General features: G+C 36.2%; 1 protein-coding gene across 6 annotated transcripts; it reads right to left on the bottom strand.

Moving 5' to 3' along the window:
• Nucleotides 1–933: 933 nt before the first annotated feature.
• On the bottom strand, nucleotides 934–90,596 carry TNPO1 (transportin 1). Of its 6 annotated transcripts, XM_033429990.2 has the most exons (26): nucleotides 90,441–90,561; nucleotides 89,110–89,213; nucleotides 57,572–57,685; nucleotides 54,724–54,799; nucleotides 50,628–50,777; nucleotides 47,417–47,523; nucleotides 45,329–45,462; nucleotides 43,782–43,863; nucleotides 40,710–40,832; nucleotides 38,447–38,565; nucleotides 31,013–31,073; nucleotides 30,077–30,245; nucleotides 24,799–24,951; nucleotides 23,821–24,046; nucleotides 21,649–21,820; nucleotides 20,482–20,568; nucleotides 19,222–19,329; nucleotides 18,932–19,090; nucleotides 18,764–18,851; nucleotides 16,128–16,226; nucleotides 15,864–15,959; nucleotides 12,925–13,000; nucleotides 11,943–12,042; nucleotides 9,561–9,635; nucleotides 8,560–8,702; nucleotides 934–6,618 (listed from the first exon to the last, which is right to left on the bottom strand). In XM_033429990.2, exons 3-25 carry the CDS (start codon nucleotides 57,674–57,676, stop codon nucleotides 8,595–8,597), a joined length of 2,673 nt encoding a protein of 890 aa, XP_033285881.1. In that variant the 5' UTR covers nucleotides 57,677–57,685; nucleotides 89,110–89,213; nucleotides 90,441–90,561; the 3' UTR covers nucleotides 934–6,618; nucleotides 8,560–8,594. The 6 variants fall into 6 exon arrangements, with proteins under 6 accessions (XP_033285881.1, XP_004270845.1, XP_004270846.1 ...); XM_004270797.4 differs by lacking the exon at nucleotides 89,110–89,213 and having other exon boundaries at nucleotides 90,441–90,596; XM_004270798.3 differs by lacking the exons at nucleotides 89,110–89,213; nucleotides 90,441–90,561 and adding an exon at nucleotides 57,818–57,959.
• Between the last annotated feature and the right edge of the window lie 53,583 nt (nucleotides 90,597–144,179).

Genomic DNA, 144,179 nt, shown 5'->3' on the forward strand with positions numbered 1-144,179 from the left:
AGACTTACAAAAGATTTTTAGCTACAGGCACATTCTAAGATTGCTGCAGCAAATCAGAATCATGAATAACTAATGATTAGGCTGGTTTTGATTATCTTCTTCCACAACCTAGGTCCTAAACCCTGGAATCTTAAACTATTTCTTGATGATGTGCTTCAGAACATGATACTCAGGTGTCATTTTCCCCCTCCTCTCCAACCCAAGTGATGTATCCCAAATGTTCTCATGTGCAGGTAACGAAAGGGAAAAAAACCCCAAGTCTCATTTCCCTTGAAAGTTTTCTGGGTTGCACTAATCCAATCTCAGGCACTTTCCTTGTTGTAAATCCCCCACCCCCCCAAAAAAGAGTACTTGACAGTTCTGCAAACACTTCCTCTGAAATATATTAATACATTAAATTTTAATTAGTATCATGCAACTATAATAATGGATTACAACCTGAAGAGGAAACTACTACTTTTGTAAATATTTATTTCCAAAATTACAAGTCTTATTTTTTTGAAGGATGACCAGAAAGCCTTAATAGGCCACAGGTTCATACACATTCATGCAATCTACCCTTTCAATGTTTTATTCATGACTTCACTTAGTTTTAACTCCTTTTTTTGCAGAGCAGTATCTTTTTCCTCTCACCAGAAGCTGAACCTAGAATCAACTGTTTAGAAATACATCAATAACAGGATTAAAATGTGGGGAAAACAGGTTTTTTTTTTTTTAACTACACTATACAACTAAGAAAATACTCAATTTAAAAAAATAGATGATGTCAAACAAGAGTGCACTAAAGTGTAAGCTAAAAAACCCTCTCAAAACAAACAATAAAACAAAACAAAGAACAAGACAACAAGACGACCTATCTGGACCCAAAATGGGATGGGGGAATAGGGGGGAAGAAATCTCATTTCCTTCCATTAAAAATCAGAGTGAAACATCTATAGTTAAACAACTTTATTAACATAGTCAAGCAGTGATTAACATTCACATCTATTATGTCACATCATACAAATGTAAATACAAAATTACTACAGTACAATATATATTCTCTGCATGATCCAAAATATTTGGTGGCCCCAAAAAACTCTCTTTAAAATTCAGCAGCTTATCAAAAATTAAAACCGTTTTCTATTTAAAATGAAGATCTGTTAGCACAGAGTTTGACTTCAAGAAATATCAATTTAGTACAGTTTGAGAAGTTGCAGGAGGATATGTTTGAAGGACACATTCTAACATAGTGTGGCAGGTACAGGAAACATCAGATTTAAAGCTTTTAAGCATAACTCATACAACCTAAGTTGTCAGCAGAAAGATCCAGTTATTTATAACTAAAGCTAAAACTACTAAATTATTGCACCCAATATTAACATGAATATTAAGTGTAAAACTGTTTTATAATATGAAGTGAAGTCATCAACCACGTTTAAACATCTCTTCTCACAGATGATAATCTATTAAGCAAAATTACTTACACAGTATTGCCTTATTATTATCTCCATAAAATTCATCCAATCTTAATTTGGTTATATATCCACAGACGAAAAACAACAATGAAGCAGTATGGGGAAAGTACAGCAGAACCCCTTTATGAGGCTGGTATTAGGAGGGAACCAACACTGCCTTACAGGCTAACCATGTTACAGTAAGCTTTTAGGAAGATAACTGAACTTGCAAAATAGCTAACTGTGAATAATACCAAGCCATAGTTAAGGGGATTCTATAGTAGATGAACAAAAACTGTAATAAACGGGAAAATCCTATTTTCCTAATTAGTGATATAATGCTTGGCAAATAGATTTGGTTTGACTTTAAAATGTACAAGAGGTGAAAAAAATAATCACCATTTTAACTTCCCTCAAAATCATGCATACATTAAAAAAAAATAAAAACAATACATTCTGGGATACAAATCACAATAAACAGTTGCTATAATTTAAATGTATACCTTAAAATTAATAAGCATAATAATTAGGCATAAAGATAAAGAATCCTCTACATATAATACCAATGGGGGAAGATCTATATAAGACTGAAAAAATTAGTCACAAGTCACCTGGAAAGTGTACAAGTGAATGAAACTTTCACGTAAAATTGAATTTTTAAGAGGCATTAGAAATATCTCCATATTTAATACAGTATGACTAGGTACTAAGTAGGTATACAATGCTCTTGCATGGTATTATTACTAGATAATATTGTTACACAGCTCTTTATTGATCTGATTTTTAATCTAGATTTTAGGCCCTTAATCTGAAGACCACAGTTTTCATCAAGATTTCAATGCCTACATTTCAGTAACAGTACTAGTAGCGACAGTTAAATGTTTTCCCCCCTGTATTACTCGCAAAAATAATTCAATAAGCAAAGCTGTGTGTAAAGTACTACTAAAGGAAGGACTTAAATTGCAGTTATGCACGATACACTCTTCTCTTGGGAAGAATGTTTTTGCACCGTTATCTGTTAATACATTCAATATGAATAATATAGGTTAACTATATGAAGCAAAAAATCCCACTTTTTTCTTTATGGCAAAGGATTTAAATTAAATTTAGACTAAAAGGTTTAAGACATAGTTTAATTCTGGCATTTCAGCTATGCAGGGTAATTTAATATATGACAGAAAAAATTTCCACTTTCCTATCTTAGAGTTTGGAGAAAAGGAGAACCAAATTGAATTCTCGCCAGGAAGGACTTATACCACCACAGTCTGCAAGAATTAAGGATTGGAAAATCAGACTAAATGGAAAGATTCTTCATGAAATACACTAAAAAAAACAAAGACTGTAAGTATGATGACTCTTTATAAGCATATGTCACCAAAGCAAGAAGGATACAAGAGTATTCACCTGAGATAAAACTTGTATCTGAATATTTAATAACTGAGTAGACAAAGCATTTCAATAGAGGAAAGTCAGTTGAAATTATTTTAAAATATACATCTGATCCTATTTTACAATATATGCAATTTAAGCAATTCAGGTCAATGAAAAAGTCTTAACAAAAAAAATCACAGTGTTTATCAATATGTTAATTACAAAATGTATGCTACTTATTTTGTTTTTAAGATGTAATGGCTTGGTTAAGTGTTTTAAAATCTATTCTTCTGAAATCCAACCTACATAACAAAATCAAGTAGCAGTATAATGTAAAGCATCAGAACTGGCTCTTAAAGATTATTTACATGTTGATTATTTGGAAAATAACCAACCAAAAAATATAAAAAAGTGATTTCTTTTTTACACAGTATGAAGTTATTAAAGAGATTAGACAATACAAAAAGCAAAATTCTTTCCTGAATAAATGAATATCTGTGGCACTAAGTTCACTTACTAATGGACTGTAACACGGAACTGCTAAACATGCATTTAAATTATATTAAATACACTTTCTGTTTCCAACTTAGGTTGATCAGCAGCTTTTGTTCTGTTAGAATCCTTCAAAGAGAGAAGCTCAAACAGGAAAAAGAAGGCATATATAAAACAGTAAACACTGACCTCCTGAGGTTCCTACAACATAAAAATATTCAAGTAGAAAATCTACATCACTTAGCAGCGGCTATTTCTGTAGTTGAGCACACTAACAGCACTTTAGTGTGTAAGGAGCAGATGAAGTAAGCCGTGCTTTTAAGCATGCCAAGAGGCAGAAACACTGGAATGTAACAAAGACAAACTCACAATTTCATAGACATTCAGTCAACATTCAAAACTACTAAGACTACACCACAAGAATTAAGTTGCTTTATATATATATCCCATGATGTATTAAGTTTTATCAGAATGCTAAATCAGAGCTTACCTCAAAAGATAACTTAAATGGCTTCTGCAAATTCCTATGTTATACTATGTATCTGAAATATAATTAGGAACAAACTATAACCTCAAGGGGGAAAAAACCCCCCAAAAACCCAACCCCATCTCAGGCTGTCAGTCATATTTATTTATATTTTGCATTTTAAAATTATATTTCCTTTTAATTTAAAAACACGTTAAGTGACTACAAAAGGGCACATTCTTATGTTACATATCTGCTTAATTAGAAATTAATTTTTCAATCCAATAGGTAACAACAATGCTTTTCAGTCAATAGAGAATTGGCAATCACAGGTCCAGATAATTTTACTGAAGGTTGTTTTTGTACGTTCATTTTAAAGTGTCCAGGAGAATTCTGAATTTAAATTTCTTTCAATTTAAAATGTTTACTACTTATTCCAGAATATTAAAATATCTCCCATATTAAATTCTAAACTGTTTTGGAAAACTACAGTATATCACTAGAATTTAAGGATAAAACAGCCACCGTAATCAGGTTTTAAAGACTAACTAGGAAGCAAATTTTGAGCTCCCAGTGAGGCAATGGTACTAGAAAGCAAAATGCTACATACCCTTTGGATCCAACTTACAATTTTAAAAAAACTGTACAGTAAAAATATGATTTAATTTCAGGCTCTACAGACTGAAATTTGCAAAGCCAAAGTAGAGGAAAGAAGGTGAAAGAACATGTTAAAAAAAAAACACACACACACACAACAAAAACCTTTCTGCATGCTACCATGCATCTGAAATTTTTTGAAATGGTATTTATAAATTCACACACATACAGCTCAAACTTCAGTGCAATGGCTGTATCATTCAACACCTTTAGAGGAACAGAACCATGCAAAGAGGAGCAACTGCTTACAAAAACGGTTATTCAGTATTTATTCTGCAATGCGAAGGTGACGAACTAAAATATAAAAAGGTTGTTATGGCTTAACATTTCTGTTGCAGATTAAATATGCAGCATTGAAAAATGGAAAGGTGTGGCTTCATCTCTGACCAGCAGAGTTAAAAAGAAAAATCTCTCCATTTTCCTTCATCATCATGGGATACACTGTTCAGGCAATCCAAATTAATAAAGACTTGCACTTTCATATGGACACAAGATCAAGTGTACCAGTTAGGTTTTCACATTCACAGTATATAAGAAAATACACATGGAAGGAAAAGTAAAGGGTTAACTTAACAAGGATTTATTCACAGGAATACATGTAAGTAGAGAAAAATAACAGAAAAGCTAAACAAATGAAATGAAGAGGATCCAAACCAACTTTCACTCTGTAGCTTTTTACTTGCACCCTGTGTGCATATATCTAGGGCACAGAGGGCCACCAACATGCGCCAATACAGTGTAGGAACCCTGCATTACATCCATTAACTTAAACATATCTTTAAGATCATGCTTTGAACAAAAAAAGAAAGCTTAGAAGGCAATATGTTGAGTGGGAATAAACATTGAAATATAGCAATCATGTCTTCAACTTCTACAATTGTCTTTATGTGCCAACTAACATTTATGCAGCCTCTTACAGATCCTTTACCATGTAATTTAAGTTTTAGAAGTTTTGATAAAATCACTAGTAGTATATAACCATGCAGAAAGCACATCACACTGACAGCACAGAGGCAAAGATTTTGCACAGGTATATCAGCTTTCCACATTGTGCAGGTTACACACAATACAATATCAATCTTATTCCTAACAGATCCTAAAAAAGATATTTCAAGGCCTAGCTGTAAACTACAGTACTTTATATCTATATTCTTAATAAAAATAAAATCCACAAATCTTAAAAAGGAATTTTAAATGCAGGGCTATATTGAACTGGTAAACTGCAACACAAACTGGCGCAACAGAGGTAACTGAATACCAATCTCACTCTATGTGATGCAAGCATGCTACTCTCCCACTAATTTAAAGTACTTTCAATCACTATGAGCCAGAATGCATGCCTGAACCTTAAACTGCACTTTAAAAATAACATCTTGGCCTAGAAATTAAATCTAATGAAGTACAACCATCAAATTATATCCACTACATTAATGTCTTAATGCAAAATCAAGATGTCAATCTTTAGTTTGATATGTCCAACCCCATTTATTCCTCCCTCCCTGCCCACCCCACAAAGGTAAAAGGAGTGACTCATTTGGCATTTCACAGGGTGCTTCATTGTTTATATTTGTTTTGTTTTATTTCCAACTTTTTGGGGTACCTTAAATTGTAACTTCCAAGAACCTGCTTCTACTATTATGGGTAGGCAAGCTGATTTTAACTCTTATTAGCTTTCATTTGTGTAGTTCTTCATCAGCATGCAAAAACAAGTCCCCATCAATGTGGGAAATTTTATAAAAACCTTTAAATAAAAAAAAAAAAAAAAAAAAACCTCAAAACTTACTGTCTTCTAATCCTCATTCTTAGGTTTCCTTTATTGTGCGCTATAGAATTTTTCCTCTTTCTCATCCCTATGCATCATTTATATGGTTCTTGTTTTGGTACAATTCCCCATAATATTCCAGAATGTACTGTTTTGTGAGTAGATTGAATAGCTTTTTCTTTTTTTTTTTTTTTTTGCTTCTTCACATCCAGTGCAGAGTTGTAATTGGAGACAGATTTCCACCCACAAAGGCTCCAGATGTTAAAACGTTTCCCAACAGCGACTTAATACAGTGACGGCAACACCTCCCTCCCGCCCCTCCCAGTAGGGTTGGGATTGTACTGTATTCCCTACTGGTTTACCCTTCCCCCCTGTAAAGGGTAACATTTTCCCTGGGTGCAGAGGCTCCCTCATAGTCTCCAAGACTGAAGGACCTGTAAGAAAACAAAAACAATTTTATACGTAAAACTGTTTTTCTTTTAAAGCCAGTGGAACACAAAATTAATCAAGTAGCAATGCCATCTCTACCTAAAGAAAATGAGAAACTGTACAAATTGCCTATGATCACACTTGTCAATGAGAACCATGTTGCTCCCTTCTCCTGCAGCTCTCAACTGTCACCTGCATCAGATACAAAAAGTGACGCCAAGCTGGGGACATGCACAGAGAGGTGTGCAGCGCTTTATACAGATGAAATATAGATGAAATATGCCTTGTAGATTGCCATCAGTCTAATTACCTATCCTCATTCACACAATGGGTCCCGATGGGAGCTGATTATTTCTTATGTAACAAGTGGCCTTGCTTTCTTCAAAATTAAGTTAGCACTTTCTTTAGGACAATCATTTTCCTTAGTGAGAATTAAAACATTATCATTTTGGCCAGTATTCCCAATGTTAAGCAAAAAGAAAGAGCGTGACTTATTTTACTCAGTCATGTCCTATACTCTCAGGCCTCTTGATTTTCCTGATAAAGACTTTTTCAATGCTAGCACAGTTTTAATTACGAGAAGATTAAGAAATAAAGGTAGATTACTGGGAGACTGTAACTAGCACCTGATAGTTGTCCTTTCACAACAAAACTTTTAACTACTCCTGCGAAACTTTGGACATTTATGAAGGTCACCACAGTTAATTCATAACTGGTGAAATGACACAGACCACATAGGGTTTATTAATCAGATTTATTAACCCGAAAGTGCTCAAGACTCAGCTCACTGTTGAATAATTTAGCCCTTGATGCTAAAAGTTATTTCTCATCTATTGCATTCTCATGATTTAACGTAAAGTGAATCAAGCACTTCTCTAAAATGCTAAAGCCACAAGACAGCCATAAGGACTCAAGACCACTGTGGGACAACACACACAAAGGGCTCTGAGACATTCCAGAGGCTGCAAGCCCATTTCTACTGCCCTTTTAGGCTAGTCAACTTAGATGTTGAAATCTTTCCAGGTTTAAAATCTAGCTCAGAGTAAAGAAGCAAGCATGCAAACAGAAACTCCAACATACAAGGTAATTCAAGTAACTTTATGCCTTCTCAACAAACACTGAGTACACTCTCTGACCCTCCAGTTGAACAGGTCTCAGTTCATGTTCAAAAACTAATGAAGTGCGTCCTGGCTCACTGTACTAACCCATATTACTGATATTTATTGAGCCAACTTAGTGTGTTAGGCAATATACGAAGTCCTGGCACCACATATAGAATCGTATTTAATCCTCAAAATAACCTAATGAGGAAACTAAGGCTAAAAGACCAGAACTGTTAGTTTGACTTAAGTCAGAAAAACTCAAAGACAAGAGTGCAGGTGGACTTACCCCTCTACCACCCCAAACCAAAAAAGAATCTTCCAGTGATCTTTTAAAAACACCGTGCTGGGAACGAGGAAGGTGCTCAATAAAATATGAAGAATAAATATTAAATATTCCTATTTACTGAGACCAAATCCAGTTCCAATTCTACTTGGGTTTTCCCTAAAGCTCACAACATAGGAAGTCCTTGATATATAAGAAACTATAAATTCATGCTTTAAAAATGAATCTCTACCCTGTCACAGTGAATGTCAGTGACTTCTTAAAGGGCAAAAATTAAAAAAAGGATTGGCTGAAGAAATGGTAATCCAACTAGTACACCACCTTGGATTTCCTTCTACCTAGGATTCAAAGTGGAACCATGTATTTTATCTTGCTTGCTGGCTCATCAATCAATCAGTCTCTAGCCTTCATGTAAGTAATTTTAAGTCAAATATAACATGATACTGTTTTACTCAACCTCTGTGGAAAACAAATAGCTTTTATTCTATTCAGTAGTTTTAGATTGAAGTCCTAACTTAAGTTTCTTCATCCTGGAAAATTCCAAATTTCTTACAACTTACCCCTAATTATGGGACTGCAGCTTACGTGTACGACGTTAAACACCATAAAAAGCTGCAAGACGCTCTTTTAAGGGAAGCGGAAACTGGTCAGAGAAACGCCTCCAATTTTCATCCCCAACTTGATTTTTAAATCCATGAAGGATCTGCCAAAAAGTAAAAAATCATTATCAATAACAAAAGAGAAACTCTCATATCTGCGTAGCTTCTGAAATCAAACACTGATTTTATTATTCTAAAATTTTACCCCTATTAAAGTAGTTATTCTCAAACTTCGTTGAATTCTACACCTTTCCATGTCTTGCCTAAAATCACCTCATAGAATATGCTGCACTTTGCTTTGAGAAGGTTAGAATTCAGCAAGTGTCCTAGTAACAGAAGTACTCTAAGCAATCTGACATAGTAGTAATGAAAAGCAAGCAAAAAGGTATAGCATTCACCCAAGGGATTAAAAATTTTATGCCTTATTAAGTTTATTCAAATTGAAAATATACAAAGCTTTGGGGGTTCATAGTTGCAACTATATAGTTCACTAATTTTAATATTAGGTAATTCAAATGTGTAGCAGCATTTTATTTCTTATTTTGTTATGGCTGAGGGCTGACTGGAGTTAACCACAAGGGGCATTACTAAAACAAACACACAGGTTTAATCCTTGCTGTGACCAGTTAGATTTACTTTGTTCAATAGATTATATTATACTCCAATCTTAGTCAGCCATCTTTGAAAATACATGCTATTTTGCATAGGTGGGATAACAGGACTTCATGAATCAGTGGTAGTGCTTGAGAAAATATTTTTAAAATACATGCTCTATTGATACAAAGTCACTACTGTATATTAAGAAAAGATCAAGTCAACTTCTTTATTACCAAGAACAAAAGTTATATAGTCTACCAGTACTGATTTGAAGAGTCTAAGTTTCATATGAAATAAAAACATAATTTAAATTTCCCAACTAAGTAACAGTCACATGATGTGCATCATAAAGACTTTTTAGTTACCTTACAGAACATGTCTCGCAGATCATCTTTTGGATTAATCCATGATGCAACAGCATCACAAAAAAATATAAAATCCTATAACAAGCAAGAAATACATCTTCAATTGATACTGTATTTGTCAAACACAACAAAAGATACATGTAAACTTCAGAATATATATCAACAGAATCCTAGGTAAAAAAAAAAAAAAAACTTTTTAAAACAGCTATAATAAGGAATTAAAGTAATTTCTTAACGGTTGTCCCTGTTACTCTACCATCAAGGAACCTCTAACTTATTCAGTTTATACCGGAATTTAGTGCTACAGGAAAACCCAAATGAACTTTTTGGCCAACCCAATATTTAATTTTACATTACAAAACCCCAGTCTTTAATAAATGTGTAGCATCAGCAAGGACTGAAAGCATCAAATAAGCACCAGTTTAAAAAATCTTCATTTATGGAATTATATAAATTCAATAATTTCACAGTTCTGATTGGCCTAGAAATAATTCAAAGCTAGTTAAGTATATACCAAACAAGTTTGACTTAAAGCATAGGAATTTATAGATCTAAATTTCAAGATCCACCTCCAGATAGAAATGTAAATGAAACGATAAGTTAGAAGAAAAATTATGTAGTTACAAACAGCACCCAGCCCAACCCAACTCAAATAAACAAAAAAAAACCCCAATGCTCAGACTATTATTTAAAAGATAATCACGTTATTCTGACTAAAAGAACAAGGTGATGACAGGTATATGCTTGAAATACTTCATTTAAGTATTTTTCAAGTTCGACTATCTTACTGAAACAACAGTTCAACATACAACATACAAGATACTGCTGATGTACAACTACTTTAAATTTTACTATTAAATTCAGAAAACCTCATTAATTTCAAAAAAAAATCACTAATACTAAAATATGTGCATAAAACACATATTTAAGCAAATAAAATACCACGTGCCCAAAGTTTATGGTTTATTCAAATTATGATTCCTGTGTCTTCTGAATATCAAAGTCTGATGTTAAAAATTTAAATTATATATACATGTAGAATTTGTGATTAAAAATTTAAACATAAATAAAACTTCATACATTTTCTTTTAACCACACCCAAATAAAGTATGTGAAAAGTAGAAATTTATACCAACTTTTTAGTAGCGATTTCATGACCACATGTGTTACTGTCACTGTCTTAAATGTTAATGCAAAAGGAAAAACGACAATAACAAAAAAAAAAACCGCTGTATGAAAATGCTCCTTCTTAATATGGTATATACCACATCAGATACCTCTAAAACGTATTAAAGGGGACACAAAGTTCTTAAGTATTGGAAAAAACCCGGAAACTCAATGCCAGGAGGTTATTTTGCAACTAGGGACCATCTTTTAAGACAGTAATGGCTTGTTTTAATAGTAAGTTACTAATGTTATACAAATCTAAAATGAGCCAAAAGATTTTTTTCCAGTTCTACTTCATATGTTTTCAATGCCTATCACCTACATCAATTTTGAATTTTATAAGCTGGTATTTCACAATGTTTCTAAACCTGAATTAACAAACAACACAGTAATCAACGTAAGATAGGAAGTATCAAAAGGTCTCAGTTAAAAAATGTTCAAAGCACCTATCCCTTGAAAGTGAAAGTTTATTTTCTGGAAAACCCCTCCCATACTTTCTTTTCCTTACAATTTATCTGTTGAGGAACCTGGGACATTTAACCTATAGCCCCACAGCCTGTATTTTGTTGATTTCATACATATGGTGTAAATCAACACATCCTTTTATGCTTTGTGTGTCAGCTGGATCCAGAGGTTTGATCAGATTCACGTTTAGTACTGCTGCCAAATAATTTTTTAAAGGCTAAAGACGTCTAAATATAGTATGAAATAGCGTAAGAAATGAAATTAAGGATGAATAAATCACTAAATCATAAACTCTCAAAAGTTAAAGCAGTTTCAATGGTTGATTCAGTATTCTATTTTATTCACTACCGAGTTTCTGATCTAAGTAACAGAAAGAGTATCCTACTATTTGATCACCCTCTGAAGTGTAGAGAGCCTCAAACTCAGCAAATTGATATTCACAGTTTTAGGAAGCATTTACAAAGTAAATAAATGACGTTTGAATGTGAATGAAAGAAGCTTTGGCTTAATTCAAGTCAAGAATATAACTTTTATTCTCCCAATCTGCTGTTATTATATGTCAGGACCAAAAAAACATTTAGGAAATAAAAATAGGCATCATCATTTCAAGATGTTAGGAAATACACATTTAAAACATAATTTGTTTCAGTATCTTCAGTAAAAATAGGTAATATTTTTAATAATTATAGTTTAAACTTTAAAGTTTCATAATTCAGAACATTAAAAGTTAAATCCTTTTGAACATCTTACTTGGATTACTCCACTGGGATTCACACTGATCATGGTACAAATCCCACGAAATGCTGAATCCTTTTCCTCATTGTCCCTTATGTTTCTCAGAGAGGTGCACCTATTAAATTATAGAATTGAGTTTAGCATTTAAGTAAAAAGCAGGTTCAACTACAATACTAATGGACAGTATTTAATGGAATAAGCACCAGAGTAGAGATAATGTTTATATTCAAAGAATTTTCATAAAGCTTAAGTTTCTCACACTTACTATATTATGTTGGGCCCATCTAATCTCAATATAGTGAAAACCTTGAAATTCACAATTCTTACTAATAAATTGCATCTAAGTAATAACAACTGATTTTAATTTCCCATTTAAACTATTAATGAGCTTGATCCAAGAGTAAATTACCCATTTTTAAAACTGTATTATGACTTGTATTCCATTAAACACTACTAAAAATGTCTTGAATTGAAAGACTGTCAATCGAAAGAAGCAGAACATAGGATATACTGCCACAGTAGAAACTATTATTATACAACTTATGATGTAGATGTTTAATTTTTACATTAACAAGCAAATAAGATTTTTATACATAACAAATTTAAACATGTATTTCTTAATGCAATCCAAGTTTTCAAATTAATTCTAAAAAAGAAACAATGCAAAAACCTAAATTTATAGAATTTGCATGCATCTTTATTTTACTGGTGGATATTTAAATGCTTTTTATGTATAATCAAGCTTTTTAACACAGCAAGCATGTGACAATCTTATCCCATGCATCAATTAGTCGTTAGCCACAACATAAAATAAATATACATGACGATGCTACTGAAAAACCTCACAAACCTGATAGGACAAGATTAGTCACATGGTTGGCAATGATAAAGGATTGTGATTTTTGTAACCAACTGAAAATATATCTAAAAGTGAGATAGAAAGAGAAAGAAAGAGTGAAGAAAAATGAATTAAAAAAAAAGATTGAATAATACACACCAGGGTCTTATAAACTGCTGTAGCATGGGGGCCACCTCTTGAGGACAAACGTAACCAAGACGACCAATTGTTATTGCTAAGGTAACGCAATCACGGTTATACACCACCAAACGCCAACCAAGACATGAGCAAATGAGGGGGAAGGAGAAAAAATAAAGAAAAAACAACAAATAACTCAGAAACAGAAACCAACAGAATTTGTGTATGATAATAAACATAAGATTTCACCAGTGCTGTTTATTACCACCCCCTATAATAAGGGGCAGCAACATATATGGCATACTCTTGGAAAAAGGAAAACAAAAGGAATTAAAAAAACTTTAAAGATTGAGAGAACACCAAAAACCGTGATGAACTGCTTTTCTCGCTCAATCGTCAAGATATTCTGTTAATAAAACGATGAGCGATTAAACAGATGGATTTAGATTCTACCTTCAAAGCCAGTTGAAATTTCAGTTTAACAATGAAATCTAGGTTTTCTCCCCCAAGAAATACTCGTAAATGTAAATTATTACATTTCTGAATTGTCTATTCAAACACATTTCTCAGAAGTTAACAGTTAAAAGCTTTCTCACTTCTTTACGTAGCTTTCTATGTGATTTCCATTCTTTGAAAATTATCTAGGAATCTGATCAAAATTTTGGTATAATTTTGGTTTGTTTGCCAGCATTTCCAAAACAAGCCAGTGGACCATTTGTTGCCTGATATCAAAATCAACTATTAAATTTTAGGTGTTGTGGTACATACTGAATAAATGGATTGGAAAATTGCTGTGCTATGTCAAATCCCGTTCCAAAAAAAAACCTCTGATGGTGATGATAACAACTCAAACAGTCCACTAATTTCAAACCCTGTTTGACAAAAAGGAAATTTAGACAGTCCACTGTAATGACATGTGACATGTGGACCAAAGGAACAAATATTCTGTCCTTGCTATATAATGCACAGCACATGATAATAGATAATAAAACATACTGATTACATGCTAATATTTTATTTTTAAAAATTTGAAGTGGGAATTAATCAAACATATATTCACCATCAAAATTCAGTTAAGTCCTTAAATTTACAAAGAGTTAAAAACAGGTGCAACTCAGAACTGCATTCTGCAATTCAAAGGTACATTACATATAAATACATTTATACACAACGGGAAAAAAAAAAAACAAACAGAAAACAAACCATGAGGTGCTTTAATGGTGTTCTCTCAAAAACTTACAGGTTAACCTTTCATAAAAAAAGGGTGGGGGGGTAAAGAAAAATGTTTAAGGATTACTTGAAGCAAACTACACAGATAATACTAAAATCCAGCAGATTCATATGAAGCAAGAGAAAGAAAACCTATGTTCAAAAGACACAAACTATGCAACATTCTCATTAAACAGGCAAGTATGAACAACCCAATGAAACATGCGATAAAGCAGATGATGGTCCATTGAAAAAGTTCAGTGTAGGATATACTAATTAGAAAAAAAGCAAGTAACTGCATATACTAAGGAATTGGCTTTATGAAATATTAAGATAATGGTAATTAAGTTGCTAAAATACACAGATATTACCCACTAACAATGATTTTATTTTAATAATTATCCACCCCCCTCCTTTGGGGATGGAATAAAAGAAACATTTTCTGCAGTCACTTGTGATAAGAATAATACAGTGAATCCCAAGTGTGTTTCTTAATCATATCAATTCAATCCATCAACTTGAAGGGCATTATCAACTACCTTTTGATTTACTTAGGGTAGATTCATACTTAGAATATATTCTTATATATAAAGCCAATTTGTTCAAGGAACTATAACAAATTCACCACCTGATATCCCACAAGAAACTTTAATATACATTACACTCAACATTTATTTGCAGTTATGCATTCACATTTAAAAATAAATAGGAAGTTTCTTAAGGTTCAACAGTAATTTGATAATGGCCAAGTGTTCCAAATCTGAATGTCATGTATAGGTACTGCATTCTAAAGAGACAAAAACCTGACAAGATTTCATAACCATCCTATACATAGCTTTTTATACTTCTCAGCAAGAAAATCTAATTCACTTCATGATATAAACAGTACCCATACAGCCAAACAGCCATATAACTGTTTCATAATTAAAAGATTTCCTTCCATACCAATAATCACATTAATTATCACATTAGGATATAATAAACTTTCTATAATTAAAAAATGTAAAATTAAAATACCTTTGAAGATAAATTTTTATTTAGAAAAACTTATTTGTTTCTTTGTCCAGTATATTGGTAAGGCATTCACTGACTATGAATATACTACTGGAATTGTCTTAATATATAAAGAAAAAGATGTGCCTGATTGAAAACAAAATTTACATTTTAAAAAATCAGGGAGGGTGGAAAGAAATCACCCTGAAATGTGTTTTATAGTATGGAAGGTACTCTTTAATATAAACATGCTCTCTATAAATGCAAAAGAGAAACAAGCCTCCTGAATAAAAATCCCACAAGATACTGCTCTAAGTTCCCAATCTGAAGAAGAATATACAACAAAATACAAAATACATATGCCATTATTAACGAACTAGCCACTACAATGCAATCTATTTTTGGCTACATTTTTACAAATTAAAAAAAAAAAATTACTCCCCAGCTGCCAGGTATTCTCTGAATTAATGTAAAAGTAAAATTCATATCATTCAATAGTTATTTTAGTTGGGGCCCATTTTAGGGAGTATTAAAACACTATAACAGGGGAGAAAGTGGTTTTTTTTTTGAAAGTTTCTGAAAACTGGCTGTGGAATGAAGCTAAAACAGTACATTTCATTACTGAGAATACAAATTAGCTGTTAATTAATAAGCTGGGTTTCTAAAGCTAGCTTTGCTTTAGTTTCTCTACACATCTTAATGTAAAATGAAAAGGCAAATAATTTTCTCTTCACCGTAACAGTTCAGTCATATGGTACCTGTATTCTCTAACAACGTCTTTGGTGTGTTGGGTCTGTTAATGATTTCTACAAGCTGGTGCAACACCATAGGAATATAAGGCTGCATCTCTATACCTAGATCATTCCCAAAAGAGAAAACAAAAAAGAAAAATTTCACTGTTAAAATATCAATGTAAAATATTTTTGCCCCCTTTACTGTGATATAATATTCATATATATAATGCTCATTATAAAATATTAAATTATCAAAATTTATGTTTTTAAAGGGGAAAAAAATCTTACCCATTTGAATGGAGATTTCTCCAATTGCCCATGTAGCATTATTGCAGACTGAAATGAACTCTGGATTTAGGTTGGTTCCCAATATTGGCATGAAATCAGCTAGAAAAAAAGTTTTTAAAAACTCTGTAGTAAACTTCTCAATAGCAGTGTTTTGTGCTTTAAAGGAAATCTACCAGATGGAAACTGAAATCTAGGCAAGAAACAACCTTTAAAAAAAAAAAAAGCTGTTGGTAATAATTATCTTAAGAAACTGAAGGAAGCAATATCTGGCCACTGAACGTTCATGTGAAATGTATCAGGAAGCCCAAGTTTTGGTTTTAAGTATCATTAAAAAGAGCTGGTCAGAGTAATCTCTCTTGTCATCAGACTGAGAAAATTTAAAATAAAGTGAGGAAAACATGATACAATAGAACTTTCTTCAAAGCTGGTTTTTCACACTCAGAAAAAAAATTTAAATCAATGATTTTGGCTTTTACAGTAACTTTTATCCTAGTGCTCAGATTGTGGTCTCTAAATATCACCTTCCATTTAAAAGGAAAAAGGGCTATCAGAGAAATGTCCCATCGCAGGCTAAGGGCAGGAAATGTACAAAACAAGCCTGGACTATTTTTTCATACCAGAAAAGACTCTGGACCCAAGTTGGTAAAGCTCCTGTTGCCAGCGGTAGGACAATTTGAGCATCATGAGCTCATACTGACACTCTAACAAACACAAACTAAACTCTGAAACATAATATAGATACCTATGGAAGATGCTGGAAATCAATTATTATTTTGAAAACTGGTAAATAAAGAGAAAGAATCAAGTAATTATCCTGCCTCTTCTCCTATATGATTTGTACCTCAGGGCAATAATTTATTGATATGGGCAATGTCTCTATATATGCATTCTCACTACTAAACGAAGAATTAGAATATCATTTTTTAACCCCTAATAAACCAGTCGATCTCAGTTTCTCAATCTCAGCAATACTGATAATCTGGGTCAGATTATTTTATTGTGGCGGGGGGCTGTCTCATGTGTTGTAGGATGTTTTGCAACATCCTTCGCCTCTACCCACTAGACACCAGTAACACACCCCCAGTGTTAAAATGTCTCCAGACATTGCCAAATCGCTCCAGTTGAGAAACACTAACCTGGAATATAATCATCATGGTTGGTAACATTAAAAACAGGGAGACAACTAGAAACACTGTACCTCCTGAAGAAGGTACATGATCTATAAAGTCATAAAATAAAAAAAGAAATGTAATCTTTCATACAAGTTTAAACTCATAAAAACTAAATCAGGTGGAAAATATTTGTAGAACAAGCTTTCCATAAAACAAGAATTCATTACACTTTCATTTAGAGGAGTTAGGCTTAACTTGATGGTTTACTTTAATACGTCATAAATAATGTTATTATTCAAAGTTCAGAAAGACAGTTATTATTGAAAAGTATAACTGGGAATTGGCTGAAGGTCAAAAGGTACAATCTTCCAGTTCTAAAATAAGTTAGGTTCTGGGGGATGTAGTATATCACATTATAACTATAGTTAACAATACTGTTGTATATTTGAAAGTTGCTAAAAGAGCAGATCTTAAAAGTTCTCACCCCCCACACACACAAAATATTTGTAACTATGTGAGGTGATAGATGTTATAATTAAACACTGTGGTAATCATTTCCCAAAATATACATATATCAAATCATTACATTGCACACCTTAAACTTATACAATGATATGCCAATTACATCTTAGTAAAAACTGGAGGGCCCCCCCCCCAAAGCACACCTTATCAAATGAAAACAACAACAACAAAACCATTTTAGATCACTGCTTTAAACTAAGATTAAATGATGGGATATAGAAATGAAGGGAAAATAACCAAAACCCCATTTAATCCATGGGTCTGACAGCAAATCAGGTTACATTATTCAAGGAATCCCTTCTTATCTTCACAAAAGGCTAAGACAAATGCTATGCCACTTCAACAGAAACAAATCATTATTTACTTTTAAGAAAATTGTTTGAAGTTTCCTATAGTACCTGAAAAATTATGCTGGTTTACCATGAGAAAACCTGATTATTATTATTACTGGGTACCTCTACCAAAAAAGAGAGGCTATTCAAGAAGTATCCATGAACTAGCATATAGGACCAAGGATTCACAGGTGGGCATGTAATACTTTTCCAACTTCTCTCCAGTCACATGAATGCCTAACGAGCTGCTGAAGTGATGGTGAATTCAAAAAAACAAGGAACAGGGGTTCCCATCCTGCCTGCTTGAATCAGAGCAGCTCTAACCAGTAAAATGTGCACTTATAAATGTTGGGATTTCATGGAATTTCAGTTTAATAATGAAAACCATAGCTGATGAAAAATAATGTTAAAAATCACGTCACAGGGGCTTCCCTGGTGGCGCAGTGGTTGAGAGTCCGCCTGCCGATGCAGGGGACATGGGTTCGTGCCCCGGTCCAGGAGGATGCCACATGCCGCAGAGCGGCTGGGCCCGTGAGCCACGGCCGCTGGGCCTGCACGTCCGGAGCCTGTGCTCCGCAACGGGAGATGCCACAACAGTGAGAGGCCCGCGTACCGCCAAAAAAAAAAATAAAAATAAAAAGCACATCACAGCAATAGAAAATATTCTTACCTATACAAGGCTTAACATGCTGAAAGCAAGCTTTTGTCAGATCACCTAACAGGGCGAAGGAACTCTGTCGAACCTCTGGCATTTTATCCTGCAAGAAAGAAGAAGACATTAACCCCAATGTGACACAGAAAACCAGGTTTCAATTCATTTCAATTTCATAAGTCTCACCTGCATGCACTGATACATTAGTGTTAGAATGTTACTTCGGGCTACTAGCTGCTCAATGTTGCCTCCAAGTCCTTCAGCCAGGCCACTGAGTAAGTCAAGAGCCACGATCATAAAATCTTTATCTGGAGCCTCATACTGATCTGGTTGAGCATTGTTCAGCTGAAATTAAGACAAAATTTTTTGAAAACTTACTTTGAATCAATTATTGAAAAAGTTTGTATACATTATGCCTATCCTTAGAAAAATGTTTGATGCCAAGAAGGGAGAGAGAGAAAAATTTTAAAAAATACCATTGCTTGTGCAAGAGTCTTCTGTACTAGGTTTACACAACGCTGATACACAGGTTCACAGTATGGAAGGAAGCCAGACTGCAGGGCTGTGGCAACTGAAGATAGGCACTAGAAAAGGATAACGCAGATGTGTAAAACTTCTAGGTATAATTGAGATTATGATAAACGCTTCAAAGTGTACTCAATAAGATTCCGGTCACTTATGAGCCTGTTCTACTAGTCTATAGCATAGCAGGTTTACCTTTTCAAACCTCTCCTTTGGATGCCATTCATTGCTGTTAAGTTTACTAGCTGGTCAGGGGAGGTTTCCTCAAAAAAATGTAAAGGTTTCTTTAATGAACATTATCTTTCAGGAAAAGATTTAAGTATTCTGTATTCCTATTTTTTCCTCAAATGTAAGAGAGACATTTATTTATCCTCCCATCCTGGTCAATACTGTGGGTGGACTTTACTGGGCACATTCTGAGCCCCTGCCTGGAAGTAAATATATCTAGTCATAATAATAATTCTTGTTTTGTTGGGCCCAGGATTAGCCATTGCTCTGTCACAGAAGTTTTTACTTTGCTGGTTAGGGACAATCCATGGCAGAAGTGGTGACCCCTGAAATGACAGGGGGACAAGAATGACTGAACTGGCTCTACCAATATCAATTCATCTAGGTTTAAGTTACCACATGTGAGAATGTATTCAGTTATTTGAAGAGCATATAAATTTTGGGGGGTTAAAAAAAGCATTTAAATACACAAGAAAACAAAACTTCAAACTAGACAGAAAAGGTATAAAGTGAAGTCCCTCCCATCAGAGTCCCAATGCTACTTCACATGAGTATATGTATGTATTAACAATAGATAATATATAAAAGAATTTATGTCGATTATGACATGGCTATATATCCATATAAAGAAATAGTTAAATAGAGATGGACATATATATGCTGATATGGAAAGATCTCCAAGCTAATTCACTATCAAATAAGTAGAGCAGGCTAGAAAACATACACAATTCAATCCATTGTCTACTTAAAAAAAAAAAAAAGCATAACACATCCATTACATTTTTTCTGTTTCACAGTATTTCTGTGAAAACAGAAAATTTTAGATGTACCATAATTAAAGTTACGGCATGTTACATATTTATTCAGCATTTTAACAGAAATGGTTCAGAATGTAAATTAACACTTACCACATATACCCATTTTAGATTTGAACACGTGTTTTTTGATGAAACACAGATTAACTAAATGTTACCAGCTTAGCATACCTCAAGTAAAGGGAAGAGATCTTTATCTTCATCCTTTAACATGTTCCATTTCTGGATCAGTGGAGGCATTAGCATCTGAATATATTCCTAATTACAATGATGAAAAACACATAAAGCTCCACTACCATATGTAAACTAGTCCATTTTGAGTGTATGAAAATTAAAATCCATTTACAGTAATTGTGTAAAATTATTACTGAAAGAATTTTAAGACTCATTCTTTGAATTTTTTTTTAGTCCTGGGGCCTGTGACATGTAATGACTCCTGCTGAGTAGGTTATAAATGACAAGTAAACTTATTAAAGACATTTGCAGAAAAAAATTCATAATCATTTAAATGTGCTTACTAAAACGGAAGAATTCACGCAACCAAGTCAATAAACATACTAATCATGTAAACAGGAGCACAGATTCTACATGGTCTAATCTATTAGGAATCCCCCCACCAAACAAAACCAAAACCACCAACATCAAAGCAAACCCACAAACAAGTGTCCTGCACCAAGTTTTAAGTATGAACACAGACATTTTCTTATGATGTTTCAGAGAGTAATCATAAACATGAAATCTGTTCTTCAGCAGGGAATTTCGAGCTATATTAAAATTCTAATATTACTTAAATCGTATTTAAACAAATCAAATTCCACCCATCTCTTCTATTCTTAACACTACTAGAGACAGAGTCTGGCTTCCTAGCCACACTTCTGTACCACTATTTAGCATTTTAACCTATTACCCTAATTTTTAACAATTTTACCTTAGTGTATTCCTCATACTTGTAAGTTCCAGTGAGAAAACACAGATGTCTAGATGTGGTACTCTAAAGCTAGTGTTTATTAAATGAGACACAAAACTACTTGGAATTAAGTAAAAGTTGAAATCCAGAGTATAAAACCTTTATCCTCTTTCCTTTAGTCACTCTAAAAAGTGTTGGTGCATTCATGTCATATGCTCCTGTAATCTTCACACCCTGCACATATTTATTTTTTAAAATACTACTTAAAAGGTGAATACACTTGCTGTCTTTTTCAGCTCTACATTCTTAAAGCAGCAAACACTAAGTGTTCACATCACCCCAAACATGTTAATTTTCAAATATGTTAACCTTTTGATTGTAACTATACTTTATATTTAATTTTTTCGTAACAGTTCATCATAGGTACTTACAGGTTTGTTTAAGTGATGTCCTACTGAATCTGCTAATGTTCCTATGGCATCATAAAGAATGAGCAGGTTTTTATGCTGGTATTTACTAAATGCAAAGACCAAGGTATCAAGTATATAAGCAAGGTAAGGAACAAGTTCTGTACAAGCCTCCTCTTCCAGGGTAGCAAAGGCACTATAATTTAAAAAAAGAGAGAGATCACTGTTGTACAAAAGAAACAGTTTACAATAGAGATAGGAATCTAAGTCTACAGTTTATAGAATACCTATTACACTTTACATGCATGTTTGCCTACCGTACCACACCAGATGCTTATTTTTAACCATTTCTTTCCCATTCCTTATGCTGTCACTTACGGGCATTTGCTTAACTACAATGGTAAAATCTAAAACTACTGTTGGTTCATTCAACAATTTATTTGCTGTTTACTATTTATTTAGTGACTGAGTGCTGGGAACATAGCAATGAACAAAACAATGGCCCCATTCTCGGGGGGTTTACATTCTAGTGATGTTCCAGATTAATGAAATCAGAATTGAAACTGTTAAATGATAGGAACATTTTTTAACACTTAGGGTGTTTGAGATGTATGAGAACATAGCAGTGTGACGATCTCTCAAATGTTTCTCTCAGTGGGAGGGGGAAATGGGGTGCTGGAGGTCAAAGGGCACAAATTTTCAGTTATAAGAATAAATTCTAAGTGGCGGGGTTGGTGGGGGTAGTGGGATGAATTCGGAGATTGGGATTGACATATACACCCTAATATGTATAAAATAGATAACTAATAAGAACCTGCTGTATAAAAAAATTCAAAAAAAAAGAAAAAAGGAATAAATTCTAAGGATCTAATGTACAGCATGGTGACTATAGTTAACACAGCACTGTATACTTGAAAGTTGCTGAGTACATCTTAAGCATTCTCACAGAAAAAAGAGTTACCCATGTTCTATAGGATCTTGATTTTGGTAACTGTTCTACCATGCTTACGTATATCAAAATCAACATGTGGTACACTTCAAGTATATGCAATTATTTTTGTCAATTATTCCTCAGTAAAGTTTAAAATTTTCTCTAGGCTCCACACTATACATTAGAATGCACAGTGCATTTGTTATTATACATTTGTTTATTTGAAGCTTATTTTTTAGGACAAATATACAAGAAATGAACTCCAGGGCCTCAGGGCAATTACTTCAATTTATACCTAAATGTGTCTCGACTTTAAGGTGTATCTGGCCCTTCGTTTGTAAAATTAAGGTTATTTTCTTCTGTTTTAGCCAGGTAAGAATTTCCTAAAATGACAGGCTTAAGCCATTTGTTAACTGAAGTCTTATTCATTAACACTGAGCTATATCTATTTCCTTCATGGCACCTTCCACAAATTATAATTATATAGTTGTTCAGTATACCCTACTAGCCTGTAAATTTTAAGACACAGAGAATGTAAGCTCGGCATTTAATATATGCCTAACAATTAGTAGAGAACTAAAAAAAAAACTTGCTGAATGAATAATCTACAGGAAACCAAGCATAATTGGTATCCTCCCCCCGCTTGAAAAAAAACTGAGTGCTATTAATTACCAAAGCTCCCTTGTTTAACTTTCTTTCACATTATTACGAATTAGGACTCTTCCAGACATTTTTGCTTCACATCTGGTAAAGTCCAGCTACACTGAAATTTACTTTCCTCTCTTTCAACAGCTATTTCTTCTTATTAACAAAGTCAACAGTAAAAGCAATTTTATTTGAAAAGTTAAGAACTATAAACATTAGGTGGCAAGGCTTTTTAGAACATGAAGGTTTGTTCCAGAAAACGGAAATGCTGGTAGTAATTAAACTAACTGCTGATCTGATGTAAAAACAGAGACAGCCCCAAATGCAACTGATAGAGTGGCTACTGGAGTTGAATCACCATGTGGCAACTTGTTATCACAGTTGACCTGTTGACTAATAATGTCACTCTGCTCAAACTTTTTTATTCCTTCAAAAGTAGGACCCTTGCCACTTCCACTCCAGATATCTGTGTGGGAATTAGGGTGAAAGATGATGCCACTGTTAAAGCCACTAAGGAAAAAAAAATGTGAAGAAACAGTAAATATGGATGTCTAGGTAGAGTCTCATTTGGATTTATAAAACCATCAGGTCAAAGATACAGGTAACAAAGAATGTCTCACCTGCAGGCAGCTTCTTGTACTCTTTTGTTGCTATCCAGGATACGCTTTAGCAGTTCTGTCATTAATGGCTTCAGGTACGTGTCTGGGGGCTGGCTGACTACCCAGTGTGCATAGCGGCTAAGAGTCCAGCACGTTATGGAACGCACAAGAGCCTTTTTATCAGAGAGGCACTGAATAAGGTGAGGAATGAGCTCAGGTAGGTACGGAATCATGCCCTGCATGCAACCTAGGAATAAAAACCACAGAACTATTTCAGGAAGTGCTGAAATTTGGTTAAAACAAAATTATTTCAGTTGAATACTAAACTGATACGTGCATCCATGAAACATATTCAGATCATCTCCATTCCAATAAATATATTGCAATAATCTGTTCCAAAATTATTTTAAAGAAATAACTGAAATGAGCGCTAACTGCTCTTTAAGTATCTTTCAGTAGGGTTAGGAAAGCTCATTTTACTTCTGCTACAGAAATTATGGCTTTCAAAAATGCCTGTAAAATGCTTCAATTTCTTGTAGATAGATGTTTACAGCTAGGACAGAATAATGATCCTTTATAGAGGATGATGACACGACTTACGTTTCTTACACTTACCTATAGAAGTTATTTTTCTAGCAACAGGGATGCTTCTGACATCAGAATCCTCTCATTTTGTTCTCTCTTTTTTTTTTCTGTTCTCTTTATTATAACAAAAGCATTTGCAAAATATCTGGCTGGGGTTATAAGTAAGTCTATCGTTGTTTAATAATAATTAACTAGCTCAAAGTAAAAACTTATCCTAAGATGGCTTTTAGACTCAAATATCGTTTTTAAGGTTAATGTGGATCATAGTCTCACCTACTTCAATAGTCTTATTAGCAACACAAGACAGCAAAGTACGTAAACAGTTTCTGCTTATAGAGTAACAAGTCCTTAAAGTAGCCTAGTCACATTAGCACCTATTGAGGACTTTACAGTTCAAGTTTGATTTAGACTTACCTTCAGCAATTGCTCCTAAAACCAATATGCCTGATTCTTTAACAACCCATTCATGATGAAAAAGTAATTCTTTCAAAAGGGGCAAAATATGTGGCAAAAGCTCATCACGATACACATTTGCAAGAACATCTAGGGCAGCCGCAGAACATTTTCCTAAGGAAATATTTAATTCAAAGACATTACATTAACTTCCATTATCATTTATAGTTATATATCTATAAATCTATCTGTATCTATATACAGATAAAATTTGTTGTATGTACAACACTTTATCTTTACCTCTACAAAGTTTGAAGATATTTAATCCTGTATACGACTGCCCCTTTTTTTTTTTTAAATAAAGCGGTTACGTTGGCCAGAAATAACACCTTACTCATCAAAAGGGTCTTAGTTATACTTACTGTATGGTAGACCCATTCATATGAATATTATACTGCCAGGAAACAGAATGAAATATTTATGTACTGACACAGAATGAGTTGCATGATATATGGAAAAGAATCAGCAGAGTACATATGATCTGATTTCACTTCTAGAACATCAGCCTTCCCTCCTAAAAAGAAGACATAGGCCTACCTCAGATATTGCAGGTTCAGTTCTAGACCACCAAAACAAAGCGAGTCAATTGAACTTTTTGGTTTCCTAGTGCATATAAAAGTTATGTTCACACTATGCTGTAGTCTAGTGAAGTGTGTAATAGCTTTATGTCTATAAACCATGTACATACCTTAACTAAAATATACTTTATAGCTAAAAAATGCTAACCATTATCTGAGCCTTTGAAAAACTGTAATCATTCTGTGGAGGGTCTGGCCTTGATGTTGGTGGTTGCTGACTGATCAGGGTGGTGGCTGCTGAAGGCTGGGGTGGCTATGAGCAGTTTCTTAAATAAGACGACAGTGAAGTTCGCTGCATGGACTGACTCTTCCTCTCGTGAACGATTTCTCTGTAGCACGCAGTGCTGTTTGACAGCATTTTACCCAGGAGAACTTCTTTCAAAATTGGAATCAATCCTCTCAAACACTCCTGCTGCTTCATCAACCAACACTATGTAATAGTCTAAATCCTCAGTTGTCATTTCAACAATCTTCACAGCATCTTCACCAGGAGTAGATTCCATCTCAAGAAAAAGCAGTTTCTTTGCTCACCCATAAGAAGCAACTCCTCATCCATTAAAGTTTTCTCATGAGACGCAGCAATGCAGTCACAGCTTCAGGCTCCACTTCTAATTCTAGTTCTTTTGCTATTTCCACAACATCTGCAGTTACCTTCTCCACTGAAATCTTGAACCCCCTAAGAAGAATCAACTTCTTCCAAACTCCTGTTAATGTAATGCTGATATTCTGATCTCTTTCCATGAATCACAAATGTTTTTAATGGCATCTAGAATGGTGAATCCCTTCCAGAAGGTTTTCAATGTACTTTGCCCAGATACTTCAGAGGAATCACTACCTATGGCAACTATAGCCTTACAAAGTGTATTTCTGAAATTACTCCTTGATCCATGGACTGTAGAATCAATGCTGTGTTAGCAGATGTGAAAAAAACATGAACCTCATTGTACATCTCCACCTGAGCTCTTGGGTAGCCAGGTACTTTGTCGATGAGTAGTAATATTTTTAAAGAAATCATCTTTTCTGAGCAGTAGGTGTCAAGAGTAGGCTTAAAATATGCAGTAAACCTTGTCATAAACAAATGTGCTATCATCTAGGCTTTCTTGTTCCATTTACAGAGCACAGAGTAGATTTAGTGTAATTCTCAAGGACTCTAGGATTTTCGGGATGGTAGATGAGCACTGGCTTCAACTTAAAGTCACCAGCTCCATCAGTCCCTAACAAGAATCAGCCTGCCCTTTGAAGCCAGGCACTGACTTCTACTCTCTAGCTATGAAAGTCTTCGATGGCATCTTCTTCCAACAGAAGGCTCTTTTGTCTACATTGAAAATCTGTTGTTTTGTGCAGCCACCTTCATTAATTATCTGAGATCTTCTGGATAACCTGCTGCAGCTTCTACATCAGCATTTGCTGCTTTACCCTGCATTATGTTATGGAGATATAAAGACTTTTTTCCTTAAACCTCAAGAACCAACCTCTTCTTCTGCAGCTTCCTCTCCTCTCTCAGCTTTCAGAGAATTGAAGAGAGTTCGGGCTTTGCTCTGGACTAGGTTTGGCTTAAGGGAATGTTGTGGCTGGTTAACCACAAAAACTTTCTCCTTATCAGCATTCAAGCTGTTTTGCTTGTTTTGTTTTTGTGTGTTCACTGGAGTAGCACTTTTAACTTCCTTCAAGAACTTTTCTTTTGCTCACAACTTGGCTAACTGGCGCAAGAGGGCTGGCTTCTGGCCTACCGCAGTTTCTACATGCCTTCCTCACTAAGCTTAATCATTTCTTTTAATTAATTAGTTGACTGATTTTTTGGCTGCGATGGGTCTTTGTTGCTGCGTGCAGGCTTTCTCTAGTTGTGGTGAGCAGGGGCTACTTCACTGTGGTGTGCAGGCTTCTCATCGTGGTGGCTTCTCTTGTTGCGGAGCATGGGCTCTAGGTGCACAGGCTTCAGTAGCTGGAGTTCGCGGGCTTCAAGTCCCAGCTTAATCATTTCTAACTCTTGATTTAAAGTGAGAGACGTGGGGCGTCCCTGATGGTGCAATGGTTAAGAATCCGCCTGCTAATGCAGGGGACGCGGCTTCAAGCCCTGGTCTGGGAAGATCCCACATGCCGCAGAGCAACTAAGCCCGTGTGCCACAACTACAGAGCCTGCACTCTAGAGCCCACGAGCCACAACTACTGAGCCTGCATGCTGCAATTACTGAAGCCCACATGCCTAGAGCCCGTGCTCCGCAACAAGAGAAGCCACCACAATGAGAAGCCCGCGCACTGCAACGAAGAGTAGCCCCCGCTCACCACAACCAGAGAAAAGCCTGCGCCCAGCAACAAAGACCCAACGCAGCCAAAAACAAAATAAAGTGAGAGACATGCAACTAACTCTTCCTTTCACTTGAACACTTAGAGGCCACTGAAGGGTTATTAATTGGTCTAATTTCAATATTGTTGTATCTCAGAGAACAGGGACACTGAAGGAGAGGGAGAGAGATGCGGAACGGCTGTGAGTGGAGCAGTCAGAACACACACATTTACTAATTAGTAAGTTTGCCATCTTATATGAGCATGGTTCACACAGCCCCAAAACGATTACAACAGTAACATCAAAGATCACTCATCACAGATTGCCCTAACAAATATAATAACAAAAAAGCTTGCAATATTCCAAGAATTACCAAAATGTGACAGTGTCACAAAGTGAGTAAATGCTGTTGGAAAAATAGCGCCAACAGACTTGATCAGTGCAGGGATGCTACGAACCTTCAGTTTATAAAAAATGCAGTTATCTATGAAGTGCAAGAAAGCGAAGCGAAACAAAAGCTGGTTAAGCCCGTATACCCGTTTTTCTGTATCTGCATAGAAAAACTTCTGGAAGAACATAATGATGGGTGGGATGTGAAAAGGAAGTATTCCCCCCCACCCCAATTCAACACACATTATTACTTTTGCAGTTATCTACATTAAATCTTAATGCATGCTCCCCACCAACCTTAAAGTAGCAATACACTGGGAAGTAATTCTGTGGTAGTAATGAAGACCTTGGGTTCTCTTGTTGTGTGAGATTTGGGTTCCAAAACTACATGTGCCACCAGTACTAGCTAAGCTAACCATAGGGAGTTTCTCTTTTTGCAGTATCTTTACCTACCCAAGGCTGTTGGAAAGATTAAATGTGAAAGGCATACAAAGTCCTTGGCCTAGCGCTGGGCACGTTAGTCACTCTAAGGAACCGTTAGTTATAGGAAACTAAATGGGCAGTAATCAGCATAATTCCAAATAATTTACAGAGTTCAGGCTGATGATTCATGTCCTTAATTGCTCTATCGGTTAGTTACTAGAAACCTCAACCCTCTGAATCACAGCGTGGTTCTTAACTGGGGGTGATTTTGTGTCCCAAGGAACACTGGGCAATGTCTCAAGACACTGCTGGTTGTCACAATTTTGTGTGTGTTCTCCCCCCACCTCCTGCGCTACTGCCATTTACTGGGCAGAGATCAGGGCTGCTGCTCAAAATCCTATAATGGACAGGATGATCCCACAACAAAGAATTACATGGCCCAAAACATGAAATGTGCTGTGAACTAGAGCAGCAAGATTTAAAAACCAGCACGCAAGCAAAAGCAAAACACAGGTGTCTAGATTCTCCCCAAAGTTATCTAATTAGTATGTGGCCCAGAATGCAGGCTTAATATATGATGTGGATTTGCAAGTAAGGTTGAAAACCAAGATTTTAAAAAGCATATTTGTAAGTCTGAATATGACAAAAGCAATTTATATAATTTTGGAAAATTGCATGATAATCAATATTCATGCAAATTATCACACAAAAAAATAAGTTCATGTTAGGAAAACAGGAAAAGTTGTTTTCTATGGTCAATGTTTCTATTTCACAGTATCAAACAAAATATATACCCCTTTGAGAAATGACAGTGTGAGATAAAGTCTTTTTACGGAATAAAATGACAAGTAAATGAAGAGCAGACCCATCAGGAAAATACAAAAACAAACCCACAATAAGATTATCACTTCACATCCAGAATGGCTATAACAGAAAGAGACAACCAAAAAGTATTGACAAGCATGTGGAGAACCTGGAGCCCTAAGACACTGCTGGGGGGAATGTAAATGGTGGAGCCACTTTAAAAAACAGCCTGGTAGTACCTCAAAAGGTTAAACATAAAGTTACCATATGACTCAGTAATCCTACTCCTGGATATATACCCAAGAGAATTGAAAACTTCCGTTTACACATCAAACTTTACATAACTTCACAGCATCATTACTCACAATAGCCAAAGGGGGGAAACAAAATGTCCATCAAATGATGAACAGATAAGTCAGTCACAAAGGACCACTTTTTGTATAATTCCATTTGTAGGAAATGTCCAGAACAGTTCCTAGAGACAGAATATAGATTGGTCGGTGCTTAAGGCTAGCGAACTGGAAGAAAATGGGAGTGACTACTAATGGGTACAGGGTTTCTTTTCGGGGTGATAAAAATGTTCCAAAATTTACTGTGGTGATGGTTGCACAACTCTGTGAATACACTAAAAGCCACTCAACTGTAACCTTTTGTATGGTATGTGAACTGTATGCAATGAGGGCACTGTATGGTATGTGAATTATTTCTCAACAAAACTGTTAGCAAAGCAAGCGACTGTGCTTCTCCCTCTCTGACTTACTTAGATTCCAGTCAGAAATTGTATCATCATCATCAATTTCATCGTCATCATCATCTTCCTCTTCAATTCCATCTTCATCATGCTGCTGAGCCACTGTCCTTGATCGATGAAAACGTGGCCTTATGTCCTGTTCACTATCAGGAATTGTTTCATCTTCTTCAACATCACCCTGTATATTTTTTTTAAAGGAAAATTTTGGTTATATTCATTATAAGCTAATATGTATATCAGTGGAAGAATGAGAATATTCAGATGGGGTTATGCATATTATTTTGAAATACAGTTGACTCTTGAACTATATGGGTTGGAACTGTGCGGGTTCACTAACATGCAGATTTTTTTCCAATAAATGAAGTCTTAACACTACTACATAATCCATGGTTGGCTGAATCTGCAGATATGGAACCATGGACACGGAGGGCCAACTGTAAAGTTATGCAGGGATTTTTGACTGAGCTGAAGGTCAATGCTGCTAACATCCCATTTTCAAGGGTCAACTGTATACCTCTTCATTAAGAACCACTCCCCTGGGCAGAAAATATTTCTTTGTGAAGGGGAGAACAGGCTATCACATAACCCATGTTAGATATCAGGCACTTTCAAACCACATTATATGGTTTCCCACCAGCTGGTATAATCTAGAGTATCTGAATCAAGATCAGAACGTATTTAACATATTTTAAAATAAACTCCGAACAATTTGTATTAACAGGAAATGGATCCGAACTCTATTAGTGTCACCGTCTAGTTAGTTCCAATTAAGCTAGAATCTATTACCACCCAAATTCATTATCTTTGAACTCCATAGCATACTATATAACAGAAAGCCTATTTACATAGGGCCTACTCTAAATAAATGTTCTGTTAGTCAAATCCAAAGATCTACTAAGTCCATAAAAACAATCTTCCCTATTCATCAGGAAATAGTTTCCTTACCTTAAGTAGGATGATATCTATATCTGAGTACTTCATGCCATTCACTAACACAGGAATCAACCTATAAAGAAATGAATTCGTGAAACAAAGATCTAAAGATCTCAAAGTCTTAACAACCTCATGAATACTAATAATACCAATACAACAACCACCACTGCTAATATTGCCTTATAGCATGTTCTTTGTCTGCCCTTCTCAGACGATGAATACTCCCAATATATATCTCAGGCCTTTTAAATACTCATGCATGGGATCTACTGGATGGAATCTTAGTGGGGATAAGATAGCTTACTTATCAAGAGTGCTTAGAAATAAAAACAATAATTTTTTTTTCAATTTTTCCCCTAAGAATTTATCTCAAATATATGAACAAATATTCCCAATTTTTAAAGACCAATGTTCCCTGATGCAAGAACAAGAACAATGGAAACAATCTAAATTTCCATCATTAAGGGCTTGGTTAAAAATAAATTACAGTTGGGAATTCCCTGGCAGTCCAGCAGTTACAACTCTGCACTTTCACTGCTAGGGCCCTGCAGTGTTCAATCCCTGGTCGGGGAACTAAGATCCTGCAAGGATCTCATTTTTGGATGCAGCACGGCCAAAAACAAACAAACAAATTAAGTAAAGTTGAAAAAACAAAAAGCCCTCTACATGTAAAACACATAAAGCATATTTCCATTTAAGATAAAAATAATGAGAGATTCCTAGCCACAGCAATCAGAGAAGAAAAAAAAAATAAAGGAATCCAAAATGGAAAAGAAGTAAAGCTGTCACTGTTTGCAGACGACATGACACTCTACATAGAAAATCCTAAAGATGCTACTAGAAAACTACTAGAGCTCATCAATGAATCTGGGTAAAGTTGCAGTATACAAAATTAATACACAGAGCTCTCTTGCATTCCTATACACTAACAGTGAAAGATCAGAAAGAAATTAAACAAACAATCCCATTTACCATCGCATCAAAAAGAATAAAATACCTAGCAATAAACCTACCTAAGGAGGCAGAAGACCTGTACTCAGAAAACTATAAGATACGGACGAAAGAAATCAAAGATGACACAAACAGATGGAGAGATATATATACCATGTTCTTGGACTGGAAGAATCACTAGTGTCAAAATGACTATACTATCCAAAGCAATCTACAGATTCAATGCAGTCCCTATCAAATTACCAATAACATTTTTCACAGAACTAGAATGAACACTTTTACAATTCGTATGGAAACACAAAAGACCCCAAACAGCCAAAGCAATCTTGAGAAAAGAAAAATGGAACTGGAGGAATCACGCTCTCTGACTTCAGACTATGCTACAATGCTACAGTAATAAAAACAGTATGGTACTGGCACAAATACAGAAAAATAAATCAAAGGAACAGGATAGAAAGTCCAGAGATAAAACCACACACCTATGGTCACCTAATTCATGACAAAGGAGGCAAGAATATACAATGGAGAAAAGATACTCTCTTCAATAAGTGGTGCCGGGAGAACTGGACAGCTACATGTAAAAGAGTGAAATTAGAACACTCCCTAACACCATACACAAAAGTAAACACAAAATGGATTAAAGACCTAAATGTAAAGCCAGACACTATAAAACTCTTAAGAGGAAAATACAGGCAGAACGCTCTATGACATAAATTGCAGCAAGACTCTTTTGATCCACCTCCTAGAGTAATGAAAATAAAAACAAAAACAAAAGGGATCTAATTAAACTTAAAAAAGCCTTTGTACAGCAAAGGAAAGCATAAACAAAAAAAGACAACCCCCAGAATGGGAGAAAGTATTTGCAAACGAAGCAACCAACAAGGGATTAATCTCCAAAATTTACAAACGGCTCATGCAGCTCAATATCAAAAAACCAAACAACCCAATCCAAAAATGGGCAGAATATCTAAACAGACATTTCTCCAAAGAAGACATACAGCTGGCCAAAAAGCACATAAAAAGATACTCAACATCACTAATTATTAGAGAAATGCAAATCAGAACTACAATAAGGTATCACCTCACACCAGTCAGAATGGCCATCATCAAAAAATCTACAAACAATAAATGCTGGAGAGGGTGTGGGGAAAAGGGAACCCTCCTACACTGTTGGTGGGAATGTAAACTGGTACAACCACTATGGAGAAGAGTATGGAGGTTCCTTAAAAAACAAAAATAGAGCTACCATATGATACAGCAATTCCACTCCTGGGCATATATCTGGAGAAAACCATAATTCGAAAAGATACACGCACCCCAATGTTCACTGCACTATTTACAATAGCCAGGATGTGGAAGGAGCCTAAATGTCCATCAACAGAGGAATGGATAAGGAAGATGTGGTACATATATACAATGGAATATTACTCAGCCACAAAAAGAATGAAATAATGCCATTTGCAGCAACACAGATGGACCTAGAGACTGTTATATTGAGTGAAGTCAGTCAAAGACAAATATCATATGATATCACTTATATATGGAGACTAAAAAAATGGTACATAGGAACTTATTTACAAAACAGAAAGAGTCAGGGATGTAGAAAACAAACTTATGGTTCCCAGGGAGGAAGGGGGACAGGGATAAATTGGAAGATTGGGATAGACATATACACACTATTATATATAAAATAGATAACTAATAAGGACCTACTGTATAGCACAGGGAACGCTACTTAGTAAATACTCTGTAATGGCCTACATTGGAAAAGAATCTAAAAAAGAGTGGATATTTGTTTGTGTGTGTAAATATATATGTGTGCGTATATATATATATATATATACACACACACACATAACTGATTCACTTGCTGTACATCTGATACTTAACACAACATTGTAAATCAACTATACTCCAATAAAAATTATTTAAAAAATTAGATTACCTATACAATAACTTATATACAGAGACTATCTAGGAAGGCTATACAATAAACTGTTGTCTTCAGAGAGGTGAGTGGGCTAAAAAGGGACGGTATCCATCTTCTACTTTATTTCTAAATGGTGTGACATTTTTACAATAAGCCTACATTCAGTATTTGTATTCCTTTTAATAAAAGAGATGACAGTGTTTAAAATATAAAAACAGTAAACTTAAAGGAATTAATCCAAAAGAAATAAATCAAAAAGGAAAAAAAAGAGCTCTACCGACAAGGTTATCATAGTCTGATAAAAAGTTTGGAAATTTAAATTCTAACTTCTTAAGACATTAAGAACTTAAACTTCCAATAAGAAAATAGTTAAATAAATCAGAATATTATATCTAATCTGAAATATTATGTTGTCATCAAAAGGGAACCATAATGTCTGTAAACATGGAATTCCAGGTATACTGAAATATTTATGATGACTAGTTAAAAAAAATATATCAAAACATGTTAAGTAAAGGTCAAAATACTAATTTCAGTTCCTTCTGTAGATATGATGGTTTTATCTTGGACAGCTTTCTTAAACTTTGGTTTGTTTCCTCACTGTCCAATCATACACACTGAAATGAGTCTACTGAGGACAAAAGGTATGAGAGAATACTTTGGAAACACGTTACAATGTCCACAGTCCACTGCTTCCAAATTCTACCTTTCATTGTTCTGGGGGGCATGGAAAAAGTGTGAATAGGCAAAAGAAACTCATACTCATGAGTACCAGCTGTGGGGTTATTAATAAAGCACCTTCTTAATAACCTAGTGAGAAAAGTATCATGATCCCTATTTTACAAACGAGTAACTAAAGCTCAGAGAGGTAATATTATTTCCACAAGGCCATAAATGTTAAGTAAATTTCCTTTCTTTACCCCAGATGTAAAAATCTCTGTCCACATTAATGTCCTCAGTGTTTGCTGTGGCTTTACTTCAAATAGTCACATGCTTTAAGACACACTAAATAAATATGTATGAAACCAATGTTAAGCACACCTCTACTTTCAATGAGGTAATTTTGCAAGCCCTCATTAACCAAAGGAATACTAACAGTAAAAAGGAAGCAGTGGGATTTCAAATTTGTAAAAAGGAAAATATGAGCGACCCAAACTTTCATGTTCAAAGTCCTTCTAAATTCTAAAATAGATTAACGGTAGTAATTCAACATTATAGCTAGTATACCATAACTAAATAAAATTATAATACACAGAACCATACTGTGTAAGCTACAGGGATCTTGCAAGAGAACCAACTCCATCTGGATCACCAACAGTTAAATCATTTATGATATCTGTCAATAATTTCACGAAAATGATGAGGATGGATGGCAGGCCATAAAATATTGAAGAGTTCACCTGAGGTGAGGTAAAGAAGTAAGGACAGTGAGCCCCATCTATTCTTTGAATCTTTTTAAGATGAAAGAAACTGCAGCAAGCTAAAAAGTTAAGGCAGCAGAGAGGGAAAAGTTTAAAGAGAGAATTTATCTATTTGATAGAGTGAGGTCCCTAAGGATAAGAAAAAAATTATGCTATCCAAGACCATAAATAGAAAGCCTGGTTAGGAAGAAGATAATTCACATGAAAATGTATCTATAAGTTTTGGGGAAAACGTGAAGGGTCACCTGTTTTCCCTACAAAGCAGAAGTGCTCAAATTGAATGAAGAGAACTTCAGAAGAGTGATAAAGGTATCAAATAGTTGCTCTGGTGAATGGAAGATAAAAGCTGATCTGGAACAGGAAAAATTGGCAGATGGTATGAAGGGTCCACTTGATGTTGAAGACCATGGATTTCTATAGCCACCAATCCTCCTAGCAGTGTAACTTTTCCCAACAGTATTTAAGAAGTAGCAAAGACAGTTCGATTAATCCAGAGCAGGGGGCAGCTGGAGGTTTATGGTCAGTACTGTTGATTTGTGGATCATGATATCTGTGCCAGATAGAGAAAGAATAAGAAGATGTGTAGGAAATAGGGGACTGATAAGGCGGGGAAAGTCAAAAAGTGAGGTAGGAAAGAGATATTGGAGTTAACTGTGACCACGTGGCAATATGGCATGTGTCTGACAAATTCCAGTCATACAAAGCAGATCATTATTTTTTAACAAATCTAACTCTTAAGAAGCTTTCTCCTGAAGCCTCATGTAGAAAACAAGAAGAGAATTTTAACGCAACATCATGGAAAGGCAATGATGTTAATACCAACAATGAATGTTTACTGAGTACTTAAGTATATGCCAAGCACTGGGTTAGTTGTTTTACATGGATTAATTCATAAATAAGCCCCAGGAGATATTAATGTACAAGAATAAAGGTGGAAAAAAATAATTCAGGGGAAAAAAAGAAGACCCGTTCTACCAGATAACAAAATATATTAGCAAATGTTCAATAATCAATAGAGCATAGTACTGGCTAAAAAAACAAAACAAAACAAAACAAAAAAAAACAGAAAAAGGAAAAGAAAAAACAAGAATACACGACACAGCCCAGAAAGATAAAAGAGTTTAACCTTACTCTTTATTACCTTAATGCTTTCTATGTGAATTCATTTTAATAAGAAAGATCTCATCACATTAACAATTTTGATTCCTCAGCAAACATTTTTTGCTCATACTAAACAAGAATCTGGTTAACAGATCTAGGAAAAACAGTTCTTTTACTGTGTTTTTAATCTCCGGATCAGACTGATGTTGGTATTTTCCCATCCTCACAATACACTATTTGAACCAAAAATAAAAGCAGTCTTGTTTAATCTAAAAATGGTTCCCAAACCAGTGGTTTGGAAGACATATAAATCAAATCCATTTATCACTGGAATGGGTTGTTTAATGTTCGCACATAGCACACAACTAAATGGAAACTGCTGATCTTTTAGCCTGCTACCAAGTTCTTCATTGCTTACCAATGTTTAGATTTTATTAGGGTAATAAAAGAGACCACCAACCTATAACTGCTCTTATCATCTCCTAATGTTACAGCTTAGGTTTTCATTAATAAAATCTCTTCAGTTTTATAAGAATGTCTGTTTATATAACTTTTAGGATTATATGATCCTATGGTAAGAAACAAGCATATCATAAAACTGCAATCTCAAATCAGGGAGAAGAGAATAATTAATATATGAATTTCCTAAGGGGGGAAAAATCCATTTAGCACATCACCTTGCACTTTACTCCCAAATAAATTCTAGATTGACTGGAATAAGACATAAGTGGCTTTGTTTTCTCAGTAGGAAAGAATTTATTGGAAAAGAAAAGGAACTTAACTGACTACATGAAAATAAGAATATCCAAGTACCCTAACTTCTGAAAAAAATGTGACTCCACTAATACAACAACATATTAAAACAAACGGTTTTGTTTTTTGCTCATCCAGAGGGCTAAGACTGGAAAAATTATGATTAATGGATTGCAAAAGTTGTGACAAGATGGGAACCTGCTGGTGGGGTGTAAACTGGTATAACTTCCCTAGAGAACTATGTGGAATATTTATGAAGACGCTTTAAAATGCTCAGGCCCTTTGACCTTGGTAAAAATCACTTCTAAGAACTCTACTTGAAAGAAATCACTACTTATGGACAAAGAAAGATGCTCAGTCCAGGATTATTTATGAGTTAAAAAAAAAAAAAAGGGCAAACAACTAAACATTCAACAAAAGAAGAAGAGTCGATTATATATACATGGTACACACACCATGATGGAACAGTACTGAAAGTTTAAAGACTAATGACATGGAGGAAAGTGCACAACTTACAATAACTGAAAAGAGCCAACCACAAAATAGTAAAATCAAATATTTAAGCATCAACTATAGCCAGATGCCACGTACATACTACCAAATTTATTTCTTCCCAAAACACTCTGAATATATCACATTTGGTATATGGTACTAACAGAGAAAAACATTAAAAGACAACACACCAAAAATACTAACAATGATGACTCAAGGGGGTGGAAATCCAAGACATTTTAAGTTTTCTACATGTTAATTTTCTTTTATGAGCCTGTATTTTCTTTATTTTCAAAAGAACATGAGCATTACTTTTTAAAGTAACTGACTTTAATATATGAAATCATTATGTTGTACACGTAAAACCAATATGCTGTTTTATATCAAATTCAACTTATCTCAATAAGACTGGAAAAAATATATTAAAAAAAATAACTGATTTAACAGCATTCACTGGGTTAAAAATAGGCCTAACAATAGATTGACCAAAAATTGCATAGCATCACAACTAGTAGGAAATCCATGAGACCCCATAGTCAAATTATAAGATTATAAAAAATTGTGCCATGGATTATCCAAAATTAGTTATAATTCAGCATAAACCACCCTCATGTAATTTAGAAAACAAAAGTAACTGCTTCTTTAAAAATGTCTTTACTTATAGCATCGGTAAAATTAAGTCTTACTTCTTTAGAACTTCATTACCTGATGGCATAAGAATGTAACCTAAAAATATGAAAATGAGGAACCACTGCTAAATTTAACAACAAGGGAGTGTTTGTAAGAAGGAACACTTACTTGGGAAGATGCCTCATGAGTACATCTTTGCATATTGGCTGCTCAGCCAAAGTGAGCCAAAATTCGCAGGCTTCTAAAGCCACATTTTCATCTTGATCTTGGGTCCTCTGCAGCATGTACTGTAAACAAAGGAGGCTTAGTATTAATCAGTTTAAATCATACAATTAAAATAAACCTAATCTAATTTCAGCAAGTTAACGGTCCTTTGCTATGCGTCTTGCACTTTTACAGTGGTTCTCGACTTAGGCTTTGGATTTTTTAAAAAAAAGCTTCCTAATCAATTCTGAAAAGCAGCCAAACTTAAGAACTACTGCTTTAGAATGTTGCCTAATGTAAAGTGTCCAATTCATATTTATCTGCTTCTATATAGGCGTATATTGTTTCATGAAACCACTGAGATTTTTAAAAAGTATTAATATTCAAACACTGTCTTCATAGATGCATCAAAATAAAAAACACCATTAAACCGTTCATAAAATGGACAATCATTTTTATAACATAACCACCCAAGCTGTCTCTTATAATTACAATTACCCCTTGAACAGTGAGGCTGGCATGCCAACCCTCCAAGCAGTCAAAAATCCACCTATAACTTATAGCCAACCTTCTATATATACGGTTCCTCTGTATCCAGTTCCTCATCTGCAGATTCAACCAATCTTGGGTTGTGTAGTACTGCAGTACATATTTAGTAAAAAGAAATCTGGGTATGAGTAGACCCATGAAGTTCAAACCTGTGTTGTTCAAGGGTCAACTGTATATACTTCCACATATTTAAAAAGATATATAGATATTACACAATTACAAAAATGAATTTTTTTTTAATTTGGAAAAAAGTAGTGGCATTTCTTTGTCAACTATATAATTTCTAGTTGCCAATAAAATAGGTTTATCATGTCCTTCATGTCCTTTGAACATACCAAGCCAAATTCACTCTTAAGTTGGAGGTACATTTCTGATCTCCAAATCTATCCAAATCTACCCTTCTTTTAAAAATCTAACATACTGGGAATTCCCTGCAGCCCAGTGGTTAGGACTTGGTGCTGTCACTGCCAGGGCCCTGGGCTCGATCCCTGGTCAGGAACCTAAGATTCCGCAAGGTGCACAGCGTGCCCCCCCCCCCCAAAAAAACCCTTACATGCAAAAACAAAATAAACATAATCAAAGGCATGAATTCCCAATGTACCTGGGACTGAATCTGGGGTCAAGTGATGAATTCTTGAATGAAACATCTCACACGTCAAAATACAGCAACACAACTGCTGTGACAGGCTAGCCCCTACCATGTTCTACTACTATGCTGGGTATTGCTGAAGAAAGAACTGTAGCCTTGTAAATTAGGTTCCCCAGCTGTGACGTGGCAAATGATTATATGTCTTTCTTAACTTTCTGGTTAACCCCAAACTCTCACTAAACTCTCAACCAACCTCACCTGATTCTTCTAAACACTTTAAAGAGAGAATATCTTTATCAGAGAGAAAGTAATTTATCCCCATCTTTTGCTTCTACATATCCTTATCACTACAACTATCTTTCCTAAGGTTTTAGAAAGGGTGTTACTGAACATCATGAATGCTAGCCTTCTTCTAACTGGTCTTAGATGCCATCCTTTAAGTACAACTATATTCAGCAATATGAAAACTAGGTATGACTGTAGCAATAATGAGTATTGCCCAACAAATTATTTTGTCCTAATAATAATTATATGTTATTATGTATTCCTTCCTTTAATTACAACTACCTGTGCTCAACATACTTACAATATCCTAGTAAAATTATTTTAATCACATAAGGACTGAAAGAGAGCCTTTTAAAATCTAAATGGTCTGCTAGAACTCACTATAATGGTTACGTATTTTCTATTCAGAAATTGTTACCACTGTTACCATAAATCAGAAGTTGATCAGATCAACTTACCAGTTAATGGGTCAAAAACAAACTCTTTTAAGTATTATAGTTTTATTGGCCTAACCGATATCTAATAAATACAAATAACCTAAATATTTCTTAGTTACACTGGTTAAAAGCTATCTACTCCTTTAAACAACGTTCCCCTCTATAACATCTTATATCTCATGAAAGAAAGATCGCCATAAAGATAATTTTTAACTTTAAGATGATAACTAATTTTTATAGTTCCCCCCCCCCCCGCAACAAATGTGACAAATAAATTGGAAGACAGTGGCTTCACACTATACGTTTTGTGCCCAAGATTTTTCTTGAGGGGAAGATGAGGAGAAAGCCTTTAAATTGCTTGTATTACCTCAACTATATTATGCATGTGAGGAAGTAGGCGATCCATTCGAACTTCAAGCAACATCACAAGTGCCCGGCACACATTTTTCCGTACCTCTGGTTCTTCATCACCAGCCAATGCAAAGAGATTCTATTGCACAAGAAATATTTTCTTCTAGTTAAGTATTCCAACATACTAGAAAGGTTTATACATAATAACCAATAATCTGCAAGGTGGCAACATTTAAAGAAACCCTAAGAAGATACTGTACAAATAAAGGCTTATGAATTAACTGGCCCTACTAATACTTTATAGCATTAGATTATAAAGTAAGACAGACGCAGGATGATAACTGCCAAAAACTATGATTTTGGTAAATGATCTAAAGCCACTTTTTGGAGTATGAGTGGTTGCATCTTAGTAATCTTTAGTTTATGAGAATAAAACCATGTCACTAGGACATAGGAGCATTCACCCAGATCACCCAGAATTAGAGATAATCATTAAAATACAGTTTGATTTAATCTTCAAAATTACTGTCTGTTAAGAGATTATTCCTACCAATACTGATTCTTAATAGGCATACATTCTATAAAAGCACCAACAATTGGGAAATATACACTGAGTTTCCAACAATGTGACCCTAAACTGCTGTCATTCACTGAGTCACCTATTGAAAAAATGGTAATAGTAGCAATCGATCTTATGCTGTTAAGTTTCTCTACAAGGTTTAAAAAAAAAGTGTGAATGAACAATACTGTTTCAATTAACCTTCTCAACTCTAAGATGCTGCTACTCAATTTTACAAGTTTAGACGTTATATAATTTGCTAGCAAGTGGGGGAATCTGAATTTGGTTTTCACGAAATCATGGGTGAGTCCACACTCATTTCATTATACCAACAAACCTCCACTAGAAAAAGCTGTCTGTTGCAGAGGTTCAAGTGGAGATGTCAGAAGAAAAAACAATTAAGCCTTCCCTATCTCACTCCTGAGGTTTTACTTTATTTACACACAACATACACACACATACTGAAAGCAGTAAAAAGATGATTAAAATAATTAAGTAAAATCCAATGTGTCTCATTGTCTCTTCCCAGGACCACAGAAACATCTCCAGAGAGATGAACCTGAAATCATATTACAAGAAATGGGTAAGACAATGGAAAAATTTAAATATCAAATGTGACAATATGTGAAGTACTGTTACAGTAGCATTTTTAAAACTTTCATTTCTCCAAGTCCTATCTCTACTTCTGAGGCTTTCAAAACTCTGTAGTTGCTCTTTTAATTTTACATGGTCAGAAAGAATACAGTTTTTCCAGCAGGTGCTGCTCATATAAATCCTTCGTGAAATATGATGTTGTCTTAAGTATGAATACCCAGCTTTGCCAAGGTATGTTATAGCCAAGTATTAGTAACCAATACACTTTTCATCAGTACCAGCACATGTAGCAGGCATGATTTCAGCCCCCGATAAAAACGCTGGTGACTGAAGAAAACTAACCAGTTATTGATTTAGCAAATAGTTACTGAGAGCCTACCATGTGTCAGGCGCCTCCTCTGGAGGTTTACTACTCTTACAGGATGAAGAACTGGGTGAATCTTACTGGATTACCAAGTAGCACAGAAGTGTTAATATGGTATTTAACACTAATGGAAAATATCATTAAATGTCAGGAAACGTTCTTGTTCCACTTGCTGAGTATGGCCCTGTGGAATTTTTATTTTCAGAAAGATTTTATTCTAAATTATATTTCTGTATAAGATGCTGGTATGTCTATTACTGTTCTCTTTAATAAGTCACGAGAGAAGAACACTAATGTTGTTATAATTACAACAAAAACTACTACTGCTTCTAAAAATAATAGCAGTAGCTAGCATGTGGAGTGCTTACTTTGTAGCAGGCACTGTTCCAATTTATTTTTAGCCAATACCTTTTTTAACAATCCAACAAGGTAAGTCTATTATTAGCTTTATTTTATAAAAACTGAAAATACCAGTTAAATAAGGTGCCCAAGGTTAACAAGCTACTAAGCTGTGGAGCTGGGATTTGAACACAGGCAGTCTTACTCCAGACTTCTAATACTGTCCACTACCCTCTATACCAAACTAGACTGAAAACACCTTGAAGCATAAAATTTCTTTATGTATCCTTAGCACCAAACACAGTGCCTGAGTCACAGTATGTATTCAGTAAAATGTATTTAAGATGCATGTTTTCATTTCAATTTTCAAATGGCTTGAGGATTCTAATGGCTACTACTTGTAGTCTATTGGTAAAAGATGTTTAGAAGAAGCTTGTCAATTTAAGTGATGAGAAAAAAAAGACATAATTTCCCCCACTTCTTTCTTGTAATTTCCCAACAGGAATACCAGAAATATGGTCTCTGAAGGACTTTTTTTTTTTAAAGAAGAGCTGAAAAGGAATAGACTATTTAAATTTCATTTGATGAAAATAAAAGTGAAGTGCTAAAGGAACTTTAATAATCCTTTCACAATCGCTGTTATCAAGCAGAAGTTCTGAAAAGAAATTCTACTGCTTAGGGTTCAATGGCCAAAAAACTATGCTCCTGTTGTCTTTCTGCTTTTATCAAAAAGTTAAAAAGTACCATTAGAAATGCTCGCTGAGCTTTAACAGCCAATTTCCCCCCCCGAAACTTCTCATTTTACACTGAAAACCAATGGAAAAAGAGAAGTACTATCCTTTTAATTTATACCTTCAGATTCTTTATCAAATTAAGTTTATTCAACCTCTTCATGTTTCTAATATCACAAATGAGCTGGGAGATTTAATGTCCATATGCAATTTGAACAGTATATTGAGGTAGAAATTTTTATAATCAAGATATTAAACACAGACATACCATAATCAATGTTTGCACAAGTAGAAAACTCAGTGAGAGGAAAAGTACTTTTATTTTCAGTTAACGAGAATCACAAAGTTTATACTGTACCCAATTTTAATACTATCAGAAATAATTTAAATATTGACAGCTCATAATTATAAATTATCGTATTTATAAAATAAAACTACATGCAATGAACAGTTTCTAACCTCCTCAAAAATAAGGTGGGGTGGGGGGAGGACAAATCTTACCTCAATAAAGGAATCAATATGCAACATCAGAGCTTGAGTTCTACTGATGATAAACTGATTGACACAGGCAACAGCATGAGACCTAGAAACAAAATTCAAAATACACTAATTGAAGAAGCTCTGCTCCATTTACAGAAGACTGGCAAGAATTTAAACGTTCCTCCATAAAAATATTACAGTGTATGTACAGCCATATGTGCGCGCGCATACACACACACACACACACACACACACACACACACACACACACACACACACACACACACACACACACACCCTAAAAAGAATGAGTCAAAATTCCCTATGTATTAAACATATCCTTCACATTCTTTCCATGTTAAGTGAAAAATGCAGGTTGTGGAGCAATATGTTAATGCTACTAAGAAAGTGGAAAAGCGTCTGGAAGGACATGTTCGCTCTCAAGAGTGGGAGGTTGGATGGGGACATAATGGGAATTATTTTAGATTTTAAAATAATGGGTATGCATTCCTTCTGAAACTGAAAATGCGGACTGTTCTACAGCCTATGTGTTCTGACATACCTAGTCTAATCCCATAGCAATTCTTAATGGCACTACTGTTAAAAATATAACCATAATCTAATCACTTACTACCTCCACTTCTCCTCTAGTCCAAACCATAATCTCCCATCGGGACTATGCCAAGAAGCTCTAACTGGTTTCCCAATTTCCATTATGCAAAACCCCACTACCTGTTTGACACACATATAAGATCACATAATATCCTTGTTCAGATTGCTCCAGTAGGAATCTACTTTTCCTGCCAAACGTCAAAAGGTAAATATTTTAAGCTTTGTGGGCCACCTAAGACCTCTGTGGCAGCTTTACTACCCACCCGCCCACTTCAACCTTTTAAACTATGAAATCATTTGTAGCTCATAAGTCACGCCTGAATTTGGCCACACGGGTCACAGCGTGCCGATTACTGGCGTAAACACGCCCCTGTAATGTGCTACTCCCTACCCCTCTAGCTTCATTTCCTACTGTGCTACAAAATCGTTTTCTTCTGTCACCCTAAAAGGTTTCTTCCTAACTCCAGGGACTTTGTACTGTTGTTCCCTCTTAAGTGATCTTGGCTTTGATCGTTCAGAAAGCCTTGCTACTTTACTTTGTTCAGGGTTTCTGCACAATTGCTGCCTGTGACAAAGAATGTGCTGCATAACACACCTGTGAATCACTACCTAACCCCTTATGCTCGCTATTTTTCCACAGTATGTGTCAACCCCGACAAGCTCTACAACACACTGAATTTCAGCCTCACACAAAGGACTTTAAAAGCCTGACTGTTAACCATTATAAATGTAATTAACCATGCAGATGGTGGAGAAGTGTCATAGTTAATGAAAATTTCAGCAGAGTGACATTTCACAGGCTGTCATTAGAGGAGTAGATTTCAATTATCAAGTCCACCTCTATAGAACAGCCAGTTATCTTCTGCCGATCGCAAAAATACTAGGTAGTGCAAAATAAGGGAGTGGTCAGGTTCGTATCAGTTTGTAAATTAATTTAATATTGGCTATATAGATACCTTATTTTTGGACTACTGTGCTTGAAGAACTGTAAAAATTTAGGAATCATGATGTTGAGAGGACGATCTAAAACATCACTATCTAAAATCTCAGCAGAATCTTCACAAATCTTCTGAAGGGCACCAAATGCTCCCTGTAAAAGACATTTCAATGATTAGAACTAAAAATGAAGCCATTTTAAAAGCAAATTGAGGAATATTCACTAATTTGTATGGATTAATGTTCCCAGTTTGCATAAAACCTGCATCATAAAATCCATACATTTAATCATCAGCTATAAGAGAAATTTATTATACCACTGAGTTATTTAAAACCTCAGTTTAAATATAATGGTACATTTTAATTTTAGCATTAAATGTCTCAGAATTAGAATTTTGATCGTCAGGGACTGTAAATAATATCATCTAATTTAAAAACTTAACTTCTGCAGTATTCTTGCCAATTTTACGTCAACAGTAATTTTTCTCTTATTACATACCAGTTTGTTAAAACAATGTAAAACTCTATGTTTACGTATAAGTGCATTTAACCATTGTACCACTTCTCTGTTTGAAGTACAAATGGAGGTCTTAATTATCATCAAAAAATTATTTATATGTAAACCATTCATTGACAAAAGTTGTTAAAAGGGCAGGCAATTCAATTTGGTAATTTCCCCTACAACCACTTTACAACCAAGTGGCTTACCTAGAGAGCTCCTGTATATAATATCTAACCTACCAGTTACCTCAACCACCTACTTTACTCTGCTTATAATTCTATCAGCAGCATCTTGGGACTTATTCTCTACACTACAGGTTAATTTAAGAATCCTGTATGACTTAGTAGCTCCACAATTTCATGATTATCAGTTTAAACTTTTTATTCTTGGAAAGTGCTTGCTTAAAATTTTGGCTTCCTTTTATGTTATCATTATACCAAAGCACTATTTAAATTTTAATCAACTGTTACCTGATGGCTAAATATTATTATTTTAGTTTTTCTGTAACCTTCCAAGGCATTACTAGAAAATGTATATATGAGAATGCAAGGTTGTTTTCTTTTTCTTTGAGGGAGGGAGAAGAGTGACTTTTTAAGACTCCTTTTTGCTAGCTTTCCCTCTCCCTGGTCCTCTCTTCCCCAAGTCAGATCTGGCAACAAATGTTAAGTCAAAAAGACCACCTGATTCCTTTTTATTAGGTTATTTTTGTACCTGCCCTGCCTCCAAGCCTTGCTCTTTTTTGAGAGGGAGATAAGTCACTGCCTTAAGAGAGGCAAAACACCTAAAATGATTTCTATTTAAAACAGATTTCTATCCAAACTGGAAGCCTGCTAATGAAAGAAATGGTTAAGGTACTCATTAAGTAAGAAATTATAGGAAAAAAATCCATACAGATTCCCTTTCATTTCCCCAAATGGAAAGGTTGCTACTGATTTGATCAGTGGCAAACAAGAGATTATAATTAATATATAATTAAAACGATACTACAGGGCTTCCCTGGTGGCGCAGTGGTTGAGAGTCCGCCTGCCGATGCAGGGGACATGGGTTTGTGCTCCGGTCCAGGAAGATCCCACATGCCGCGGAGCGGCTGGGCCCGTGAGCCATGGCCGCTGAGCCTGTGCTCCACAACGGGAGAGGCCACCAGTGAGAGGCCCACGTACCACAAACAAACAAAAAACTATACTACATATACCTCAGACATACCATACAACAAGAGGCACAAAAACAACTTAGAGACACTGAAAATGTACCCACAGTCTGGAAATTTAGTAAATTTAATTAAGTCCATCTTCAAAAACTACTACTTCACCTGATTAAGCTTGACAATTGCTCTGCTGATTACATATATACACACACACACAAGAATAGTTTTAAAATACAAAAAACAGAAGATATTTCCTTGTAGGAAATATAGTAAAGAGGTTTTATAACTTAACGGTCTTTAAACAGTAAGATACATGATCACTAACAGAAAACAAAAAGGTAACTTTAGGCTTCTAAGTTTTGAAGTTATATGTTTCAGAGGAATTATTTTTTCTCAATGTTACTAATAAACATGAAAAGAAAAATAGAAAAGAAAAATTATATATGAAGCAAAAATCCTTACTTCACAAGTGTTGTAATCTTCAGAATCCAACAGGCTACAGAGTTTTGGTAAGAGGTCAGGCCAATTCTGCAATTCTCCCTTGGAGGCTATAGTTGTAATCAAAATACCTTGAAAGAAGACACACCCCTTTAGGAAATCTGACTGCATTATGTTAGATACTGCCTTGTGAACCACCACAAGCCAATGTGAGTGCTCACGTTTGCACGTGCGCACACACACACACACACACATACAGTTTAAATGTTGCAAACCATGTCAACAGTAACATTCACCAAGGATCACTGTATCACCACAGTATATCTGTGGAAACTCCAACATAAATCAGATCCATTTCTAATCCTGCTTGCCAACACTTCACCCTCTTTGTATTTTTAACAAGTACCTGTACAAAAGACTACAACCTGCTCTTCTCCAACAATAGGTCTACTAATTAAAATTACCCCTATTTTATAAAAATTATATACAAAAGAGTAGAAAGAAATACACCAAAATGTTATTAGCAGCACTTATCACTGGGTGATGAGTATGAGTCTGTTAGATTCAAATAAAAACACATAAAAGAGGTATGAACAGCTCTCTGACTTAACCTAGGATCAAAGCCATGACTCAAGGCAGGGAGAGAAAAAGTAGATCAGCCATTAGCCCAGAACATTCCAAGGATGAATCACTGGCAAAGTGATCTTGGATCATGGAGGCTACTGGCACAGGCTGACCGATCATGTCACTCTGACTGGATTATTTCAACTGTGCTATGTGGCTTAGCTGTAATAGCTAAGGATCATGCAAATACAGAAATATGTATGTAACACAAAAATTTTGTGTATTTTTCTCTGCCTTAGTAAATTTAGTATTAGTAACATGATGTAATATGCCTGGTGATTACAGATCTTTTAGCACCTTAATTAAGAGTATAAACAGTAGGCAAATAATATGTAATTCAAAATACTCTGTATTTTTTACTCTGTAAAAAAAATTTAAAAGAAGAGAAAAAGTTCTCTCTTCATAGTTATTTTGAGAATTCAGTGAGATAGGCACACAAAATGCCAGGCATATAGTAAATAATAATTATTATTGAACAGCAAATTCTACTGTCTGTGTATATAAATTCTCTTTGAGTTTTCCACTGTTAGTTTTGAGAAGGTTGCTCCCAATGGTAAAGAGTTAAAAAATGTAAAGAGTAAAGTTGTTAACCAAGATTTACTCTCCACTAAAAAAATTAAATTACATGGTAAGGGTCTTAAAATGATAGCATTTTTAAGATATAACCCGTACAATTAAGTGGCCTTCTGGTAAGATCAAAAAGCAGCGAGACTAATAGATCTGTTCCTTCTTGCCATGTATTCTTTCCTGAAGTTAAGACATGAAAGAATTGAGGGAAAGAGAAATATCTGGATCTGCCTCAAGGAAACCAAACATGTCTTAAAACAAGCAATAATAAAAATTAAACACAAACTAAAACTTGGTACTAGGAGTCTGCTGACATTCATGACTTCTGCTGAGAGAATATTAAAGAATGTTGACAGACTGACAAATTCAAATTAATTTGGCCCCATATAATCTCATCCACCCTCAAAAAATATTCTAATGCCAACGCAGTTGCAAAAAGTGAAAAACTGTAATTCTCAGTGTTTCAACAAAGATGGGAGTGAAAACTGATGTGCTTGGCAATACCTATTAAAATTTTAAATGTTTAAAAAACACACTCTGACCCAGTAATACCACTTCTACGAATGAATTCTATAGAAACTTTCTCACCTGTGTATGAAATACATAAAAGGATGTTCACTGAAATAATAAAATTACAAACCATACATTCTTTAACAAGGAGAAACAATTTTACACCTCTCTAATGGATTACCACACAGTCACTGAAATGTGGTCCTTCCCAATACACTTCCTTGGCAAGATTTACCATATGTACTGTTAAGATTAAAACAATTTTAAGAAGACTGGTATACACTGGTACACCATCCATTTTACCACTGTCAAGAGTCTGACAGAAAATCAGGAGTATATGAGGGTCCATGAGAATAACCTAGGGAGACCCTTTCCTCAAATTATAAATGCCCTCTACATATCCTATTTAAAAATCAGCGTTGGGCTTCCCTGGTGGCGCAGTGGTTGAGAGTCCGCCTGCTGATGTAGGGGACACGGGTTCGTGCCCCGGTCCGGGAGATCCCACATGCTGCGGAGCGCCTGGGCCCGTGAGCCATGGCCGCTGGGCCTGCGCTTCCGGAGCCTGTGCTCCGTGACGGGAGAGGCCACAACAGTGAGAGGCCCGCGTACCGCAAAAAAAAGAAAAACAAAAAAAACCCAAAAAAAATCAGCGTTAATAATGGCAATGTTTAATATTTGGAGGGAAGTTACAGAGCCTCTGCTTTGTGAGTAAGAGATGAACTGGGTACTTTTCAAACCTACCATGAGACAAAATATACAAAGGCAGAGAACTTTTAATGAAAATGACTGGAGGTTCTTAACTGAATTCCATTTAACCAACCTGCCAGAGGAACAGAAGCTTTCCAGGTCCTTGTAAAACATAGCTGCTGAAACCCCATGGCATATGGAATCTACCCATTGGTGGGCTATTGTGCAGTACATGTCTATTTCCGCTTCTACCAGATGATGTGTGTGCTTACCCACAGTCAGTTGTATTGGCTCCCAAACCTACTTATTCCAGTTACTATAAACTAAGCATTTTAACAGTCTTTCATAAAATGGTAGAAAGTTGTTCTTTCACTAAAAACAAGTTGAACACTGAAAAGACTCAAAAATTACTGTAATTAGGTACAGACAAGGCAAATATGAATTAAAAACAAGGGGGGATATAGTGAAAATCTAAGGTCCTGCACGGAAGATGTTTTACAAAGAAGTTTTTCTTCACATGTAAAAGAAAGTGAAACTGGAAATTATACCCCATGTATGACACAAGGAAGACATAATTAAGGAACCCACAGAAAAAACAGTAGTCCTAGATGAATATCACTTGTTAATGCCCCACTGTAACCAACTTTGATTAAGCAACTACTAGTGAACCTGGTCTCATTGGATTACGAGAGCTTTTAGTAACATTATTTCAAAAGCAGCAATGAAAAATTTTCCCTATCACAATTCAACATGAAATGGATGATAAAATTCCTACGGAAATGGTCTGTCGTATCAGAAACCAACCCAGTTAAAAACAAGATAAGCAAAATTGTGACAGATTACTTACCTACAGTAGCTCTAATCAAAGGAGAGGAGTCACCGATATTGTTTAAACATTCACTCTTAATAAAGTCTGTTACACCATTTGGGAAGTTCTGAAAGTGTGCTTTCACGTTATTCTTCAAAATTAGACCACTCAAAGATCTTGTGGGTTCATCTGTAACAAAGTAACAACAGCACTGAGTTTTAAAGTAGTTTTCATTTCAAAATATACCAAGAACGGTAACTTTAAAAATGTATTCAGAAACTGATTGTAACATTTCATTAATTTGCTATAACCAGGAAAAAAAATGCCATAAATGATTATCCAAGGATTAGCTCCATGATTTATAGTTCAGGGTTTCTCAACCTTGGCACTATTGACATTTTGGGCCAGGTAATTCTTTGTTGAGGAGTGCTGTCCTGTGCACTGTAAGATGTTTAGCAGTATCACTGGCCATAGGTGCCAGTATTACCTCTCCAAGTTGTGACAACCAAAAATGTTTCCAGATAATGTCAAATGTCTCATTGGGCAGCGGACACACACACACACACACACACACACACACACAAAACTGCACCTGGTTGAGAACCACTGATTTAATTTAAGTTAATTTAGTTTATATATGGCCAATGTACTCAAGCTTTATTGGTACCTGATATAAACATCAAATTACAGATCTGAAAGTATTAGTCACTAAAGATATCCTATTAAAAAATTAAGTGGACAAAGAACATATGGGATCACCTTCACATACAAATAACTGCCGTTCATTTATATCATGTCTTTCACTTGCCTCTGAGCTAAAAAAAAAAGGGGGGGTGGGGAGTAAAACAGTATTTAAATTTCCAGAAGTTTTTAAAAAATACAATCTACGTAAAAGAAGTTTAATCCGTAGATAGTACTAACAAATTTTCCAAGAACCAATTTAATATTAGAATATAACCAATGCTTTAACAATTGGCCTCATCACCAACAATATTAGCAACAGTTAACATTTTCTGAATGTTTATTAGGTACTAAACACTGCTAAGTGCTTTCCAAGTAGTTTGCATTTAATCCTCACAACCTCATGAGACAGCAATTGTTATCTCCACTGCACAATCAAGGAAACTGAGGCCTTTGCCAAAGTCACACAAGGCTACGAAGTGGGGAAGCCAAAACATCAACCTTAGGAGTCGGCTCCAGAGCCTACACTCGATGCACGGTACAGGATCACCCTCCTCAAAAGGGCTGGAAGACATGAACAGCTGGTGTATTGAACACAATATGCTGTTTCAGCACTACTGTTTTACATGCTTTATTAAAAAATAAAACCACCCAAGCTTGTTCTAGTTAGTAGTATGCTCTCAAAGTCTGATTGGCATTGAAATGTTCAGGGGTACCGGACAGGAAGAGGCAAAAAGATAGTGTTTCCTTGCATATAAACCCCCTTCAAGCCATCACAGCAATAGAGCCTACGAGCTCTTTATGCCACCCTCTAAAAATTTCTTCCTGGTTTCAATTACCATCATTCAATCAGTAACTTATAATGAAACAAAAACACTTCTAAATTCTCTTGAAAGTTTAAAACTTCCATAAAATAAATGAATAGATTTATTTAACTTTATAAATTTAACTTCCTCGAGCAATAAGCTTTTCTTAAGCCAGCCATTAATAATTCAGTCATGTAATTTTAAATGGCATGTGTATTTGTTTATAAGAAATACACTATATCATTTTTACAATTAAGATTACGAGATGAAGTTTTAAAAAAATCACGAGGTGTGGGCTTCCCTGGTGGCGCAGTGGCTGAGAGCCCTCCTGCCGATGCAGGGGACACAGGTTCGTGCCCCAGTCTGGGAGGATCCCACATGCCGCAGAGCGGCTGGGCCCGTGAGCCATGGCCGCTGAGCCTGCGCGTCTGGAGCCTGTGCTCCGCAACGGGAGAGGCCACAACAGTGAGAGGCCCGCGTACCGCAGGGGAAAAAAAAAAAAAAAAAAAAATCACGAAGTGAAATGATTTAAAATTAAAAACATAACATTTTATATCAAAATACTTACTTTAATTAAAAATATCCCCAGTCCCAAATTCATTTAGAAGAGCCCAAAATTAACCACGTCCTCTTTTTAAAAAGACTACTTTACTAGGTCTCAATTCTCATCTGTAAAGTGAGGGAAGTAGATGAGCTAATCTCTGAGGTCTCTCCACATCTAAAATTTTACTCCATGATTTAGTGTAAACAAATTCACATGAGGAATGGCAAAAAGGTCCCTAAATAAATAAGCATTTTCATTTCAAGAATTTACTTATGTTCCTTCTCTAATATGGATGGCCACAATGCTAATTTTTTTAAATAGAAAACTAGATATAGCAAACTTGTGTCCCAAATAAATGAATAAACACAGGAAGAAATACTAAGTATTACATAAAATCCTTTCCAACATTTTGTGGTTTTGTAATTAATAGGTCTTTTGGGAGGCAGTTACACACCCAACCTCTCCTGCTATTTGAATTGTAAGTTTGTCTGCTTTTAAAAATACTTGATGTACCCTCATAGCCCAAGAAAGTTTTAAGAAAGAGTATAATATTATACCAATCTTAATATTTGGAATTCAGGATGAAGACATGACAGAATAGATGACTTGGTGAAAACAAACTTAAAATTTTCAAGTTAAACAACATAGTTTAGAAAAATTCATTTACTAAATCTTTAAGTCCTTATAGAATTATCTGATTACAACTACGATGTGGGAAAAATCAAATTTCTATATTAAGAAATAACACATCACATTAACGTATATTTATCAAACTAGGAATATTAATTGCTGAATGTAAAGATATGTTGAAGGACTTTCTAGTTTCTTAAAATTTAAAAATTTAAAGTTTCTCTTACATGCCTCAATCACAAATTAAAATCCCTAAAATTAACTAGAAAATTTGAAAATAATTCAAAATAAATTATACTGTGCATGAATTATTAAAATCTGAATAAACACAAGATTAGTGAGATTTTAAGGCCGTTAACCCACTCGCTAGTGCTTGGAGTTGAAACCTTATGGACGGTCTGATAGGCTAACACAGGCATTTTGTAGCTGAAAAAAGCAAGAGAGGTGAAGTGAGTGTCAGAGTCTAAGACTTATTTCTCAGCTCCAAGTGTAGTAGTTTTTACTAATTGCACTATGGCTTCTGAAAGGGCATAGTGCTTTCATTTAGAGGCCAGTCAGTTGCTCAAAAAATACTTGAGTGCTTCTGGGTGTCTGACAATGTTCCAGGAAGGGAATACTCAAATAACTCTACGAAGAACACCTGTCACTACAATGTAAGCGCCACGAGGGCAGATTCTCATTTATTTTGTTCACTTTTATTGCCCCTGAGCGAGCAAACTGCCTGGCAGAGAAGAGGTGCTCAATAAATACTCGTAAAATGAATAAAGTCGAGATGGACACACTACTTGTATTAGAAACAATCAAATGATCGTATCATTTAAAAATCAGATGATCATGTCATTTAAAAATCAGGCTGTTATAGAGGTAGTTTAAAACTGTTGTAGAATAGTTAATGAAAAAGTTTCATGTATACTGTTACAAGGTTTAAAAAAGTTACAGGAGTCTATAAATAGAACGATCCTTTTTCTGGTTAAAATTTAAAACAGTACATAGCCATATAAAGGAGTATAGAATTAAGAGATTAACAATTGTCTCTGAGTGATGGGATTACACATGACTTTTCATTTTGGTTATATGAACTTTTAATCATACAAATATGATCACACATACAGTCAGTTATTTAGCAAATCCTGCATTCAATCTGTGTATTAAAAGAAATCAATCTCTATGACATTCATGTAAAAGGACTGAAGCAAAACACCAAAACACCAAAGTAGACTTTACAACATTCTTTTCATTTGCAAAGAATGAGTGAATTTATTACAAAAACACTCAATTAACAACTGAATGCTCATTAAGCATCCAAATGCTTAGAGTGATAGTAACTCTTTCATTCCACATGTTTAAAGCAAGTGGGTTACTACAAAGTGAAATCCTTTGAAATATGTAACCCTTTGTATATTTTAACACATCTCAAAGACAAAATCTGAAGTGTAAGAAACTTTTAAGTAGTTACCACACAAACCCTACTTACCTTCAGATTTTAATTTTGTAAGAACAAAAATCAGGTAGTTGTTAAAGTCTGGATATTGATTGAGTTGTTCCAGTTTCTAGAACAAACAGTAGTTAAGGAAACTTCTCAGTGTAATCTAAGGAAGGAATTAGGCAGTTTTAACCGAAAATCAAGAATCTCTTTTGTGATTTTTAGCCTTGCATTTTTTCCAGTAAGAATAAAAGTTATCTTATTAAAACCATCAATATGCTATTCAAGAACACACCAATGGTCATGTTAAACCTCTTGTGCGCTTTATGGCTGAAATATTAATATTTTACATCAATTATATTCAAGACAACATAAGCCAAGCTCCACCTTCAGCAAGGCGCATATCATATGAAAAACATTTTCAAAACAATTTCTTTGATTTATTTGAACTTAAAGAAAAACCCTAATCAGAAAGGTATTTATAAAATAATGACAAAAATGAAAAGCATCTCAAAGAAAGAAAAACAAGTCTCTTAAAGATTACTTAGGGAAATTAACTTTATAAAATCGCCTTTTAACTTAAAGTGCTTTTATTAGACTCATTTGTTCTTTAGAATTCAAAAAGTTAAGATAAAATGCTATTTATGTGCAAGTCTACACATCAAACCTTATAATATAACAGTCAGTGTTATAAAATTACCACACTGCAACAGTTCTACAGTTCTGCCCCCCCCACCCCCCAACAAGACCTAACGTTTCCAGTGACACCAATGTGCAGGTATTTCATTCTGTTGGCAGGCAACAATGACATAATGCTCTACTATGTCTTTCTTCATGCCCTCTAATCCCTAACATGCTTTTTAATAACACCTCTAATTGTGTTTTATTAGACAGAATTTTCTCAATAGACCTAAATCTTTAAATTAAATCCACACTCTAGGAACACCATATTAGCTGCTTATTATACACTAGAATACTCTCAGTGTTCAGTGCTCAGAACATAAACTAACAAAATACATTTCTCTAGAAAAATTCCAAGGTGTACTTTCTTTGACCAAAAAACCCTAGTGATTTATTTCTTTTGTGAACAGCCAAGATTAACAGCATGCTGATAAGCTAATAATCTTTTATAAATATTTCCTGATAAGGTTCACTTTCTTAGGACTTGAGCTATCTATCCATAATAGTATAACGGTCTTTCTGAAAGTGCTCAAGCCTATACAAAAACAATAATTACATTCCTTCCAAAGGAGACATAAAAGAACAAGGTCGTTATTAGGCACTCTGAAAATATAAAGCAGTGAGTATTTTTAAAATACTATTAACCTTTATCTACTGAAATTTAATTTGTTCCTTATGCAGAGGGCATACTATGCTCCAGGCACACAGAATAAACCGTAAATTTGATTCCTAGCGCACGCATAGTACTGAGCATATAAAAGGTACTTAATAAATATGTACTAAAACAAAAAATTATGACATACAGTGCTGTACAAGAAATTACAATGCAGTTTTGGGATTGGCTAACTTAAGAAATTAACTGTCACATAGCACCTACAATTCATCAAATATCAACTTTTATCATTTCTACAGCTATGACAACACAAATTAAGACTGAGCCACAACAATGTTTCAAATACAAGCTCCAATACACCCCAAAACGACTATTCTTCCCTCAGTACTAGCAGTATACAAGCGAAATGGCTTAAAAAAAAAACAAAACAAACCAAGTAGACCTAAATCATTAATACCTCCATTTTAAAATAAGCAGTATTAATTAACCAAAAGGCTAGATACTTACCTACTGAAAAGTTTTAAGTTACAGCAATGCAGTACTTCTTTGAGAAACTTATTTACCAGAACTTCTCAAGTAACTGTATTTAACTTAACGTTTATAGTGTTTTAAATTTAAATACGTCCAAACTACGCCAAAAGAGCTTACTTACCAAATTCCATACTAAGCAATCTTCCGTTTATTAACAATAAAAATTAAGAGTTGTTTTTTTTTTTTTGCAAACAGCAGACTTAAGTTTCCTAAACAATTAACTTCGTCTTAAAATAAGAGATAAAACGGTTATTTCTGATCGGGTGAATTTGTTTCCCTTATTGGATGCAGCAAGAGCTCTCCATTTGACCACAGTTTAGGGCACTACAGAAAGCACACAGTAGAGGTTTTGCTTCTTCTCTTAAGCCTTTCTGCCTCTAAATCCGTAGTAAAAGGACCAGCAAACTCGGTAAAGACTTGGTAATTGAGCAGACCGTCTTGAGCCAAAGATTTAAAAAGAAAATCTCACTTGGGAGGCAGGGAGCTCGCAACAGGTGTTGGCACGAACAGACCCGGGGTGAGGCCCGAGACCCCTCACTTCTTGGTTTCCAGCCCTTCCGGGCAAGGGCCTGGCAGAAACCCCAGGCCCAACACCCAGGCGGTTCAAACCCCGCGCCAGCTCCACCCCACTCAGGCTGCCGATCTCCGCCGCGCATACAGCGCTCTGCCCGCCGCCCCCTCCGCGCATTGTGTGGGCCGGGGCGTCGGTCGGGGTTCAGCGCCGGCACCCGGCTGCTCCGCTCTCTACCCCCGTCAGCCGGTCAGCAGCGGGCGGGACGGGCGGCCAACTCACATGTCACGATCGCGGGCGGCGGCCAGCAGCCCCCAGCCTCCCGCAGGCCGGAAGCCGGCGGGCGCTGCGGCGCTCCGAACCGGAGGCACGAGGGCCGCGTGCGCGAGGCGGCGGGCAGGGGCGGCGGCGGGCGGGCCTCTCCTCACGGGCTGGCGGACGGAGGGCGGAGGGATCCGGGGAGCGGGAGGAGGGGGAGGGGCGGCGGGAGCCACCCGGCCGCCGAGAGCGGGCCCCGCGCAGGGCAAGCTGCGCGGGCGGCGGCGAGGCCTCGGAAAGGATACTTGTTGCACGGTTCTCTGGATGGTGGTGTCGGGGGACTGGGACTCCTTCAGCAGCTGCAGGATTTGCTGAAGCCCTTGCTCGTCAGGTTTCCACTCATACTCCATCTTGGTTTGCTGCAAATAAAGCCAGACACAGGAAGAGACGGAGCAAATGTTACTCCCCGTGCATAGGCCCGAGGGTTTCCCGCGCCAAGCACCCCCCTCCTCCCCGCAGAACGACCCCTGCGCTCCCCGGACGCCTCGGACCTGCCTGGGGCGCCCCGAAAGAAGTCTCGGACGGTGAAACCCGGGGAAACTGATCCTAGCAGCTCGGCCGCCAATGTCTGCTGCTGCTGCCGCCGCGGCCGCCGAGCGCAAGGAGCCGACCAGACTGAGTCACCGCGAATTTGCAATCTGGCCCCTAGATCCGCTCACGGGAGCCCCCTGGGTCCTAGTGCCACGCAGTTTTCTCCAACCCAACTCTAGTTCCATCCAGATTATTACTGATTTAAGGGCTAATCAAAAATCAAGTCCTTATCAAAATCCCTGCGAAGCACCTGAAGAGATCTGATTTTGGGTTTCAGTCATTTTAAGTTAACATGGTTAGTAATTAAGAATGACTGTAATAAGGAAAAAAGCCTGATAATTCCCCCGACAGCTGAACAATACTTGAGAAGAAATAAAAATGTTTACATTTCAGTTTGATATATAAAGCACTAAATACTAATATTTAGTCTAAAACATTAAAGATGCATTGCAATCACAACCCACACTTCGATAAACACTACATGTTGCATTTACATTTGCATAATTTGACCGAAAAAATGCATCCTTTCATAAACTTCAACTTTTGAACTCTTTATTAAGAGTTCTTTATTATAAACTCTTTATTAGTTTATTTCAGGTGAAATAAACTCCACCTGAAATAACTGCATTTCACAACTAATGACTTTGGGCTGAAGAAATACAAGAAAAATAACGCAATTTTACAACTGGATAGTGTTGAATTCTATTAACGTGTTTTCACATACATTTTCTCATTTTATTATCACTCCGACCGGAGGAAGCATTATTTGCCCCCATGTGGCAACTATAGAGCAAAAAGATCAGAGGAAATTACAAGTTAATTAGTTAAGATTGGGAGGACAATATAGGGTTCTTAAACTACCATGAGTTGCATCTGCTACAATCAATGGAAACTATCATATCAATGAGTTTCTTTAAAACTAAATGCTTAAACAGAAACAAAACTTAAGTATCAGGCATGAATTACTGTAAAAATCAAACTGAATTTTCTGAAGGAGAGGATGTTTTCATATGGATCTACTACTACTTGATGGTTTGACAGCTGAATTTAGCCCCTTCCTAGCAGGGGTTAAAAAAAATTACCTGACCTTACAGTACCTCTCTAGTTAGCAGTGTTTTTCTGTTTTTAAAAAACCTTTTCCTCTCTCCTTCTTCACCTTTATTTTCTGCTTAATATCCTGTAATCTGGCTTTGCTCACTGAATTCTACCAACTTCCTAAATGATCCAACACCCAAACAAAACCCCCCAAAACAAAAATGATATCTGGACATAATATCTATTAATAATATTATAGTGTTTTTATTCCAGTCTCCATTCTGTGTGTTTATATGTTTTATAATAATGGGATTGTCTTGTTTCTTGGCCAATTCCATATATTAAATATTAAAAGTATTTTTAAAAGAATTATTCCATTGTATTGACATGCCATAATTTTAATAAACTTTCAATTGATATAATATATACAATAATCTGTAGAAATCATAAGCATACAAGTAGATGGATTTTTATAAAGTGAATACCTGTGTAACCAACATCCACATCAAGATAAAGATCATTACCAGTACCAAGGTTTCTCTTGTACCCATTCTCGGTCATCAACCCATGCCATAATCCCTATTATAATTTCTATCACTATAGACCTCTCCCCTTTCCCTCTTGACTTTTTTACTTCAGAAACTTCAAAAAAACTTTACAAAAACAATATTACAACAAATCAAACAACATGGTTGTACAAAATAGTTAATTCAATTTCATCACTAAGCTTACCTCCCTGACAGAATCAGTTTTAACAGTTTGATATGAATCCTTCTACACCTTTCTCTATTCTCAAACATACACATAGCTCTGGTTTGTTTTTTAGGATCATGCCACATACTACACTCTATTAACTAAAAACTTTAAAACACATAATATCGCATGGCCATCATTCCAGGCCACTACATATAGATTTAACTTTTCACTTTTTAATAGTTGCACATTGGTCTTTAGAATGGATAGAACATAACTTGTTCAACTATTTCCTGATTGGCTTCCAGGTTTCTTCTACTTTTTTGTGACTACAAACAACAAGGCAAAAAACATTCTTGTACTAATGTCCCCCTACCCAGTAATGGCAACCCAGTGCGATTATTAGGCCAAAAGTATGTGTATTTAAAAATTTCTAATAGTTATTACCAGGTTACTTTCCAAAAACAGTTGCAATCCACACTCACCAATAATATGTTTCCCATATATCCACCAGCACGTTCTTTTAATTTTGGTTAATCTAATGGGTGAACATTTTAAATTTCTCCTGTTCCTGGACGGGGGAGGGAGTGGGTGAAGAGGGGGTGAGGAACCTTAAAGTCTGAGCCTTAGTTATGAGTTGAGCTGCTACCATGCATATCCCACCTGCTGAGGTGACAACTGGATACCTACTTAACTCCTTAGCTGCCTTTCTGAAAAAGAAACTAATGCCAGGGGCCAAGAGCAGCCAAGTCCAAAAGATACCTTCATCATACCTATCCTGAGGATGGCTGCCCCATATCATTACCATGCTTCCTTCTTTATCCCTGCATCAAATAAACAGAAGTCTTTTTCTTTTTGAATAGCTTAGTATTAAGAACATTTAATGTGATCAGCCTGTGATGATGAGATAGGAAGAACTGAGATAAACTGTTCCCTCACACCTTACTCAAGTTATCTGGAACAAAAGGCTCTCAAAAATATTTGATTGTTAATTGCTTGATAAGAGATCTCAGGCCACTTTGAACTTCTATACCACATTTTTTAATTGTGGTAAAATATACATAATATAAAGTTTAGCATTTTAACCATTTAAAGTGTACAGTTCAGTGGCATTAAGTACATTTTCATTGTTGTACAACCATTGCCACCTCTATCTCCAGAACTTACCGCATTGTAATAGCCATTAAAATTAGGAAGAATCTTATCCTAGGGTAGCCAGAGATATCGCAGGGTTATTTACATAATGTCTGAAGTACTTCAAGCTAACCAAGCACACCAGAATTATGAGGTAGAAATAGTTTACTTAAACAGTAAACTACATCTATATTAATTAGAATATCAAGATTAATATTAAATTTTCTTAAAATAGTTACTATTCTTTTCGTACATTGAAGACTCAGAAATGTTTCAGAAAAGGGAAACAGCACTTCAAATTTTTCTCTTTTAGAGTACACAAATCATGCTGATTGGCCCATGACATTCAGTGGTAAGTCCCCGCTCCCCCACAAAAGGCATTTCAATAAGCCAAGACAGTTATTTGAACTATCTGTACAGAAGCTGGCACCAGAATAAAAAGCTTGCAAGAGGTAAGTTACTGTAAGATAACATCTTGGCCTTCAGAAGACTAAAACTTACTCTAGTCCTAAACTGTTAAGAACTTGAATTTACATTAAAAATTTGAATTTACTAGAGTTTATGAGAGATAAAGAACCCAGACTGGTTGAAGTAAAAATAAGGCAGACAGAACAAATATTTACTGAGCAGTCAAATGTTTCCACCTATATGGTTAATCACCATGAATGTGATAAATGTTGCCATCAGTGACATGATTTCCCAAAATGGTGAACAATTCTTGGTAGAGTTCCAAGCAAAACAAGGTACAATCTTCCTTCAATAATACAGTAGTTTTATTCCTGGAAAACTCAACATTTAATTAAAATCCTGCAAAAAATTCCATGTGCATATGTGAAACTAAGTTAGACTCTAGGCTCTGACAGCTATGAACAGATTTTTTTCACCTATGTAACTCCCTAATGGGACATTCAAAAGTCATTCAGGGCTCCAGACAATTCTTAATGATGAACATCTAGTACCCCTCAGCTCCACCTACTAAGTGGCAAGAGCACCTCCCAATTACTAGGACATTCCCCTCCCCCCTCAGAGAGTGGCGCTGCCTCAGTGGAGAATGACTGTGGTAGGGGATAGTACCAGGGGCTGTGGGGACATTATGCTAACCCAGTTAAGAAGTCAGGAAAGGACTTTCTTGAGGAAGTGACTTTTTACCTGAGATCTAATAGGACTTACTAAAAAGTGAAAGTGAGAGGAAGGCAGGGCTAGGAAGACCTCACAGACTATGTTAGGAAGTTTGACTCAAACCCATGACTCAAACCCAACTAACCTGGTTCCAGGGTCCAGTCTCTAAGCCCCTGATAAACTGCCTTTTAAACAGAAACATCAATTTCTGTAAACTGGGAAACTAATCATAAAGAAAACCATTTGTATACTAAAGAAATAAGATGTATTTGATACCTTTGTAGTGAGGTAGAAAAGTAAAAATCGTATTTCACTATTATAAAAATTATAATAGATCTAAAAAAGCAGTATGTATACAGTGTGAAAATATAATAAAAATGAGATATTTCAAGTATTGAGTTCAAAACATTCTAAATCTGATCTTCACAACATCCCCTTCTTGTAAGTAGGTGGCAAGTTATTATCTTAATTTGACAAGCAGATAAATCAAAATACAGCTTAAGTCATCTGCTGAATCATTTGCTGAATGTGAATCAGATCTTCCAAAATAAAATGTCTCTTACACTGGTTTTTTACAAAAAGATGTTATGATGAACAATAATGAAAAAAAAAATCAGAGATGTCTAGAGGGCTAAAAAGAGCATGCTATTTTTTTAAAAGTTATTTAATAAAACTTTTATAAGAAATTGAACCAAAATTCAGGTATGAAGGGAAAGAAGGGAAAGTCTAAAGGCAGATGATTATTAGTAACTTTTTAAAAATGAGGTTTTTTTTTAATGTCAAAGAATGAAAATGTCGACAGGCTTGCTAAATAATAGATATCAGTAGAACTAGAAGGTTCTTCAAGAGATTCTATAAAGTAATCAGAGATTAAGGATCAAACAAAAAAAGGGAGGAAAAAGCAAAAGCAACCATTGAGCCCAAGCTACTTGAGGAAATGAGCTCAACTAGATTAAAGGGCAGGGACCACAGCATATGGATCCTCTGATGTTACATGGTGCTAGACACATAGTAGGTTTTAAATTGTTCTTGACTGATTGATTAGGGTGATGGATCTCATTCACCACTTGGAAGAATTATGCTAAGAGGTTAAAATTATAATCCTCTGGCATCACAATTTATTGTCGTCTAAGAGCTGAAAGATTTACAGAAAAAAAAAAGAAAATGAAAAATAAGTACTATGGAAAATTTAAATAAATGTATTCTTAGAGTGCCCTTTCAGGAAGACCTCTGAAGACGACTAGTCATGAGACTCAAGTGCTAAAGTTTACAAACAAACATTTTTTTAAAAAGACTAGTATCAAACTGAGCAGGTTACAAGAAGGAAAACTAGATCTCAAAACTCACTCCAATCTACAATCAGGTACTTCCTATATAATTCAGTTCATTAAATATTCACAGCAGCACTATGAGGTAGATATTAAACTCTACTTTATATTAACTGAGGTTGAAAGAGGTTAAGTAGCTTGCCCAGCCAGTACGTGGCAGATTGAGCATTGAAAACAACATCTGTGTAATTCCAAAGTCTGGACTGTGTCTAGTAAAAAAAGCAACCCTGCTAGCATTTATGGAGCACTTCTATGTGCCAGTTATTATACTAAGTGATTTAAATGCATGATCTCATTTAATTCCATGAGTAGGGACTACTATTACCTCCATTTCATAGAAGAGTAACAGGCTTAAGAAAAGTTGAGTAATGTGTCCAAGGTCACAGAAATGGTAAAGAACAAAGGCAGGACTCAAGCTCAGATGCACCCAACTCCAGAGCCTGTGCACTGATTCATGCTGCCATATTATTCTCATTCTGCCACTTCCATGAACATGTGACTAATCCTTAACAGAACTCTTGGGTAGAGTTCATGGGTAGGCTTACCTTTTTCTTTCTATTCCATGCATCACCAAGAACTCAAAAGCTCTCTTATTTAAGGGTATCCATTCTTTAGTTCAGGTGTGATAACGGCACTTCGCTTTTCAGAATTCAAACTTCTTATTGTACATCAGAATAAAAAGCTGATAGGAGTAATACTTCCCATATATTTAACTTTTGGTCACATAATTTTCATCATCAAAACACCAATTGTCTGTTTATTTCTAAGACAGATTTAACTGTTTTAACTCTTTAATATCACAATTGGTCTCACTCTCCATGTACCTTAAGCTATGTAAACCAGTGGTTCTCAGCCCTGACTGGGCATTATACTCATTAGGGGCTTTAAAAAAATATGATGCCTGTTCCCTATGACCCCCACTGATTCAATGTAGGAGTGGAGCCTAGGCACCCGGGCATGGGTATGTTTAAACAACTCCCAGGTGGTTCTAATATACAGCCAGTTGAGACTCTTTGTATTAACTCAATAAATCTGCTCCTGGCAACTTTCATGAGTTTCTTACTCTAATGAGCAGCAGTGTCCTAGCTGTACCAGAAATGACAGAAAATAGAAGAAAGTGGAAGCGAATGCAGACTGTACTGATTAACATGGAAATATTCTAACCACTAGAAAAATGTCTTTGATGAAAACCAAAACATAAGAACATGTTGTTTAAAGTCACATCATAATTTGTACTACTTGGTAATGACTGCATGTGTTGGAAGCTATTAAGTACAATGGTCATTTACTTCATTATTTATCAGTGACAGAGGCTGGGTAAGGAGTTGTACTTAGGTTCTTAGAAATGGAAACTTGGGAAAAGTCAAGATACGGGGGAACAACAAAAGTTGTTATATAAATTAAATACGTTAAGTAAATTATAAGTAAAACATACTAGACAATTATGGTCCTTGACCAGCCAAATACAATTTAAATTCATATATCAAATCAACTTATCTTGCAAGTAATAACCACATCTTTCTTCAGATGGCAATATTAAGACATTCATAAAATTGAAAGAAAACCTTTCTAAATAATAAGCCCACACATTAAATACAAATATACAAAATAAGTAAATTAGGTCCCTGATTCTTTTAGCATTGTAGCTTCATTAAAGAGCTTTACTAGAGATCTTCCCAATGCTACATTCAACTGACTATTCTCATTGAATGTGTCAACCATACTCTAACACAGTTGTCATTTCTGTGACATTGATTTAAGAAAAAATCCTCTTTTATTAACATGATTGTAAATTCCATTTCAGAATGTAAATTCCATTTCAGAATGTTCACTGATCATTGCCTAGTGGTTTCAGGTAAACACAGTTCTTAATAATTTTCAAAGTACTGTTACACTTTATTTATAATTTTCAAAACTAAACTGTGAGTTGAGGAAACAGTTTCAGTTATGTTAAGCAACTTGCTGAAAGTCAGTTGGTTAGTAAATGTTAAGACTTGGGTTAGATTGCTGAAAACTTCTCAAATTTGGGGAGAGAAATGAACATCCAGATCTCAAATAGGTTAAACCCTAAAAAGGGCTACATCAAGAATTTATTATTGTCTTAAGTCAAAAATAGAGAATTTTGAAAGCAGCAAGAGAACAGCAACTCTTCACATAAAAGGGAGCCCCCATAAGACTATGAGCAGATTTCTCAACAGAAACTTTGCAGGCCAGGAAAGAGTGGAATGACATATTCAAAATAATGAGAAAAAAAACCCACCAAAACTTGTCAGCCAAGAATACTATACCCAGCAAAGTTGTCCTTCAGTAATGAAGGAGAGGGACTTCCCTGGTGGCACAGTGGTTAAGACTCCGTACTCCCAATACAGGGGGCCAGGGTTCAATCCCTGGTCTGGGAACTAGATCCCACATGCATGCCGCAACTAAGAGTTCTCATGCTGCAACTAAGAGTTCTCGTGCCACAACTAAGGATCCGGTGAGCCGCAACTAAGGAGCCCATGTGCCTCAACTAACCGGCAACCACAACTAAGGAGCCCTTAAGCCGCAACTAAGAAGCTCGCCTGATGCAACTAAGGAGCCCGCGAGCCACAAGTAAGGAGCCTGCCTGACACAACTAAGACCTGACGCAACCAAATAAATAAATAAATATTAAAAAAAAGAAAGAAAAAAGAAATTAAGAAGCGATAACGATGTTCCCAAACAAACAAAAGCTGAGGGATTTCATCACCAGTAGATCTGCCTTACAAGAAATGATAAAAGAACATTCTTCAAGTTGTAAAGTAAAAGAATGCTAATTAACATCCTAAAACCATATAAATGTATAAAACTCACTGGTAATGGTAAATATATTATGAAACACAGATTCTTTGACATTGTAACGGTTGTATTTAATTCACTTACAACTCTAGTTTAAAAGTTTAAAAAAAAAGTATTAAAAATAACCATAGCTACAATACTTTGATAATGGATAAGCAGTATAAAAATATGGATACTGTAACATCAATAACCTAAAATGTGATAGGGAGAGAAGTAGAAGTATAAAGTTTCTGTATGTTCTTGAAGTTGTTATCAGCTTAAAATAGGATGTTATATTTTATGTAAGCCTCATAGTTACCACAAAGGAAAAATCTGTAGTAAATGCACAAAAGATTATGATAAAGGATTCAAAGTATAACACTACAGAAAGTCATCAAATCACAAAGACAGCATGAAAGGGTCAAAGGATCTGCAAAACAGAAAACAATGATCAAAATGGCAACAGTGAGTCATCACCTATCAATAATTACCTTAAATGTAAATAGATTAAATTATCCAATCAAAAGACAAAGAATGTTGGAAGAAATAATAAAAAAAAGATATAATATGCTGCCTAAAAGAGACTCACTTTATCTTTATGGACACACATAGATTGAGAGTGAAGGGATGGAAAAGATATTTCAAGCAAATTGTAACCAAAAGAAAGCAGGTGTAGCTATACTTATAGCAGACAAGATAGACTTTAAACTAAAAATGGTCTAAAGAGACAAAGAAGTTCATCATATTATGATAAAGGAATCGATCCATCAAAAACATATAACAATTGTAAACATTTATGTATCCAGCATTAGAGCACCTAAATATATAAAGCATATAATACTAGAACTAAAGGAAAAATAAACAGCAATACAATAATAGTTGGGGACTTTACTACTCCACTCTTACAGAGAATCGATAAGGAGACACTGGACTTGAATAACACTAGAGAGTAAATGGACATAAACACATACAGAACATTCCACCCAACAGCAACAGAACACACATTCTTCTCAAGTGCACACGGAACACGTTCTAGGTTAGATCATATGTTAGGCAACTAAGTAAGTCTCAACAAATTCAAGACAGAAGTTATATCAAGTATCTTTTCTGATCACAATGGTATGAAAGTAGAAATCAATAACGGGGAAAGCTGGAAAATTCACAAATACACGGAAGTGAACACATTCCCGAACAACCAATGGATCAAAAAAGAAACTAGAAAAGGAATAAAAATATATCTTGAGACAAACTGAAATGGAAACACAACATACCAAAACTGATGAGATGCAGCAAAAGCAGCTCTAAGAGGAAAGTTTACAGCCATAACCACATACATCAAGAAAAATAAAGATATCAAATAAACAACTTTAGCTTATACCTCAAGGAAATAGGAAAAAGAAGAACTAACTAATCCCAAGTTTAGCAGAAGGGAGGAAATAACAAAAATTAAAGCAGAAATAAAGGAAATAGCGAAAAAGAAAATAATAGAGAAGATCAACAAAATCAAGGGTTGGTTCTTTGAAAAGATAAACAAAATTGACAAAAACCTTTAGCTAGCCTAACCAAGAGAGAACTCAAAATTATAAATGAAAGAGGAGACATTACAACTGATACCACAGAAATACAAAGGATCACAACAGATCACTATTATACACCAATAAATTGGACAAACAAGAATAGATAAATTACTAGAAACATATGACGTACCAAACTGAATCATGAAGAAGTAGAAAATCTGAACAGACCAATAATGAGTAAGAAGATTGATAAGATTGAATCCCAACAAAGAATAGTTCAGGACCAGATGGTTTCACTGGTGAATTCTACCAAACATTTAAAGAAGAATTAATATCAATTCTATAACTCTTACAACAAAATGAAGAGGAGGGAACACTTCCAAATGCATTTTATGAGGTAACAGCATTTCCTTGACAGCAAAGCCAAGTTAGGACACTAGAAGAAAACTATAAGCCAGTATCTCTCATGGATAAAGATGAAAAAATCTCAACAAATTACTAGCAAACCAAATTCAACAGCACATTCAAAAGATCATACACCATAATCAAGTGAGATTAATCCTTGGGATGAAAGGATGATTCAACACACACAAATCAATCTATGTGATACATCACATTAACAAAATGAAAGATATGAATCATATGATCATGTCAACAGAGGCAGAAAAAACATACAAAATTCAGTAACTGTTCCTGATAAAACCTCTCAACAAACTTGGTATAGAAGTGGTATAGAAGAAACATACCTCAACATAAAAAAGGCCATATATGGCGAACCCACAGGAAGCATCATACTCAATGGTAAAAGGTTGAAAACTTTTCCTGTAAGATCAGGAATAAGATAAGGGTGCCCATTCTTACTACTACGATTAACCACAATACCAAATAACCATGCAAGATAAAAGTAGTAAAAGGCATCCAAATTAGAAAAGAAGTAAAATTGTCTCTGTTTGCTGATGGCATGATGTTACACATAGAAAATCCTAAGGATTCTACCAAAAAACTAAATGAATTCAGTAAAGTTACAGGATACAAAATCAACATACAAAAACCAGGTGCATTTCTATACACTAACAACAAATTATCTGGAATAAAAAACAAAACAGTTCCATTTACAATACCATCAAAGAGAATAATAAAATACTTAGCAATAAATTTAACCAAGGAGGTAAAAGGTCTGTACACTGAAAACTATAAAACTATGATGAAAGAAACTGAAGAAGAAACAAACAAATGGAAAGATATCCCATGTTCATGAAGTGGAAGAATTAATACTATTAAAATGTCCATAATACCCAAAGCCATCCAGAGATAATGCAATCTCTATCAAGATTCCAATGGCATTTTTTTTTTTACAGAAATAGAAAAAACAATCCTAAAATTCATATGGAACCACAGAAGACCCTGAATAGCCAAAGCAATCCTGACAAAGAAGAACAAAGCTAGAGGCATCACACTTCTTGATTTCAAACTATATTACAGAGCTAAAGCAATCAAAACAGTACTAGCATAAAAATCGACATACAGACCAATGGAAAAGAACTGAGAGCCCAGAAATAAACCCATGCGCATGCAGTCAACCAATATTTGACAAGGGAGCCAAGAATACTCAGTGGGGAAAAGACAGTCTGTTCAATAAATGGTGCTGGGAAAACTGGATATTCACATGCAAAAGAATGAAACTGGACCACCTTCTCACTCCATTTACACGAATAAAATCAAAATGGATTAAAGACTTGAATGTAAGACCTGAAAACATACTTCTGAAAAACACAGGCAGTACCCTCTTTGACATCAGTCTTAGCAATATTTTCTTGGATCAGGCAAAGAAAATAAAAGCAAAAATAAACAAATGAGATTCATCAAACTAAATTCCTTTGGCATGAAAAGGCAGCCTACTGAATGGAAAATGGTATTTGCAAATGATGTATCTGATAAAGGGTTAATATCCAAAATATATAAAGAACTCATACAGCTCAACATCAAAAAAACCCAAACAACCCAATTAAAAAGTGGGCAGAAGACCTGAACAGACATTTTCCCAAAGACATACAGATGGCCAACAACACTGAAAAGATGCTCAACATCATTAATCATCAGGGAAATGCAAATCAAAACCACCATGAGATAACACCTCAAACCTGTTAGAATGGCTATTACCAAAAAGAACAGAGATAGCAAGTGCTGGTGAGGATGTGGAGAAAAGGGAACCTTTGTGCACTGCTAGTAGGAATTGAAATTGGTACAGCCACTATGGAAAATAGGATAGAGGTTCCTCAAAAAATTAAAAACAGAATTACTATATGAGACAGCAATTCCACTTCTGGGTATATATTCAAAGGAGAGAAAAGCACTATGTCAAAGAGATATCTGTATCCTCACGTTCACTGCAGCATTATTTACAATAGCCAAGACATGGTACCAAGGTATGTGTCCACTGATAGAAGAATGAATAAAGAAAATATGATACACACACACACACACAGGAATATTATTTGGCTATAAAAAAGAAGAAAATCCTGTCATTTGTGACAACATGGATGAACCCTGAGAGCATGATGCCAAGTCAGATAGAGAAAGACAAGTGCTGTATGACTTACTTATATGAGGAATCAAAAAAACCCTCAAACTCATAGAGAGCAGACGGGCAGTAGCCAGGGGCCAGGGGAGGGAGGAATGGGTGAAGGTGATCAAAGAGTACAAACTTCTAGTTTTAAGATGAATAAATTCTGGGGATGTAATGTACAGTGTGGTGACTATAGTTAACAATACTGTATTATATATTTGAAAGTTGCTAAGACAATAAGTCTTAAAAGTTCTCACCCCACGTCCCCCAATTTTTTTTAACTTGTAACTTACACGAGATGATGGATATGTTAACTAACCTTATTGCAGTAATCATTTCTCAATATATACATATATCATTACGTTGTATATCTTAAACTTACACAATGTTATATGTCAATTATATCTCCATAAAGCTGGTAATATATAAAAAATAAATAAGACAGTTTTACTACTACTTCTACAAGAAAACAAAACACGTTGGGTTGGAATGTATGTCTTTCTGGTCCAATGTTTCTTTTACTTCAAACTGCTTCTTTAATTCATAGTTCATAAAATATTGAAGTATAATTAATTAAAAGAACAGCTTGTCTTAAAGTAACATCACTCTACACTGACTATTTACTTGATGGTTCATGTGTGGACATACATGCAAGATGGAGACAAATCTGTAGGTACCTTAGCAAGACTATAATAGCTCTTGCTAAAACGCTGGTAATGAATGATTAAAAACGTATCAGCACCAGGCAAGCTATTGATTATAGCTGCACTTACTGTATTTAAGACGATGGTAAAAAGGGCTATAATGCAAAGAGCCAAGTTTCCCATATAACACATCTGAAATTATAAAAAAAAAAAAAAAAAAAAGGTATGATTCTCTATTTTAGTATCTACTTTAAAGTGAGACATGCCTGTATAGTTGATAGGGAGCTAAGCTGATAGTTCTTTGAAAAATTAGATAGCACATGGGGACAACCATTACAGATCATTTTGGTAACCACAAGTATACTGTTTCATTACAGTTAGAGTCCTCCTAAAGTTCTGAAGTGAGAGGGCCCTATGAGTTTCTCATTCATGTCCAAAACTATCTTTGATTGTTAAAGTGTAATGGGCTGATTCAATATTTCACATTCATTATTTCACATTCAATATTTCAACAGAAAAAGGAACATAGCACAATGCTCACTGGCCAGGGCTGAATTGGTAAAAGGGTCAGAGCAGTTTAGACAGTAAAACAGAAAGGTGATAAGTGGTAAGTAGTCAGTAGGCTGATTACCATTAGTTTTTATCTAATCTTTCCTTTGTTCATTGAAATCTCACTCACACATACAGGGGCATATATCATTCAGATTTCAGCTGTGGGAAGACAGACACAGCAGAAAAAACTCATGAAAGGAAATCAATTTTTATTCAACACAATGTTAGTGCCTGAGCTGAATACTGTTCTACACTATTTTTGTTGCTAAGCAGGAAGATAGAGGAAAAGCATGGGCTCCAGAGTCATACATACAATCTCAGTTCTGCCAATTGTCTTTTTTAGGAAAGTAGCTTAACTTTGAGAGCCATAGTTTAGTCATCTGCGAAATGGTATTGATGAGAAGATTAACTGAGAATGTAAAATGATGCAATAGTAGGTACTTAATGTTCAATCCCTTCACACTTCACCCCCCCCACTAAAATTATCATTAAGACACAGTTTTACTGATGATAGTTTGTATCGTCAGATAGAATTAAGATGAAGATTACTTAAATTATTTTTGTATGATCAAAGAATATGCAACAAAATGGGCTGTTTGACCTGTCATTTTTTTTTAATGACCTGTCATTTAAATGAGTTGATATTCTAAAGAAATAGAAAAATCAAAAGAGAAATATTGGAGGAATAGAGGAACAAAGAAAAGAACCAGAAATCAAGTGGTGAATATTAAATCAGATATAAGTGTAATCAGGCTGTAAAAATTTTATAAGGGTGAAAACTAAGTAGGTGATTAAGGGCAGTCTTCTATTGTTTTATTACCATGACAAACAATGAGGCTCAACCAAGACTGACACATAAAAAAATTAATGAATATAAAACCTAGAAAAAAATGTGAGATGGTAAGGAAATCTGAGATTACACTAGACATAAAAGATAACACTAATCTCTTATACATACTAAGGAAGTGTTCAGTTTATAAGAATATACCCTTAAAAACTGAACCTTGGGTTGAAAAGCTTATTGTTATCTTATAAACAGAGACACTGAGTTATCTATCAGCCAACTAAATATCATGTTGTTATCACCATCCAGCCCCCTCATCCCATGAAATTGGAATTTATCAATTCAAACTTTAACTGTAATTAGAAAATAGCGATCCCAACATCTTATCTCCAAAATGAAAACAGCATTAGACAACATCCCTATCTTGTTTTTTTAAAAATGGAGAAATCAAGACCCAGAAACCAACATTACAAATTAATTAAGAAAAATAATTTGATTTCCATTTTTAAAAACATAGTAACAACACCCAGTTCTATATTGTAAGGTTCTTTTCCCTCTTTGTTTTTGCATAGTGCACTGATTTTCTGATAATTGTCAGTAAAACCAAAGGCTCTTTCTAAAGGAAACTGAGTAGCCTACAGCCCATGTCTAACCAACGGTTCTAATGGCAAGGTTGATACTTTGTGATTGCATTTCCTAAATGCAATTAATTAAACCAGGATTGGGCACCCAACTCTCCACATGATGAATCCCAGCACAAACAGATAAGCTAAGTCAATTGAATTTCCTTTCTCAGAAATATAAACAGGAAGTACTAAGATCATTTAAGCATTTACCAGTTCTCAAAGCAGAAGCTAAAAGGTCACAATGTGGTAGGCAAGTGGCCATCATTCGATTCCACACACATGACAAAATTATAAAGAGGCGGGAATTGTAAGCAAAAGCAGAAGAGAATGGACCAGCACAGAGAGGAAGCAAGGAAGCATTGAGCAAGATTACATGGTCCACCAGAGTGACAGTATCTGCTTCTTGGAGCTGCCTTGCTTCCAGATGGCTTTCTATTTCCACAAATGACTTTAAAAAAATAATAAATCTCTCCCTTTCTCTTAAGACAATCTGAATTAAGTTTTCTTCCTTGGAACCAGAAGCACTTAATCAGAATAGAAATAGTAAATAACTATTTGAATATATAATCACATAATTTTATATATATATAAAAATAAACTATTCCCAAAATGTATTTGCTTTAAGTAGAAGGAACTGAACTTTTTAGGGGCGTTCTCTCAGAACTGTAGGGCTCAGAACTAATGAAGGCTGATGACTATCATGTAAGTCAATTTCCTCAGACTGAACACCAGAGTAAATCTGAAAGCTGGCATGGAAGTCTCTGAGAGCTAGTGAGCATAATGAATACACCCAGATGGGCAAAGAGCAAACTGAATAGGAAGAATAGAGAAAGCCAAGAACAAAGCCAGCTGCCAGTTCAGGTGTGCACCCTCTTTACAGACAACAGAATTCCTTACACATCTACTTCTATTCCTCCTCTCCCTTCTCTTGCCTTTTTCAAATTATATTACTTTGGTTCTGAGCACTGGCCATCACTGCCTCTGCTGCCATCAAGGGAAAAATAAATGCCTCAAATTCATTTTATTAACATTTATACTAATGGGATATGTAGGGACAGTAGTAACATACCCTCACTGTGATGCCAGCTTTCAGGTAATACTTGCTTCCCAAGACTCAGTTCACATCTCAAAGGACCTAAAACATCTCTTATCATGATTTCTAGGAGGCACCACTGTTTACAGATATGGTGGATAAACACACGCTTTATTTGAACAATTATAGAAGGGAGCTCCTAGCATATTTCAGCAATACAAACTTAGGCGATCCAACAAAACAGTAATACGGTTGGCCCTTTCTATCCGCAGGTTCCACATGCCAGATGTGGAAGGCTGTCTGTTCTACACCATTTTATATAAGAGATTTGAGCGTTGTGCATTTTGGTACGGGTGGGGGTCCTGGAACCAATCCCCTGCAGATATCAAGGGACAACTGTACATTAATAACTTTACTTATGTGGAACACTAATTTAGAACCAATAGATAACACATGAAAGAAAAATTCACAAGAGGAAATACAACAGTAAACAAACATGGGAAAATGCTGAATCTTACTAGTAATCAATAAATGTAATAATGAAGTAATGTTTTTAGACTAATTAGCAAAGATAATTTTATAACAATATCCTATGCTGCTGAAGACATGATAAATCAACTCTAACAAATTACTGGTGGTAGTGTAAACTAATACAACCTACTGGAAATCAATTCAGCAATCTATATCAAGAGCTATTATCCATTTTTATACCCTTTGTCCTCATGATTATATTTCTGAGACTGCATCCTAAGAATCTTAATTACAGAAGAGAAAGCATTATTCTCGAAGATTTTAACCCAGGAGTATTTCTAATACAACAATAAATATATGGGTAACTAAAACAACATTCAACTGAAAAAAGATAGTTAATTTCTGTAATGACATGGAAAATGTTTATGATCAGAAAGTGAAAAAATGATAAAAAGTTGTATGTAGAGAACAATTATAGGGAATTCCTTGGCGGTCCAGTGGTTAGAACTCCATGCTTTCACTGCTGAGGGCCCAGGTGTGGCCAAAAAAAAAAAAAAAAGAGAGAACAATAACAAATATGTAAAAAACATGTATAAAAAAGACAATTATTAAATGGAAAAAACTGGAGGGAAACAATGAAAAGCTCGCAATGTATTAGGATGTTAAGATTATGAGTCCTTTTTTCTTTTCTCTTAAAAAAAATTTTCAATATTGTGGTTACATTACCTTCATAATGAAAATAAATAATAAAAATCTCCAACAGTATAATTACTTTAAGTCATAAATAGGGCAGGAGAAAAGACCCCGGAGAACGTAACTATATTATGGTATGACGCTTGCTACTCATAATAATGACAGAATTGTTAAAAAGTTTAAATTATACCTCTCCTGCTTTTTAAGAAGGTGTGAAACATAGTTTAGAAAGTTTTTTGTGAAAATGCTTAAAGGTTATGGTACTTAAAGTGTTAAGTTTTAGTTACAGAAAAGTGATGCACTTGGAGCAACTTTTTCCCAGATCATGCCATTAAAATGAGTAGACACAATGACATGAAGATAACATTGAAAATAAGAGTATCTTCATAGTACTGGGGAAAAACACATTCAACCTTTGGAAAGCAAAAGAACTGTACCAAACCTTATACTAGAAAACAGTAAATGAAAACTGTTTATTTAAGATTAAAAAATTGTTTTATGATCCCAGAGACCTAGTCTCAGAGAAAGGCTGTCCTGAGAATTAGAGCACAGAAGTTTTACTTTTGCTTAGATAATGGGAATTATTTACAGATTCCATACTTGTGATTAGTTTTTTATTATGGTTTTAATATCTTATACGTATGGAGATATTTTTTAACAGTGCTATAGTAACAAATTAACGTTGAGACATTTAAATGTAAAGATATACAAAAACAGTAAGCCTACTACAAAATTTACAACAAGAATACCATAATTCTTTAATATAAAAAGAATTTCAAGCATCTCTCATCAACTTCCTAATTTTTCAAAACATCGATACATAATTCTGGAAATATCATTTAAGAAAAAAAATCAATAAATAGCTCAATTAAACCATACACTGAACTAGAAGAAAAAAAATCCCACAAAAATGTAAAAGCCAAAAGCAAATTAAAATGAATTTTACCTTAGAAAAGAGGATCTACAATTCTTCTACAACAGTTCTTGAGACTTCTGTACTAGTAAGTTCTATTGATTTTCCCAATAATTACAACTATAAATATTTTAAGCAAAAATTACTAATGAATAAGAAAATTTTGACTACAGAAATAAATAAATGACCATATACCACAAATAATTTAAATTTGTCATTTAGCATATACTGAACTGAAAAAGGCTGGAGTTCTAGTACTTTTCATTTTGTTAGTTATTTGTGTCATTTACTATTTCACTCTTTAAGAAAATAAATCATAAATCATTTAAGTAATTTAAAATTAAGATCTTCAGAAGTCAGTCAGACAGTTTACATGTGGAATCTAAAAAAATGGAACAAATGAACCTACTTACAAAACAGAAATTGAGTTACAGATGTAGAAAACAAACATGGTTACCAAGGGGGAAAGGGTGGGGAGGGATAAATTGGGAGATTGAGACTGACATATATACACTACTATATATAAAGTGTATAAACTAATAAGAACCTACTGAATGGCACAGGGAACTCTACTCAATACTGTATAATGACTTGTATGGGAAAAGAATCTAAAGAAGAGGGGATATATGTATATGTATAACTGAATTACTTTGCTGTACAGCAGAAACTAACAACATTGTAAGTCAACTATACTCCAATAAAAAAAAAACAGAAAGAAATAAAATTAAGATCTTTAGAAAATAAATGAAAACTGTTTCATTTAAGATAAAATAATTATCTTAGAATCGTCCACAGATTCTTCTTAATATATTTTTCTGCCTAAGGAAGCTAATGTAATAACTAAGATAGGGTGGGAAAAAATGCTTACAAATTATAACTTGACACTAATGGTATAGCTCTGTGTGTCTATTTAGTCTATGAGATGGATACCATCCATGATCATACACTTATAACTGGTAGACACAGGAGTCTAATGAACTGCCTTAAAAGTATACACTATTTCTACTACACTAAACTGATTCTTAGAAAAATAAATTCATTTATTATAAAACAAATTTTTCCTAAATCATTTTCCTGCGGTAGGGTTGGGGACATAGAAAGCAAAATCTTTGTCTTAAGTCATATAATATTTCAATTTTAGAAAAAATGTCACAGGCCACTAATCCATATTATTTACAGTTAATAAAATACATAGTCTTCATTTAACTCTTCATTATATACTCTTACAGGAGTAATACGCATATTCTAGAAGGAAGAAACTCCAGAAATTAAATCAATAAGCAAACATTTATTCAGCACTTGTAATAAGCTGGATTTTATAGCTGGAAACTACAAATACAATAAAAGCCTGGAAGGAGAGAGATGAACTAGGAAATTCCTAAGATTTTTTATGTTATTCAATTCAACAATTCAATATGTGGCTAAGGTATTTTGATAAACTTGATTCCAAAGCATTTGAGATGTATGGGAGTTTGTATTTCCCAATAAATAATAATTCCCAAATGATAATTTTAACTGAAATCACAATTTTGTCCTGGTTGCTGACAGGACAACTCTACTAGAATCTCACTGGTGAATGTGTAGATTCTGTTTTACAAATAAAAATACCTGCCGTGCACCTTATCAGCAAGTAACAACACCAACACAAAAGCCCCTAGCCCACTGGGATGTAAGGTTAAAATAAAGCTAGGCTTTTTATTAGAGCCTTTTCCTTTTTATGCTTCAACTTTTTATTTCTCTACTGGCTCTTAACCTTCCCCATCAAATTCCTACATTAAATCTTAAACTACTATACCACTCTCTTGATTCTGAGCTTACTACCTGTGCTAAAACAAGACTCCAGAAAAACCTCCTACCTTTACAGTTTCTCCACCGTTTCATCCTTTACTTACGGTGGGGTGGTGTCAGACCAAGGGAAGGATGACATGTGGGGAGGCGAAACAGACACTTCAACTCCCAGCCGCAGTGTAACCTCATGGGACAAACTGCCCAGGTCTTTAAGTCTTCTGTGCCACAATGAGCCAAAATAACATCAGGAAAAAAGGCGTGTCAGAGATCTGGGGCTCTTGTCTCAGTTCTTCTCTGCACAAAGAACTGGCTGGGCAATCCTGTACGAATCATTTACACTCATTTGGTTCATTTCCTCATTTATAAAGCAACTAAAGACCATGCTCCTTTTCAGCTTCTAGAAGCAAAACATTTAGTAAATAATGAGTCTGGTCATATTCTACATACAAAAGCCAGCCTTACTTCTTTTCTTTATACTTGCTACTGAAATTCTCCAAGTCTTCAGGGAAACTTGTGTTCAACTCAATTGTTCAAGTGTAGTTCTGGGACTACTAAATTACCTGAGTGAGAGCTTCATGTCATTTGATTCTTTCAGCAAATACTTGGGCTCCTGTGAAAGGGCACAGTACTGCACCAGGTTTAGGTCATTTCTTACCGAAGTTATTCAGTAGTAAGAACAATCTTTAGCTGAAAATGTTATGTACAAAAATTTTCATCACAACTTGGGTTTCTACCCAACAGAAGTCTTTACCCATTATCCCCTCAAAACTGTGTAACAGAAAACTGTATAAAACATTATTGAACTAAAAATCCAATGGAGCATTCTAATTCCTGCTCTGGAGCATCTGTGGTTTCAATGATTCACTGTTTAACGCTCTTTTCCTAAATTAAGTCTCCTAATATTTTCTAATAAAGGTTTGACAAGCAGCATTTTTTTTTTTTTTCCTGGTACGCAGGCCTCTCACTGTTGTGGCCTCTCCCGTTGCGGAGCACAGGCTCCAGACGCACAGGGTCAGCGGCCGCGGCTCACGGGCCCAGCCGCTCCGCGGCATGTGGGATGTTCCCGGACCGGGGCATGAACCCGTGTCCCCTGCATCGGCAGGCGGACTCTCAACCACTACACCACCAGGGAAGCCCAGACAAACAGCATTTTATGAGCTGAAACATATATCAGGACTCTTCAGTCCATGTCCATATATACTGTCAACTAAACTTTACCACAAAAGAATTAACCCAAGTACTTCATTTTACCTTTCTAAACAATCAGCAGCAGTAACTCTGAAAACATATCATTTATACTGAAGTCTGGTAAAATTTACATATGAAGTGTAAATATCTTCACTTTCCTTGTGCTTTCCTTCTGCCCTGATGCTCATCAAGGTGACATACTACACTCTGATCCACCATTACAAAGAGTTATAATCCAGATCTAGAAGTTTAAAATCATCCTTTTAATATAAGAATCAGTGCCTCTGATCTATATATTTGACTTGTCTGCCCACTTCAAACATGGAATTTCAGATTTTTCCAAGCACTACATGGGAGGCACTGTTGTATAGAGCTTAAGAGTACAAACCCTGGAGTTCCTTGGCTTGACTTTGAGTTCTTGCTCTGCCACTTATTAGTCATGGAAAGAATCATTAACCTTTGATCTATAAAATGATATAATTAACAGTACTTCTATCTCACGGGGCTGTTATGAGGAGAAAATGGCAAAGTTCCATTAAAAAAAAGAACTCTTTGTCTAAAAAGATGACAACTAAAAGCAGTATAAAACCCTAGACTGGATCCTGTACTGGAGGAAAAATGTTATAAAGGATGTTACTGGGACAAGTGACAAAATTGTAATACAGATTGTAAAAAACTAAATTTCCTGAATTCAATAACTATATGTGCTTTCAGAAGAGAATATCCTGGCTCTTAAGATATACAGACTTAGGTTAAGGAGTAGAGGGGCAAGATGTAGGCAACCTACTCTCAAATGATCAAAAAAATAATTACTTGTGTATGGGGTGGGTGGGAAGAATGTGGCAAAATGTTAAAAATTGGTGGATCCAGGTAAGGGGTATATGGGAGTTCTCCCAATTATTCTCACAACTTTTCTCTAACTTTCAAATTATTTAAAAATATCTTTAAAAACCAGCTTTGACCCCATTTACCCTCCACTACTGCTCAGTTTCTCAATTTCCCTTCCATTCACAGAAACATCTTGAAAGTTATGTACAGTCACCATGTCCCCCTCTTCACTCCACTCCTCAGAGACTGAGATTTCCTTGTTGCCAAACCAAATGATTTCTTCTTGGCCTCATCTTAATTTCTCCACAGTGCTGAAAATGGGCAACAATTCCTTCACCTGTTAGCCTGTGGCATCACATCTCCCTTGGTTTTCCTTTTACTTCACTGGCTGCTCTTCGTCGGTGTCCTTTGCTGGCTCTCCCACCCTTAAATATCCCAGGCACCTTTCTCCTATCTACATAATCTCATCCAGTTTGTGCCACTGAATAGCTCTCTGAATTTCAGACTCAAGTAACCAACACCTTATAAGACATATCCACTTGTTTGTTAAATGGGTATCTCAAACTTTGCTGACTAAAACAGAACTCCTGCCCATCCCAAATCTGCTCCTCCTCCAGTTGCCTATTATCACTAAATGCAGTTATTACGGTTCATCCAGTTGTTCAGGCCAAAATACCAAGGACTCATCCTTGATTTCTCTTATATTCCACATTTAAACCATCAGTCAGTACTGTCAAAATATGCCCTTAAAATATACCTTCAAAATATACTCTGAATCTGACCATTTCTCACCTTCTCCACTGTCTACCCCAGTCCAGATACCATTTTCTACAAAAGCATGGTCTACTACATTTGGTTTCCCAGCCTTCTCTTTTGTTCACTTACAGCCCCATTCTGAGACAAAGCAGCAAAAATGATCAAGTTAGAATTGGAATTAAATCATGTCTTCTCTCCATCAAAACCATCCAATGGTTTCTCATCACACTTAAAAATAAAACCTCAGGGCTTCCCCGGTGGCGCAAGTGGTTGAGAATCCGCCTGCCAATGCAGGGGACACGGGTTCGATCCCTGGTCCGGGAAGATCCCACATGCCGCGGAGCAACTAAGCTCGTGTGCCACAACCACTGAGCCTGTGTTCTAGAGCCCGTGAGTCACAACTACTGAGCCCGCGTGCCACAACTACTGAAGCCCATGCGCCTAGAGCCTGTGCTCCACAATGAGAGAAGCCACTGCAATGGGAGGCCCACGCACCACAACAAAGAGTAGCCCCCGCTCGCCGCAACTAGAGAAAGCCCGCGCGCAGCAACGATACCCAACACAGACAAAAATAAATAAATAAAATAAATTTAAAAAAATAAAAAAATAAAATAAAACCTCATATTCTTACCATGGCCTACAAAATTGTTCCTAATGTGGGGTCCTCCCTACTAGCAGACTCTGCCCCCCCTTTTCCACTATGTTCCACGCTAGTTTTCTTGCAGTTCCCTGATGTTGTTATGCTTTTTCCTACTTAAGAGTCTCACTTTTGCTTGTTCTTTCTTCAAATATTCATATTGCTCACTCCTTCTCATTCAGATTGCTGGCCAAATATGACCTTTAAGAAAGGCAATGTTCTCCTCCCTCTCTCTCCACCCCATTACTCTCTATTTCTTCTCATTGCTTTAGTCAGTACCTATTTTTCCCCCTTTCTCTTCATTAAAAGTATCTTTAAATGAAAAATTGATGTTACTGCTTCTCATCATATAAAAAAAGTAACCAATACAGATGAAATTCAAGTTCTCTTCAAGTACCTCTCCTAATCCTGGTCTCCTCCCCAAAGGTACTCTAATATTCATTTGATGTGTATCCTTACAGAGCTGCTTTTTGCTCATTTAAATCGTATGTTTCTGTCGAAATAAAAAGAATTTTATTTCTGTTCTATAAAAACTCATCCAAAATATGCCTTAGCTTTCCTACTCATTGTATATATAGCTCTATTTCATTATAATTTTATACCATTACAAGCAATTCATTCATTCAACAAATATTTACTGAGTGCCTATATTCTAGGCACTGTTCTAGTTATTGCAAATAGAGCAATAAATAAAACAAAGATCTTTGCCGTCCTGGAGCTTATTCATGTGGGAGGAGAAAGACAATAAACAGAATATTTAGTGCTAACTTCCCTGCAAAGGCCCAGAAGGTAAATATTCTGGATTTTGCAGACCACCTTCAGGCCAAACAGTAAGAATAGTCTGTTGTATGTTCTCTGTTTTTGTTTTACAACCCTTAAAAAAATGTAAAAACCATTTTTAGCTCATAAGCTGTACAAAAACAGGCCACAGAGCAATGGAGCTCTAGCTTGCTGTTCCCTGCTATAGTGTGTTAGGTGGTGTGTGCTATGCACAAAGTAAAAAAGAATCCAGGATAAGGGGGATGGGGGGGTTAGGATGCAGTATTAAACAGAGTGTTTAGAGAATGTGAGATCTGAGCAAAGACCTGGAGGTAAGGCCAGTGAGCAAGGAGGAAAAGTGGTAGTAGGAAATGAGGTCAGGGAAGTAAGGAGAAAGGGGCGTGGGCTGGGCAGACTATGTAGAGCCTTGCAGTCTACTGTAAGGACTAGATTTTCTCTGAGTGAAAGGGGGAACCATTGCAGGGCTTTGAATAGAGGAGTGACAGAGACTATCTTAATTTGTGAAAGGTTTGCTCTGGCTACTATGCTGAGGGAAGACTACTGGGAAGAGGGTAGGGTAGAATAGGGAGACCAGGTAGTAACCTATTTAAGTAATCCCGAGATACGATGGTTGTGGCTTGGACCAGGGTGGTGGCAGTGGAAAAGGTGAAGCACGGTAAGATTCTGGATGTATTTTGATGATACAGAAAAAAACTGGTCACCCTGAAGGAATGGATCTAAAGTGTCAAAGAAAAAGCAAAGTCAAGAACAACTCCAATATTTTAGCCTGAGGTACTGCGAGGATGGAGTTGCCATTGACAAACCAAAATAGGGAAGTCTATGGGTAGAGTAGGTACTGGGGAGGAAGTTTAGGAGGTAAGTTTTGGACAAGCTGAGTTTGAGGCCTATTATTAGACATTTAGGTAGAGATGTTGAATAGGCAGTTGAACATGTAAGGAATTAGGGAGAGAGGCTAAAGATCTAAATTTGGGCATTGCTAGCATTTAGATGGTAATTAAAGCCATGAGACTGAATGAGATTACCAATGGACTGAGTATTTATGAAAAACAAAAAACAAGGATCGAGCTCTGGGGCTCTCCAACACTAAGAGGCCTGTGAGAAGAAAAGCAAAGGAGAATTACAAGGAAGCAGGCACTGAGGTAGGAGATAACCAAGGGTCTAAGTATCCTGAAAAGCAAAGAAGAAAGTGTCTCAAGAATAAGAGAAATAGCTCTGTCAAATGTTGCTGATAGGTCAAGTAAGATGAACAAAATCAAGGACATCTGGCATTTGGCAACATGGAAGTTACTGGAGAAATTAAGGAGCTGTTTCAGCAGGAATGGTGCACTGGCCTGATTGGAGTGGGTTTAACAGAGTATGGGAGGAGAAACCTTGGCAATAGCAAATTTAGACAACTCTTTCGGGGAATAATGGGGCAAAAGGAAACCAAAAATATGGGGAAACAGGTGGTGAAGAGTGGATCAATTTTTTTAAGATGGCAGAAATAATAGCTTGTCTGTTTGCTGACAGAAATAATCCAGTAAAGAAAAAAATTGATGTGGAAGGACAGAAGCTGAAGCAATTCCTTGAGCAGATGATAGAGGAGAAAGGATGGATCTAGTACAAAAGCACACAGAAGAACATAAAACAGTTCATCTAAGATGAAAACCAGGAAGATAGCAAGTACTGACACAGATGATGGTAGTTCATGGGGTGGTGGGAGTGTGTGGAAGTTTTCTGATTGCTTCAATTTTCTTAAAATAGGAAGCAAGGTCATGAACTGAAAATGAAGATGGGAAAAGTTATATTGGAGGTTTGAAGAAGATATGAAACAGTTATTGAGGGAAGTAGGAAAGTGAACAGACTAGGAAAATACAGTATAATCAACAGGCAGCATTAACAAGTAATGTGAGATATGTGGTCATATGTGGTTGTGTGTTTCCTTCCAGCCATACTAAGTTATATAGGGGCAGGCACAAAGAAAGCAGAGAGTTGGTTTTAACCAGGGTATGGTTCTACTAAACAAGCAAAGAACAAGGGAGCTATCCAAAGGAGTGATTAACCATGGAATTTAAACTGAGTAAGAAAGGGAAGTAAAAACATCAAGAGGGTGAATAGCAGGGACACAGTAATAGGATCAATGGACTGGCGATTCCACTGGGGTAAGAAGAAGGTTGGGGCTGAGATACTAACTAGAAGGAGTGAACTACTAAAAAAGGAAGTATGGTCAAGGAGTAGAAAACATGAAATGGTAACCATAGAGGGCCTGTAGTTATTGACAATGCAAGAGGGTATCACTTTGGGAGTGAATGACTGAGATAAGATAGAACAGATGGGAAGAACACTGGAGGGAAGATCAGGTATACTCATTTTAATCTCAATATAAAGACTGAGATGGTATTAGAGAGAGAGGCAATGAGCCTGGAGCTAAAATAATTAAGAAATGAGGAGGAATGACCTGAACAGTTAGCAGTTGACAGCAATCATGAAGGGTAGTAGTCACATAATCTGATGACACAATCCAAAACAGGATTTTCAGGGAGCAGGGAGGGAGAACAGTAGCTAGGTTGAGACTGGATTTTGTGGATGACGGACTGTAAATTCCAGTGGGCACAGTAGAAGAATATGAAGAGTTGTTAAGCGGTTTCAAAAAAAAGGAGACAAATATAGACCTTTTAATGATTTAGAATGCAGGAGATAAAAGGTGACCTGGGCTTCCCTGGTGGTGCAGTGGTTAAGAATCCACCTGCCAATGCAGGGGACACGGGTTCGAGCCCTGGTCCGGGAGGATCCCACATGCTGCAGAGCAACTAGGCCCATGTGCCACAACTACTGAGCCTGCGCTCTAAAGCCTACGAGCCACAACTACTGAAGCCTGTGCACCTAGAGCCCGTGCTCTGCAACAAGAGAAGCCACTGCAATGAGAAGCCTGCGCACCACAAGAGTAGCCCCCGCTCGCCACAACCAAAGAAAGCCCGCGTGCAGCAACAAAGACCCGATGCAACCAAAAATAAATAAATTAAATAAATGAATTTAAAAAAAAAAAAGGTGACCTGGAAGTCTGGAGGTTCTGTGGCAACTGACAAAGATATTTTTGAATATACATGATTCCTGATATACCCCTATGTTTCTCTAAGAAATGGAAATTGCTTAGGTCGAAAATGTTTTTACTTTAAAATTAAAATGGCTATACTGATTTATTCAATGTTTGAGTTTCCCTACAATCTTATCGATACATACTAGTAAAACTTTATCACTTTTGCCAATATGATGGGTAAAAAAAAATTTCACTGTTTTATTTTGCATTTCCCTATTGGTGGGGTAGAGCATTATTTCATGATTATTGGCTAGCTGTACTTCCTCTTCTATGAATTTGCCCACTTAAAAAATTGGATTCTCTTCTTAGTTTATAGCACCTAAAAATAACCTATTTTTCTATTTCTCTGCTCTTAATGAATCACACAAATCAACGCTGCATATTTCTCATTTCAAATCTTTCAATGGCTCATGCTAGGGCAACACAAGGCTTGGTAGGTACCTCTTCCTGAAATCCTTCTAGTATATACTTTAAGAGATTCTCTACTTAAAGCCCACCAATCAAATCTGGCCACACCTATTAGTTTCCATATTGTCTATGGCTGCGTTTGCACAATGGCTGAGTTGGCCTACAAAGCAGAAAATATTTACTGGGTGTCTCCTCAGATTCATATCATAAGAGCTTTATCTACACTTCATTGCACCTTTTTGTTTACATCTCTCTCTCTACAGTAGTATCTAAATCTCTTGAGGACAAGGGACAATGTCAGCACTAAAAATGCTTACTGAATGAATAAAGGGCACAAGTCCTTCATAATTTGGCATGTTTCTCATCACTTTCCTATGCTCTAGCTAAAATAAACTATATTTTTACTTCATTAAGTATTTTTCAAAAACATTTCTAATGGCAGCATAATGATCAATGTTTTATATTCATTTACTTACAATTTTGATGGATACCACCTATTCCTAATCACTTATTTGTGTCTATTTTGTACACTCACAATCTGCTGAAGTATTTCTCTCCCCTAATTCCTTCCCTAGTGAAGACAAAAGCAATGGAATCTTGGCCTTTCTGGGATCAACTTTTCATCTATGGTGGTTACTTTGGCACCTGAGGTTTCAGGGACTTCACTGATAATTATTTCACTAATGGCTTCAGAGTGCTTCAAAGTCAATTATAAAACACGACTCAAAAATTTTTTTTTTGCTTTAGTTTTCAGTGTAAAATTAATCTCACACACCTTGTTGGTAGTCTTATTCTCCTTAACTTGTACATCTCAATTATTTATTTATTTATTTATTATTAAGATTTTAGTTTACTTTGCCAGGGGTTTCACTAAACATATTTTTCAATATAGTTATTTACTGGGCCTTTGTCACTTCTCTTATACCCTAAATTTTTTTTTTTTTTTTTACAGGCTCTGGACGCGCAGGCTCAGCACCCATGGCTCACGGGTCCAGCCGCTCCGCGGCATGTAGGATCTTCCCGGACCGCGGCATGAACCCATGTCCCCCGCATCGGCAGGCGGACTCTCAACCACTGCGCCACCAGGGAAGCCCGCCCCTAAATTTGATGGATTTGTCTTTTTCTCCTCTATCTGTGTTGAGGTCTTTACAAAGAGTGTTTCACCCACAAATGCTTGCTGCAATCATTTTAGAAACAAGCTTTATATATTCATTACATTCATTACATACATACATACATATTACATCTCATCCAGGTAAGGAGTTTTTCTTTCCTTTTTAAAATATACTTGGATAGTTAAGCCTTACCTGTTTTAACTTTGTAATTTACTCATTCATTACTTCCAGCTCAGTTTCACTATCTTAATAATGTGATCTACAATCTACAGTTAATAGATTCACTGTTATAGTGAATTATAAGATTCCTTTAAAGATTTTGTATTCATTCAATGTATACATATTTATTATAAGATTCTGAATATGTGTATCACATAAAACTTACAAAGTTTTGGGTTTTGTAATGAGGCAGATCTAGACTCAGATCCAGCCTTGAACACTCTTGAGTCCTTGGGCAAAGTACTTACTTACCGATACTTCAGTTCTCCCATCCAGTAAAATGGAAGTAACTCTCATGTGTAAAGCAACATAGGGCTAGGATAATGAGCATAATGTACATAAAGGTAACAATGTATGCTAAATGCCTACAAATGATGCCCAGTATGTTATACAGAAAAAAATGTTAACTCACTCTCTCTTCCCTCCTAACTCAAGCAAAAGGGCAATAAATGCTGTGCTCCTCAACTTAAGTCCCTTATTAAATTCCCTTAAGTAAAAGCAGTTTGGCGATATGAACCATGAGCTCTGGATGTTCATATACTCTGACTCAACACTTTCACTTTGGGAAATCTATTTTAATGAAATAATCTAAAACACAGAAACTGTTTTATGTATAAGAATGTTCACTGTAGTGTTTCTTACAACTGCAAAAAGAAACTTGCTAACTGTCCAACAGTAAAACGTTTACTTATGAGAAATTCACAAAAACATTGTGGTCATTTGAAAAGGTGCTGATGAAATAATTTACTAGCAAGAGAAGGCTTATGGTGCTAGGTGAAAATAGCAGAATGCAAAATTGTTAATATTAAAGTCTCAACTGTGTAAAGATCAAATAAACTGAGAAAAAATATTGGAAGGAAAGGTATCAAAGGGTTTACAGGAGTTACCTCATGGTCCTGATATTAGTGATTATTATTTTATGGTGTTTTCTATAATACCAATGATCATGACGATGATAATAATAGCAGTTATTATGTATGAAGTGTTTACTACATGCCAGGCCAAGTTCTAAGAGCTTAGTATTAACTCATTTAATCCTCATAAGATTAATTCCTTAAAAGATGAGATAACTGAGGCACAGTGGGATGAAGTAATTTGTTCAAGGTTACACAGTTAATTATGGAAGGTGCCAAGACTTGAATCCAAGTAGTCTGGCTCCAGAGTTCCTGCTTCTGCTATACTACACTGAAAAGACTTGCTTTGTTTAAAAATTTTAACCATTAAAAAGGCACATGCCAATTCAAACCTTGTGGCCTTTCAGATATGAGATTTCTTTCAGCTTTCCTTCAGTTCTGAATTCAAATATTTGCTTTGCCATCAGGTGCCATTTTGGAATAAGATGTAGCCACCATTCCTGTATAGGTTCTATCAACCCCAGAAAATTCTAAGACAAATCTCCACCCCTATTTCCTGTTCCATTATCTCATTTAACCACTGAGACTCTGGAACTCTTAACTTTCTTACTTATTACACCTATTGACAGTACTTCAAAGAATTCTTCTAGTAAGGAGGTCTTAGAGCCAGCAAGGGTGGCTTCTAGAAACTCTTTCCCACACTAACACCCATCCATGTAACTACAATTACAGTTTGTAGTTGTAATTGTAGTGGTAAATCTACAGTTACCACTTTTGCAAACATTTGTCTTCCATTGTAAAGTTCTCACCCTCTGCCACCCAGGAGACCCCTCTTACCTGCCAACACTCACCAGATAGCTACCATAGCACGGGCTGAATGGAACCAACTAAGAAAGATTTTCAACACCTGGGGAATTTAACTGTATCTCAACCTCCTTTCTGAAGGTGGCATTATTCTCCACTGTTTTTAAAAACTTCATCAGTTAATCAATCACCTTGACTTCCTCAGCTTTCTCACCCTTTTGCTGGTAAACCAAATTGTTTTTTTAGGAACAAGGTCTTTTTGGCACCAATACATATTCAAATATCAATTCCAGGAAAAAATATTCATAATTTACACCCTGGGCAATAAAAATAACTTCCACTTACTGCTGTGTTCTTCTCTGCAGTTTACATTTGCTAAATTTATTTCATTATGTATGTCACTTGGTTTGGCTTCCTTTATAACCAAATTCCTTTTCTTAAAAACAGTATCTGCAGAATCCAACATGGCTGACTGCAAGCAATTCTTCTAAACATAGTACATTTATATTTCAATGCAGTTCATTTACAGTATTTAGAAAAACAGACTCATGAGATGGCTTTAACATTATATAAAGAAGAAAAACTAGTCATAAACAATGAATACAATAACAAGTGTTGATAATGGAAAGATTTACAACCAGAATCATACATATTTTTACCAAAAGCTTATCCTGCTCACAGTATATAATGATAATAAGCTCGATTACCTTAAAATATTTTTATAGATATTTCAGTGGGAGGAATTTAGTAATTCCCTGAATATCTAGGATGAAGATGTAACTACATCAAGGCTAATCTGGTGGGGGCCCCTTTTAGGAAAAAGAAAATGGAGCACTAATAGTTCATTAGGCTCCCATTAAATTAGGTGAAGTAAAAACCGTACTGCCAAACTTACACATTTATGCGTTGCATATGCTGAGGAGTAAAGAAGAAATCTGCACCTTCAAGCTAATATTTCTCTTTTGCAGTTGCAAGTTTTCAACTTGGCGTAGTCACTCTCTAAGAAGAATGGGGTGCAGGAGGGAGTGAAAGTGGAAAACAGAATCATTTTCAAAAGACGGAATCCTCCCCTGCTTCATTAGGCATAACTTATTTACCATTCTAATATGAAAATTTAATAAAACAGAGAAACTTAAAATCCAAAAGTAACTTGTTATCCTAATAATGAGCATGTCAGGACAGCCATTTTACAACCTTACAGTTTCAAATACCTATTCCACAATACAATTTGTATTTTAAAAACATCTTTCCTTTAGATTAAAAAAAAAAGAAAAGCACCATTTATGCACTCATCATTGAAGTCATGAGCTTCAACGCAGGATCGTTACTGAGCTTCTTAATACAACTGTCAAAATCAATTTGTGGATAGTCTCCAACTTTAAATTTCTACATTTTTATCTGCTGAAGAACCGAACTGATTAGCGATTGTTAAGATAACGGACTTAAACTGTAAGCAATCCTTGCAAAATCCAGTTGATTTTTAAAATCAGGAAACAAATAACAGGCGATTGTTTTTGAAGGATGAAAGCCATGCCCAAAACAGGTTGACTGTGGCGTGGGTCCGCTTCTCAGCAGCAGTTCCCTGTGGCGCGTTCGCGTGAGAGAAGTACAAAAGGGCAAAAGCGCAAAAAACACAAACCCACGCAAAACCCATACAGTTACAAACATTAAAATTATGTACACATGTCGTGAAACAATGAGTCCCCAAGTGTAAAGAACCGCCTGGAGAAAGCGATCAGCCAGCGGAGTGTGGTGGCGATGGTCTGTGTGGACCAGGGACACCCGGGCAGAGGGGGCCGGGCGGGGACAAAGACCGGGCATCCGGGGCAGCGCCCGACAGTGCCCAGAACCCTCGGGAAGCAGGTGTCCCACGGCAGCGACTGCGGTACCCAGGACCCTGAAACGCCGCGGTTTAATGGTCGGGGGCAAAGGCTCCCCGAGGAACACACCCTCTTCCCACCGCTCCTAACGGGCTTCAGGCCCTAACCTCGGACACCTGAAGAGCCGCCGCCAGCCCCCTGTCCGGATCCCCAAGGACGTCCGGGCGGGCAGCTGTTGGGCTTAGAACCGCGCCGCCGCCGCCGCCGGGCTCCAAACGGCAGGGCGGGCACCGAGAATGCGGCAGCGGGTCCGGCGCCTCTCCCCGCGGCCCGTCAGGCAGCTTCCGAACAGCTTGCCTCCGTTCCCGCCCTCCAGTCCGGGGCCGCGCACCCTCACGCCACCTACCCGGTCCCACACCATCCCAGAGGCCTCCGGCGCTCGGGCCCTCTGCCGAAGCGGCGTTGCCTCCCCTCCGGGGCCTGAAATGGCTGCGGAACAAAGAAAATCTGGGCTCCAGCTAGCGCCGGTCTGATTGGGCGTGGGCGGGGCCTGCCGCTGGAACGTTAGGCGGCTGTCGCCTTGGCAACGGCGGCGGGGCTGGGAAAACCGTGGCCGGGGCTTGCGGGGCCTATGGATCTACGCCCGGCGGCGCGTGGCAGCGGTTTCTAAGCCCGCGCTGCAGCCTCGGGGTTCGGCGCGCCGCCGGGCTCCCGCTCGCGCCCCCTGCGGCCGGCGCGCGTGCCCGAGCCTCTGGCTCGCTGGAGGAACCCGCACGGACGCTGCTCCGCCCTGTGAGGCCTCGACCAAAATGGCCTGTAAGTGTGGCTGCCTCCGAGCGCGACGACCCTACCCCAGCCCAACTTCCATACCTCAGGACCACCTCCAAAGTGACAGCCCTTCCCTGGGAGCCTATTAAACACCGAACGTGCCACATATTCCACAATAATACAGTTCCATCGCCGCTGGTAAAAAATAGAAATGGCTTCAGTGGATAGATTCGGTGGACGGTCCTCTGCTAATATTGCAGGATAGCTTTTGAGGTATGCTGTTTCTAACACATCAACTGCTTTGTAGGTGAAATTAAATGCCTTCTAAAATTAGGTTTTACGTCTCCAGGCGTGTATTCATATAAAACTAGGTTCTTGCTCTTAGAAATAACAAGTCCTCCTCTCGGTAACCGGCCATCACGAGAAATTAAAATGTCTTCTATTTTCCGAACAGAAAATAATTCAAAATGGGAGAGGTAGACTTTTTATATACTCAATTATAATAATGGTAGTGAATAGATAAAAGCAGTGCCCTTACCCCATAGTATTCTTCTATATAAATTTACTGTATGTGAATATTTTAAATTTGCATCGCTAGATAATTATTTCCTAGGGTGATGATGCCGCTGATGATATTCTTCCTCACATGGTCAATGTGTCAAAAGGCCAACAGTTTTGACTATCCTACTTGCAAGTGCTGTATATATTATGTTTTGAAAATGTGTAGTGATTGTTGCCTTCCAGGCATATTCTAGATAAAATTAGAGTACCAATACTAGGAAGTGATTTTATACTGAGACATCTTACTTGTTAATAAACTTGTTAATAATTTTCGTTTGCAACAACAATCATTTTACGAAAGAACAAGTTTATTTAACTTAAATTTTGAGTAAAATTTAAAACGACCATTTCTCCAGGACATGGAAGCAACCTAAGTGTCCATAGACAGATGAATGGATAAAGAAGATGTGGCACATATATACAATGGAATATTGCTCAGCCATAAAAAGAAATGAAATTGAGTTATTTGTAATGAGGTGGATGGACCTAAAGTCTGTCATACAGAGTGAGGTAAGTCAGAAAGAGAAAAACAAATACCGTATGCTAACACATATATATGGAATCTAAGAAAAAAAAAAAAGTCATGAAGAACCTAGGGGTAAGACGGGAATAAAGACACAGACCTACTAGAGAATGTATTTGAGGACCCGGGGAGGGGGAAGGGTAAGCTGGGACGAAGTGAGAGAGTGGCATAGACATATACACACTACCAAATGTAAAATAGATAGCTAGTGGGAAGCAGCCACATAGCACAGGGAGATCACCTGGGTGCTTTGTGACCACCTAGAGCGGTGGGATAGGGAGGAGATATGGGGATATATGTATATGTATGGCTGATTCACTTTGTTATAGAGCAGAAACTAACACACCATTGTAAAGTGTGTCCAATAAACACGTTAAAAAAAAAGAGGACCATTTCTGTCATTAGGAAATTGAACATGGCAAGAAAAAAATTTTAAATAACTAAAATATTCGTAATTATGATTTTAACATTTTCTGATGGTAACTCGATAGCAGTTGAATACAGTAGTGTACAGCAAAAAGAGGCCCCCCAAATAGGAATAGATTACCAAGAAAAAAATCTTAATGTAAACCTTCCTAAATGGTAGTTCAGTGTATCTGCAGGGATATGTGTCCAAATAACAAACAGGGTTTATTTCTGCATTTGAAAATTTCCATCATGGAATAGGGAGCCTTGTTCTGTACAAATGAGAGTGTATGTGGTATCTGTATTCTACTTTGCTAAAGAAAAATAACAGGAATACTTTTTAAATGTGTAGGAATAGCAAATAATGACCGATGTAAAGAACTATTGATTAAGTAATTAGTAAGGAATTCACCTGATTAATAGTTTGGAAATAATTGAAATGGATTGGAAAGAAGTGAAGTATTATTTAGTGTATGCGAGAGGATTTATTGGCCAAAATTTTTTGAAAGAAAAAATATTGATTACCAGTATTTTGAAATTAAGACTAGGCAAATTAAATATCCATTCTTTTATAAAATTTAAATGAAAGTGGATTAAAATTTTAATATAAAATAGTTCTGCAATGAATAAAGAGATACTTATACATGTAGCCTTTTTATCTTTATCCTTTAGGTTAAATTAAAAATACATGTTTTAAACAGTAAATCTTCTTATCATTAGCAAGGATTTATTAACACAGCTTATTTTAGTTTATATTTCCTGTTATTTGTTTTTTCTTGGCACAGTTTGTGCATGAAGTAGCAGCTACCCAGTAGTGTTTTCTCTTTATACCCAAATACAGGCCTGCAATGCTTATGTGATAAAACTTTGAAGAATTGTCAGTACTTTTTAATGATATATACTGAAATTAAAAACAGTAAATAAACTTTGAGTTTAACTTCAGAACCTATTACAGATATCTTATATTTTAAATTTCTGTATTAAAATTTGTTTCTTAGGTAAAAAAATTGACCAAGATAAAAATCAAAGAATGGTAGAAATTACAAAATAGCATTAAGGGAGAAAACATACCTATAAGCTTTCACCTTGGAAGGAAAAGATGCTTACTCTGTAGGATGTAGCACTGTCAAAACAAGCATGAAGCTGGGAGGCAGAGGGCTTGTATGTACTTGCAAACACTTTCAGTTCAGTCCTTCTGAGCTTCACTTTCCTTGCTTTAAACAGGATTAAATATGAAAGTATATTAGGAGCGCATTAGCAGAGTGCCTGGCAGATAGTTAGAGGGCAATAAAAGACAGCATTACTAGGTATTAATATGTATAAAAGAGCAGATATTTGAGAAGGAGGAATGGTTATTGAAAAAATAATAGGACTGGAAATCCGTAAGTTATTAAATAAATATCTTTAATAGTAAATTATTAGTGAGTATATAGAAACTCAGTAAGAGAAGTGAAATAATCTATTAGATACAGGTAAGCTTCTAAAATAGAAAACTTCTAAGAAATGTTGTTTCCATCTTATGCTTCTGGAAAGTTGGGAATTCTCATTCATTCCTTTAACACTAGGCAGTTTAAGGAATTGCCTTCCATTGAAATATGTTCAGATTGGCAATAAGGAAAAAACATTTAAAAAGTAATTATTTAGAGGAATTTAATTCAAATATTGGAAGAGGACAGTTGTAGTCAATATTCAGAAATGTGTATATAATCTATAAGCATTTCTCATTTAAAGCAAACCCAAGATATAGTTTGAATGTACAGAAGAGATACACAAGGGAACTATTATTAACTGGGAGAGGATTAACTTCAAAGTTCCTTTAACTATTAATATCTCCTAGTGATTAAAATATGATTCTATTTATAGAAAGGTCTACTTAGACTTCTGCTTCTGGGAAGATGGAGTAGACCTACTTTTCCCTCTTCCTCTCACTAAGTACAATGAAAAACCTTGAATATTACACATAAAACAAACATAAGACTCTGAAAGATGGAGAGAAGACAGACCATCTAGGGCCCTGGAAACCCAAGGAACATGATGGGTAGTTCCCTGAGTTTTCTTTTTGCCTCATATGTTCCAGACTTGAAACTGAAGAAGCTGGCTACCTGGAAGTGCCAATGGTACAGACAAAAAAAGGCCCAACAAAGTATTGCTCTCTTTAGCTGAAGGACCAGTAAAGGGGCAGTATAGCAGATAGAAAACATTTATACAATAAATGCTCTACTCCAGACAAAAACTATGAAAAAAACCCAAATGTGACCCCCCCCCCCAACTCATGCCAGCAAAGGTCTGGTGGAAAGCCTAGACTTCCACCCTCAGCAGGCTATAACAAGGTGCCCCAAACCCCCTCCCCTCTTCTCGTGTCAGATAAAGTTAAGTAGGGAATTAGAACTTTCATCCCACTAGCCAGTAATGAGGAGCCTCCCACCTTGGGTGTCAGTGGAGGCCAAGTGGGGAACTTGGACTTCTCCCCCAACCTGGCAGTAATAAGGTGGTGTATGCTCCCCAACCCCACTTCCACTTGCATTGCTGTGTCAGAAAAAGCCAGCTAAAACAAAAGATTTAAATAAGATCTAAAATCTCATGGCACAATATCCTAAATGTCTAGATTTCAATTGAAAATCGATTGTCATGTTAAGAACTAGGAAGATTTCAAACTATATAAAAAAGGCAATAAATGATAAAACCAAGATGATAGAGATGTTAGAGTATCTGACAGATTTTAAAGCAGACAAAAATGCTTCAATGAACAACTACAAAAACACTTGAAACAGAGAAAAAATAGAAAATCTCAGCAAAGTAGTAGAAGATATAAAAAAGAACCGAATGGAAATTTTAGAAATAAAAAATACAATAATTGGAGTAAAAAACTAAGTGGATGGGTTTAACAACACAATGGAGGAGTACAAGGAAAGAATTAGTGAACTTGTAGAAAGAAAAATAGAAATTACCCAGTCTAACAATAGAGAGAAAATAGATTTTAAAAAAATGAACACAGTCTCCTGGAGTTGAGTGACTATAACAAAAGACCTAACATTTATGTCATCAGAGTCCTGGAAGGAGAAAGGAAAGAAGGTGGGGCTAAAAATACTCAAAGAAATAATGGCTGAAAACTTCTGAAATTTGACAAAAGACATAAACCTACAGATTTAAGAAGATGAGCAAATTTTCAACAAAAGTGCCCAAACAACTAAATGAGGGAAAGACAGTTTTCAACAAATAGTGCTGGGACAACTGAGTATCCACCTGCAAAAGAGTAAAATTGGACCCCTACCATATACAAAAATTAACTCAAAATGGATCATAGAACTAAATTTAAGAGGTAACACTGTAAAATACTTGGAAGAAAACATGGAAGTAGATCTTTGTGACCTTGAGTTAGGAAAAGACTTCTTAGATATGACATCAAAAACACAAGCAACAAAAGAAAGCACTAGATAAATTGGACTTCAACAAAATTTAAAACTTTTGTGCTTCAAAGGACACCATAAAGAGAGAAAGTGAAAAGACTACCCATCGAATGGGAAAAAAATATTTGCAAGTCACATATAGGAGACTTTTTCTAGAATAAAGAACTCATATCTCAATAATAAAAAGACAGATAACCAAAATAAAAATGGGCAAAGAATCTGTATAGACATCTCTCCAAATAAAATATACAAACTGCCCATAAGCATTTGAAAAGATACTCAACATCATTAGCTATTAGGGAAATGCAAATCAAGACAATGAGACACAACCTCACACCCACTAAGATAGCTATAGTGAGAAGCACAGATAATAACAATATTGACAAGGATGTGGGGAAGGGGGGGGATGTAAAATGCTACAGCTGCTTTGGAAAACAGTTTGGCATTTCTTCAAACAAACACAGAGTTACCACAACATCCAGCAATTCCACTCCTAATGGAAATGAAAACATATGTCTACACAAAGCTTATGAACAAATGTTCATAGCAGCATTATTTGTAATAGCCAAAAAGTGGAAACAACTCAAATGTCCATCAATTGATTAATGAATAAACAAAATATAGTATATCCATACAATGGAATATTAATTGGTATTTAAAAAATGAATAAAGTACTAATACATGCTACAATTTGAGTGAACCAGGAAAACATTTTGCTAAATGAAAGAAGCCAATAGAGAGGACCATGTATTGTATGATTACATTTATATGAAATATCTAGAATACGCAAATTTACAGAGACAGAAAGTAGATTAGTAGTTTCCAAGGATTGGAAGAGGGGAAATAGAAAGTGACTACCAGTATGTATCAGAGGTTTCTTTTGGAGAGGATGAAAGCAGTCTAAAATTAGACAGTGGAGGTTGCACAACCCCATGAATATACTATAAAGTTTACTTTATGGTAAACTTTAAAAGGGTGAATTTTATGGTATATAAATTATATCTCAGTAAAGCTGTTATTTAAAAAAATAAGACAAATGAAACCCAAATAAGATAAATCCAAAAAAAAAATCCATGCCAAGACACATAGTTCAACTTCTAAAAATTCAAAACAAAGGAAAAATCCCTGAAAGCTTAGGGAACAAGAAATGATGCCTTACCTATAAAAGCTTATATGAACGACAGTGAATTTCACACCAGAAACCATGGAGGCCAAAAGGAAATAATACTGTTTTTCAAGTGTTGAAAGGAAAGAACTATCAACCCAGAATCCTATATTCAGCACCAATATCCGTTTAGGAATGAAGGGAAAATCATGACATTCTCAGATAAAGGAAAATTAAGAGATCTTGTCAATAGCAGACTTTTTCTAAAAGAATGGCTAAGGGAAGTACTCTAAGCAGGAAGGAAAGTATAGAAGAAGGAATATAGGAACAGGAAGAAAGAAGAACAGATTGAGCAAAAATACAGGTAAATATAATAGGTTTCCCTTCTTCTTCTTGAGTCTTCTAAATTATATTTGGTGCTTGAAGCAAAATTTATAACATTGATATGATTCTGAATGTATGTAGAAGAAATATTTAAGACAATTGTACTTTTAAATGGAGAAGGTAAAGAGACATAAAGGGAGATAAGGTTTCTGCACTTCACTTGAACTGGTAAAATGACAACACCAGTATACTCAGATGAGTTATACATACACTATATATATTATATATCATATATAAATATATGTAATTTAAATATATATATAATGTAATACCTAAAGCAACGAGTAAATAAGCTATATAAAATAATACACTAAGAAACATTATAGGTAAATCTATATGCAATTCAAAAAATGTGTGAATAGGGCTTCCCTGGTGGCGCAGTGGTTGAGAGTCCGCTTGCCGATGCAGGGGACATGGGTTCGTGCCCCGGTCCAGGAAGATCCCACATGCCGCAGAGCGGCTGGGCCTGTGAGCCATGGCCGCTGAGCCTGCGCGTCTGGAGCCTGTGTTCCGCAACAGGAGAGGCCACAGCAGTGAGAGGCCTGCGTACCGGAAAAAAAAAAAAAATGTGTGAATAATCAACGGGAAAGCAAAAAAGCAAAAAATAAAAAAAGAATGACAGAAAACAAGAAATGACAGCCCTAACATATCAATTACATTAAACATAAATGGTCTAAAAACATCATTGTATTTTGATTGGCAGGAGTGGATTAAAATTATGACCCAAGTATTAATATATGCAGTCTACAAGAAACTCACTTCAAATATGACATAAGCAGGTTGAAAGTAAAGGGAAATAATAAAGATAAGAGCAGAAATCACTGAAACTGAAAACAGAAAAACAATAAGGAAAATCAATGAAACAAAAAGCTGCTTGGGACAAAAAACAATATAATTGACAAACCTCTAGCAAGGCTGAAAAAGAAAGAAGACACAAATTACCAAAAACTCAGGAATGAAACAGGGGATATCACTACAGACCCTGCAGAAATCAAAAGGATGATAAAGGAATATTATGAACAACTCAGCACACATACATGTGAGAACATAGATGAAATGCCAATTCCTTGAAAAGTACTAATTACCATAACTCACCAACGTGAAATATATAATTTGAAATAGTGCTATAACTATTAAGGAAGTTGAATTCATAATTTCAAAACTCCCCCCAAAAGAAATCTCCAGGCCCAGATGGTTTCACTGGAGAGTTCTACCAAACATTTAAAGAGTTAATACCAGTTATACACAATATCTTCTAGAAAAAGAGAAGTGAAAACACTTCCTAACTCATTTTGTGTTGCTACTGTTACCCTGATACCAAAACAGACAAATATGGTATAAAAAAGAAAACTACAAACCAGTATCTCTCATAGATTCAAATATAGACTCAACATAGACTCAAAAATTCTTAACAAAATATTAGCAAATAAAATCCAGTAATATATAAAAAGAATTATATACAATGACCAAATGGGGTTTATTCCAGGGATGCAAGGCTAAATCAGTGTTCGAAAACCAGTCAACATTAGCCATCAGAGTAACGCAAATTAAACCCAGGTGATGAGATATCACTACACACCCCTCTGAATGGCTGAAACTAAAAAAATAATAATAAATAATAACAACACCAAAATCTGATGAGAATTCAAAGAAAATGAATCACTCATATGTTGCTATTGGGAATATAAAATGGTCCAGCCCCTCTGGAAAACAGTTTGGCACTGTCTTAAAAAACTAAACATGCGACTACTCTATGACCCAGCAATTGCACTCTTGAGCATTTATCCCAGAGAAACAAAAACTTACTTGCACACAAAACCTGTCCATGAATGTTTATAGTAGCTTTATTTGTAATAGCCCCAAATTGGAAACCACCCAGATGTTCTTCAATGGATGAATGGTTAACAAAACTGTGATATATTCATACCACGGAATACTAGTCAGCAATAAAAAGAAACAAACTATTGATACACATAACAGCTTGGATGAATCTCCAGAGAATAATGAATGAAAAAAAGCTAATCCATGATTTCTTCTAGCAAAGTTCATTCTCTCTGCTTCATCTTCTTCTAGCCTTCTCTAACCTGTATCTTCAACCTCTCGCTCTCCACTGGATCCAAAACTTTTCCAGAATTAAACCGGTTATGATTTTAATGTTTGTAAGAGTTGTGGGATTCTAAGTTAAGAAAGAATTCAAGATTCCATCCAGTTCAAAAGTCTTTTTAGGGTTGAAGGGAGAATGCATCTGTGTATCTTAAGAGCCAAAGAAACACAACATCCAATCAAGTCATCAACCAGAATAAAAGATGCAGACCTCAGTGATAAACTAGGGCTCCACTAAGTGGAATTTGGGTGCCACAATGAGCAATCTGCCAAGTTATGAAGAACATATTATAAACTATAAATAGGGACCAGTATGTTCCATCAGTGTTGCTGAGAAGACTTGAGTCAGTGTTGTGACCTGAAATTTCTAATGATTGTGCAGTCTCAAACAAGCTAAGAACGAAGTATGTTAGTTAGGATTATATTCAGCTGCAAGTGACTGAAAACTTATAACAAGATAGTAATTTATCTCTCATGTAAACAGAGGCAGTTCACATCTGGTCTGGAAGATTCATAATTATCAGGGATGTAGGCTTCTCTATCTTGCTACTTTTCCATCCTTAATATGAAGCTCCTTTCTCAAGGTCTAATATGGAATACCAGATTTCAGCTTAGCCATTTACAACCACATCCCAGCCACTGGGAAGGAGAAAAAAAAGGAGAGGTATAGGACCCTCCCTTTCAGAAAGTTTCACACACCACTTTCATTTGTCATTAGCTAGAACTTTGTCACTTGTCATATGACACATACGTAGCTTAGCATCTAGGCTTAACCCCACTCCCAAAGAAAAGTTTGTTTTCCTCTCATTCCAGTCCAAGGCCTGACTCCCAGAAATTGGATTCTGTCATTCTGAAAACTTCCCCAATGGCTTCCAATAACTCCTAGAATTAAATCCTTATCATAGCTATAAAGCCCTACTTGATCTGGCCCTCACCAACTTTCTGACCTCATCTTCTAACTGTCTACTGCTTTCTGACTGGGCTCCAGCCACACTGTCCCTCAAACATAGTGAACTCATCTCCACCTTAGGCTGTCTACACTTGCTGTTTCCTCTGATAGATTGCTATCCCCCCAGGACTTAACACAATGATCTCTCTTACCTCTTCAGATCTCAAAGATCCTGGTAGATATTATTCCTTGACCACCCTATTAAACCTCTATCTTCTTACCATGCTTAATTTTATTCATAGCATGTATCAGTATCTAAAATCACATTCTCTATTTGTTTGAGGTTGTCCATCTCTTTCACTAAAATGCAGACTCCATTAGAGTGGGAACTTTGTCTATCTTACTAATAATCACATTCTCAGTATTAAGAACAATGCCAGGCATAAAGTAGGTACTCAATAAATAGTTAGTGAATGGAAAAATAAATGGATGAATGGATGACTAGCTTGGTGAAACATTAAGATAACCTAACTCCTTGGATTTGTTTCCATGCTACTAAGCAACCTTCTGATTATAACTTCACTTCCCACATAAACTTGATGATTGGAGAAACAACATTCTAATCGTATTTGGACATGGACTGATACTCTGGTTCTTATGCATGTGTCTCCCCACATTTCGTTAACGAGAGTTTGGTCCTGAAAGGGAGATGTGCCTTTGGGTTTAGACTCTTTCCAGATGACCCCTTATCTTGCTATGCACCTTCTTTTGGAACAGTAATAAGGACCCCCACTACTGGGCCATGGTAACCCTATCAATACCCTATCAAGTCAAGGGCCCTGTGTGAGGCTCTGTCTAGGAGAACAGCTCTGCTTCCTTTGTAATATTTCTAGGTCTGTATTTATCTTCAACTTAAAAAACTTTTGAGGAGCACATCCATCAAGAGACACATATTACCAGTTTACCATTTACTCCCTCTCCTGTACCCTCATAATACAACTTTGATTTTCTTTTAAAATTTTTTTAAGAAGTAGTGACCAGGGAGATTAAAGGCAAACCTTTAGTTCCAGGCATATCTAGATTCAAATCCTGGCTTTGTCATCTTGGAGATGTCAGTTGACCTTTGGAATCCTTGGTTTCTTCATCTGTGTGATGAAAATATTAGTTGTACCAGGCTTCCCTGGTGGCGCAGTGGTTGCGGGTCCGCCTGCCGTTGCAGGGGACACGGGTTCGTGCCCCGGTCCGGGAAGATCCCACATGCCACGGAGTGGCTGGGCCCGTGAGCCATGGCCGCTGAGCCTGCGCGTCCGGAGCCTGTGCTCCGCAACGGGAGAGGCCACAACAGTGAGAGGCCCGCTAGAGCAAAAAAAAAAAAAAAAAAAAAAAAAAAAAAAATATATATATATATATTAGTTGTACCCACTGACTAGGGTTGTTGAGAGGATTAAAAGAGACTATGCTTGTAAAGGTTTTGTCATAGCACCTACTACAAAGTAAGCACTCAATAAATGCCAGCTATTTGGAAAGGGTAATAATTTTTCCAGGTGAATTGAAAATAATGCTAATTATACTAACATTATTAGCAATATGATAGAGGAATGTGAACTTTTTTCTTTAAAAATGTTTATTTTTTGATAAATGTTTTGAGTGTTTGTGTTATACTCTACTAAAGAGGAATTGGGCAGATTGTCTAAACCCAGCAAGGCAGAAATAACGGCAAATAGTGGCAAAACTTAGTGCGAATGCTACCTAAAGTTATCTCAGATCCAGCTTTTTTATGGATGGAAAAGACTGGGTTAGTCCTCTCACCTCTTGGAGGATATTAATCAGAGTTACAAAACAAAGTTTTCTTCTATTGCCTGCATTCTGCCCCTCCCTACCCCCCAAGTTCTTCTTTTTATTTTTGTCTCTGCCTTTCATTTTGGAGCTTTCCTTAAATGTCTGGTGAGACTTGGCTCTCCATCCAAACGTATTTAAGAGTAAGGCACTGAAAAGCAGATTGTAGGCTCTGTTGTGATGGAGGAATTTGTGGACAGGTGGGCCTCTCCATAGTGCGATGGGGCACTGAGACAGCTTTTGTGTCAACAACTTTTCAGATGTCTTGATTGGGGGAAATAAGCCTGGCTCCTGGTGTTCTGTGACCAGGAACAGGTTTTAAGGATGGAAGTGGGAGGTCTCATTGTTCATTATGCCTAACCCTGTTTAGTCCTTTATTTTCATTTTGGTGCCATCCTTGTGTTCTACTGTGCCTGGAGTCCTCAAGTCTGGGGCCTCTTTGGTTCACTTATTACCATTTTCTTAAGGTGAGACAAGAAGGAGTAGTCATCTGGCTTCATAGAGGAGGGGAGGGTTCCAGTGTTCTCTTCAACCAGTTCTCCTGTTGTCAGGGCCACTCTGCGTCTCTGCCTTTTTTAGTACCTCCAATTCCTGAGCCCTTCCTGGGCTCTATGGAGAGACTCAGCTTGCTTCAGTTTGGCATTAGGCACTTCGATTTCAGATTTCTCTTCTCTTTTAAGCCAGTTTCCACTTCTTCATCTGCTTTCCATCTCCCCGAATTTGTTAACTATGTCTAACAAGTTAAACTAGAATTTTTGATTCTACTTTTAAAAAGTAGCTGTTAGATGTTATACTGGACATGGTTTCATTTTTAATTTTGAGTAAGAAAGAGAGTATTTCAATGTGTGTCATTTTGAGTCAGTAGGTTAGCAACTGGGAATTAAGTATTTTAAAATTAAATTTAGGTTTAATTCCAGTCATATTTTAGGAGTCAGTGTTATGATTTTGTTATAGCCCATAGGGAATTACATGAAATTGATCCAAATAAACTGCCATGTAATTTTTCATGTTTGGTATGTCATGAAAATTCTTCACAAAATTAAGTTACAAATTGATTAGCAGCTTTAATAGAATAAAGACATTCTGTCCAGAAAGATTTATATTTTTAAACACAGATTATTAGAGTAAAATTTATAGATAAATGTATATTCATAACTTTGAAAATAAATCATCCCTTGAGACAGAAAACGGTAAAGTCTTTTTCTAACTTTTAATTTCTGCACCAGAAATTTTGGGGTCATAATATCCAAGCATCCAAAGAATTTCACCAAACCATGAGGACTTTCTGCTACAAAGATATTTATTCATAAATTTTAAAGCAATAAAAGGTATCCTTATGAAATTTTCTCTTGGGGCTCTGAAGTTACATGTATGCTGGACTGGCTCCTTTTCCCCCTGCTCCCTCTGCAGTTTTAGTTCAGTTTGCAGCTGCATCTCTCAGCTATTACTTTTGTTTTGTCCTTAATGTTCACTGTTGTTCTTTCAAGAGTCACTAGTTGGCAGTTTGTCAAAAGACCAATTTGTGATTCTGTATGCTATGCTTTTTCTAGCCCTCCTGGTGGGGAAGATTTAAAGAATTCTAAAATGAGGGCTGTCTCTTCTCTAGTTGGCCTGAAGTGGAAATGGTAATTTGGATTTGCTTTGCTTATACTGGTAATGATTGTACAGTCAGAGAAATGAATTTTAAGGCATGAAAGCTCTGCCTGCATTGCACAGGACTTGTGTTGCCTATGGGGGTAAACATATTTCATGGTCCCTAAGGACTGAACAGAAGGTTTCTCATCTTGGAATTGGATTTTTCTGAGGGGATAGATATTCACAAAAATTAGAAAGAAAAACCATTAGGGAATTTTGTTATGAAGAACATATAAGCCAGTAAGACATCTAAAAAAATCAAAACAAAGGACTATTTCAGTAATAGTTGTGGATAAGCTATTAATTCATATCCCTTAATACCTTTCCCATTTTCTCATTAACTCTTTTTTTTCTATGCTGGTTAGTAACATTTTTGCTCAAATAATTTGTGTATTTGTGTTCCTTCCTCAGAAGGGTTTTCCAATACTATGTGGAGTGCATATTTACATTGTTACAAATGGATGTAATACTGGAATTTGGATTGCTGAGGAGACAGGATGCCATCACACTGCTATTTTGATGATTTACCATGATTCTAGTATATCTTAAGTTGTTTGGTTCAAAGGATTATTTCTTGTAAAGTATCACACATCGTTTTTTTCCTCTCAATTCAAGATCTGAGTAGATGAAATTAAGATCCATCTTACAGGTGCAACAGAATATATATATATATATATATATATACTTGTTTTTACTGAACTGTGTCTATAGAATTTTCTTTTACAGGAAACTGTAGTACTCCTGTGCAACAGAATCTGAAGGAGAAAGGCTCAGAAGTGAAATAAACAAGCTAAAAATATCTCTAAGTCATACAGGTCAATTTTAGCTGGAGAAAGTATATCGTTTAGTAGTTAAGCTAATGGAAATCTTTCAATTTAAAAGAATGGAGGAATGTGAGCAGATGACTCAAGGCAGTATTATAGAAGTCATAGAGATGGACAGGGCTATGAAAGAAGCAATCATCCCTGGCCGGGAGATTATCTGAAGATGAGAGAGTTCAATTTATTTGGATAGAAGTTGTGTTACTTTAGATTTGGGGCTTGGGGAGGAAGGCAAGCAAACCAGATTTTGATCACCTAAGTCAAAAAGAACTTATTGAAAGTATACTGGATTATTTCTCAAAAAAGAGTTGAACAACCTATTCTAGTGATAGGAATACAGCTTGTCTACGGACCAGAAATGTCAGACTCTCTGTTTGCCTCTTGTTTATATAGACATCTTTCCCATAGGGAACATGGCTGCCCGGTATACCCAAGGTTTACATTTTATGGCTTCAAGCATTAGGGACCAACTCTCCATCTTTTTCCTATATAAGACCTAAATTCCTGGGGATGGGACTTACTGGCCTTGACTGAGTGAGAAACCCAACTTGGACCACAAGTAATTAACTGTGGCTAGAAGGAAGGGTCATGTTGCAGTAGGGCTGTCCTGCTGTGGCTGCATTGTAGTGGGAGGGGATAAGAGAGAAGGAAGAGCAGTTTCTAGAATAAGCAGAGGGGCTAGGGAGACTACCTTAGAGTTCTCCACTGGAGAAGTACGTTTCCAAATCATTTGATTCATGGGATTTAACTGGAAAAGATGATCTGTTGCTCGGGCACAAAAATCCCACCAAGCTACCAACATATTCTGGTAAAAGAGCAGTGCCTGAAGGTTTACCAAGGTTTATTGTAACTACTTAGATATAAAAAGAATAGTTTATTGATATTGATTTTATGCATTTTCTCTAATAAATTGTTCATTTGGAATTGCAGCTAGAAGGCATTGACAAATCTAATGCAGTTCTCTCATTTTAGAAAGATGAATCTAAAAGGATAGATAACTTGACCAAGGTCAATGGTACATCAAGTGAAAATATCTAGGCTGAAATCCAAGTGTTACTTCTTATCTAGTGCTGATATTTTGATCTTATTTGCTTAGAAATAGTTTATATTTTGCTAAAAAAAATTAAGGATGATGGGTTCTTTTTTGCACAATCTCTGAATAAAAGTATATATAAATCCCTGGTCTCACTGTGTCCAGTGGGTAGCAAAACTTAACAGCAGGTCAGAACTTTGGCTCAGAAATTGAGGAATATCAATTTCACGCAGTGCTCTCGCCAGAGTGAAAGACCACTTCTGCCCAGAGATGACTTGCAAATAGATCTGCAGGGAAAGCCAGGATTTAGGGAGTAGATTTGGATTCCATCAGCTCTAAGATAGTTCTATAACATTAGATCAGGGTATATCACAATTTAATATGGCAGTGATGATCTGATCAGTAAGGGTTTCAAAGCAGAAATACCAGTAAGGGCCCCATACATTAAAACAGACATAAACATGTAAACAAATAAACAAGATAATTCCTGACAGTGATAACTGCCATGAAGAGAATAGAATAGGGGATGTGATAAAGACTGATGAGAGGCTACTCAAGATTAGGGCATCAGGGAAATTCTCTCTGAATTAATGAGTAATTCAATGAAAGGAAAACTATCAAAATTAAAACCACATATCAATAACTTCAATAATAACATCATACAGTCATATCAATAAAAGCCCCAAGTGATATTTGATAAAATTCAATATCCAGTCTTAAACACCTTGAAAGTGAGAAATAGGGTTGTTCTTTCTTGATATAAAAAAGGAAAAACTAAGAATTTGAAAATAAAAGTTGATTTTGTAAATGGTAGAGCAAATCTAGCCACATTCCCTTTTAAAAAATGAACAAAACAAAGGTGCTCTTTTTCACTATTATTTTCCATTATAATGCTAGAAATTTTTTTTTATCCCAGTACAATCTCCAGAAGAAATGAAAACTAAATATTGGGGTGGGGGAGAGGAAACAAAAATGTTATTTTAAGAAATAGAAGACCTAAATTAAGCCATTCCCATCCTCCACAAAACTATTTACGATGTTAAAAGCATTCAGTGAAATGGGAAAATACAAGATAAATCTGTAAACATGTATATCTTTCCTAAATATCAGTAAAAACCAACTAGGAAAGGTAACTAAAAAGAGATCATATTCACAAAGTCACTGAATTATAAAATATGCAGAAGTTAATATAAAATGTTCAAGGCACATAAAATAAACTATAAAAAAACTTTAATGAAAGAATTCAGAAAAGCAAATGAACGCAGAGACATAGCATGACTGTGGAAAGCAGAAATGATATTTCCTGAATTAATGTATAGATTTAGCATAAGCCCATTAAAAACCAAAGAATACTTCATAGAGCTCAATAAAATGATTCCAAAACTGTTTTGGAAAAACAAATTGGCAGAATTATCAAATACTACACTATGGGGAAAAAAAGAACAATGAGGAGGAACTATCTTTGCTAGGTACTAGAATTTCAGAGGAAACGTATGGAAATGACATGGCATTATTTCAAAAATGGAGTAAAGGGTAATGGAAAGGAATAGAAAACCTAGTCTGCATATAATGTAAGTTTAATATATTAACTCAGTCTACCCAAATGATGGATAAAGTAGTCATATTTAAGAACTGGCAAGGAAACCACATATTAATGTGAAGAAAAATAAACTTAGACCTCATACTACATTTTTATCCTTTCTGCAAGAAGCTGCCCATCAGGACTTTACTGTTTTTGAAAGCTGGCATTAAATCATTTACAAGTTGCCATCTATTTTCTTCTCCTAGGGGTGGAGTCATCAATTCGTGTTTGGAAAAGACTTTCTTTGTTTTGGGAAAATCACAAGAATGGATCTTTTTACTTACACAAATGTAGAACAAACACCCACTTGTTGCTTTTGGAGGAAATTGAAGTCTCCCGTAAGCTGACAACTTTGGGTTTCTTGGCTGGCGTATGTCCTTTTGGAATCAGAGGGGAAAAATATATCTCTGTGTCTTAGTCTGTTTGGGCTGCTATAACAAAGTACCAGACTGAGTAGCTTATAAACAATAGAAACTTATTTCTCACAGTTCTGGAGGCTGGAAGTCTGAGATCATGGTGCCAACATGGTCTGGTGAGGACCTTCTTCTGGCATGCCAGACTTCATTGTATCTTCATATAGTGGAAAGGGCTAAGGATATCGCTAGAGCTTCTTCTATAAGGCACTAATTCCATTCATGAGGGCTCCTCCTTCATAATTTAAGCACCTTCCCGTAGGTCCCACCTCCTCATACCATCACATTGAGTATTAGGATTTCAACACATGAATTTTGGGGGGATTTGAACATTCAAACTATAGTACCCTGGAATATGGATTTAGGCTGAACTGTCCTTGCAAAATAGTGTTTATTTTGGAAAAGATAGAATAGAATGGAAAAGAATAGAAAGAAAGAAAGAAAGAAAGAAAGAAAGAAAGAAAGAAAGAAAGAAAGAAAGAAAGAAAGAAAGAAAGAAAGAAAGAAAGAAAGAAAGAGAAAGAAAGAAAGAAGAAAGAAAAGAAAGAAAAAAGAAAGAAAGAAAGAAGGGATGTTTTGTCCATGTAATTGTTTACAGGAGATTGTCATACTGGACTATGCCAAGAGGGTTGTGTAGACCTGATCTCTTTATGCTGGAGATTAAAAGTGTGAAAGAGAATCAGTAGGACTGGACTTGGTACACTAATATTTGGATTGGACCATTACTGCCTTTCACAGAGTGTTATTTAAGACAGAATAACTCAGACCTGGGACATGCACTGCTGACCTTTATCATAGCCTTGTTTGAGCCATGGGAGCCAGATTATACTCTCTGGGTGGGTGTTCCTACTGTCAGTTATTTAATTTAACTCACTTAATCTTCATAACAGCCATATGAGACAGGGCATGGGTTTGAAGAGGAAAGATCTCTCTCTCTCTATCTCTCTCTCCATCTCTCTTTCTTCTATGTATGCATGTATGCACACACACACATGCGTGCCTAGGCACACAGACACAAGCACAAACACATTCACACTCCCACTCATACTTCCACCACAGGGATTCTTAGGGCCAGTATTCCAGAGTGTAGAGATGCCTGGAGATTTTCTCTTGGTGGGGGTGAGCTAGCCATTGCCACATTGAGTGTTCTAACAGGAATTCCTTCTAGCAGTAGTACACTGTATTGTTATTTCATTCCTGAATCTGCAGTAGATTTTGTTAATTGTTTTATTATTATCTTAGCTGTGCCTGGAGAAAGAAGGGCGATATCTGTGTCCATGCTAGCAGAGAAACTGGCTGGGCAGAGTGTTGCTCTGGAGAAGCTGGTTATCACGTGGCAGGAGGGACCTGCTAGACTCCAACAGTGGTGCTAAATGATCAGGAGAACTGATTTAGGGGGACGTGTAATAGGTCTGCGGGAAGGAAATCCCGAGGAAGAATGGGTTTCTTAAAGCTTATGGAATGTAGCTTCATGGTTTTTGTGATTTGGCTGTTAAAGAAAATTTGACCTTATTATGTTATCCCAGATTTGTGTGGTCTGTGGACTACTGAGGCCAATTCAGTTGTTCCTTTACTTACTCATACATTCCACAAATGTTTATTGGTTGCCTACTACGTTCTGGGACTGGGTTAGGCATGTAGTTACAATGATGACTAACAGTCTCTGCCTTTTAGGAGAATACTCCTTGAAGTTAAATATTAACAAATCAAATTGTAAGAAAATAACAAGGAAAATAAGAGCAGAAACAGAGAAGTGGAAAAAAAAGATGGATATATATTACTGTATAAACATTTTAAGTGTCTATAAAATGAAAATCAATGAAGGAAGCTGAAAAAGGAAACAGGCTTAGGGAATTACTTGCACTAAATATGACAAGTGAGCTAATGGAATTTTAAATACATCAGCCTTTAGTCAAAGGTAAAGCCTAACACCAAATCCCTAAAGAACAAAAGGACACCAACAGCATTCAAATAAGAGGAAACTTTAAAAAATACCTTCAATAGCAATGAAATAAATTTGCATTAAAACAACAATAAGCTAATATCTCACACTTAATAAATTTAAAAGTGTGTGTAAGAGAAGTATAAGAAGAAGCAGAAAACTTTGAAAGAGGCTATGGAGAAATAAGCACCCAGACATTGCTGTTGTTGGTATAAATTAATTCTTAACTCTTAAATTCTCAATTTAATTCTTAAAAAGTGACTTAGCATTAAACATTGAGAGCATAAAAATATAAATGCCCTTTTACAACTGAGGATTCATCCTAAGACAAGATTTCACTTTTTTTTTTTTTTTTTGCGGTACACGGGCCTCTCACCATTGGGGCCTCTCCCATCGCGGAGCACAGGCTCCGGACGCGCAGGCTCAGCGGCCATGGCTCAGCGGCCCAGCCGCTCCGCGGCATGCGGAACCCTCCCGGACCGGGGCACAAACCCGTATCCCCTGCATCGGCAGGCGGACTCCCAACCACTGCACCACCAGGGAAGCCCAAGATTTCACTTTTAATAGTAATCGCCACCTAGAATGCTTACTCCATGCCAGGCACTTTTCTAAGTGCTTGATGCATTTAATCTTCATTGCAGTCATATGAAGTAGGTACTTTTATTATCCCCATTTTACAGATGAGGAAACTGAGGGACACCAAGATTAAATAAATTGCTTAAGATCACATGGCAGAGCTGAGATTTGAAGCTCCTGGGACTGGACTCATAATCACTGCGTCATGATGTTTCGATGAAAGAAAAAAGTTCTGTATACAAAGATGCTTATAGCATTATCATTTATAACGTAAAAAAAAAATGGGGAGAAAACGACATGTTCCACAAGGGCAATGGTTAAATATATTATAGTACATTCATTCAATAGATAATTATTCAACCAGAGTTGTTCAGAACTTTTCTTGGTATAGGACACCAACTTCACAAAAGTATTACCTGTCCTTTTGCAAGCCTTCTCTGTGTCTCTGTATCTTTGAGCCATTCATAAAGATCAGGAGGTTCTATCCCAATTGGACACTCTATTATTTTCTGCTGCAGCAACCCATGGCTCCATATATTATGTCACTAGTTGGACGGAGTGTGGCTGAGTGAAAGTTCCTTAGGAGTATAAATTACCATCTTCCCTGGATACTTTAGACACATTTAATGAACTCATACATTTCTTTGACCTCATATTCTCACCCTTGTTACCTCACCCAAGTAAAGCTGTTTTTTACCGTAAATATATATATTAACGTAGTTATCAACACATTTCTTACATTAACAGGCTGTGAAGATCTAAGTAGGGTTTTGTGTTGGAAATGTTAGTAAAAGAGTTTCAAAATATTTAAAATAATTTTATTCACAGTAGTAAAAGAAAAAACGAGAAAGAAAAAGTATGTATTTTAGCATGTCTCTTCATATTTTTTCCTATTAATTACAAAAATAATACATCCCGTTTATTAGAAATCTACAATGTTCCAGGAACTATGCTAATCTTACTACATAATTTATTGCTTTTAATCTTCTGAATAGCCATAAAAGTAGGTATTATTCATTATTACCATATCACAGATGAGAACACAGAAGCTGGAGAAGTTGAATAACTTGCCCCACGTCACACAGTTTATAAGTGGAAGAACCAGGACTTAAACCCAGATCTGTCTGAATCCAGAAATCAAGCTGTGATTCATACCAGCTTGAATCATACCGATACTATCTTTTCTTCCTCTTCTTTTCCAAAAATAAATTTAGATTTACTTTCTCTAATGTTTAGTTCCATGATAAAGTTCTAATTCTGTGGTTACAAATAACATTATAACCAGTTGCCTAGGAAATGAAGAGGGTATCATAAATTAAAACTAGATGTGACTTACAATATTGACTATGAAAAAAAGGCAAAATTATGAAGTTCTTTGAAGAGAACCTTGCTGTATGATGAAATAAAGAAGAAAAACCAAGTTAAGGAATGTAAAAGTGGAATATGGAAACTTACATATATGTTTTACAAATATGTTTACTAAAAAGGAATATTGTGTACAATAAATGTTAATGCCAGTAGGGAATGAAAATTTGAAATTATCTAAATATGTACTGATTTCAACTTCAACCCTCTTCCAGAAGTATCCTTTTTATCCTCCCTCTGCTGGCTCAACCATATAAAGTACAACTGTACACACAGAAATCTCACTCATACCAAAGACTTTGTCATCTAACTCAAAGGCTGGCACCTGTTTCAGAGTGGCCAATTTTACCATTTTGACACCATGAGTAGCTTCCAATAGTTCTCTTACTTTTTCCTTCTTTATCTTATTTTTGAACTTGAGAAAAAAAAAAACTTACAAATGTAGGAAAAGACTGATTATTCTGAAGCTGTAACACGGGTGGAGCCTGCGCACAGCCTGACCATTAGCAGGGCAGTAAGAAGTCCCGCTCCGCCAACAGACAGCTCCACCAACCTCCAAGGGCAGTGCTCCGAGGGGCAGAGAGTGCGGTGAGAGGTGGAGCGTGGCCTCCTCCCCGGGCCCTGCAGGCGCTCGGGCCTCGGGACTGGTGAGTGTGCTGGGGGACCCGGAGACAGGCTGAAGGCTGTGTCCCATAGAGCTCCAGAGCCCTCACCACGGCGGCCCACTGACCGGGCCCAGGCCTTGAAGCAGCAGCAAACCTCTGCCCCATCTCTATCTCTGCGACCAAATGGCAGTGGTGGGCTCCATGGGTCGCAGTCCGTGGGACCTGGCCCGCTTTGGGCGGCCTTAGGAGCCTGAGGGCAGCTGGGTCCTGGGCGCCTTGCTCCCTTAGTGATGACAGCAGGGCAGGGTCTGGGGACCTGGCCCTGAGGGTGCCACCCACTGAGATCTGCCTCTTCAGCCAGGCCTAGGCACTGGTAGGAGGACCCAGACTAGGTGCTGGAGGAACGCTCCTGGTAAGGGTAACTGGCTGGCACAAGGACGCCCTCCTTAGTCAGGACTTAGACCTTGGGGGGTGAAAGTTGAGCCTTGGGACCTTGCCCTTTCTTGCCAGAACAGAGAATAACATTTGTTTTGGTGGAGGTTTATAGGAACATCATGACCTGACTGTGACCTGACCTCAAGAACAAGGATCTGACACCAAGAACTTTGCGACCATTAACCACGCACCTCCCTTACCTTTCCTATAAAAAGGCTTTGCTGAAAGCTTTAGGGGAGTTCAGGGTTTTTAAGGCATGAGCCACCCGTCTCCTTGCATGGCCCTGCAATAAACCTTTCTGTGCTCCAAACTCCAACATTTTGGTATTGTTTGGCCTCACTGTGTGTCGGGCACGTGGACTTGCGTTTGATAACAAAGCCATGAAACAAGTAGCCACCTTAATTAATTTAAAGCCTGTTCTGTCATATGACTCACCTTGGTAAACACACTTTTACAAGCCAACCACTCTTGTCAGTCTCTCACTTCTGAAAGTCAGCCTATCAAGGACAGACTCACTCCAATAGCATGCCTCTGAGTGGTACCCAACCAACAATAGTCTCACCTGAGTAACTATGCTTCTACAAATGATGTCAACCCAATTACACCTCTGAGAGTTCACCAGTTCTGAACTTCATGCTTCCCTAAATCCTTATATAATAAGATCGACGATGTATTCTGATTGCAAAGATTGTCTGACTAGCATCTCTTACTATAATAAGCAATAAGTTAGCTTTGTCTTTTTATTTCAGATGTTGAGTGATGGTCTCATTGGACAGTTTTGGAGGTTCCACCGAGATTGAAGACCCTCATTTGGCAGCATTCCAGGGAAGCCTGAGGCCAACAGGTACACTCGCTGGGCACATTGTGCCAAAATTCTATTTACTTTTCAGATATGCTGAGTCAATTTCAACAATAATCTGATCTCTGACTAGTTTCACTGAGTTCATGTTGCTGATTTTATTTTGTTATTCTAGGATTTGTAACCAAATATGTCTTTGTTTAGGCCTAGATTTTTGTGTAGAGCAATTAGATCTCTTGATTTAGAGATGCACCATTTACTAAAATAATTAAACCTAGGTCTTTGTATAAGATCATTATACCTTTTATTTTGGAGGCATGCCATTTGAGAAATGTTTTTTTGCCATTAACCTACTTATTCTCCTGCTGCTTGCCTTGCTTTTGCTGCTGTTTGTTTATATGTACAAAGTCTTATTTCCTGTGCTTTTGCTTTGACCTAGGTTGTTTTGTTTCTTTTTTCTTTTCCTTTTGTTCTTAATTTTTTTTTTAACATCTTTATTGGGGTATAATTGCTTTACAATGGTGTTCTTAATTTTTTATTGGAGTATAGTTGATTTACAATGTTGTGTTAGTTTCTGCTGCACAGCAAAGTGCGTCAGTTATACATATACATATATTCACTCTTTTTAAGATTCTATTCCCATGTAGGTCATTACAGAGTATTGAATAGAGTTTCCTGTACTATACAGTAGGTTCTTATTAGTTATCTATTTTATATATAGTAGTGTGTATATGTCAATCCCAATCTCCCAATTTACCCCTCCCCCACTTTACCCCTTGGTAACCATAAGTTTGTTTTCTACAGCTGTGACTCAATTTCTCTTTTGTGTTTTGTTGCTTTTGAAGGTATAAGGGAGTGTTCCACAGGGAACAGCTGGGAGTATAAGCCTGATGAGTTTTCAATTCAATGCAAGCCAGACTTGAGGGCTAATTGGAGATCTGTTGGACCAGCAATCAATTTGTGAAAAAAAGAGTTTGTCAAACTTTATATAGGGTCCCCTATAAAACCTTCATGAAGGTACCCTCTTTCTTGTTAATCTGTTCACTTTGTTTTGCCCATACTCAAGCGTCAAGGATTGTCAGGTTGTTGACTGAATGGCCCTTTCTTAGTCTCTGCTAGGTTTGGCAACCCAAATACCCTTCAAAAACCCACACTATAACTGACTCTAGTGGCCTGTCTTTCTTGTGTGTTATGGGTTTGTCTATGCCAAAATCTCATCCGTCCCCTTGGAAGAGCTTCTGTTTCCTTTAAGAAGCACTGTAATCTAATTTCACACTTTTCTTGGTAAACAGCAAAAAATATTTTTGACTTAAAATAATAATGTCATGTTTGACATGTCCAAATCATTAAATTAATATCATTAAGAAGAACTTAAAAAATATTAGGAGACAAAATAAATAATCTAGTCAACTTGTTTAATTATCATGCTAATGCAGAAAACTATAAGACACTGATGAAAGAAATTAAAGATGATACAAACAGATGGAGAGATATACCATGGTTTTGCATTGGAAGAATCAACATTGTGAAAATGACTATACTACCCAAAGCAATCTACAGATTCAATGCAATCCCTGTCAAACTACCAATGGCATTTTTCACAGAACTAGAACAAAAAATTTCACAATTTGTATGGAAACACAAAAGACCCCAAGTAGCCAAAGCAATCTTGAGAAAGAAAAATGGAGCTGGAGGAATCAGGCTCCTGGACTTCAGATTATATGAGAAAGCTACAGTAATCAAGACAGTTTGGTACTGGCACAAAAACAGAAATATAGATCAATGGAACAGGATAGAAAGCCCAGAGATAAACCCACACACATATGGTCACCTTATTTTTGATAAAGGAGGCAAGAATATACAATGGAGAAAAGACAGCCTCTTCAATAAGTGGTGCTGGGAAAACTGGACAGCTGCATGTAAAAGAATGAAATTAGAACACTCCCTAACACCATACACAAAAATAAACTCAGGTTCTTTAAAAAACTAAAAATAGAACCACCATACGACCCAGCAGTCCCACTACCGGGCATATACGCTGAGGAAACCATAATTCAAAAAGAGCCATGTACCACAATGTTCATTGCAGCTCTGTTTGCAATAGCCAGGACATGGAAGCAACCTAAGTGTCCATCGACAGATGAATGGATAAAGAAGATGTGGCACATATATACAATGGAATATTACTCAGCCATAAAAGGAAACGAAATTGAGTTATTTGTAGTGAGGTGGATGGACCTAGAGTCTGTCATACAGAGTAAAGTAAGTCAGAAAGAGAAAAACAAATACCGTATACTAACACATATATATGGAATCTACAAAAAAAAAAAAAAAGGTTCTGAAGAACCTAGGGGCAGGACAGGAATAAAGACACAGACGTAGAGAATGGACTTGAGGACACGAGGAGGGGAAGGGTAAGCTGGGAGGAAGTGAGAGAGTGGCATGGACTTATATACACTACCAAATGTAAAATAGCTAGCTAGTGGGAAGCAGCTGCATAGCACAGGGAGATCAGCTCGGTGCTTTGTGACTACCTAGAGGGGTGGGATAGGGAGGGTGGGAGGGAGATGCAAGAGGGAGGAGATATGGGGATATATGTATATGTATAACTGATTCACTTTGTTATAAAGCAGAAACTAACACACCATTGTAAAGCAATTATACTCCAATAAAAATGTTAAAAAAAAAGTTATCATGTTAAGACCTCAAAAAATTTCTAACTCAAGACAGTCTCTCTCAGAAACTTTGTAACCTTTTCAAACCTATTCACTTTGCATTTCTCTCTTATTTTCTACTCAGTTTTACTTGACTTTCTAAATGAGCTATTCTTATTTCAGGGTTTCCTCAGGGAAAGAACAATTATATTGTAAAATTTCTAGACCATAAGGTTGAGTTAAAATTCTTATCTAGAGCCAAGTTAAGGGACATAATTAAGGATTTTCCTAAACTTTGGAATACAGGCAGAAATTTGTTACAGAGTTTAATATTTTGTTATGCAGACATGTCAGGAATATTTGATTCCTTGCATATCTGTACCAAGGAAAATGCTTAATAAGCTGAAATATAGAAAAGAAAACATTTAAATCACCCAGTTATATAAACTTAAAAATATTGTCTTAAGAGAGCAATGCAAATTTTAAAATTGACTGCAATAAGACAATTTCAGAAACAATTATTTTAAGGGAAAAATTGTAAAAAAGGCAGAGGGCAGACAGCAGAGGCAAGAAGAACTAAAATCCTGCAGCCTGTGGAACAAAAACCACATTCACAGAAAGATAGACAAGATGAAAAGGCAGAGGGCTATGTACCAGATGAAGGAACAAGATAAGACCCTAGAAAAACAACTAAATGAAGGGGAGATAGGCAACCTTCCAGAAAAAGAATTCAGAATAATGATGATCCAGGACCTCAGAAAAAGAATGGAGGCAAAGATTGAGAAAATGCAAGAAATGTCTAAAAAAGACCTAGAAGAATTAAAGAACAAACAGAAATGAACAATACAATAAGTGGAATGAAAACTACACTAGAAGGAATCAATAGCAGAATAACTGAGGCAGAAGAATGGATAAGTGACCTGGAAGACAGAATGGTGGAATTCACTGCTGTGGAACAGAATAAAGAAAAAAGAATGAAAAGAAATGAAGACAGACTAAGAGACTTCTGGGACAACATTAAACACAACAACATTCGCATTATAGGGGTCCCAGGAGAAGAGAGAGAGAAAGGACCAGAGAAAATATTTGAAGAGATTAGAGTCTGAAACTTCCCTAACATGGAAAAGGAAATAGCCACACAAGTCCAGGAAGCGCAGAGAGTCACATACAGGATAAACCCAAGGAGAAACACACCAAGACACATAATAATCAAATTGGCAAAAATTAAAAACAAAGAAAAATTATTGAAAGCAGCAAGGGAAGAATGACAAATAACATACAAGGGAACTCCCATAAGGTTAACAGTTGATTTCTCAGCAGAAACTCTACAAGCCAGAAGGGAGTGCCATGATATAGTTAAAGTGATGAAAGGGAAGAACCTATAACCAAGATTACTCTACCCAGCAAGGATCTCATTCAGATTTGATGGAGAAATCAAAAGCTTCACAGACAAGCAAAAGCTAAGAGAATTCAGCACCACCAAACCACCTCTACAACAAATGCTAAAGGAACTTCTCTAAGTGAGAAACACAAGAGAAGAAAAGGACCTACAAAAACAAACCCAAAACAATTAAAAAAATGGTCATAGGAACATACATATTGATAATTACCTTAAATGTGAATGTATTAAATGGTCCAACCAAAAGACACAGGCTTGCTGAATGGATACATAAACAAGACCCATATATATGCTGTCTACAAGAGACCCACTTCAGACCTAGGGACACATACAGACTGAAAGTGAGGGGATGGAAAAAGATACTCCATGCAAATGGAAATCAAAAGAAAGCTGGAGAAGCAATACTCATATCAGATAAAATAGACTTTAAAATAAAGAATGTTACAAGAGACAAGGAAGGACACTACATAATGATCAAGGGATCAATCCAAGAAGAAGATATAACAATTATAAATATATATGCACCCAAGATAGGAGCACCTCAAGACATAAGGCAACTGCTAACAGCTATAAAAGAGGAAATCCACAGTAACACAATAATAGTAGGGGACTTTAACACCTCACTTACACCAATGGATAGATCATCCAAAATGAAAATAAATAAGGAAACAGAAGATTTAAATGACACAATAGACCAGATAGACTTAATTGATATTTATAGAACATTCCACCCAAAAACAGCAGATTAAACTTTCTTCTCAAGTGCGCACGGAACATTCTCCAGGATAGATCACATCTTGGGTCACAAATCAAGCCTCAGTAAATTTAAGAAAATTAAAATCATATCAAGCATCTTTTCCGACCACACACTATGAAATTCGAAATGAATTACAGGGAAAAAACCGTAAAAAGCACAAACACATGGAGGCTACACAATATGTTACTAAATAACCAAGAGATCACTGAAGAAATCAAAGAGGAAATCAAAAAATACCTAGAGACAAATTACAGTGAAAACACGACAATCCAAAACCTATGGGATGTGGCAAAAACAATTCTAAGAGGGAAATTTATACCTCTACAAGCCTACCTCAAGAAACAAGAAAAATCTCAAATAAACAATCTAACCTTACACCTAAAGGACCTAGAGAAAGAAGAACAAACAAAACCGAAATTTAGCAGAAGGAAAGAAATCATAAAGATCAGAGCGGAAATAAATGAAATAGAAACAAAGAAAACAATAGCAAAGATCAATAAAACTAAAAGCTTATTCTTTGAGAAGATAAACAAAATTGATAAACCATTAGCAAGACTCATCAAGAAAAAGAGGGAGAGGACTCAAATCAAAAAATTAGAAATGAAAAAGGAGAAGTGACAATAGACACTGCAGAAATACAAAGCATCCTAAGATACGACTACAAACAACTGTATGCCAATAAAATGGACAACCTGGAAGAAATGGACAAATTCTCAGAAAGGTATAACCTTCCAAGACTGAACCAGGAAGAAATACAAAATATGAACAGACCAATCACAAGTAATGAAATTGAAACTGTGATTAAAAATCTTCCAACAAACAAAAGACAGGACCAGATGGCTTCACAGGTGAATTCTATCGAACATTTAGAGAAGAGCTAACATCCATCCTTCTCAAAGTGTTCCAAAACATTGCAGAGGAAGGAACACTCCCAAACTCATTCTATGAGGCCACCATCACCCTGATACCAAAACCAGACAAAGATACTACAAAAAAAGAAAATTACAGACCAATGTCGTGCATGAATATAGATGCAAAAATCCTCAACAAAATACTAGCAAACAGAATCCAACAACATATTATAAGAATCATACACCATGATCAGGTGGGATTTATCCCAGAGATGCAAGGATTCTTCAATATACGCAAATCAATCAATGTGATACACCATATTAACAAATTGAAGGAGAAAAACCATATGATCATCTCAATAGATGCAGAGAAAGCTTTTGACAAAATTCAACACCCATTTATGATAAAAACCCTGCAGAAAGTAGGCATAGAGGGAGCTTTCCTCAACATAATAAAGGCCATATATGACAAGCCCTCAGCAAACATCATCCTCAATGGTGAAAAACTGAAAGCATTTCCACTAAGATCAGGAACAAGACAAGGTTGCCCACTTTCGCCACTCTTATTCAACATAGTTTTGGAAGTTTTAGCCACAGCAATCAGAGAAGAAAAGGAAATAAAAGGAATCCAAATCGGAAAAGAAGAAGTAAAGCTGTCACTGTTTGCAGATGACATGATCCTATACATAGAGAAACCTAAAGATGCTACCAGAAAACTACTAGAGCTAATCAATGAATTTGGTAAAGTGGCAGGATACAAAATTAATGCACAGAAATCTCTGGCATTCCTATATACTAATGATGAAAAATCTGAAAGTGAAATCAAGAAAACACTCCCATTTACCATTGCAACAAAAAGAATAAAATATCTAGGAATAAACCTACCTAAGGAGACAAAAGACCTGTATGCAGAAAATTATAAGACACTGATGAAAGAAATTAAAGATGATACAAATAGATGGAGAGATATACCATGTTCTTGGATTGGAAGAATCAACATTGTGAAAATGACTCTACTATCCAAAGCAATCTATAGATTCAATGCAATCCCTATCAAACTACCACTGGCATTTTTCACAGAACTAGAACAAAAAATTTTGCAATTTGTATGGAAACACAAAAGACCCCGAATAGCCAAAGCAATCTTGAGAACGAAAGAAGGAACTGGAGGAATCAGGCTCCCTGACTTCAGACTATACTACAAAGCTACAGATATCAAGACGGTATGGTACTGGCACAAAAACAGAAAGATAGATCAATGGAACAGGATAGAAAGCCCAGAGATAAACCCATGCACATATGGACACCTTATCTTTGATAAAGGTGGCAGTAATGTACAGTGGAGAAAGGACAACCTCTTCAATAAGTGGTGCTGGGAAAACTGGACAGGTACATGTAAAAGTATGAGATTAGATCACTCCCTAACACCATATACAAAAATAAGCTCAAAATGGATTAAAGACCTAAATATAAGGCCAGAAACTATCAAACTCTTAGAGGAAAACATAGGCAGAACACTCTATGACATAAATCACAGCAAGATCCTTTCTGACCCACCTCCTAGAGTAATGGAAATAAAAACAAAAATAAACAAATGGGACCTAATGAAACTTCAAAGCTTTTGCACAGCAAAGGAAACTATAAACAAGACCAAAAGACAACCCTCAGAATGGGAGAAAATATTTGCAAATGAAGCAACCGACAAAGGATTAATTTCCAAAATTTACAAGCAGCTCATGCAGCTCAATAACAAGAAAACAAACAACCCAATCCAAAAATGGGCAGAAGACCTAAATAGACATTTCTCCAAAGAAGATATACAGACTGCCAACAAACACATGAAAGAATGGTCAACATCATTAATCATTAGAGAAATGCAAATCAAAACTACAATGAGATATCATCTCACACCAGTCAGAATGGCCATCATCAAAAAATCTAGAAACAATAAATGCTGGAGAGGGTGTGGAGAAAAGGGAACACTCTTGCACTGCTGGTGGGAATGTGAATTGGTTCAGCCACTATGGAGAACAGTATGGAGGTTCCTTAAAAAACTACAAATAGAACTACCATATGACCCAGCAATCCCACTACTGGGCATATACCCTGAGAAAACCAAAATTCAAAAAGAGTCATGTACCAAAATGTTCATTGCAGCTCTATTTACAATAGCCCGGAGATGGAAACAACCTAAGTGCCCATCATCGGATGAATGGATAAAGAAGATGTGGCACATATATACAATGGAATATTACTCAGCCATAAAAAGAAACGAAATTGAGCTATTTGTAATGAGGTGGATAGACCTAGAGTCTGTCATACAGAGTGAAGTAAGTCAGAAAGAAAAAGACAAATACCGTATGCTAACACATATATATGGAATTTAAGAAAAAAAATGTCATGAAGAACCTAGGGGTAAAGCAGGAATAAAGACGCAGACCTCCTAGAGAACGGACTTGAGGATATGGGGAGGGGGAAGGGTGAGCTGTGACAGGGCGAGAGAGAGTCATGGGCATATACACACTAACAAACGTAGTAAGGTAGATAGCTAGTGGGAAGCAGCCGCATGGCACAGGGATATTGGCTCGGTGCTTTGTGACAGCCTGGAGGGGTGGGATAGGGAGGGTGGGAGGGAGGGAGACGCAAGAGGGAAGACATACGGGAACATATGTTTATGTATGACTGATTCGCCTTGTTATGGGGCAGAAACTAACACACCATTGTAAAGCAATTATACCCCAATAAAGATGTTAAAAAAACAAAAAAACAAAACAAAACAAAAAAAAGAATCATACACCATGATCAGGTGGGATTTATCCCAGAGATGCAAGGATTCTTCAATATACGCAAATCAATCAATGTGATACACCATATTAACAATTTGAAGAACAAAAACCATATGATCATCTCAATAGATTCAGAAAAAGCTTTTGACAAAATTCAGCACCCATTTATGATAAAAACCCTCCAAAAAGTAGGCATAGAGGGAGCTTTCCTCAACATAATAAAGGCCATATACGACAAACCGACAGCAAACATCATTCTCAATGGTGAAAAACTGAAAGCATTTCATCTAAGATCAGGAACGAGACAAGGATGTCCACTCTCACCACTATTATTCAACATAGTTTTGGAAGTCCTAGCCATGGCAATCAGAGAAGAAAAAGAAATAAAAGGAATACAAATTGATAAAGAAGAAGTAAAACTGTCACTTTTTGCAGATGACATGATACTATACATAGAGAATCCTAAAGATGCCACCAGAAAACTACTAGAGCTAATCACCGTCACTGTTTGCAGATGACATGATACTATACATAGAGAATCCTAAAGATGCCACCAGAAAACTACTAGAGCTAATCAATGAATTTGGTAAAGTAGCAGGATACAAAATTAATGCACAGAAATATCTTGCATTCCTATACACTAATGATGAAATATCTGAAAAAGAAACTAAGGAAACACTCCCATTTACCATTGCAACAAAAAGAATAAAATACCTAGGAATAAGCCTACCTAGGGAGACAAAAACCTGTATTCAGAAAACTGTAAGACACTGATGAAAGAAATTAAAGATGATACCAACAGGTGGAGAGATATACCATGTTCTTGGATTGGAAGAATGAATATTGTGAAAATGACTATACTACCTAAAGCAATCTACAGATTCAATGCAACCCCTATGAAATTACCAATGGCATTTTTTACAGAACTACAACAAATCATCTTAAAATTTGTATGGAGACAAAAAAGACCCCAAATAGCCAGAGTGATCTTGAGGGAAAAACATGGAGTTGGAGGAATCAGACTGCCTGACTTCAGACTATATTACAAAGCTACAGTAATCAAGACAATATGGTAGTGGTAGAAAAACAGAAATATAGATCAATGGAACAGGATAGAAAGCCCAGAGATAAACCCACACACCTATGGTCAACTAATCCCTCACAAAGGAGGCAAGGATATACAGTGGAGAAAAGACAGTCTCTTCAGTAAGTGGTGCTGGAAAAACTGGACAGCTACATGTAAAAGAATGAAATTAGAACACTCCCTAACACCATACACAAAAATAAACTCCAAATGGGTTTGAGACCTAAATGTAAGACTGGACACTATAAAACTCTTAGAGGAAAACATAGGAAGAACACTCTTTGACATAAATCACAGCAAGATCTTTTTTGATCCACCTCCTGGAGTAATGGAAATAAAAACAAAAATAAACAAATGGGACCTAGTGAAACTTCAAAGATTTGGCACAGCAAAGGAGACCATAAAGAAGATGAAAAGACAACCATCAGAATGGAAGAAAATATCTGCAGATGAATCAACAAAGGATTAATCTCCAAAATATATAAACAGCTCATGCAGCTCAATATTAAAGAAACAAACAACCCAATCCAAAAATGGACAGAAGACCTAAATAGACATTTCTCCAAATAAGACATACAGATTGCCGAGAAGCACATGATAAGCTGCTCAACATCACTAATTATTAGAGAAATGCAAATCAAAACTACAATGAGGTATCACCTCACATCAGTTAGAATGGGCATCATCAGAAAATCTACAAACAACCAATGCTGGAGAAGGTGTGGAGAAAAGGGAACCCTCTTGCACTGTTGGTTGGAATGTAAATTGATACAGCCACTATGGAGAACAGTATGGAGGTTCCTTAAAAAACTAAAAATAGAATTACCATATGACCCAGCAATCCCACTATGGGCATATACCCAGAGAAAACTATAAATCAAAAAGACACATGCACCCCAATGTTCATTGCAGCACTATTACAATAGCCAGGTTATGGAAGCAACCTAAATGCCCATCAACAGACGAATGGATAAAGAAGATATGGTACGTATATATGATGGAATACTACTCACCCATAAAAGGGAACAAAATAGGGTTATTTGTAGAGACGTGGATGGATCTAGAGACTGTCATACAGAGTGAAGTAAGTCAGAAAGAGAAAAACAAATATCATATATTAACACGTATATGTGGAACCTAGAAAATGGTACAGATGAAGCAGTTTTCAGGGCAGAAATTGAGACGCAGATGTAGAGAACAAACATATGGGCACCAAGGGGGGAAAGCCGCAGGGAGTAGAGGTGGTGGTGTGATGAATTGGGAGATTGGGATTGACATGTATACACTGATGTGCATAAAATGGATGACTAATAAGAACCTGCTGTATAAAAAAAATAAAATTAAATTTAAAAATGAAAAAAAAAACCTACGGAGCAGAGGAAAAAATTATAAAAAGTTCAAATTGTAAACAAAAGAAAAATGAAAAATATACTTCAGGAAGTAGTCTAGAAGCTGGAGTAAACCCACAACTAAAGTAGAGAGATATGTCTTATCTTGTCATAAATGAAATCAAATTTGAAATAAGAATTTAATAATAAAAAAGAAAGTGAAATGTAAAATTGCCAGTCTAGAAAATATTCAGTGTGTGGCTAGATATTGCCAGAGCCTTAGAAAGTAAATAAGCTGAAAGTCAATGCTGTTTGGCTCACTAGTTATAAAATAACTAAAAAAGCCTCTGTTCCCTAAAAATTGGGAGCCTGTGGATAGGAATACCTGTAGATATTGAAAATACCATGGTAATTGAAAGAATCAGTGTTCCATAATGGCTAAGAAATAGAAGGACAATTATCCAAAATTTGTCCATTGATGCTGCTCCGAGGGTAACATTAAGCCCCAGTTCTTCCCTTTCCTTTTTTTTTTTTTTTTTTTTTGCGGTACGCTGGCCTCTCACTGTTGTGGCCTCTCCCATTGTGGAGCACAGGCTCCGGACGCGCAGGCTCAGCGGCCATGGCTCACGGGCCTAGCCGCTCCGCGGCACGTGGGATCTTCCCGGACCGGGGCACGAACCCGCGTCCCCTGCATCGGCAGGCGGACTCTCAACCACTGTGCCACCAGGGAAGCCCCCCTTCCTTTTTCTAAACTCTCAAAAGGACTAATATAGCTTTTTTTGTTGCTATGGAGCCACTATATCTACCATTAATCTCCTTACTATGGAGCATCAGATCCCTGAGGATAAAATTTTAAAGTTGTTTGAAATCTAAGAAAGACTTAAAATAAGAAAAAAAAGAGAAATTTTAACTTAAAGTAAAAATGACTGTACCAGATGGTGAAAGAAGATAATTAAAGACAAGTTTGAGGGTATATAGTAAATTGTGGAAGGCATGAGTAAAAACAAGGTTTATCTGCCTTGGTTTACTGGAAGCACTAGAAGAATGAAAATTTCTAAGAATCCTAAGTCCCAACCTGTAATTGGTACTTTGGAATTATTGTCAGAAGGGCATTGCCTTCTTCTCTATGGCACAATTCCTACAAATTTAATAGGTAGGTATGTACTTTGCAAATGGAACTATCAGATAAAATGTACTGCAAAAGGATTACTTTTTAAAATCCCAGAAAATTTCTCACACACAATAAAATTTTAGCTGATATGGTAATAATATACCTACACTATGTATGATTTAAGAAATCACTGAAGAAAGAGCTATGGGGCTTCCCTGGAGCTCCTGCACGTCCGGAGCCTGTACTCCACAACGGGAGAGGCCATAACAGTGAGAGGCCCGCGTACCGCAAAAAAAAAAGAAATAACTATGGTCTCAGGATCCCAACGGGCAAAAGATTCCATGGGCACAGGCTGATTAATTAAAACAGGCCTTAAAAGTCTTCCTGGATTATATAAACTTTTCTTTTTTTGTACAAACATGAGAAAGCTAGACCATGGTCTATGGGTCTTAACTCACCAACAGGGCACACACTTAAGACCTATTGCCTATTATACAGCCAGTCCCTTAAAGTAGCCAATGCTTAGCTTAGTTGCCTCAGAACAGTTACAGACCTCAACTAAATATGTTAAAACATCTTCAGATCCTGTACTGCGATTACCTTTAAACCTGATATTATCGTACAGCAACTTCTTGTTGCTAATGAAAAACATTCATCATATTTATACTGGTCAATTAATGAGTTATAAGTACCAATATTTTCTTCATCTCATATTATTATCCATTGGTGAAATACTCTTATTCCAGCAACTCTACAACCCTTACCCAATAGAGAATTGTCTGATTGTGTTTCTGAAATTTGATGGCCAAAACAGAATTTTTGGACACTTCAGTACCAACTGCTAATGTAATATTCTTTGTTGCTCCAGTACTAAATGCCAACAGTATTATTTGTTGAGGGGTTTTGTATCTAAAAAAGTAGATCAGCAAACAGACCAATGGACTAAAATAGAGATTCCAGAAATAAACTCACATATATGGTCAAATGATCTTCAACAAGGGTGTCAAGACCACTCAACAGGGAAGGGACAGTCTCTTCAACTGGGACAACTGGATATCCATGTGCAAAAGAGTGAAGTTAGGCCCTAACATTACATCATCTACAAAAATTAACACAAAATGGATTAATGAACTAATGTAAGACCAAAAACTAAAACTTCTAGAATAAAGCATAGGGGAAAAGCTTCATGACATTGGACTTGGCAGTGGTTTCTTGGATATGACACAACAAAAACACAGGCAATAAAAGGAAAAATAGACAAATGGGACTATATCAAGCTTAAAAACTTGTGTGTACCAAAGAACACAATCAGCATAGTGAAAAGGGGGAAAGTATTTGCAGAACATATATCTGATAAGGAATTAATATCCAGAATATATAAAGAACCCCTACAACTAAACAACAAAAAAATCAAATAACCTGATTAAAAAATGGACAAAGGACTTGAATAGACATTTCTCCAAAGATGATATACAAATGCCCAACAAGCATATGAAAAGATGCTTGGTATCACTAATTAGGATCATTACAGAGAAATGCAAATCAAAACCACAATGAGATATCACCTCACATCCATTATGATGGCAAATATAAGTTTTAAAATGCAGAAAATATCAAGTGTTGGTGAAAATGTGGAGAAATTGAAACCCAATGGATCATCGGCAGGATTGTAAAATGGTGCAGCTGCTACGGAAAACAGTATGGAGATTCCTCAAAAGTTAAAAATAGAAGCATCATATGACACAGCAATCCCAAAAGAATTGCAAGCAGGATCTCAAAGTGTTATTTGCACACCCATTTCATAACAGCATTATTCACAATAGCCAAAAGGTGGAAACAACCCAGTGCCCATCAACAGATAAATGGATAAACAAAATGAGCTATATACATACAATGGAATATTATTCAGCCTTAAAAAGGAAGAAAATCCTATCACATGCTACAACACAGATGAACTTTGAGGACATTATGCTAAATGAAATAAGCCAGCCACAAAATGGCAAATACTGTATGATTACATGTATATGAGATCTAAAGTAGTCAAATTCATACAAACAGAAAGTAGAATGGTGGTTACTAGAGGCTGGGGAGAAAAGGGAAAAGGGAATTTGTTGTTTTAATGCAAATGCAAGATGAAAAAGTTCTGGAGATCTGTGAATATACATAACATTTCTTAACTGTTAAAAATGATTAAGATGGTAGTGACTTCCCTGGCAGTCCAATGGTTAAGACTCTGAGCTCCCAATACAGGGGGCACGGGTTTGATCCCTGGTTAGGAAGAGGCTGCATGCCACATGGTGCAGCCAAAAAAAAAAAAAAAATTGCGACAATGGATTCACAACTCTGTGAAGATACCAAAAACCATTGAATTGTACAATTTAAATTGTTTAATTATATGGCGTGTATCTCAATAAAGCTGCTTTAAAAAATATGATTAAGATGGCAAATTATATGTTATGTATTTTTTACCATACAAAAAAAGTCTTGTTTTACAATAAGACCATTTTCTCATATAAAATCTAATTCCTGGGACTTCACTGGTGGTGCAGTTGTTGGGAATCCGCCTGCCAATGCAGGGGACACGGGTTCGAGCCCTGGTCTGGGAAGATTCCACGTGCCACGGAGCAACTGAGCCCGTGCACCACAACTGCTGAGCCTGTGCTCTAGAGCCTGCGAGCCACAACTGCTGAGCCCTCATGCCACAACTACTGAAGCCCACCTGCCTAGAGCCCATACTCTGCAACAAGAGAAGCCACCGCAATGAGAAGCCCACGCACTGCAATGAAGAGTAGCTCCTGCTCGCCACAACTAGAGGAAGCCCAGGTACAGCAACGAAGACCCAACGCAGCCAAAAATAATAAATAAATAAATAAATTTATTTATTTAAAAAAAAATCTAATTCCTTGCCAAATTGATCAAATTGTTCAAATGACTGAACTGTGGCCTTCTCTAGGGCATTTCAAATTACTAAAATAAAATAACAAATGCATAAATTAATAGCTAGTATTCTTTCAAAATAATTCACTTTTAGAAACTGCTATACAAAAAAAGAAGTTTTAAAATCTTAGGTACTCTTTAAAAATAACAAATACATTACTAACTAGACACCTTCATGATAGCTAAAATAATTGCTGTAATAAAAGTCGAGACTCACAGTAAAAGAAGTATTATAGGAGCTAGTACACCATTCAGTAGATAGTATAGAAATACTTTAGAAGTACTATTAAAATATTTTAACAGAATCGCACACTAGATAAACTGACTGAAGTCCTCATACAAGGACTTCATAGAAACAACAACAACAACAGAATAATAATAAGTTCGTGGGGAAGTTCAAGAATTCCATAATGAATGTATAAAATCTGGACCCCCAAATTCTTAAACACTAGGAATGATCTGCTATGAGATCTGTGAGAGGAAGATCTAGCAAAAACATCTTATAGCACCAGAGGAAACCTCAAATTGACATTTGCCAAAATTCTCCATGAACCAATCCATCACAGTAGGGATAAATTTTCCATATTGTAACACTTTCTCCTTTACTGCTTTAAGGTATTCCACTTCTGATTTAGCCTCTCCTATTCCCCTTCCTAGTAATAATGACTCACATAAGTCTAGACCACGGTTCATAAAGAATGGCTTGCAGACCCAATCTGGCCTGCCCCCTATTTTTGTAAATAAAGTGGAATTTTGCAAAATAAAGTTATTGGAAAACAGCCACACTCATTTTTTTTAACATATTGTCTATAGCTGCTTTTGCACTACAACAGCAGAGTTGATTGGCTGTGACAAAGAATGTATGGCTCACAAAGCCGAAAATATTTAATATTTAGCATTTTACAGAGGAAGTTTGCTGACCTTTGGCCTAAATAATTATCATCATAACTTTATAATTCAGCTCTTCCAAGCTATTTTTAATTCAGCCATTTTAATGAATGATGTAAGGGTATATTGCTCTAACTTTACCAGTAATGATACTCTGTATACAATACATAAATGAAGGAAAATGTCCTTGCACTAAGGAAATTGCAAAATGAAAACAATAACTTTTTGTCATACCATACTTAGAGATAATATATTTGCAGCTCCATCAAAGTCAAATTATCTCATGAATGGCTTTTTGCTCTTCTTTTTTAAAAAAAATCAGGTTCTTCAATGCCAATCCAGGACAAAGGTAGTTATTCTGTTGAATTATTAGTTAGGCAATTCCAAAGATATGATTCTTTTGGTAGCCAGTGTCCAAGATGGTCCCTAATAATTCTCACTTCTTGGTATTCATTTCCTTGTACATCCCTTGTACATTGTACCCCTCCTGCATTGTATCAGGGTTGTTCTATGTGACGAATAGAATATGGCAATAGTGAGGGTATGTCACTTCCAAAGTTAGGTTATAAAAGATGTTGTAATTTCTGCCTTGTTCTCTCTAATAGCATTCACTGTAGGGAAAGTTAGCTACCATGTTGTGAGCAACCCTATAGAGAGAGAGGCCCATGTGGCATAGAACTGAGACACCCTACCAATGGACAGTGAGAAACCAAGGCCTCCAGTCAACAGCCATGTGAGTGAGTCTTCTTGGGAGCAGATCCTACACCTCTATTCAAACCTTCAGCAAACTGTAGCTTTGGCTGACATCTTGACTGCAACCTCAAGAGTAATCCTGAACCAGAATCGCCCGGATACGCTGCTCCCAGATTCTTGACCCTCAGAAAGAGTGTGAGATACTAAATATTCTTGTTTTTAAGCTGCCAAGTTTGAGATAATTTGTTACAGAATGATAGATAACTAATATAATTCCCCAACATCCTAAATGGACTAGATCTCCTTTCAAAGAGTACAAAAGTATAAAACTTTTAATGGTGCGAGAATCCTGAGAATAATGATCCTATCCAGAGGAGTTAAACTACTAAAGGCATTTATCAAAATATATTCCATTACTTTGGCTGACATAGTAAGTAGTACAGCCCAAACTCAGGGGCACAACAAACCAGTTTAAAATCTTTAAACCAAGTAGTTATAGATAATAGAATGGCCTTGGATTTTCTTTTGGCCAACTAGGGAAGATTCTGAACCACTGCTAACACTATATGTTATACCTAAATACTACAAGTGAATTGGAATAATCCATATCTAAGCTAAAGGAAAGGTAACCTAGCTATCTAAAATAGACTCGAGAATCTTTGAGACTTCTTTCATGATCAGGTCTGGGAAATTTGGCATCATGGTTTTGAAATATCTTCCAGTCTCTTCCAGTTATACTTGTCTCACTGCTTATTTTTTTGAATTTTATTTATTTTTTTTATATAGCAGCTTCTTATTAGTTATCTATTTTATACATATTAGTGTATATATGTCAATCCCAATCTTCCAATTCATCCCACCCCTGCCCCCCTTGTTTTCCCCCCTTGGTGTCCATACGTTTGTTCTCTACACCTGTGTCTCTATTTCTGCCTTGCAAACTGGTTCATCTGTACCATTTTTCTAGGTTCCACATATATGCATTAATATATGATATTTTTCTCTTTCTGACTTACTTCACTCTGTATGACAGTCTCTAGGTCCATCCACGTCTCTACAAATGACCCAATTTTGTTCCTTTTTATGGCTGAGTAATATTCCATTGTATATATGTACCACATCTCCTTTTTCCATTCGTCTGTCGATGGGCATTTAGGTTGCTTCCATGACCTGACTATTGTAAATAGTGCTGCAATGAACATTGGGGTGCATGTGTCTTTTTGAATTATGGTTTTCTCAGGGTATATACCCAGTAGTGGGATTGCTGGGCTCACTGTTGTTAAATGTGTATTTTCCTGAGTCTTAAACACTTTAGTGCAGCCGCTGTCCTTACAGATGATTCAAGAAGTGATTTAAAGACAAAACAAACAGAATAAAATCACATTGATAGACATGTAAATTGAAAATAAAATTTCCACTGATGAAACCTCACCTTCAAGGAAAATCAACAACAGTGGTAAAGACCTACACAATCCTTGAAGGTCTCTCCTGAAGCCTTAACTGAATGACAACCAAAAGGAAGGACTGAGAATAAAGAAGTTCCTATAAACTTAGAAAAAGACTGATTTTTGCTATAGCAAAGGTAACAAATAGCCATAAAAACCAGTTTTAAACCCATTCATTTGGTTAAGAATAACTTGCCTCGGTAAGCCCCTCATGAAATCAGCCTATCAGGGACAGACTCACTCTAATGAACATACCTCTGAGTGCCAACTAATCTACAACAGTCTCACCTGAGTAACCACGGACTACAGTTGATGTCAACCCACTTACACCTCTGAAAATCTGACAATTCCTAGTACTTCAATGCTCCCGCCAAACAAAGACCCTTTGTAAGATCAACAGTTTGCTCTGCTTGGAGAGACTGTGCCTGACCATTCAGCTTTGTCTTGTTATTTCACATACTGAGTGGTGGTCTCAACATCCTTTGCAAACTCTCCTGATTCCTTTATAATTCTTTAAACCTCTTCCCATTTAATAGTAGTAATAGCGATAGTAATGACAATGATGAGGATGATATAAGCTCCACTTAACTATATACCATGCTAAGGGCTTTACATACGTTATCTCAATAATTGAGGCCTGCCAGTAATATCTGGTTGCCAGCACTTTTTAGATTTTCAGGTAGCACTCAGACTTGAAGAAGTTATTAGCCCTGGCTTATTCAGTGCGCCAGTCATTTGCTTGTTTGCTTTCAATGCATTGCTCACCCTTTCCTTGTTCTGCTCAATATCACAGAGGGCTGACTCCTACAGACTGAGTTTTCCAGGCTCTTCTGTCAGCTGGCTTTAAGGTCAGTTCTGCTGATGGGAATCTGGAGCGAAAGATGAAAGGCAGGAAGGGAGGAAGAAGGCAGGGGTATCTCTCCTCCAGCAATAGCTGTGTTTCCTTCGGTTGCTCCAGCCCCTTTGAATGGGCTTTCCTTTGTGGTCATCACTCACATTATTATGTCTGAAATACCTAGAGCACTTTCTGGTTTTCTGGACCTTTATTGATACAATCAGAAAGAACTGGTAGTAGAAATTGTACCGGGTAGATTTGAGAGACTTGAGATTTAGTCCCAAGTCTGCCTCTAAATTACTTGTGACCTTGAAACAATCACAATTTGGTGCCTCAGTTTTGCTATCTATGTAAGAAAATAGTTCATCTTTAAGGCTCCCCCCCGCCATCCCACCCAACTAGAATCTTCTATAATGCTGGACTTGCAAGAATTGGTTGAATATTTATGAATTATAGCTTTTCCCTTCTCCCATAAAACAGTGCTAGAACCAGCTTTAAAGGCCTTGATTATATCTAGAAATATGGCTGTTCTCTTAATCAGGTGAGACATAAAAATACCCTTTTCCGTGAATAGGGCAAACTAGGTAATTTGAGGGGCCCAGTGCAAAAGGAAAATGCAGGCTCTTATTGAAAAAGCAGGAAAAAAGTGCCACTAAAAGTATTACAAATAAAACTTTTTCCTTTAAAAACATTTTGTTACTTATAAGATACAACAGAGGTACTAGTGGTATATGAGTAACAATATAACTTACGAAGTGCAAAAAATACTTTTGGTGCCATAATTTTATATAATACAATAAATTATAGTACTTTATCAATGTCATATCTTGATTAATCATAATTTTGTGGCTTTCTTTTATGCAAATTCATTTTAAAAGTCATTAAAATATATACCTTTAGCAATTTTATTTTCAATTGATACAATTGTAAGAGAAGAGACCTTAGCTGCTCTTGGAAAATGAAAGATTGCAAATAATTTTTGATACTTTTAAATTTTGACAAGGATCTTTCTGCTGATGCAATTATTGGAGCTGTTAAGAGTATTTTATAGGTTGTGACAATATTTGGGATGAATTTCTGGTAAATTATTTTGAAATAAAAGTTTTAGTGCATGTAGAGCTAATGAGTCCCACAGAATAATTTTTCTAAAAATATTTCATTCTTCATACAAATCAGTTTTGTGTAAGCTGAAATTTAATTTAAAATGTAAATTTATACAATGGCATTTTAATATTTCCTCTGACATTTCCTGTAATTTATGGAGGTTGTACAAGAACCAAATGTGACTTCATGATTTGTATAAAATTCAAAGTGCTGGTTTATGCATTCTATTGATGCATCTTCAACTGCAAGGAAGAAAAAAAATTTTAATTATCCTCTTCATTAATAATTAGTTCATCTGAAGCTTCATAGGAGGTAGTGTATCTTCCTGTCAAATGCCCTGATCTTTCAATTTATTTTCTATTTCTAAGTCTGTGGATATGGGGACTTCCCTGGTGGTCCAGTGGTTAAGACTTCACCTTCCAATGAAGGGGGTGCGGTTTCCATCCCTGGTGGGGAAGCTAAGATCCCACATGCCTCGAGGCCAAAAAACCAAACATAAAGAAACAGAAGCAATATTGTAACAAATTCAATAAAGACTGAAAAAAAATGGTCCACATCAAAAAAAATGTCTGTGGATATGTGCTTTGCAATGTTGAAGCAGTTTTCAAAACCTGAGATTCAAAGGGAACCCTCCTGCACTGTTGGTGGGAATGTAAACTGATACAGCCACTATGGAGAACAGTATGGAGGTTCCTTAAAAAACTAAAACTAGAACTACCCTACGACCCAGCTATCCCACTATTGGACATACACCCTGAGAAAAACCATAATTCAAAAACACATGCACCCCAATGTTCATTGCAGCCCTATTTACAATAGCCAGGACATGGAAACAACCTAAATGTCCATCAACAGAGGAATGGATAAAGCAGATGTGGCACATATATACAATGGAATATTACTTAGCCATAAAAAGGAACGAAATTGAGTTATTTGTAGTGAGGTGGATGGGCCTAGAGTCATACAGAGTGAAGTAAGTCAGAAAGAGAAAAACAAATACCGTATGCTAACACATATATATTGAATCTAAAAAAGCATACAGATGAACCTAGTGGCAGGGCAGGAATAGAGACCCAGATGTAGAGGATGGACTTGAGGGCGCAGACGAGGAAGGGGAAGCTGGGGTGAGGTGGGAGAGTAGCATTGACATGCATACACTACCAAATGTAAAATGGACGGCTAGCGGGAAGCTGCTGCGTAGCACAGGGAGATCAGCTTGGTGCTTTGTGATGACCTGGAGGGGTTGGGTGGGGGGTGGGGGATGTGGGGATATGTGTGTACTTGTGGCTGCTTCACTTTGTTGTGCAGCGGAGGCCAGCACAACGTTGTGGGGCATTTACACTCCAATAAAGATGTGAAACGAAAAAAGATTATAATGACTCCCTGACATGCTTTCTTGCAGTATTCATGTGTACAGTTTTATTTTGTAATAATTTACTGACAAAATTTACTGCCTGTGTGCCGGCGGTTCCTGTCCCATCCTCAGGCCAGAGTTAGTATTTGTGCAGATGCCACAGTCAGGCTCTAGGGACTGATGGGCAAGAGCCTCCCACCATGGGTCCCAGCAGTGCGTGTGTGCAGAAACCTTCCTTTCTCACATGGCTCTGGCCACTGCTGCCATGGCCGCTGCTTTTGCACTGCAGTTGCCATTGCTGCAACTGCCATCGCTGCTGCCAGTTTGGGCCTAGGTCCTGGCCTGGCAGCCTTGTTCAGGAAAATTTAGTACTTTTGTACGCCAGAGGCCTTGAAAAGTTAAGCCAAAATGCTGCAGAAGAGGAGCCTGGGATACATGTCTTTATAAAATTACTTGCTAGCACCAGTAAGTCTAAAATCATGGGGTCCAGACACAGGGCTACAGGTGCCAATGGAAAACCTTAGCAATGCTAAGGGGATCCATGGGAATAAGCACGATTGTTTCCAATATGTTCTAATGACATAATTAATATTATAGGTGACTGATAATCTTCCAGAAGTAATGATGCACGAAGATTGGTGTGTTTGGAGCCAAATCTATCCAAAGATGCATTTTGGGATGAAAAGTAGAGGTAAGTAAGTTTGTGTTGACCTAAATTTGTACTTCCTCCAGACTATGGTGTTCTTTATCTTGAAATATTTGATCACTTTGAAAGAATGGGAGTTTATTTATATGCACGCATGCCATCTTGAAGATTCTACAAGATTCATTCATCTGATTCATTCATCTTAGGTGTGAAATATGTTGTAGTACTTTTCACAGTGGTATATTAAAAAACTTTTTGTTATGTAAAATTTCAAATATATACAAAACTAGAGAGCATAGTATAATGAGCCCCTTCTTATGTACCCATTACCCAGCTTCCGTAATTTCATGACTGAGTTTTATCTGTACCCCCACCCACTTTCCTCAGTTATAGATTATTTTGAAACAAATCCCAGACATCATATAATTTTATCTGCAAAAATTTCAACATGTACCTTTAAAGGATTAGGTACCATTATTTCACCTCAGATTTAATGATAATTATTAACATTATAAAATAGTTATAGCTATTATTTACGTTTGTCTATCTTGTTTCATTAGATGGCTTTGGGATAAGAATTCAATAGATGGAGAGGGAAGGAGAAAGGGCATCCCAGAAACAAAGGGACAGGTGACCAGTGAGAGTGTAGGTGTGTTTGTATGACTCATTTGCCCATAACTATTCTCATATGAATCAGTTTTAAAACCAGGATTTGGACCAAAACAATTCATCCTGTTTAGAAATGTTTGATGATTTTGCAGAACCAACCAGTATGGTCTAAGTGGAACATTCTTAAACAAGAACATATTTCCTCTCAAAGAACTGCATTATATAGAGTTAGCAATTATTTTTTTCTAAACCAAGGCTGTCTGTGAAAAAGGCAAGGGAGCCCTCTTTAAAGCTCTTGCTATTTCACAAAAATCTCAGTTGCTATTTTCACAGCCCTAAAAGTGGAATTGTGGCATAAGATGGGGAAAAATTGTTCTCAATTGTTCTAAATGATTGTAAGTCACCATCCATTATAGTGTGCTGTTTTTATTTTTGCTATGTGACTTGTCAGGTTTGGGAAGGAATAAAATATGTTCTTGAATACTGTGGTAAGAGAAAGATATTTCTGCATTTGATCAAACTCTAGATGCCATTGACTGTACCAATATGTACCATTAAGAAAGGGGAAAAAACCTGTTGACTAAACTGTAACACGATATAAAATTCATTCCAATTTCCGAGATGTTAAAATGTGAAAATGAATGTGCATTTTTGAATCTATGATACATGGCATTTATTGAGTGCCTTTTATATACCAGGTTCTGTTCCTGATCTTGATAAACATTATCTCAATTAATTCTTATAAAAACCTAGTCACATGGGGTATTCCTTGCCCCCATTTTACAGATGAGGAAAGTGAAGCCCAGAGAAGCTAAAGATCACAAAGTTAGCAACTGAAACAAGTTCATCATACCTTCCTCTTCTCAAACTTCTGTTCTTAATCTGTGACTCTCTAGTCAAGCTATGCCTTCATAAATTGTGACACTCTTGGGTATTTGCAGCATGTGGCCTGTTTTCAGCTTGGGCACTTTTCATTTATGGCAAACCCTTATAGGACCTTCACAGTGAGGCAAAGACTCATGCCGCCCTAAGTCAGATGGGAAAACCCAGTTAGAACCTCAGTTTTATCACCCGGTCAGAATGGTAGAAGCAGAATACATATATTATATACTATAGCTCAGTGGGTCTGTGGATCCTCAGGGCCTGAGAGCAGGTTCACCAGACACTTGACCTGCAACAGCATACCAACTCCATGTACCAGCTCTCATTCTCACTGTTGAATGGCCAGGGTTGGACTGCTTGGGTGGTCTCAGGGGCTGAGGCTGAACTGGAAGGGCTGGGGAAGGAAGGCCCTCACATTCTTCACTTAGGAGAGAACCAGGTGAAGCTAGACAGGCAACAGTGGGATGTAGGTTGGATAGTCCTGATCTTGCTACTTTTCTGCTTATGCTTCCTCTCTTCCTCTCACAAAAGAGCCCTGTCTTTTGTGTCTAAGTCCCACTCAGGCTCTTAATTAGTTTTGTGGCTGTAAAACAAGTCACTTAACCTCTGTTATCTTCAGTTTACTTTAGTATTGTAAAATAGAAATATCTAATTCATACATTGGTTGTAAGGATTAAGAAATACTGACTGCAAAGTTGGTTTCAATACACGTTAATTCCTCTTCCTTTCGCTCTCCTGGGTCATGTATTAAATGCCATTTGTACAGTTATCTACCCTTCTACCACCTTAACAAGGCAATAATGTTAATAATTTTTACACAGTTTCCTAAAAGTTGTTCTGTTCATTACCCTATTATCTCAGATGATTTTTCCAACAATCCATTGAAGTAGCTAGCAAAATATTATCTTTGAAAATTTCAGTTAAATAGTAACATTTAATAGTAACAAAAATATTTTTTAAAATTCCCTATTTCAGAGGAAAGAAAAAACTTGATATATTGATAGGAAAGTCTAAACTTGTTTAATATTGCTTGTCTAAAACAGAGGAGAGAGGTTGGTGAATAGATGATTGAAGATAGTTTGAATTCTACTGAGTATTATGATACTATGAATATAAGTCACTGAGCTTTAAATTAATGCTTGAGTAATATAAATAAAAATCTTCTGGGGTACACATTTGAATGCCAAATGGTTCTTGACTATCCAAAAAGTGGTTCGCTTGGTTTTTAGATAGGGTCTTTAGCTTATATGTCTAACATCCCTGAAAAAGTTTCTGGCCAAGGGGTATTACTGTGTTCAATAGTAATAGAATGCTAAAATACCTTTTTTTTTTTCTAATGAATTTATTTATTTTTGGCTGCATCGGGTCTTCGTTCTTGGGTCTTTTTTTTTTTTTTTTTAACATGTTTATTGGAGTATAATTGCTTTACAATGATGTGTTAGTTTCTGCTTTATAACAAAGTAAATCAGCTATACATGTACATATATCCCCATATCTTTTCCCTCTTGCGTCTCCCTCCCTCCCACCCTCTCCATCCCACCCCTCTAGGTGGTCACAAAGCACTGAGCTGATCTCCCTGTGCTATGCAGCTGCTTCCCACTAGCTATCTATTTTACATTTGGTAGGGTATGTATGTCCATGCCACTCTCTCACTTTGTCCCAGCTTACGCTTCCCCCTCCCCGTGTCCTCAAGTACATTCTCTAGTAGGTCTGCGTCTTTATTCCCAACTTGCCCCTAGGTTCTTCATAACCTTTTTTTTTTTTTAATTCCATATATGTGTGTTAGCATACGGTATTTGTTTTTCTCTTTCTGACTTACTTCACTCTATATGACAGACTCTACGTTCATCCATCTCACTACAAATAACTCAATTTCATTTCTTTTTATGGCTGAGTAATATCCCATTGTATATATATGCCACATCTTCTTTATCCATTCATCTGTCGATGGACACTTAGGTTGCTTCCATGTCCTGGCTATTGTAAATAGGGCTTCAATGAACATTGTGGTACATGACTCTTTTTGAATTATGGTTTTCTCATGGTATATGTCCAGTAGTGGGATTGCTGGGTTGTGTGGTAGTTTTATCTTTAGTTTTTTAAGGAACCTCCATACTGTTCTCCATAGTGGCTGTATCAATTTACATTCCCACCAACAGTGCAAGAGGGTTTGTTGGAAGATTTTTAATCAGTCTCGATTTCACTGCTTGTGATTGGTCTGTTTATATTTTCTGTTTCTTCCTGGTTCAGTCTCAGAAGGTTGTGTTTTTCTAAGAGTTTGTCCATGTCTTCCAGGTTGTCCATTTTATTGGCATATAGTTGCTTGTAGGAATTTCTCATTATCCTTTATATTTCTGCAGTATCCGTTGTTACTTCTCCTTTTTCATTTCTAATTCTATTGATTTGAGTCTTCTCCCTTTTTTTCTTGATGAGTCTGGCTAATTGATTATCAATTTTGTTTATCTTCTCAAAGTACCAGCTTTTAGTTTTATTGATCTTTGCTATTGTTTCCTTCATTTCTTTTTCATTTATTTCTGCTCTGATCTTTATGATTTCTTTCCTTCTCCTAACTTTGGGTTTTTTTGGTTCTTCTTTCTTGAATTGCTTTAGGTGTAAGGTTAGGTTCTTTATTTGAGATGTTTCCTGTTTCTTTTTTCTTTTTTTCACACACACACACACTGTATTTTATTTTTACAACAGATAAATAAACTGACACCAAGCATTGTTAATGGATGACCACAACAAAAGCAACAATAATTGCAATTACCAAACACGAAACACACTCATACTATGTCATAATATTGACATTCAGTCCAGTAATCCTCCACTGTAACAGCTCCTTAACTTTGCAGTGAGAATTGATTTGTATATTTTTTGCCTCTGAGTCCTTGTGGGACTTTTTTTTTATTCAAACAGAAAGTCACAAAAATTATAATCATCCTCATGAGTTCACTCAGTCCCATGTAATTAATTTTTTTCATCTTGATCTTTTGTTAGCCCTTTTATGAATTCATCAGTTTTCCATTAGAGTTCTGAAAATGCTTATTCATTCAGTTCAGCAGTATAGTCATTTACCAGAAACCTGTACTTGTCAGAGTCTTTTCCATGAATTGCTTGAGGATGAAACCCTTTTATAGGAACATATTTGCAAAAGCATCAGAGTACACCCAGAACTGTCTGTAAATGACAAAAGACTTAAAAATGACCATGGTTAAAGATTTGATGAAAGTTCATAATAATGCAATTGACAAGGAAATTTTGCTATTTCTGAGATATACATTTTAAAGTAATAACTAGAATTATGACTTATAATATTATACCAGAACATATAAGATTTTTAGAAATTTCATGTAATGTTTGAAACATTTATATTAACATATTTCCATACAAATAACCCAAATAAAGTTTAGTATTAGTTGTTTTTTTTTTGTTTGTTTGTTTTTTTATACTGCAGGTTCTTATTAGTCATCAATTTTATACACATCAGTGTTTACATGTCGATCCCAATTGCCCAATTCAGCAAACCACCATCCCCACCCCACCGTGGTTTTCCCCCCTTGGTGTCCATACGTTTGTTCTCTACATCTGTGTCTCAACTTCTGCCCTGCAAACCGGTTCATCTGTACCATTTTTCTAGGTTCCACATACATGCATTAATATACGATATTTGTTTTCCTCTTTCAGACATACTTCACTCTGTATGACAGTCTCTAGATCCATCCACGTCTCAACAAATGACTCAAATTCATTCCTTTTTATGGCTGAGTAATATTCCATTGTATATATGTACCACAACATCTTTATCTGTTCGTCTGTCAATGGGCATTTAGGTTGCTTCCATGACCTAGCTATTGTAAATAGTGCTGCAATGAACATTGGGGTGCATGTGTCTTTTTGAATTATGGTTTTCTCAGGGTATATGCCCAGTAGTGGGATTGCTGGGTCATATGGAAATTCTACTTTTAGTTTTTTAAGGAACCTCCATACTGTTCTCCATAGTGGCTGTATCAATTTACATTCCAACCAACAGTGCAAGAGGGTTCCCTTTTCTCCACACCCTCTCCAGCATTGGTTGTTTGTAGATTTTCTGATGATGCCCATTCTAACTGGTGTGAGGTGATACCTCATTGTAGTTTTGATTTGCATTTCTCTAATAATTAGTGATGTTGAGCAGCTTATCATGTGCTTCTTGGCCATCTGTATGTCTTATTTGGAGAAATGTCTATTTAGGTCTTCTGCCCATTTTTGGATTGGGTTGTTTGTTTCTTTAATATTGAGCTGCATGAGCTGTTTATATATTTTGGAGATTAATCCTTTGTCTGTTGATTCATTTGCAAATATTTTCTCCCATTCTGAGGGTTGTCTTTTCATCTTGTTTATGGTTTCCTTTGCTGTGCCAAAGCTTTGAAGTTTCATTAGGTGCCATTTGTTTATTTTTGTTTTTATTTCCATTACTCCAGGAGGTGGATCAAAAAAGATCTTGCTGTGATTTATGTCAAAGAGTGTTCTTCCTATGTTTTCCTCTAAGAGTTTTATAGTGTCCGGTCTTAAATTTAGGTCTCGAACCCATTTTGAGTTTATTTTTCTGTGTGGTGTTAGGGAGTGTTCTAATTTCATTCTTTTACATGTAGCTGTCCAGTTTTTCCAACACCACTTATTGAAGAGACTGTCTTTTCTCCATTGTATATCTTTGCCTCCTTTGTCATAGATTACTTGACCATAGGTCCATGGGTTTATCTCTGGGCTTTCTATCTTGTTCCATTGATCTATGTTTCTGTTTTTGTGCCAGTACCATATTGTCTTGATTACTGTAGCTTTGTAATATAGTCTGAAGTCAGGCAGTCTGATTCCTTCAGCTCCATTTTTTTCCCTCAAGATTCCTTTGGCTATTTGGGGTCTTTTGTGTCTCCATACAAATTTTAAGATGATTTGTTGTAGTTCCGTAAAAAATGCTATTGGTAATTTCATAGGGGTTGCATTGAATCTGTAGATTGCTTTAGGTAGTATAGTCATTTTCACAATATTCATTCTTCCAATCCAAGAACATGGTATATCTCTCCATCTGTTGGTATCATCTTTAATTTCTTTCATCAGTGTCTTACAGTTTTCTACATAAAGGCCTTTTGTCTCCCTAGGTAAGTTTATTCCTAGGTATTTTATTCTTTTTGTTGCAATGGTAAATGGGAGTGTTTCCATAATTTCTCTTTCAGATATTTCATCATTAGTGTATAGGAATGCAAGAGATATCTGTGCATTAATTTTGTGTCCTGCTACTTTATCAAATTCATTGATTAGCTCTAGTAATCAATGAATTTCTGGTGGCATTTTTAGGATTCTCTATGTATAGTATCATGTCACCTGGAAACAGTGACAGTTTTACTTCTTCTTTATCAATTTGTATTCCTTTTATTTCTTTTTCTTCTCTGATTGCCATGGCTAGGACTTCCTAAACTATGTTGAATAATAGTGGTGAGAGTGGACATCCTTGTCTCATTCCTGATCTTAGATGAAATGCTTTCAGTTTTTCACCATTGAGAATGATGTTTGCTGTGGGTTTGTCGTATATGGCCTTTATTATGTTGAGGTAGGTTCCCTCCATGCCCACTTTCTTGAGAGTTTTTATCATAAATGGGTGTTGAATTTTGTCAAAAGCTTTTTCTGCGTCTATTGAGATGATCATATGGTTTTTCTTCTTCAATTTGTTAATATGGTGTGTCACATTGATTGTTTTGCGTATATTGAAGAATCCTTGCATCCCTGTGATAAATCCCACTTGATTGTGGTGTATGACACTTTTAAAGTGTTGTTGGATTCTGTTTGCTAGTATTTTGTTGAGGATTTTTGCATCTATATTCATCAGTGATATTGGTCTGTAATTTACTTTTTTTGTAGTATCTTTGTCTGGTATTGGTATCAGGGTGATGGTGGCCTCGTAGAATGAGTTTGGGAGTGTTCCTTCCTCTGCAGTTGTTTGGAAGACTTTGAGAGGATGGGTGTTAGCTCTTCTCTAAATGTTTGATAGAATTCACCTGTGAAGCCATCTGGTCCTGGACTTTTGTTTATTGGAAGATTTTTAATCACAGTTTCAATTTCATTACTTGTGATTGTTCTGTTCATATTTTCTGTTTCTTCCTGGTTCAGTCTTGGAAGGTTATACCTTTCTAAGAATGTGTCCATTTCTTCCAGGTTGTCCATTTTATTGGCATACAGTTGCTTCTAGTAGTCTCTGAGGTTGCTTTGTATTTCTGCAGTGTCCGTTGGAACTTCTTTTTCATTTCTAATTTTATTGATTTGATTCCTCTCTCTCTTTTTCTTGATGAGTCTGGCTAATGGTTTATCAATTTTATCTTCTCAAAGAATAAGCTTTTAGTTTTATTGATCTTTGCTATTGTTTTCTTTGTTTCTATTTCATTTATTTCTGCTCTGATCTTTATGATTTCTTTCCTTTTGCTAACTTTGGGTTTTGTTTGTTCTTCTTTCTCTAGGTCCTTTAGGTGTAAGGTTAGATTGTTTATTTAAGATTTTTCTTGTTTCTTGAGGTAGGCTTGTATAGCTATAAACTTCCCTCTTAGGACTGCTTTTGCCACATCCCATAGGTTTTGGATTGTCATGTTTTCATTGTCATTTGTTTCTAGGTATTTTTTGATTTCCTCTTTGATTTCTTCAGTGATCTCTTGGTTATTTAGTAACGTATTGTTTAGCCTCCATGTGTGTGTGTTTTTTACATTTTTTTCCCTGTAATTCACTTCTAATCTCATAGCATTGTGGTCAGAAAAGATGCTTGATATGATTTCAATTTTTTTAAGTTTACTGAGGCTTGCTTTGTGACCCAAGATGTGTTCTATCCTGTAGAATGTTCCGTGTGCACTTGAGAAGAAATTTTAATTTGCTGTGTTTGGATGGAATGGCCTATAAATATCAATTAAATCTATCTTGTCTATTGTGTCATTTAAAGCTTCTGTTTCCTTATGTATTTTAATGTTGGATGATCTGTCCGTTGGTGTAAGTGAGGTGTTAAAGTCCCCTACTATTATTGTGTTACTGTGGATTTCCTCTTTTATAGCTGTTAGCAGTTGCCTTATGTCTTGAGGTGCTCCTATCTTGGGTGCATATATATTTATAATTGTTATATCTTCTTCTTGGATTGATCCCTTGATCATTATGTAGTGTCCTTCCTTGTCTCTTGTAACATTCTTTATTTTAAAGTCTATTTTATCTGATATGAGTATTGCTTCTCCAGCTTTCTTTTGATTTCCATTTGCATGGAGTATCTTTTTCCATCCCCTCACTTTCAGTCTGTATGTGTCCCTAGGTCTGAAGTGGGTCTCTTGTAGACAGCATATATATGGGTTTTGTTTTTGTACCCATTCAGCAACCTGTGTCTTTTGGTTGGAGCATTTAATCCATTCAAGTTTAAGGTAATTATCGACATGTATGTTCCTATGACCATTTTCTTAATTGTTTTGGGTTTGTTTTTGTAGGTCCTTTTCTTCTCTTGTGTTTCTCACTTAGAGAAATTCCTTTAGCATTTGTTGTAGAGCTGCTTTGATGATGCTGAATTCTCTTAGCTTTTGCTTGTCTGTAAAGCTTTTGATTTC

Source organism: Orcinus orca, chromosome 3 (genome assembly GCF_937001465.1).
Source record: "Orcinus orca chromosome 3, mOrcOrc1.1, whole genome shotgun sequence".
NCBI lineage: Eukaryota > Metazoa > Chordata > Mammalia > Artiodactyla > Delphinidae > Orcinus > Orcinus orca.

Excerpts from the sequence above, each read along its gene's own strand:
- TNPO1 (XM_033429988.2), bottom strand. The coding sequence starts at position 57,185 with ATGCGCGGAGGGGGCGGCGGGCAGAGCGCTGTATGCGCGGCGGAGATC. Across the intron at positions 47,524-50,627 it reads TTTGATTAGAGCTACTGTAG|GTATTTTGATTACAACTATA; the intron begins GTAAGTAATCTG and ends TCTTCTTTCAAG. Across the intron at positions 24,952-30,076 it reads AATTTCTGACTGGAATCTAA|GAAAATGTTCTGCGGCTGCC; the intron begins GTAAGTCAGAGA and ends ATATTTCCTTAG.